This window comes from Oncorhynchus kisutch, linkage group LG15 (assembly GCF_002021735.2).
Source record: "Oncorhynchus kisutch isolate 150728-3 linkage group LG15, Okis_V2, whole genome shotgun sequence".
In the NCBI taxonomy this organism is placed as follows: domain Eukaryota; kingdom Metazoa; phylum Chordata; class Actinopteri; order Salmoniformes; family Salmonidae; genus Oncorhynchus; species Oncorhynchus kisutch.
Window position 1 is genome coordinate 59,699,453 of NC_034188.2, and position 144,179 is coordinate 59,843,631.

At 43.4% G+C, this 144,179-nt stretch overlaps 2 protein-coding genes across 4 annotated transcripts; one reads left to right on the forward strand and one right to left on the reverse strand.

The window, feature by feature from the left end:
- Window positions 1–7,343: 7,343 nt before the first annotated feature.
- LOC109904803 (alpha-2-macroglobulin-P-like) lies at window positions 7,344–25,600 on the forward strand. The gene is made up of 18 exons (XM_031791419.1): window positions 7,344–7,467; window positions 7,587–7,660; window positions 8,189–8,300; window positions 8,383–8,492; window positions 8,692–8,859; window positions 9,125–9,176; window positions 13,654–13,785; window positions 14,378–14,459; window positions 15,762–15,918; window positions 16,534–16,608; window positions 21,717–21,882; window positions 21,978–22,174; window positions 22,478–22,693; window positions 22,898–23,016; window positions 23,707–23,797; window positions 24,030–24,098; window positions 24,316–24,421; window positions 24,831–25,600. The coding sequence occupies exons 1-18, from the start codon at window positions 7,344–7,346 to the stop codon at window positions 24,893–24,895; spliced, it is 2,115 nt and encodes a 704-aa protein (XP_031647279.1). The 3' UTR covers window positions 24,896–25,600.
- Window positions 24,956–109,910, reverse strand: LOC109905611 (pleckstrin homology-like domain family B member 1). Of its 3 annotated transcripts, XM_031790675.1 has the most exons (26): window positions 109,768–109,910; window positions 106,391–106,492; window positions 102,959–103,082; window positions 96,002–96,172; window positions 84,495–84,620; window positions 72,941–74,466; window positions 51,846–52,157; window positions 51,109–51,255; window positions 50,682–50,819; window positions 50,145–50,204; window positions 47,547–47,675; window positions 45,229–45,384; window positions 43,306–43,416; window positions 42,794–42,883; window positions 40,588–40,707; window positions 39,772–39,930; window positions 39,256–39,396; window positions 35,701–35,817; window positions 34,825–34,927; window positions 34,361–34,453; window positions 33,378–33,672; window positions 31,225–31,315; window positions 30,796–30,942; window positions 30,443–30,662; window positions 28,906–28,991; window positions 24,956–27,426 (listed from the first exon to the last, which is right to left on the reverse strand). In XM_031790675.1, the coding sequence occupies exons 1-26, from the start codon at window positions 109,801–109,803 to the stop codon at window positions 27,286–27,288; spliced, it is 4,941 nt and encodes a 1,646-aa protein (XP_031646535.1). In that variant the 5' UTR covers window positions 109,804–109,910; the 3' UTR covers window positions 24,956–27,285. The 3 variants fall into 3 exon arrangements, with proteins under 3 accessions (XP_031646535.1, XP_031646536.1, XP_031646537.1); XM_031790676.1 differs by lacking the exon at window positions 34,361–34,453 and having other exon boundaries at window positions 109,768–109,909; XM_031790677.1 differs by lacking the exons at window positions 34,361–34,453; window positions 39,256–39,396; window positions 39,772–39,930; ... (1 more) ...; window positions 47,547–47,675; window positions 50,145–50,204 and having other exon boundaries at window positions 109,768–109,907.
- Between the last annotated feature and the right edge of the window lie 34,269 nt (window positions 109,911–144,179).

A 144,179-nucleotide genomic window follows, 5' to 3' on the forward strand; every position in this document is an offset into this window, starting at 1 on the left:
AGGGGGCCAGACGGATTACCAGGACATGTACTGCGAGTATGCTCTGACAAACTGGCAGTGTCTTCACTGACATTTTCAACCTCTCTCTGTCCGAGTCTGTAATACCAACATGTTTTAAGCAGACCACCATAGTGCCTGTGCACAAGAACACGAAAGTAACCTGTCTAAATAACTACCGACCCGTATCACACCGCCCTATCAAATCCACAGATGATGCGATCTCTATTGCACTCCACATTGCCCTTTCCCACCTGGACAAAAGGAACACCTATGTGAGAATACTATTCATTGACTACAGCTCAGCGTTCAACACCATAGTGACTTCAAAGCTCATCAATAAGCTAAGGACCCTGGGACTAAACACCTCTCTCTGCAACTGGATCCTGGACTTCCTGACGAGATACCCCAGGTGGTAAGGGTAGGTAGCAACACATCCACTACACTGATCCTCAACACAGGGGCCCCTCGGGTGCATGCTCAGTCCCCTCCTGTACTCCCTGTTCACTCATGACTGCACTGCAGTTTGCTGTCCTGCACGGTTTGTCGATGACACAACAGTGGTAGGCCTGATCAACGACGAGACAGCCTATAGGGAGGAAGATTACATGGTCCAATGCACACCAAGACAGTCGTGAAGAGGGCACGACAACATATTCCCCCTCAGGAGACTGAAAAGATTTGGCATGGGTCCTCAGATCCTCAAAAGGTTTTACAGCTCCACCATCGAGAGCATCCTGGTTGCATCACTGCCTGGTACGGTAACTGCTCTGCCTCTGACCGCAAGGCACTACAGAGAGTAGTGCGTACGGCCCAGTACATCACTGGGGCAAAGCTCCCTGTCATCCAGGACCTCTATACCGGGGCGGCAGGTAGTCTAGTAGTTAGATCATTGGGCCAGTAACCGAAAGGTTGCTAGATCGAATTCTCGAGCTGACAAGGTAAAAATCTGTCGTTCTGCCCCTGAACAAGGCAGTTAAACCACTGTTCCTAGGCCGTGATTGGAAATAAGAATTTGTTCTTAACTGACTTGCCTAGTTAAATAAAAAAATACCAGGCGGTGTCAGAGGAAGAAAAGACTCCAGACTCCGCATGGCAAGCGGTACCGGAGCGCCAAGTCTAGGTCCAAAAGGCTTCTAAACAGCTTCTACCCCCAAGCCATAAGACTCCTGAACTGAAATGGCTACCCAGACTATTTGCATTGTCACCGCCCCCCATTTTTGCACCGCTGCTACTCTCTCTTGTCATCTATGCATAGTCACTTTAATAATTCTACCTACATGTACATAGTACCTCGACTAACCGTGCCCCCGCACATTGACTCTGTACCGCTACCCCCCTGTATATAGTCTCGCTATTGTTATTTTACTGCTGCTCTTTAATTACTTGTTACTTTAGTTTCTTATTGTTTTTTTTAACTGCATTGTTGGTTAGGGGCTCCTAAGTAAGCATTTCACTGTAAGGTCTACACCTGTTGTATTTGGTGCATGTGACAGAACATTTTAATTTATTTGCTTATTTTTGGTATTCTGATGAGGTATGACAGTTGAACTAAGCTCATGAGGCATTTATACAGATGTAGGATCTTAATTTGAGCCAGTTTGCTACAGCATCCACTATGAAATAACAGATGGAGTCATGTAGTAACCAAAAAAGTGTTAAACAAATCAAAATATACTTGAGATTCTTCAAAGTAGCCACCCTTTGCCTTGATGTCAGCTTTACACACTCTTGGCATTCTCTCAACCAGCTTCATGAGGTAGTCACCTGGAATGCATTTCAATTAACAGGTGTGCCTTATCAATTTGTGGAATTTCTTTCCTTAATGCATTTGAGCCAATCATTTGTGTTGTGACAAAGTAGGGGTGGTATACTGAAGATAGCCCTATATAATGGCAAGTCAGCTCAAGTAAGCGAAGACAAACAATAGTCTGTCATTACTTTAAGACATGAAGGTCAGTCAATTCGGAAAAAGTTCTTGACAAGTGCAGTCACAAAAAACATCAAGCACTATGATGAAACTGTCTCTCAAAGTTACCTCTGCTACAGAGCATAAGTTCATTAGAGTTAACTACCTCAGAAATTGCAACCCAAATAAATGCTTCAGAGTTCAAATAACAGAAGCGTCTCAATATCAACTGTTCAGAGGAGACTGTGTGAATCAGGCCTTCGTGGTCAAATTGCTGCAAAGGAACCACTACTAAAGGACACCAATAATAAGAGACGTGCTTGGGCCAAGAAAAATGAGCAATGGAAATTAGACCGGTGGAAATCTGTCCTTTTGGTCTGATGAGACCAAATTTGAGATTTTTGGTTCGAACCGCTGAGTCTTTGTGAGACGCAGAGTAGGTGAAGGGATGATCTCTGCATATGTGGTTCCCACCGTGAAGCATGGAGGAGGAGGTGTGGGGATGCTTTGCAGGTGACACTGTCTGGGATTTATGTAGAATTCATGGCACACACTGGAATGGTTACCACAGCATTCTGCACCGATATGCCATCCCAGCTGGTTTGCACTTAGTGGGACGATCATTTTGTTTTTCAACAGGACAACCGGACACTTCCAGGCTGTATAAGGGCTAGTTGACCAAGAAGGAGAGTGATTGAGTGCTGCATCAGATGACCTGGCCTCTACAATCACCCAATTTCAACCCAATTGAGATGGTTTGGGATGAGTTGGACCACAGAGTAAAGGAAAAGCAGCCAACAAGTGTTCAGCATATGTTGGAACTCCTTCAAGACGGTTGGAAAAGCATTCCAGGTGAAGCTGGTGGAGAGAATTCCAAAAGTGTGCAAAGCTGTCATCAAGGCTTCTTTGAAGAATCTAAAACATATTTTGATTCTTTAGTTACTACGTGATTCCATACGTGTTATTTCATAGTTTTGATGTATGCACTATTATTCTACAATGTAGAAAATGATTTTAAAAAAGGAAAAACTTGAATGAGTAGGTGTCCAACCTTTTTGACTGGTACTGTGTATATACTGAACAAAGATATAAACGCAACATGCAACAATTTCAACTATTTATTTGAGTTACAGTTCATAGAAGAAAATCTGTCAATTTAAGTATGTTCATTTGGCCCTAATCTATGTATTTCACATGACAGGGGCACAGCCTTGGGTGAGCCTGGAAGGGCATAGGCCCACTGACTTGGGAGCCAGGCCCACCCACTGGGGAGCCAAGCCCAGCCAATCAGAATGAGTTTTTCCCCACAAAAGGGATTTATTACAGACAGAAATACTCCTCAGTTTCATCAGCTGTCCGGGTGGCTGGTCTCAGATGATTCCGCAGGTGAAGAAGCCGGATGTGGAGTTCCTTGGCTGGCGTGGTTACTAGTTGTCTGCTGTTGTGAGACTTGGTTAGAAGTACTGCCAAATTCTCTAAAATGATATTATAGGCGGTTATGGTTGAGAAATTAACATTAAATTCTATGGCAACAGCTCTGGTGGACATTCTTGCAACCGGCATGCCAATTGCATGGCGTTGTGTGACAAAACTGCAAGTTTTAGAGTGGGCTTTTTATTGTCCCCAGCACAAGGTGCACCTGTGTAACGATTTACTCATCTTCTTGATATACCTGTCAGGTGGATGGATTATCTTGGCAAAGGAGAAATGCTCACTAATAGGGATGTGCACAAAATTTGAGAGAAATGTTTTTTTTGCTTATGGAACATTTCTGGGGTCTTTTATTTTAGCTCCTAAAACACTTTACATGTTGTGTTTTATATTTCTGTTCATTGTATATACAGTACATTCAGAACGGATTCAGACCCCTTGACTTTTTCCACATTTTGTTACGTTACAACCTTATTCTAAAATGGATGAAATTGTTTTTTTCTCCTCATCAATCTACACTCATTACCCCATAATGACACTAGTAAAAGCAGGTTTTTAAACATTTTTGCAAAATGTATAAATAACTGATAGCTCATTTACGCAAGAATTCGCACCCTTTACCCATTACTTTTGTTAAAGCACCTTTTGTTAGTGATTTCAGCATCAAGTCTTCTTGGGTATGATGCTACAAGCTTGGCACACCTGTATTTGAGGAGTTTCTCCCATTCTTCTCTGCAGATCCTCTCAAGCTCTGTCATGTCAGATAGGGAATTTCTTGAACTACACTGTTGGCTAAGTGCTTGTAAGTAAGCATTTCAAGGGAAGGTCTGCACTTGTTGTATTCGGCACGTGACAAATAAAGTTTGATTTGAGTGTCGCTGCACAGCTTTTTTCAGGTCTCTCCAGAGATGTTCGATCGGGTTCAAGTCCGGCTCTTGCTGGGCAACTCAAGGACATTCAGAGACTTGTCAAAGCCATTCCTGCGTTGTCTTGGCTGTGTACTTAGGGTCATTGTCTTATTGGAAGTTGAACCTTCACCCCAGTCTGAGGTCCTGAGTACTCTGGAGCAGGTTTTCATCAAAGATCTCTCTGTACTTTGCTCCATTCAGCTTTCCCTCGATCCTGTCTAGTTTCCCAGTCCCTGCTGCTTAAAAACATCCCCACAGCATGATGCTGCCACCACCATGCTTCACCGTAGGGATGGTGCCCGGTTTCCTCTAGACTTGGCATTCAGGCCAAAGAGTTCAATATTGGTTTCATCAGACCAGAGGATCTTGTTTCTCATGGTCAGAGTCCTTTAGGTGCCTTTTGGCAAACTCCTCCAAGCGGGCTGTCAGGTGCCTTTTACTGAGGAGTGGCTTCCGTCTGGCACTCTACCATAAAGGCCTGATTTGGTGGAGTGCTGCAAAGATGGTTGTCCTTCTGGAATGTGCTCCCATATCCACAAAGGAACTTTGCCTCGATGGGCATGACACCACTGATCCCCAAGACATTGTTGACAGACCATCAAATCGGCTCATTGGTGTTCCCTCGAACACTGTCCGAAACAAAATCAATTGTGCCCTCCATTTCTCACTGGTTGGACTCTCACATAGTCAGAGACGATTAAGATAACTTTGTCCCCAACTTTAAAACATCAGTAGGAACAAAAATAGGAACAAAAGAGCCATTTGAGCACACTGCCACTTAAATATTATTACCACAGCTGCATTCATGCTGACTCTTTCCCCTTTAAGGATTTACCTGGTGGCGGTCAGCTCGGAAGTGGTAGGAGGGACCACAGAGAAACTTTGTGCTCAGGTCCATCAAGCCACAGAGCCTCTGTCATTGAAGGTGTCAATGGAGATGGAGGGTGGCAGCAGCACCATTCTACTGGAGGCAGCTGTAACAAAGGATTTCTATCGCTGCACCTCCTTCCAGGTCAGCTGCAACTGTGCTGCGTTCGGCAGGCTACAACATTGTATAAGGCCATGATAGAAATACATTATGTAGAACCATCATGCCTGTCTGACATGTAGATTAAGGAATCATGCCAGCTCTATCTATGACATTTCTAACTGCGAAGTTCCACAACAATGTGATTAGTTGAACAGTAACCCCCACAAATTGTACATACACTGAGTATACCAAACATTAAGAACACCTTCCTAATATTGAGTTTTGCCAGCGTTCTACATAGATGCTGGCCCAAGTTGGCTAGACGTCCTTTGGGTGGTGGACAATTCTTAAAACATGCGGGAAACTGTTGAGCATGAAAAACCCAGCAGTGTTGCAGTTCTTTATACAAACTGGTGCACCTGGCACCTACGATACCCAGTTCAAAGGCACTTCAATATTTTGTCTTGCCAATTCTCCCTCTGAATGGCGCACAGACACAATCCATGTCTCAAGGCTTAAAAATGATTATTTAACCTGTTTCCTCCCCTTCATCTACACTGATTGAAGTGGATTTAACAAGTGACATCAATAAGGGATCATAGCTTTCACCTGGATTCACCTGGTCAGTCTGTCATGGAAAGAGAAGGTGTCCTAAATGTTTTGTATACTCTGTGTATATCAGATTACAGTTGATAGAAACTCCTGACTCTTTTTCTGTACTGGTCATCTTAGACTCATGCTAGCTATACGCATTCATTCAACAACACACATTCATTTCAGTCTTTAATTCTGAATAGTTTGGTTGTAACTCAGTCATCTTGTGTGGAACTCAACTTGGTTTCCAGGCTTTATGCAAAATGATCCAACCTATGAAATGTAATGGCTGTTATTTTAACCTCAGCATAGCGAAGTATGACTATCCACCATTTTAACAAAAAGCGCTCTTCTCAAACTACTGTTAGGAGAGCCAAGCTATGGTTAGGAGCTAGAGAAACATCCATTGTCCTGTTCTTCATGTTGTACAGGTACCCACAGTGAAGACTGACAGAGTGGCCACTGTCCATGTTAGCATCAAGGGGAGGAAGGATGAGATGAGTAAAAAGAAGCCTAAAAGATTCCTCACCATTTTCCAGACAGACAAACCAGTCTACAAACCTGGACAGACAGGTAGTTAGATACATTATTTGATCAACACTGAAATGTACTAAACTGACCCTTTTCGTCTGTTAATAATGTTGAATGATAATTATACATACTCATTTTGAGGAAAGGTCATTACTGAAATGGATGATGAATATACTGTATACAGACAGATGTTATATAGATACATGTTTCTACCACTTTCCCAGTCAAGTTCCGAATCGTCTTGCTGGGTGCTAGTTTCTTGTCATTCAATCAGATGGTAAGTTACTCTCAGTGTTATTCAATAAAAATAAAGTTAGTCTTTGAAAGCATTTTTAACTTGGGTTGTACAGGACAGCCCAGTGTTAGTCAGCATTGGAACATTTTAGGGAGGTGCTGTGTGGTTTGGGAGAGGTTTACTGTAGTTTAGTAAGGAAGGGACGTGATGGAGCAATGATTTCATTCTCTTGCAGTTCCATTTTTTTTTATGGGGCAGTGTGGGTGGCTGGGTGGGTGGGTGGATCAGAGTTCATTTGGCCCGGGTGTTTGATCAGAGCATCTGAATCGAAAGGAGCTCAAGGCCTGCTCTGTACTGTCGCTCTGTAGATGCCTCTACTGTGGAAACTGTTTTGGAAAGTTATGTATTTAATGTTTTAAACCCATTTCTGACACCAAACAATTCTGGGAGGAAATACAAATACAGCTGAAATTTTTTTGGGGCCCAATGTAAATGCTGAATGTTTGTTTCTCTTTTCTAGTATGAAACAGTGGAACTTCAGGTGAGACTCATTCAAATCTATTGCACCTAAACTAAATCTGCAAATATAAGATAAGCAATAATAATGTCATGATCTCCCTTCGAAAATATTACCTGCAAATATGTACTGCGGCATAAATTGATACAATGCCTGCCTCTGTAACAAAAATACCTTCCTTCAACCTACTATGAATCTGTATACAGGACCCCAACTCCAACCGCATTGCTCAGTGGTTGAACCAGTTAACAATGAGTGGAATTCTGGACCTGTCCCACCCCATGTCTGCAGAGGCAACGCAAGGAAGTTACATCATCACTGCATGGAATGAGAAGGGAGAACAAACCTCCCAAAACTTTGACATCAAAGAATATGGTGATGTCTTGTGTCTGATTCTATTGTTTTTACATTGTGATTAAATTGTGGTCTGTGATTTGTTTTTGGTGTAGTTCAACAGACATTGAAGACGTAATATCAACATGTATCTTTTACAGTGTTGCCCAAATATGAGGTGAAAGTCCATCTTCCCCAAACAATAACTATTCTGGACAATCAAGCAACACTGAGAGTTTGTGGAAAGTAAGTGAATAAGACGATGGCGCGTGACAGACAATAAGATGATAATGACCTGCAAGATACTGATAATGACAAACAAGCTTTTAAACAAGGACATTTTATGGGCAGAATATTAGGACTTAATGTGTGTGTTGCATAGACTATACTTTATAGATACTGTCCCATGTTTGATATTTGCTCATGTTCATAGCTGTTTATTTTATTACAACACATGTATGTATATACCATTATTGAATTGTCATTCTTCTGGTGACTTTGTTTCTAGATACACTTATGGAAATCCAGTGCTGGGGTCTGTCACGATGAAAGTTTGTAGAAATGCCATTCGACATCACTGGTTATATGGTTCTAGTAATATCTGCGAGTTGTATATTATGAAAGTAAGTATTTTTTATTCTTGTTACGCTAAATCGTTCGATGACAAATAGAACTCACTGTGGGGAAATTTGTGAGGTTTATGGAAGCATGCTTTCCTAGTGGAGCTAAGCTGACCTACAATAACTGTACTCATTCTCCCTAGACTGACAAAACTGGTTGTGCAACCCAAATTATTGACGTGACCCGATTCGCTCTAAATGAATCAAAGTTTGATGACTTTGAAGTGGAGACTGAGATGGAGGAATATGGAACGGGTAGGAGAGAACGTCATCTTTAACGTAGAGGTGTTTACATGCTCAACTGTTAACCTCTGACCCTTGCCTGTGTTCTCTCCAGGGGTCAGCCTTAAAGGTAATGGCAAGGCAAGCTTTACCGATGTCATCGTAACTGTTTGTTTTGAGGACGTGCCCCAAGCATATAAACCAGGGATTGCATATGAGGGGAAGGTGAGGACAAAATATATTAAATGCCTTTTTAATAACACTGCAGGGAAACGGATTTCTCAGGAAAATCTTTGAAAGATGTTATGATAAATGTTAACGCATCATTTGGAGCATCTAAACCATGATTTTGATGTGTTGTGTGCAATGGGAGTTTACATGTAGTATATTGGACATCTGCAGACATCCTGTCCTGTGTTTTCAGATCAATGTGACCGGTCCAGACTCTACTCCCATTCCCAATGAGCCTGTGTATCTCTTCCTACAAAACAGTGGCACATCTGAGGACTGGACTCTCACCACAGACAGCAAGGGCATTGCTTCTTTCTCTCTAGACACTTCTCTGTGGAGTTCTGAGTCTGTGTCTCTGTCGGTCAGTTGTCACTCACTCATGTTTTCCTCTAAATATTTAATGATATATTATTTAAATATGAAAATGTTTGTTCAGAATGAGATCATTCATTTCTCATGGTGTATTCTCTAAGGTTACTACAATTGTTTATTTTTCATATATTTTCTGTATTTCTTCAACCAGGCTCGTTATCAAAAGGTTAGGGAGGATTATCGGTACATGCACGGTGTGCGTAGACCAGGATATAAATCCGCTTTCCATTTTGGCAAGGAAATTTTATTCCAAGAGCTTTGTGAAGATAATGCAGGGCGAAGGGAAGTTCTCCTGTGAGAAGGACGGTATTGTTCTTGCTCGCTACATCATCCAGGGGGAGGACCGAGGCTCTGCATCTGTCCTCGTGCTCCTAGACCTTAGTGCTGCTTTTGATACCATCGATCACCACATTCTTTTGGAGAGATTGGAAACCCAAATTGGTCTACACGGACATGTTCTGGCCTGGTTTAGATCTTATCTGTCGGAAAGATATCAGTTTGTCTCTGTGAATGGTTTGTCCTCTGACAAATCAACTGTAAATTTCGGTGTTCCTCAAGGTTCCGTTTTAGGACCACTATTGTTTTCACTATATATTTGACCTCTTGGGGATGTTATTCGAAAACATAATGTAAACTTTCACTGCTATGCGGATGACACACAGCTGTACATTTCAATGAAACATGGTGAAGCCCCAAAATTGCCCTCGCTAGAAGCATGTGTTTCAGACATAAGGAAGTGGATGGCTGCAAACTTTCTACTATTAAACTCGGACAAAACAGAGATGCTTGTTCTAGGTCCCAAGAAACAAAGAGATCTTCTGTTGAATCTGACAATCTTAATGGTTGTACAGTCGTCTCAAATAAAACTGTGAAGGACCTCGGCGTTACTCTGGACCCTGATCTCTCTTTTGAAGAACATATCAAGACCATTTCGAGGACAGCTTTTTTCCATCTACGTAACATTGCAAAAATCAGAAACTTTCTGTCCAAAAATGATGCAGAAAAATTAATCCATGCTTTTGTCACTTCTAGGTTAGACTACTGCAATGCTCTATTTTCCGGCTACCCGGATAAAGCACTAAATAAACTTCAGTTAGTGCTAAATACGGCTGCTAGAATCCTGACTAGAACCAAAAAATTTGATCATATTACAGTGCTAGCCTCTCTACACTGGCTTCCTGTCAAAGCAAGGGCTGATTTCAAGGTTTTACTGCTAACCTACAAAGCATTACATGGGCTTGCTCCTACCTATCTCTCTGATTTGGTCCTGCCGTACATACCTATACGTACAAGACGCAGGCCTCCTAATTGTCCCTAGAATTTCTAAGCAAACAGCTGGAGGCAGGGCTTTCTCCTATAGAGCTCCATTTTTATGGAACGGTCTGCCTACCCATGTCAGAGACGCAAACTCGGTCTCAACCTTTAAGTCTTTACTGAAGACTCATCTCTTCAGTGGGTCATATGATTGAGTGTAGTCTGGCCCAGGAGTGGGAAGGTGAACGGAAAGGCTCTGGAGCAACGAACCGCCCTTGCTGTCTCTGCCTGGCCGGTTCCCCTCTTTCCACTGGGATTCTCTGCCTCTAACCCTATTACAGGGGCTGAGTCACTGGCTTGCTGGGGCTCTCTCATGCCGTCCCTGGAGGGGGTGCGTCACCTGAGTGGGTTGATTCACTGTTGTGGTCATCCTGTCTGGGTTGGCGCCCCCCCCCCCCCTTGGGTTGTGCCGTGGCGGAGATCTTTGTGGGCTATACTCAGCCTTGTCTCAGGATGGTAAGTTGGTGGTTGAAGATATCCCTCTAGTGGTGTGGGGGCTGTGCTTTGGCAAAGTGGGTGGGGTTATATCCTTCCTGTTTGGCCCTGTCCGGGGGTGTCCTCGGATGGGGCCACAGTGTCTCCTGACCCCTCCTGTCTCAGCCTCCAGTATTTATGCTGCAGTAGTTTATGTGTCGGGGGGCTGGGGTCAGTTTGTTATATCTGGAGTACTTCTCCTGTCCTATTCGGTGTCCTGTGTGAATCTAAGTGTGCGTTCTCTAATTCTCTCCTTCTCTCTTTCTTTCTCTCTCTCGGAGGACCTGAGCCCTAGGACCATGCCCCAGGACTACCTGACATGATGACTCCTTGCTGTCCCCAGTCCACCTGGCCATGCTGCTGTTCCAGTTTCAACTGACCTGAGCCCTAGGACCATGCCCCAGGACTACCTGACATGATGACTCCTTGCTGTCCCCAGTCTACCTGGCCATGCTGCTGCTCCAGTTTCAAACTTCCACCTGACTGTGCTGCTGCTCTAGTTTCAACTGTTCTGCCTTATTATTATTCGACCATGCTGGTCATTTATGAACATTGAACATCTTGACCATGTTCTGTTATAATCTCCACCCGGCACAGCCAGAAGAGGACTGGCCACCCCACATAGCCTGGTTCCTCTCTAGGTTTCTTCCTAGGTATTGGCCTTTCTAGGGAGTTTTTCCTAGCCACCGTGCTTCTACACCTGCATTGCTTGCTGTTTGGGGTTTTAGGCTGGGTTTCTGTACAGCACTTTGAGATATCAGCTGATGTACGAAGGGCTATATAAATAAATTTGATTTGATTTGATTTGATCTTGACAGAGCTCAAATATTTTTTTTTGCTTAATGGGCAAATATTGTACAAGCCAGGTGTGCAAAGCTCTTAGACTTAACCCCAAAATACTCACAGCTGTAATCGCCACCAAAGGTGCTAATACAAAGTATTGACTCAGGATGAATACTTGTGTAAATTAGATATTTCATTATTCATATATTTACGAACATTTCTAAAACATGTTTTCAATTTGTTATTGGGGGAAAAAACATATTACATTTTCTTTTGAATTCAGGCTGTAACACAACAAAATGTGGTATAAGTCAAGGGGTATGAATACTTTCTGAAGGCATTGAAGATGCAGTGCCTTGCGAAAGTATTCGGCCCCCTTGAACTTTGCAACCTTTTGCCACATTTCAGGCTTCAAACATAAAGATATAAAACTGTATTTTTTTGTGAAGAATCAACAACAAGTGGGACACAATCATGACGTGGAACGACATTTATTGGATATTTCAAACTTTTTTAACAAATCAAAAACTGAAATATTGGGTGTGCAAAATTATTCAGCCCCCTTAAGTTAATACTTTGTAGCGCCACCTTTTGCTGCGATTACAGCTGTAAGTCGCTTGGGGTATGTCTCTATCAGTTTTGCACATCGAGAGACTGACATTTTTTCCCATTCCTCCTTGCAAAACAGCTCCAGCTCAGTGAGGTTGGATGGAGAGCATTTGTGAACAGCAGTTTTCAGTTCTTTCCACAGATTCTCGATTGGATTCAGGTCTGGACTTTGACTTGGCCATTCTAACACCTGGATATGTTTATTTTTGAACCATTCCATTGTAGATTTTGCTTTATGTTTTGGATCATTGTCTTGTTGTATCTTGCTGTATCTAATAGACATGGCTCAAATACATTTCTTGTATATGTCCTAGCCCTGTAAAGAAATGTTGACAATCGCTTGTACTAACAAGTCAAGAGGGATATCTGAGAAAGATCTCCCTTGGGGTATCAAATAAATGGAGGGAAGGAAGGAAGGAATGAGGGTGGGTGGGTGGGAAGGAAGGAACGAACGAGGGAGGATGGGAAGGAAGGAACGAGGGAGGGAACAGTTGAGCCAGGGTACATGAGTGACTGAGGAGTGGCTAGAGGAATCTTTTTTAAATAATGTTTTTATTTAATTAGGCAAGTCAGTTAAGAACAAATTCTTATTTACCAAAAGGCCTCCTGCGGGAATGGGGGCTGGGATTTTTTAAAAATTATATAAAGAAATATAGGACACAACACAACAACACAACACTACATTTTTTTTAACTAGGCAAGTCAGTTAAGAACAAATTCTTATTTTCAATGACGGCCTAGGAACAGTGGGTTAACTGCCTGTTCAGGGGCAGAACGACAGATTTGTACCTTGTCAGCTCGGGGGTTTGAACTTGCAACCTTCCGGTTACTAGTCCCAACGCTCTAACCACTAGGCTACCCTGACCTAAAATGACAACACAGCATGGCAGCAACACATGGCAGGAGCACAACATGGTAGCAGCACAAAATAGGGTACAAACATTGTTGGGCACAGACAACAGCCCAAAGTTCAAGAAGGTAGATGCATCACGCAAAGCAGCCACAACGGTCAGTAAGAGTGTCCATGATTGAGATTGAAATAAAGATGTCCAGTTTGAGTGTTTGTTGCATCTCGTTCCAGTCGCTAGCTGCAGTGAACTGAAAAGACGAGTGACCCAGGGATGTGTGTGCTTTGGGGACCTTTAACAGATTGTGACTGGCAGAACGGGTGTTTGTGGAGGATGAGGGCTGCAGTAGATATCTCAGATAGGGGGGAGTGAGGCCTAAGAGGGTTTAATAAATAAGCAACAACCAGTGGTCTTGCGACGTTTATACAGAGATGACCAGTTAACAGAAGAGTATAGAGTGCAGTGATGTGTCCTATAAGGAGCATTGGTGGCAAGTCTGATAGCTGAATGAAAAAGAACATCTAGCAGCTCGAGAACCCTTACCTGCCGATTTATAATTTACGTCTCCGTAATCTAGCATGGGTAGGATGGTCTTCTGAATTAGGGTTAGTTTGGCAGCTGGGGTGAAAGAGGAGCGATTACGATAGAAGAAACCAAGTCTAGATTTAACTTTAGGATGAGAGGGTGACAGGAAGCAAGCTGATGCGTGACTGGTCTAGACTTGCATGTTAATGTCTCCCTGTCTTGAACTATAGGGGAGGTGAGTGTGAAAGTGAGTGCCGAGGCATTGAAGACTGAGGAGCTCTGCGGCAACGAAGTGGCCACGGTGCCAGAGAAAGGACGCATTGACACCATTGTGCAAACACTGCTGGTAGAGGTGAGTGTCTGTCCTGTATAGCAAGTCCACTGTTTCTCCCACTGTGATAACATGTTTTCAGTAACACTAGGGTGAGGGTAAATACATTAGACTTTATATCCCCTTCTATTGTATGTTTGGTATTTTGATGAGGAGACCAATATGGTTTGGTGTTTTAATCTTAAAAACAGTTAGACACCAGCCCATGCATAATAAATAAAAAAGGAAATATTTTTACAAGTTTGAAGAAAAATGTAATCTGTCAATTAATTCATGCATATATTTTCGTATAGCTGGACTGACACAACAGACGGCCTGGGGCGTAGACTTATCTGAACAGTGTACTTTTCTGGTCAAAAGCCTCCCGGGTGGCACAGTGGTCTAAGGCACTGCAGTGCTAGCTGTGCCACCAGAGACTCTGGGTTTGAGCCCAGACTCTGTCGCAGTCAGCCACGACCGGGAGGCCCATGGGGCGGCGCACAATTGGCTTAGCGCATCGTCCGGGTTAGGGGAGGGTTTTGCCGGCAGGGATACCCTTGTCTCATCGCGCACTAGTGACTCCTGTGGCGGGCCAGGCGGAGTACGGTGTTTCCTCTGACACATTGGTGCCATTTGTGCTGCAGGCTACCAGAGAGAGCTCAACTACAAGCATGATGATGGCTCCTACAGTGCCTTTTGGAAGAGTGATGAATCTGGAAACACCTGGTCAGTTTATTGCAAGTCCACACAGTCATAATACCGTCTCTTAGATTATTCTACAATTTAGATGTTTTTTAAAATGACATTTGATTTAAGGGTGTTAACAGTATGTAATAAAGGTAGAATGTGATTGTCTCAAATCCATATTAGTATGTGCTGAAGCCAATTGTTATTGTGGCAAAGTTAGGGTTGGCTTTCAGCACATACAGTATGGCTTCTAGCCACTGTTATCTAGATTCTATGATCCATAGTTTAGGTAAGGCTCACCACATCTAACAAAGAAACGTCCTCAATGTCAACTGCGTTTATTTTCAGCAAACTTAACATGTGTAAATATTTGTATGAACATAACAAGATTCAACAACTGAGACCTAAACTGAACAAGTTGGACAGACATGTGACTAACAGAAATGGAATAATGTGTCCCTGAACAAAGGGGGGGGGGGGGTGAAAATCAAAATTAAGTCAGTATCTGGTGTGGCCACCAGCTGCGTTAAGTACTGCAGTGCATCTCCTCATGGACTGCATCTGATTTGCCTGTTCTTGCTGTGAGATGTTACCACACTCTTCCACCGAGGCACCTGCAAGTTCCTGGACATTTCTGGGGGGAATGGCCCTAGCCCTCACCCTCCGATCCAACAGATCCCAGATGTGCTCAATTGGATTGAGATCTGGGCTCTTCTCTGGCCATGGCAGAACACTGACATTCCTGTCTTGCAGGAAATCACGCACAGAACGAGCAGTATGGCTGGTGGAATTGTCATGCTGGAGGGTCATGTCAGGATAAGCCTGCAGGAAGGACCATCCAGCCTCTCTCAGCCTATTGCGAACAGTCTGAGCACTGATGGAGGGATTGTGCTTTCCTGGTGTAACTCAGGCAGTTATTTTTGCCATCCTGTACCTGTCCCACAGGTGTGATGTTTGGATGTACCGATCCTGTGCGGGTGTTCTACGTGGTCTGCCACTGCGAAGACGATCAGCTGTCCTTCCTGTCTCCCTGTTGCGCTGTCTTAGGCATCTCACAGTACTGACATTAAAATGTATTGCCCTGGCCACATTAGCAGTCTTCCTTGCAGCATGCCTAGGGCACGTTCACGCAGATGAGACCTTAATTGCCTATCGTCTGTAAGCTGTTAGTCTTAACGACCGTTCCACAGGTACATGTTCATTAATTGTTTATGGTTAATTGAACAAGCATGGGAAACGTTGTTTAAACCCTTTCCAATGAAGATCTGTGAAGTTATTTCAATTTCTACGAATTAGTTTAGTCTTAGTAACTCCAGTAACATCTTCCCTGTGTCCTCTCAGGCTCACCTCCTTTGTGCTGAAGTCCTTTGGCGGGGCCAAGCCCTACATCTTTGTGGACCCCGCCCACATTGCCCAGGCCAAGGCCTGGTTGGCCAGTCACCAGCAGAATGATGGCTGCATCACATCAGTAGGGAAACTCTTCCATAACGGCATGAAGGTAAAGGGTTTAGCTGGAAGTAAGAGGAGGAGGAGTATCTTACTGCTGCCACCTAATGTGAAAAGATGACGTTAAGGGCAGAGATTCAGCAGGAGGTTCTGGTGTAAAAGTGTCCCATTCTATTTAGTGCAATGGTGGAGTCTGTATAAAATCCTAGATAACTAAACACAAAATACTTGATAACAATACATATCGTACAATCAAATACGTGTACTTTACATAATTCATCCTGCACTGACACCTGGGATAATGTACTGTTCAGGAGGACCTTAGGACCCCACGTGTGCCCCAAAAAGGCACATGCTGAGCACAACAAGAATCCCAAGCATGTTTTAGCCTGTCCTGAGAACACAACACCTCCTCAAAGTTACCAGAGTCTGACTAGTCCTGACATCTTTTGTGTATCTCCAGAACAGTACACTTGTATCTGAAGGGCTTAACAGGTTTTCCCACCCTGTTCTTTATCTTGGTGCACCATACCATGCGAATGTTTTAAACACTGCAATGATTTTTTTCCTGATATCGGTTGATATCAGTGTGACTTTGAAACTCTGTAGCACCTGAGAGTACTGTATGATATTGGATGAAGTTTACTGTCATCCTTTGGTGTTATAGGGAGGGGTCGGGAATCAGGTGTCGCTCACTGCCTACATTACCGCTGCACTGCTGGAGCTGGATGGCAACACTACTGTGAGTTATGACCTTTCTTTCTTTCCATATCCATGTCTTTTTATATCATATTGATAAACAAGAAGACCACATTTGGTGCTTTTATCAAAAAATGTACAGCCCTAGGGGATATTTCTGCTTAGCCATCTCACTATTTCATAGATAGAAATACATATCCATCAGTGCATTCGGAAAGTATTAGACCCCTTGACCTAATCCACATTTTGTTACGTTACAGCAGGGCTGCCCAACCCTCATCCTGGAGATCTACTGTCCTGTGAGTTTTCAGTCCAACCCTAATTTAACACACCTGATTCTACTAATTAGCTGCTCAACAAGACCTTAACTAGCTGAATCAGATATGCTAAATTAGGGTTGGACTGAACCCACAGGACCGTAGAACTCCAGAAAGAGGGTTGGACAGCCCTGCGTCTCAGCCTTATTCTTAAATGGATTAAATAAAATGTTTTTGTCATCAATCTACACACAATACCCCAAAATGACGACAAAGCTGAAGCTGGTTTCTAGAAATGTTTGCTAATTTATTAAAAATAGAAACAGAAATAACGTATTTACATAAGTATTCAGGCCCTTTGCTATGCGACTCGAAATTGAGTTCAGGTGCATCCTGTTTCCATTGATCATCCTTGAGCTGTTTCTACAACTTGATTGGAGTCCACCTGTGGTAAATTCAATTGATTTGACATTATTTGAAAAGGCACACACCTGTCTATATAATCTATATAAGGTCCCACAGTTAACAGTGCATGTCAGAGAAAGGAAAACCAAGCCATGAGGTTGAAGGAATTGTCCGTAGAGCTCCGACACAGGATTGTGTCGAGGCACGAATCTGGGGGAAGAGTACCAAAACATTTCTGCTGCATTGAAGGTCTCCAAGAACACAGTGGCCTCATCATTGTTACATGGAAGACATTTTAACCACCACAACTCTTCCTAGAGCTGACCGCCCAAAACTCAAGCAATCGTGGGAGAAGGGCGTTGATCAAGGAGGACAAAGTACCTGATGGTCACTCTGACAGAGCTCAAGATTTCCTCTGTGGAGATTGGAGAACCTTCCAGAAGGACATTCATCTCTGCAGCACTCCACCAATCAGGCCTTTATGGTAGAGTGGCCAGACAGAAGTCACTCCTCAGTAAAGGCACATAACAGCCCGCTTGGAGTTTGCCAAAAGACACCTAATAGACTCTCAGACCATGAGAAACAATATTCTCTGGTCTGATGAAACCAAGATTGAACTCTTTGGCTTGAATGCCAAGCGTCACGTCTGGAGAGAGCCAGGCACTGTGTGGACGTGTGTGTGGACATGTTTAACTACTCTTGTGGGGACATCTGGGGACATGTTGGTCCCCACAAGGTCAAATGCTATTTTTAGGGTTAGGTGCTAAAGTTAGAAGCTAGGGTTAGGTTTTTGGGTTCAAGGTAAGGTTAGGGAAAATAGGGTTTTGAATGGGACTGAATTGTGTGTCCCCACAAGGTTAGCTGTACAATACTGTGTTTAAATACATACAGTACCAGTCAAGTTTGGACACACCTACTCATTCCATGGTTTTTCTTTATTTTTACTATTGTAGAATAATAGTGAAGATATCAAAACTATGAAATAATGGAATGGAATCATGAGTCTGTAATACCAACATGTTTCAAGCAGACCACCATAGTCCCTGTGACCAAGTACACGAAGGCAACCTGCCTAAATGACTACAGACCCGTAGCATTCACATCTGTAGCCATGAAGTGCTTTGAAAGGCTGGTATTGGCTCACATCAACACCATTATCCCAAAAACCCTAGACCCACTCCAATTTGCATACCGCCCAAACAGATCCACAGATGATGGAATCTCTATTGCACTCCACACTGCCCTTTCACACCTGGACAAAAGGAACACCTATGTGAGAATGCTATTTATTGACTACAGCTCAGCGTTCAACACCATAGTACCCTCAAAGCTCATCGCTAAGGATCCTGGGACTAAACACCTCCCTCTGCAAGTGGATCCTGGACTTCCTGACGGGCTGCCCCCAGGTGGTGAGGGTAGGTAGCAACACCTCTGCCACGCTGATCCGCAACACAGGAGCCCCTCAGGGGTGCGTGCTCAGTGTCCTCCTGTACTCCCCGTTCACCCACGACTGCGTGGCCAGGCACGACTCAAACACCATCATTAAGTTTGCATACGACACAACGGTGTCACCGAGAATGACGAGACAGCCTATAGGGAGGAGGTTAGAGACCTGGCCGGTTGGTGCCGGAATAATAACCTATTCCTCAACGTAACCAAGATTAAGGAGATGATTTGTGGACTATAGGAAAATTAGGACCGAGCACGCCCCCATTCTCATCGACGGGACTGTAGTGGAGCAGGTTGAGAGCTTCAAGTTCCTTGGTGTCCACATCACCAACAAACTATAGTGGTTCAAACACACCAAGACAGTCATGTAGAAGGCACGACAAAGCCTATTCCCCCTCAGGAAACTGAAAATATTTGGCATGGGTCCTTACATCCTTACAAGGTTCTTCAGCTGCAACATCGAGAGCAAAAAGGCTTCTCAACAGCTTTTACCCCCAAACCAGAAGACTCCTGAACAGGTAATCTAATAGCTACCTGGACTATTTGCATTGTGTGCAAATATTTTAGAAATCCATCCAAATAATCCATGTTATTTAATTATTTCACCAACGAGCTTCTGCGTTGCCAAGGGCTAAAATTTAAGTCATTCCTATTTCTGACGCAGATCGCGCTGCAAGTCCTGCCTCTCCCATCTCCCCATTGGTTTATAGAAGCAGGTACCCACTTGCCATCTCCTCATTGGTTATACACACGTGGGTGATTGAAATACTAAATGTTTTGCCTGTTGTCATGGTAATACTATGAAAGTGTAGATGCCAATCACCATATAAGTTCAAAGATGAAAACTCAATGTTTATATCCCAGGACAAATTAGCTAGCAACAGCAAGCTAGCTAAATAGGACAAATTAGCTAGCTTGCACTTGCTAATTAGCTAAATTACCATACATGTTTAATGCTTTTCGACCTGTCCCCAAATGAATGTCATTGGTTCAGAGTTTGTTTTGATATTTTAACCTGCGTGTCGGGATCGCGTTTGGTGTAGGGGGACAAAATGTATGTACGATAATACCTTTTTTTATTGTATTTTTTATAAATGTTACCCTGTTTTCTCCCTAATTTCGTGCTATCCAATTGTTTTGTCTCATCGCTACAACTCCCATACGGGCTCTGGAGAGACGAAGGTTGAAAGTCATGCGTCCTCCGATACACAACCCAACCGCACTGCTTCTTAACACAGCGCCATCCAACCCGGAAGCCAGCCGCACCAATGTGTCGGAGGAAACACCGTGCACCTGGCAAGCTTGGTTAGCGCGCACTGCGCCCGGCACGCCACAGGAGTCGCTGGTGCACGATGAGACAAGGATTTCCCTACCGGCCAAACCCTCCCTAACCCGGACGACACTAGGCAGCGTAGCCTAGTGGTTAGAGCATTGGACTAGTAACCGGAAGGTTGCGAGTTCAAACCCCCAAGCTGACAAGGTACAAATCTGTCGTTCTTCCCCTGAACAGGCAGTTAACCCACTGTTCCCAGGCCGTCATTGAAAATAAGAATGTGTTCTTAACTGACTTGCCTGGTTAAATAAAGGTAAAATAAATAAAATAAAATAAAAATTATAATTGTGCGTCGCCCCAGATAATTCTTAAAAAAAAATATATATATATATTTTTTTTTACTTAGAAATTGCACTGTTGGTTAGTAAGCATTTCACTGTTGTATTCGGCACACGTGACAAATAATTTGATTTGATGTAATATATTTGAGATTCTTCAAAGTAGCCACCCTTCACCTAGACTGCTTTGCACACTCTTGGCATTCTCTCAACCAAAATTCAAGAACTTTGTAAGTTTCTTCAAGTGCAGTTGCAAAAACCATCAAGCGCTATGATGAAACTGGCTCTCATGAGGACCACCACAGGAAAGTCAGAACCAGAGTTACCTCTGCTGCAGAGGATATGTTCATTAGAGTTACCAGCCTCAGAAATTGCAGCACAAATAAGGGCTTCAGAGTTAAACAGACACATCTCAATATCACATTTTCAGAGGAGAATCAGGCATTCATGGTGGAATTGTTGCAGTGAAACCACAACTAAAGGACAACATTAAGAAGAAGAGACTTGCTTGGGCCAAGAAACATGAGCAATGGACATATGACTGGTGGAAATCTGTCCATTGGTCTGATTCCAAATTTGAAAATCTTGGTTCCAACCGCTGTGTCTTTGTGAGATGTGGAGTAGGTGAACGGATGATCTCCGCATGTGTAGTTCCCACCGTGAAGCATGGAGGAGGTGTGGGGGTCCTCTGCTGGTGACACTGTCAGTGATTTATTTAGAATTCAAGGCACACTAAACCAGCATGGCTACCACAGCATTCTGCAGTGATACGCCATCCCATCTGGTTTGCGCTTAGTGGGACTATCATTTGTTTTTCAACAGGACAATGACCCAACACACCTCCAGGCTGTGTAAGCGCTATTTGACCAAGAAGGAGAGTGATGGAGTGCTGCATCAGATGACCTGGCCTCCAGAATCACATGACCTCAACCCAATTGAGATGTTTTGGGATGAGTTGGACCGCAGAGTGAAGGAAAAGCAACCAACAAGTGCTCAGCATATGTAGTAACTCCTTCAAGACTGTTGGAAAACCATTCCAGGTGAAGCTGGTTGAGAAAATGCTAACATTGTGCAAAGCGGTCTTCAAGACGAAGGGTGGCTACTTTAAAGAAACTCAAATATATGAAGAAAATAGTAAAAAATAAAGGAAAAACCTTTGAATGAGTAGGTGTCCAAAGATTTGACTGGTACTGTGCATGCATACACCTAATTTATTTGTATTGCTAACATTATTCAGTACTCATACCCATATTAAAGACCTGATAAAAGGTCTTGGTTGTATTAAATAGGGAACGCAGTGGAAAACCCATAGACATTTTGCAACTGAATTAGCATATGGTCCAGGTATTCCCTCATAGTTTCAATCAGTGTTCCTCTGTCTGGTGCCTAATGAACACAACACTGTTGTATTTGTATGTGGGTGTGTCAGGACCCCATGGTGGAGAAGAGTCTGGTGTGTCTGAAGGCAGCAGTGTCTGACAAGCTGGACAGCACCTACACCACAGCTCTGATGTCCTACACATTCGCCCTGGCACAAAACCAGGATATGAGGGCCAAGCTCATCACCCACCTGGACAAGATTGCTGATACCTCAGGTATGTGTCTTGTCTCTTTGTGAAAATGTCTTTGTCTTTACCTGTCTGTCTGACTGCCGTGAAACAGTCACTGTCGACAACGAAAATTACCACAGGTGGCAATCGTCACTGGGAGAGAGCGGAGGCTTCTGCGTGGAAGACAGACTCTCTGGAGGTGGAAATGACATCCTACGTGCTGCTGGCGCTGCTCTCAGGCCCGTCCATGCCAGGCTTTGGGCTGGACTACTCCACCGCCATCGTCCGCTGGCTGGCCCAGCAGCAGAACCCCTACGGAGGTTTTGCTTCCACACAGGTACTTTTTTGGTCTGGTAGACATTCATTCACTAGCTCCTCATCTGCTTGTCGCTCCTACTGTTAGTACATGGTTAAACATTGATCACACCAAATACTTATTTTATATGAAATATAGCATATTGGACATTTTATTTAAGCCTTACTTCATAACACATTGTATGGATTTCCTTGAATTGTTGTGATTCATTTTAGATTCTCAATGTATTTCTTTGTTCTATTGATTCTCTCCATCTTTACCCAAGCTACAGTTATCGAGATTTGTTTTTGCAACAGTATCTCCCTCTTCTTCCCCTGTCACCAGGACACAGTGGTAGCACTGCAGGCTCTGGCCAAGTACGGTGCTGCCACCTTCAGCCCAGAGGGCGCCAGTACAGTCAGTGTGAGCTCAGCCGGAGGCCTGAATATGGAGTTCACTGTGAATCAGAACAACAGGCTTCTCTATCAGGAGGAACAGCTGAAGGAGGTCCCTGGGGACTACAACATCAAGACACAGGGCAAAAGCTGTGTGTTTGTGCAGGTCAGGCTCCAGTCATTAGCCCTTTGCTGCCTCTACATCCAGTCCTGAGTGTCTGGTTTGTGTTCAGTAGGGCACACTGTTGAACAAAAACTAACGTTTCAACCCTAGAGTGTCAGCATTAATGGAAATGCCTGTGTACTGTACATTGAAATGTGGATGTTGATTTCATGCATCTCAATGGTATTGTCTCTGTTTTCTTTTCAGATCGCCATGCACTACAATATTCCCCCTCCTCCTGATTTCTCTGCTTTTAACATCTCAACAGAGACGCTGGGGAAATGCAACGGCACCAAGAAATCTCTGATTGTGTCTGTGGATGTAAGGTACGGTGGTATTCCTTTTAACCTTGAAATAGCACCTGAATGATTCTGGTAGGACAAGTGAACAAAGAAACTGAACCACCAGTGTGTAGATGTCAATATCTTTAAAGCTGCTATATGTAACAACTTTTTGGGCAACCCAACCAAATTCACATAGAAATGTGAGTTATAGATCTGTCACTCATTGACAGCAAGTCTAAGAAGCGGTAGATCTGTTTTTATGTGTGTTATTTTTATGCTTCCCATTCTTACGTTTAGTTTTCACATCTTTTACTTTCAGTTTTGTACACCAGCTTCAAACAGCAGAAAATACAATATTTGTTTTTATTGAAGATATATTTCAGAGGTTTAGATGGTACAATGATTCTCTACACCATAGAGCCCCACAATGGAGGTGTCATAATACCCAGAAAACCTAGCGGTCAAGCAGGGAAATGGTTCAGGTCGTTTTTTTAAAGAGATTTACATGGTTATCAAAACGTCACACCAGGTAGAAAACGATTGGAACATTTCCCTATTTGACCTCTAGGTTTTATGGGTATTATGACTCATACTGTGGTACTCCTTGTTTTGTCACATAAACATAAATTAGGCAAACTAGTAGAATTGTAGCAACCAGGAAATGGCGAGATTTCTGCAACTTTTTAAGGTAATACAGTATGTTACCTTCATCTGACCTGGTTTGACTGACAGGTACAACGGTCGGCGAGAGGAGACCAACATGGTGATCATCAATGTCAAACTTCTCTCCGGCTTCGTCCTGGACAAGTCCTCCCTCAGGCCTGTGAGTCAATAAGAGAGCCTTAGTTGAGGGGAACGCATATACAGTTTAATCAGGGCCAGGAGTTTTACCAGGTTGGTGAACACTAAGTATAATCCCCTCCTGGATTAGTTATTGTATATTAATGATAATGGTGTCTGTTCTAATTGTAAGTATTGTAAATGCCAGTGGTTGTCCTTTGGACTAATCAGTTCTACTGTCTACGACAATGTTAACCTGTGTTCGGTTCTTCCAGTTGAAAAATGACCCCACTGTCAAACGAGTTGACCTGGAGGAAGGACATGTCATCATCTACCTAGATGGGGTAGGAACATGAATAATGAATGTTGCGTCTAAACAGGCTGCTGTCTTTATCGGTCACATTAACCTGGTTGGATGTGGTCTCATTTGCATCCACACACTGGATTTAACTTGCACATTAACATCAAAGTAAGAATGTAGTGGATGTTTTATACAGGAACACTTTATGAATCTATAACATTGAACTGCAGTGTCAAATGTTTTATTACCTTTTCTTCCAGCTTATTCAGAAGGAAACTAAGACGTACAGCCTGGCCATAGAGGAGGTTGTGCCTGTGAGGAATCTGAAACCAGCTGTGGTGAAAGTGTATGACTACTACCAGACAAGTAAGAATTCCATTTAACACGGACAGTAAAAACGTGTTCTCATGCACCGAAAACATTGTTCCCCATAGTCTATATTAGTCCTTTGAAATAGCGCACCATGAATTGAAAATAACAACATATACAGTAGTTGTCTGGATGTTGCTTTTTTTGTTGTCTATTAATGGAGACTACACGTTTCTATTAACCAGTTTCCAAACCACCCATTTCTCTCTGAAATATTTGGTGGCACTGACATACCTGTCTGGGTTACATACATATCTCTTGTTCCCTAAAGAAGGAAACAAGACCTCACCAGTGGGCCCATTGGTTCACCCCTGAAGTGGGAGTTTAATGATGTTGACTGACAGAAAGGGAAGTCAAGTTAGCATTAGAAAGAAACTGACCTCTGCATTATCTGTTCTGTTCTCAGGTGATGAAGCTGTGAGTGAATACAGCTCCCCATGTGTAGAGAGTAAGTACAAAACCTTTCTATAACCAAACCTACTCATCTCATACTTCTGTTTGTGAAATTAGCCTAAATGACAAATGTAGATATTAATGTGTATGTTCACTGTTTATTTTATAGAGTAAAATCCTAGGACAAGCAGGCAATGCTCTATTGATTTCATCACAGGTGATGAAATCAATGATGTGTGAAAGACAAAGCCAATCACAAGCTGACTGGACCATGGCTCAACCAATTGCTTTCCTATCAAGGAAGTCATGTTTTTAGGTAGAGCTCATAAAACCTCTACAGTTCATGGTACCACATTGACCAACTTGTGATCCGTTTTTAACATAAGTGAATTTTTAAAATGTGTTTAATAGATGGGCATTAGAATGTACTTTTAATTCTTTGATTTGTGCTAACACGTTGTAACCCTAAAATGATTGTGTGAGATCGTTATTTCAAAAGTAATATCAGTGTTTCTACTGCGACGATGAGAATGAAATGTTTTAATAAAACCATGGCCATGTTGCTATGATTTCAAACCAGACTCACAGTAACATTTCTGTTTTAATAGATCTGACAATATCCATATAATCCATACATGAAAGTGCCGTATAAAACAGTGTACCGTCAACATAATATAGTCTGAAGATGGTGTGAGAGATGTTCTACACGGTGTTGAGGGAGTGTAGACAGTTGTATGACCCTGTGAGTGTTCTTAAGTATACTGAAGTGTATTCTGAGTTTTCTTTTGAAATGACAAAAACAAGTAAATTTCTTTTTATACAATACTGGTTGAATGATGAGTAAATTACATTTTCATACAGACATCTTTTTTTGTTTTTATATATAACACTATGATATACCTCTGGCCAATGCTGAATATTTGGTTGCACCCATTTCGGTGTGGGAAAAAATAAACAGGAAAATATATTAAGGTCTTTTCTCACTAGTCTCTTTTCCTCTACTTGACAGTTTACAGTACTACTGTATCTCAGGCAGGTTAACCATAAATAGAAAAAGAGAACTACATTTCACAAGGCTTCTCAATAAACCTAAACACTCAGGTTTACATGTTCAAAATCACAGCATAGTCTTCTTTAAAAAGATATTCAGATGGTGATTTATAAATGTTGTGATCGTGTCGCCTGTCCGAGTCCTTTACAATGATTTGTCAAGCTACCAGATCATTTGACGTTCTATTAAAGCTGAAATGCACCCTGAGTCTGAAAACAAGCCCATATACCCTGTGTAGATCTGTGTAAGCAATAGTATATGGCGACAATTCCACATTGCGTATCAGAGAGCAATATGTAGCTACCACCTCTTTCCCAATCATCTCAGATCAACACAAGAGCGTAGGATGTGGTGGGGGATGGAACTTGGAATTCAGGGGATGTTACTGTTCACATGTACTTGTGTATTGCTGCATCAAAACAGCAGTCAGACTCCCCTCTCCCTTCCCCATGCAAGTCTGTTGAATTCTGATACTGTTAACAAAGATTGTAAACCAGCACGATCAACAGTTACAGACTAGGAGTATTACGACACATCAAGGCACAGAATGATTAGCATTATTATAATGACATGTACTGTTGTCTCATTTATGTAGTCCCTAGAGCTCCTGGTGTTGTAGGCTGGCAGTGATGGAATGGCTGCTTACGCAAGGGGTCAAGTTATCAGGACTTGGCAAACAGACTGTGTGTGTCTTTAGGAGTAGTATAAGACGGACACAGTGGAATCTAGTTCAGTAAAGTAAGATCACAGAGATGGATCAAGATCTAGTTTCATCTGTGGAACTTAAATTAAGTATGGACTCCTGAGTTGGTGTGTTGTGTCATGGTCTTACTGATTTCAATTCCATTTTCTCCATTTTCAATAGAATTTCTTTTAAGCATTTCTTAAATGATTACATCTTTCGCTCACTGATAAACTTAAGTAGATTTGGGCAAATGCCTTTGTTTTCTATTTGAAACATTCCATAAAAACGACCATCTGTTTGAAACCATTGTTATGTTATTTGGCAATATTCCACGTGTGTAAAAAAAAACAACAAAAAAAAAAAAAAACTATCAAAGACATTTACTGATACACAAAATAGGTCTCACGCAAGAGACTAACTAAAACAAGATCTCCATTTGGCAATATAGAAAGGCTTTTGAGCAGAAAGTCTGACAGTTATGTTGTTTGGTTATATACAGTGTGTGTGTGTCTCTTCCAGGGCTCCCTTTTTTAATGAGTAGAAAAACCAGTGGAGAAAAAATGTATATTGTAAAGTGAGAGACGTGAGATTTAAAAATAGATAGAATGAACTTAACAAAATAAAAAGGCAATTTCCCAATATTGGGAGAGGCGCTAGAAGGAAAGGCCTGAATCTCTTGAAGTGTTCCTGCCGAAGCAGTCTCCTTATGTCAACGTACGCAGGTCTCCAGTATTAGTTCATGAACTGCGTGTAGCCCTCGGCTCCGGTTACTATAACGTCCATCCATATCCTCATGGCCTCCGGGGCAGGGGCCACCATGTAGTAGAGTCTGTCATGAGTCTTCACACAGAAGGTCAACGAGGGATTGGGGCTCTGGGATTGGAGGAGAGAGAAAGGTCAGTAATATGGAGCTGAAGTATAATTTAATGACTCCGATTTAGCACTCGATGTTAAGGGGTGTGAAAGTGCAGAAGCTACCCATATCCTTTTTGGGGATCATTGGAGGCTAGATCGAATGCAGAATGTGGGTGGAGAGTTTTTTTTCTACGTGCTACCCTCGGATATTGTCTCTGATTCAACTAAAATAACCAATATCATGCTCTGTCCCTATATATTTTTCCTAAATGAATTGGTCATGATGGTTAGTACAATGGGTGTGCTACAATAATCAAATATCATAAACGACAACCCAAAAACCACAGGCAAGGGTTAGTTGAGACACATTTGCCCATATAGATTTTTTTCAACTGATTGTCTTGTTGCCGGACAGTGGGGCTTCTCCTAGGCCGAGTCACACGTCTGTCTTTTGAACAAGTAAAAAGAAAAGTGAGCCCTACGCTGCGCTACCACGTGTTTATCCACAACACACAGTTAATCAGGGCGTGGCTGGCACACACACCTCTCTTCGAAACTGAGGAGGCAGGAGCTCAGAAAAGTGCTGAAGGAGACAGAGTCAAAACAGGATATAAGAAATACAGCAGGACAGTACACACACACACACACACAAAACATGACATTCTCCACACAAACTATAAGACGCATGTGCCCACCGCACATATTTTACAGTTGCACACATGCACGTCTTAGGAGTTCATAAGCTATATACAGTGTATGAAATACAACGCTGATACACGCAAACACACACCTAGATAATCCACCCTTATTTAGTCTGTTTCAATTGTATTAATTGAAGGGACAGATTCAAACACAACCAATTCCACAGAGGAGCAGACAAGTGAATTATCACTAAGAAGGCTTGCTTTGGCAAACAACTCCAATGCAGGCACTTCAGACAAATATGAAACTAAGGGGGGAAAGGGAAAATGTGAGGATCCAGAGATGCACTGTTCTGTAATGGCTGTGTTTTTTTTGTATTAATCATGCATGATTACGCCCCTGGTGGGTATTCAACTGAAAGTTGCAGATAGCAATGGAATATGTAGAGCTGACACAAATCCTAATTCTACATGACAGACAATCCTATCTATTCTACATGACACATTTCTATCTGAACATTCTGTGTAAACAAACAACCAAACCAACCAACAAACACACACACTGGGGTAAGGGGGGCAGAACAAGCAATGGGTGGGTCTGTGAGCTCACAGACAAAAAGTGATACATACATTGGCCAAATTGAGGTTGAAAAATCCTTTCTGTGAAACCAGCCAGTCAAAGCAAAAGAGTGAGAAGAGAAATGGAAGCGTAGAAGAAGCAAAACATGTATAAAACAAAAGATCTTCAAGATAAATATTGAATCAGTACAGTGAAAGCGTAAAAAGAAAAAGTGATTAAAAGAGCATTTCATTGTGTTCTGCCTAAAGATTGTTGGGTAGATAACACAGAAAGTACCTTCGTGGCGATACGCAAGTGATCGTAGTAGACCTCTTCAATGGCCTGGAAGTAGATGACTCCTTTCAGTTTGGTCTCGTGCTTGTCTGTAGAGGAGATAAACATCACATTATTATTTTCGATTCCTACAGTACAGTTTCCTTGATGACAGAGGGAAAGACAGTCATGGAATATATGTAGATACGGACAATCCTTGTCATTGTTTATCACAATTCTATTCTTGAGCTCCTACAGTATTTCCTAAGCCAGTGTCATAAAAGGAACATACTGTATCATCATGTCCATTTGAAGAATATTTCAGCCAAAAAAGCTCCTAGAAATATATGTTTCATGTAATGTTTTTGTAGAGAACACGGCTTCCTTTTTGTTTTAAATAGGTTGCAGTGTCTGACTACTATTGTATTTTAGACTTGGGGCTCTATTCAATCCTCCTCGCAGAAATTCAGCTTTACAGCGTGATTGGAATTTAAAGGCAATACCTCCCCCCCCTTTGCCAGCAGCATACCACCCTGCATACCACTACTGGCTTGCTTCTGAAGCTAAGCAGGGTTGGTCCTGGTCAGTTCCTGGATGGGAGACCAGATGCTGCTGGAAGTGGTGTTGGAGGGCCAGTAGGAGGCACTCTTTACTCTGGTCTAAAAAATATCCCAATGCCCCTGTGTCGGGTGCAGTCTTTCGGATGGGATGTTAAATGGGTGTCCTGACTCTCTGAGGTCATTAAAGATCCCATGGCACTTATCGTAAGAGTAGGGGTGTTAACCCCGGTGTCCTGGCTAAATTCTCAAACCATCACGGTCACCTAATAATCCCCAGTTTACATTTGGCTCATTCATCCCCCAGGTCGTTGCTGCAAATGAGAACGTGTTCTCAGTCAACTTACCTGGTAAAATAACGGATAAATAAATAAAATAGTGGAGACTGCATTCACAGTAAACGCTGCATGTTGACTCAATCAGAAATGACTTTTAATCTATATTGCGGAATCTGTAACGCTTGAACAGAGCCCCTGATTTCTACATTCTTACACCCTTATGGTACAATATTGCAGATTATTTCATCAACCACTGCAAAAACATAAGAGGGACCGGGGGAGGGACCGGGGGAGGGACCGGGGGAGGGACTGGGGGAGGGACCGTGGGTAACTTTACGCCCCTTTTTACCTTCAGGCATAAACTGATCCCTGCTACATAAAAATAATAATAAAAGCATAATTTTCTAGGAAAGTAGTTGCAATTTTATATAATGTAATTATTTCATAATTAGCAGTTTTATCATTCAAATCACCAAGCATTTGCATATTACTGTATCTAAAGCCTGCTACCAAACTGCTAACCACAAATGTGCATTACCCTTGTGTATCCTAATGTTCATCTCCACTGACTTCATTTACACCACCTTTCACAAATACGGTCTACATGAAGGTCAAGGGGTATGAATATGCCATGTACTGTATCTCCCATTGGCTCAATCAGAGCAATAAGAGCACACAAATATGTCTGTATATAAACATGGATATAAATGGCAGCATTTTCCTTACCAACGTAATAGGAGAAGGTCCTTTTGAGGCGGTCGAAGACAAACCAGCGTTTCTTCCACGACTTGATCTTGCCGCCCATCTTCACCAGGTAACCCTTGCACATCTTCTCTGTGAGGATCACGTGGTGAGAGGTCTCCACGTTGTGGCCAGATGACTCGATGTGGGAGCGCAGGTCAAACTCCTCCTTGCGGATGGGCAGGTAACGAGTCATAGGACGGGCCTGAGGAAAGAAGGAAACAGACGTGTAACCAGTCTTTCTGTACGACTAACAGAGGGTCAGAGAGACAGATCTCAAACTGCATATTCTTTTTGATTGGATTTTGTAGGTTGTTGTTGTCGGGCCTGAGGCTCACCTGGGAGAAGTTCTTGCTTCTCATCTTCACCTCCTTGTCCACCAGCTGCTGCCTGTGCACCGTCTCCTCCTGCAGCCTCTTCTCAGCCTCCTCGCGCCGCCTCCTCTCCTCCTCCAGCATCTGCCTACGGGCATGGCTCTCACGCTCCTGGAGAGAAGGACGGAGGTGGAGCGAAGATCATGAACATAAAGCCCTTTTTACATCAGCAGTTGTCACAAAGTGCTTCACAGATACCCAGCCTAAAACCCCAAAGAGAAAGCAATGCAGAGGCAGAAGAGTGGCTAGGAAAAACTCCCTAGAAGGCAGGGACCTGGGAAGAAACCAGGCTCGGAGGGGTGGCCAGTCCTCTTCTGGCTGTAAACACTGAAGTAAGACTTTAGTATGGGATCTGATAGGAAGCTAGACATGGTGTGTGAGGTGGTGTCTTACTCTGGATTCTATGAGCCTGGCCTTCTCTAGGTGGGCATCTTTCAGCATCTTCTCCATCTCCTCGATCTTCAGCGCGTCCATCCCACTGGCACTGCAAACCGGACAGTCAGAGTTACATCTCAACTACCAATGACATCCATCATTCAATATATTTATGGGTAACAGTTTATTAATACTTTTAAGTCCTAAAACTGTGGCCCGTCATGGAAAACCACGCCCAAAATGGCTAAAGATCGGCAAGCTTCTTACATAGGAACGAAGAGGATTACGTAAGTAAGTAAGTCCTAAAAACACCTGTCATCATTGGTCATAAAAACAGTAACTTACTATGTGGACACTAACTAACACAAACAGTTATTAACTATCCCAGACAGTTATAAAATGGGTCATGACATGTCTATAACTGTTTAGAGGTCCAATACACTGGAAATGTCCCGTACAGCCAGGTGGCACCTAGTGGACAGTGAGTGCAAGGTTGTGTTCATTAAGGCATGTGAAGGTCAACATTCTAAAACGCTTTGCAACAGAAGACAAATGACTGTTTCTCATTGGACATGTCCAGATAGTAGCCTTCCCTCTTCGGACAGTTTTTCTCTCTCAATTTCCTGCCCACTGAACACAACCCTAATGAGTGCTTGGGCCTGATAAGTACATGAAATCTTTGATTACCTGTTTAAAGTGGAGAAACAGCTGTGCTTTCATCAGATCCAAAAGGGGATGGTCACATCTGCCTAATCTGTGTGACCACACACACACCCTACCTTTCAGACCAACTGGCTCAAGGAAACCCCTCTATCTGTGCAGAGTGTCTTTCACTAGTCGTAAAAGACTATATTTAACTAGTCTTTTGACTATATTTCAGCAGTCACTCATGTGTTTATGGAAGAGCGTTTCCCTGTTGACATTTGTGTAGGCCTCATTATGGCCGGTGATAACTCATGCACGACAACAAACCAACAAACTTGACAAGTTCTGTACGGACTGGGAGTGCCTTTCACTGTCACAAAGATGACCTGTTCACATTTGAATTCTAAGTTGTAGAATTTTTGAACTGGATTTAGAGAAATATAGATTTTTCACACTATCGTGGCGACTGAAACCCAACTGTACTGGCTCGGATACTTTACACACCGTCCTTTTCGGCATTGTTCCAGCACACCATCTCAGGACAGACAACCTGGTTAGGTTCCAGCACACCATCTCAGGACAGACAACCTGGTTTGGTTACAGCACACCATCGCAGGACAGACAACCTGGTTTGGTTACAGCACACCATCTCAGGACAGACAATCTGGTTAGGTTCCAGCACACCATCTCAGGACAGACAACCTGGTTTGGTTACAGCACACCATCAAAGGACAGACAACCTGGTTAGGTTCCAGCACACCATCTCAGGACAGACAACCTGGTTTGGTTACAGCACACCATCGCAGGACAGACAACCTGGTTTGGTTACAGCACACCATCGCAAGACAGACAACCTGGTTTGGTTCCAGCACACCATCTCAGGACAGACAACCTGGTTTGGTTACAGCACACCATCTCAGGACAGACAACCTGGTTTGGTTCCAGCACACCATCTCAGGACAGACAACCTGGTTAGGTTCCAGCACACCATCTCAGGACAGACAACCTGGTTTGGTTCCAGCACACCATCTCAGGACAGACAACCTGGTTTGGTTCCAGCACACCATCTCAGGACAGACAACCTGGTTTGGTTCCAGCACACCATCTCAGGACAGACAACCTGGTTAGGTTCCAGCACACCATCTCAGGACAGACAACCTGGTTAGGTTCCAGCACACCATCTCAGGACAGACAACCTGGTTTGGTTCCAGCACACCATTTCAGGACAGACAACCTGGTTTGTTTCAGCTCAGTAGCGTACATTAAATATCCACCAGAATACTGACAACAGCTGAGCACACACATAGGATTCTTTTGTCACTGTTAGACAGACAATAATGAATAATGAGCTGATACAAGACACAGCTTGACACCTGTGGTTACTTATCGGAGATTCCTTGGCATAAATTAGTCAGTATTTGTGTGGCTGAGTGTTCCTCGCTCTGACCTGGACATGTCGGTGAAGTGTGTGTGTTCGAGGATATGCGTGCGGGGTGTGTGTGTGTGTGTGTGTACGTTTCTCTGACCTGGACATGTTGTCGGGGGAGCAGGCTGAGTTGTTGCCGGTGGAGACGCTGGTGTCCATGCTGTCAGAGCTCTCCAGACTCAGTGTGTCGTATGGCTGCTCGCCCGCCGGTGGTGGCTGGTGGTGCAGGATGGAGTGGTGCACCATGGGAGGGCCTTGGGCATGGGAAGGGGCATACTGGGTGTTGAGGTGGGTCTGAGAGCCGTGGAGCGCATCCCACTGGCACTGGGCCTCCACTGCAGCTCGCTGCTTCAGCTCAGCCAATCGACGCCGCTGCTCCTCGATCACCTGGTGGCCTGGGGGTGGAGGGAGAGGGAGGAAGTAGGAGGTCACAGCTGATCTGGGGGGTGGTTTCATCACGTCCAGGGATACCCCATTATGTCCCATGATGACAGTTCCAGGATGCATGGCAACACCCTCAGCATGCAGACATACATACTCACCCACTAACCAACTCAAACACACTCACATCCACTTGCTAAGAAAAAGGTCCTGATGATCAGCGATACCCGGCTATGAAGAGAGAATACCTAAAGATTGCCTGTGAGTCCATGTAATGTAGATACCACAGGTCAGCGACAGATGAAACCAGGCCCCACACATACATCAAACATACATATAGTATGTGCTCGGTATTGTCAAAAGCCCAAGCACAATTCAACCGGCAACACGTTTTCTCATCACCAAAGCCTCCTATGTACATTAGCAGCAGAAATACTAATGCAAAATTATCCAGTAACCCAAGGAAGTCACCTTCAAGTTCAAACCCATGCTCGCTATCCATCATATAGCTGACAGATACCTCTTTTAAAAACAGGCGCAAAGTTAAAGAGGAACAACGGTGGCCCGACAGATGAAGAGCACTGCTTCTACCAAATGCATGCATTGTTGATTCTCAGCAGGGGGATGGAGAAGAAGAAAGATGGAGAGTTTATATGAGACGAACATCAGACTTTTAGGAAATTAACATGAGACCAAACCCACTCCCAGGCTCAGAGGTCTGTCTGTCTATCTGTCGGTCTGTGGGATTGTCCATGGTGGAGCAGGGAGACTCAGGCGTGGAAGGCAAGGAGGATTCTGTGACATGGAGAGTGGAGGACATTAATGGAGAGAGGGATGGTTGGATGGAGGGACGGAAGGACAGGGTGACAGACAGGAGGACAACATGGTGGTTAAATCCGAGCTAGAGGAGGGAAGCGTGGGAGGGGTCGTAACCGTGGAAGCAGAGACTGGGTGAGGGGGAAGTGGGGTGATGAAGACAGGGACGGGGTGTGGTTTCTCTGAAGCATGACAGGAAATCTTGAAAATGACAGACAAATCTTGGAAAGGACCATCTTAAACACATTCTAACTATATTTATTCCATGTTGATGTTTACTGCTGAAACTCTCACCTCAGACCAGAACATGGGACAGAGTAGCCTGGTGAAAACCCCCAAAAGGTGGTTACCTTTCTGCTGTAAGGCTAGCGCTCTCTTGGTCTCTATGTCCTGCATGGTGGCAGCCAAGTTCCGTGGCAAACTGCCGGTACTGTTGGGAACCATCAGTGGGCTCTAGAAGGACACAAAAGGAGGAGAGTGATTGATTGATTAAATTAATTCAATTCAATTAACAATGAAAAACATATACAGCAACATATCAATGCAATGGAAGTACACAAGTGACAAGCCATCAAGGTTTCCACCAAAATATTTATTTCCAATGTGGTCGTCATTGACTGGCAGGCAAGGCCAAGAGCCAATAAGATATCCAGTGAATGGGACAGTATATAAACCATCATATGCTATGCATTTAAACTCTCGGTCTTGGGAGCAATGTCATCTAATACTATTAAATGTAATCTGATACTATCATGTAACACACAACACATAACAACCTGCCGTTGTTTACCAGTATGTAACCATATGCTAGGTCAAATCAATCACCAGGTGACCTGAGCAGGATACATGCACTACATTCAGATTGATTGTGTATAAAGGGCATTATGTACTTTAGTCGTCCTCATAGAAACTTAACACAAACTATTATGATGAAGCTAGCTAGATTGCAAGTTTACAGCAAATGGCTGCCTCAGAAGAGATCTGCACGAGCTACAAAATCCAGCCACAAACGTGACCTCCCTCCTACACCAGTACCTTCTATTTAGTATTTTCGTTTGGTTGTAGGCTTGTGTAGGCTGCAATTTGGATTTTAGCTGCAAATGTGTGCTATTCAAATGAACCTTACATAATCCTCACATTATAATAATAGTTGATTACTACATGATCCGCTGAGGAGCCTACTACTAGCCAACCAATAGAGATGGAGCGGAGGTGGCGAGGTTTACCTTGGAGGTTGTGTTGCGTCCCAGTGTGGCAGCTCCACACTGCAGATGGGATCCGGAGCCTGCTTTGGGTTGATGTACCGTCTGTCCAGCATCACTGTCCAGCTTGGAGCGGAACACCTGGGAGGAGTGAAGATGGACCAGGATCAGCTATCAAACACAGTAAACTAATTGTTCGAGGTTCCCCCGCACATAGTAAAACATGTATTACATTAAATGAGGAATATAAACTGTGATGCTTACTCAAAACTAGTCTGGTGGGAGATGCTATGAGAAGTAGAGTAGGGTACAAATACAAAAAATGTTGGCTTTTTTAGAGTTTCAAAGGAATTTCAATTCAACCAACATATTGACATTGATTGATATCTTTGAAATGTTAAAGAAGCCTACTTTTGGTGAGTGTACTTTAAATCACTACAGCTACTACTGAGATATCAGACAGACAGAGACAGTGATTATTATGGCAGCACCAACAACATGTCACGACTTCCACCAGAGTCGGTCCCTCTTCTTGTTCGGGCGGCGTTCGGCGGTCAACGTCACCGGCATTCTAGCTATCGCCGATCCACTTTTCATTTTCCATTTGTTTTGTCTTTGTTTTCTACACACCTGGTTTCAATTCCCCCATTACATGTTCATGATTTAACCCTTGTGGTACCGGTATTGTTCCCGCACCATAGTATTGTGTTTATATTGGTGTTATCTTGTATTAAATACCTTGTCCACGCATCTCAGCTCTCATGCGCCTGACTCCTTTCATCAGTTGCCCACAGCCTTGACAGAAACACGCACCCACTCGGAATGGAGTCAGCAGGAGCAGTTGCCCCTGCAGTAGGGGTTGAGGAGTGAGTCCAGCAGCACGCTGCCATGCTACAGCATCTCGGCAGCACCATAGATCACATTCTACAAACCACAGAGCGCTGGGAGAGAAGAGTTCCTCCGCGTCTCCACCAGCACCACCACTCTCACCATCACTCACCCCTCCTTCACCCGGGCCCAGTGGGATTCGGCTCGCCCTCCCGAGGGAGTATGATGGAACGGCGGTGGGTTGTCAGGGGTTCTTGCTCAAGCTAGAGCTCTACCTGGCAACCGTCCACCCGGCTCCTTTGGGCCGTGAGAGTGTGGCCGCCCTCGTCTCCTGCCTCTCAGGGAAAGCCCTGGAGTGGGCCAACGCCGTATGGGGGGAAGAAACAGTGTTGGACCACTTCGAGGATTTCACCCGCCGCTTCCGGGCAGTCTTTTACCACCCGCCTGAGGGTAGGACCACTTCGAGGATTTCACCCGCCGCTTCCGGGCAGTCTTTTACCACCCGCCTGAGGGTAGACCAGCGGGTGAACATCTAGTCCACCTGAGGCAGGGGACGAGGAGAGCACAGGTGTTTGCGTTGGAAATCCAGACCCTGGCTGCCGGCGCGGGATGGAACGACAGGGCCCTGATCGATCACTACCGGTGCAGTCTGTGTGAGGACGTCCGTCGGGAGTTGGCCTGCAGGGACACAACTCTTACATTCGACCAGCTGGTGGACCTGTCCATCCGGCTGGATAACCTTCTGGCTACCCGCAGACGTCCAGATCGGGGTCTGTTGGTTCCATCCCCAAGCACCACCGCTCCGACGCCCATGGAGCTGGGAGGTGCTGCACTTAGGCGACCGGAGGAGGGGCCGTTCCATGCACTATCTGTGGCCGCAGAAGGCACACTGCCGGTCAGTGCTGGGGAGGTTCCTCTGGGAGTCGAGGCAGCAGGCAGGGCACTCTCGTGTCACCCCAGGTGAGTCGGCACCAGGCTCACCCAGAGCCCCCTGTTGCTCACATGGTTTTGTTTATTAATTTTCCTGAGTTTCCCCCGCATTCCCAGCATAAGGCGCTTGTAAATTCAGGCACAGCCGGGAATTTTATTGACAGATCATTTGCCCATAGTTTAGGGATCCCCATTTTTCCTGTGGATATGCCCTTCCCTGTGCACGCCCTAGATAGTCGACCATTAGGGTCAGGGCTAATTAGGGAGGCCACCGTTCCCCTGGGCATGGTTACGCAGGAGGGTCACAAGGAGAGAATCAGTCTCTTCCTTATTGATTCTCCTGCGTTTCGCGTGGTGCTGGGCCTACCCTGGTTGGCCTGTCATGACCCCACTATTTCGTGGCAACAGAGGGCTCTCACGGGGTGGTCACGAAAGTGCTCGGGGAGGTGTTTAGGGGTTTCCGTTGGTGCTACTATGGTGGAAAGTCCAGACCAGGTCTCCACCGTGCGCATCCCCTCTGAATATGCCGATTTGGCCCTCGCCTTCTGTAGAAAGAAGGCTACTCAATTACCACAAGAGGGGGTAGTGTGCAGACCTCACTACCCTCGGGATAGCCTTACGGTTGCGCACTATGTCTCCGGTGCGTCTGCATAGCCCAGTGCGTCCTGTGCCTGTGCCCCACATCTGCAGGGCGAAAATAACCATCCAGCCAGGACGGGTTGTGCAGGCTCTACGCTCAAGACCTCCAGTGCGCCTCCATGGCCTAGTGTATCCAGTGCCTCTGCCTAGGACAGGGCCTCCTGTATGTCTCTCCAGCCTGGTGAGCCCTGTGGCAGCTCAACGTACCAGGCTGCCCATACGTCTCCTCCCTCCAGTGATGATCCATGGCACGAAGCCTCCAGTGATGATCCATGGCAAGAAGCCTCCAGTGATGATCCAAGGCACGAAGCCTCCAGTGATGATCCATGGCACGACTTCCTCCAGTCCGGAGCCTCCAGAGATGGCCTCCAGTCTGTGGCCCGCAACGCGGGTGACCAGTCTGGGACCCGCAACGAGGGTGCCCAGTCCGGGGCCCGCTATGAGGGTCCCCAGTCCTGGGCCCGCAACGAGGGACCCCAGTCCGGGGTCGGCGATGAGGGTCCCCGCACCAGAGGTGCCACCAAAGTGGGGTGAGCCAGTGGTGGAGCGGGGTCTGCGTCCTGCACCTGAGCCGCCACCGTGGATAGATGCCCACCCAGACCCTCCCCTATAGGTTTAGGTTTTGCGGCCGGAGTACTGTCACGCCCTGACCTTAGAGATCCTATTTATGTCTGTATTTTTGGTTTGGTCAGGGTGTGAGTTGGGGTGGGTATTCTATACTCTATTATTTGTATTTCTATGTTTTGGCAGGGTAGGGTTCTCAATCAGGGACAGCTGTCTATCGTTGTCTCTGATTGAGAACAATACTTAGGTAGGCCTTTTTCCACCTGTCTTTGTGGGAAGTTGACTTTGTTTAGGGCACATAGCCTTTGAGCTTCACGGTTTGTTTTTGTAGTGTTTTTTTTTTTGCGTCTTTTTTCAAATAAAGAGAAAATGTACGCTCACCACGCTGCACCTTGGTCCTCTCCTTTCAACAGCCGTGACTGGAAAACTAAATGCATGAGTGGCAGCAAGCCCAGGCAGACCATCGATGAACAATTAGCTCAATCAACAAAGCACACTGCACTTGAAAAGGCATTTTCATCGGAAGTGAGAACATGAAGACAGAACAGAAACAATGGAAGAGTAAAACATTGGGAGGAATAGAAAAGAGGAGGAGAAGGCAGCACCTCTGAGAATTACCTGCATAGGCCTGCGAGGGGAGAGAGATTTAGCTGGGAGATGGGGGCAGAGATGGCTGCTCACGCCAGCAGCCATCACCTCCTGGTACCACTGCTCTAAATCGAGAGTGGGGATTTGAGGCCTACTGCGATCAGGCTGGTACTGGAGGGCCGCAGTGAAGAGTCCACAGTAAGAGAGGCAAATGACAGGATGGACAGCAGAGAGGCAAAGGACAGGATGGACAGAGCAAGGGAGTGGAGGAGGAAGAGAAATAAGAAAACAAAGCATTAATGAGCAACTAAGAGGATCTGGTAGTTTTCTAAATGTTATGTTTTTTTAATGTTAATTCTCATCTTCTTGAAACATCAGCAAATGCTGACAAATAGGTCTCTCAACAGAAAAAACCTGTTGAAATGAATGTCATTTCAACTAGCTTTGTCCACTGGGGTAGAGGAGTCATTTGGGCATCTTCACAGAAACGAGAGGTAGAGGAGAGATGGGTGAGAAGGAATAGAGAGAGAGAGACCAGACACACACCTCAACAGAGAGAGAGAGGGAGGAACCGTGAGGAACGGAGAGGCAGGAGAAGGCAGGGTCTCCCGCTCCTGACTGGAGGGGCCGGAGAGGAGAGGTAGGGGAGGACTCGACCTTCGGCATCCCAAAGATCTGAGTTAACTGGCCCACAGTCAAATACTCCTTTCATTCAGGGAGCCACATATAAACAGGCAGACAGGATGTCAAAGGGCAAACAGGGAAAGATAGAGAAACACAGGCAGAGAAGGACACACGTCAACAGGGAGGAAAACAGAAGCTACAAGGACAGCATGTGAAATACATGTGAATAAACCTGACTCTCATATGGATAGTCTTTCAATAATATCAACCCATTGTACCATCCAGACCTGGGTCAAATACATACAGTATGTCAAATACTTGAGCTGTGCTTGATTCAGTTTGCCTGGTACAATGGAACCGATGAAACAGCTCCAAAAGTGCAAGCTCCAAGCTAAATCAAGCTCACCTAAAATATACTGGCAAGTATTTGAATGTATATGACATATGTACAGCATTTCATCCAGGTCTGGTACCATTATCCTCAAAATTCTCATTCTCAAATCAGTAATGCAGAGGTTAGTTGAGCTGATTATAACAAGGACAGGGCCATCTAGCAGAAAGCCAATACACCAGTATGTAAGTACAGTAAGCTACCTACAAGAGGACAGCTAGAGAGAAGAGCAACAGGTAAAGAATGAAAAGATGGAGTGATAAGGAGAGAATAGAGTGAGACAGGGAGAGAGAGAGAGAGAGGTAGGAAGTGATGGAGAGAGTGATAGAAAGAGAGAGCAGTGGTACCTCGCAGGGGACAGCTGTGTCTAGGATGAGCGAGAGGCCGTGCTGAGCAGTGGTGGTGAGTTGGGTGTCATGGCAATCTCTCCCATACATCCTATAGACATCCGAGAGCTTCATGTACTCCTGAGAGCCAACGCAACGCAAACCAAACAGGACAAGAGGCCATGAGCTCACTCCATGACACGTCCTTTTCATAATATGCATACTCATACACACACGGATGTGCACCCATTTCACACACAGGCATAAAATATACATCCACTTTACAACCACCTGAGACAAGCTGCTGCTTTATCTTGTGTTTTTAAAACATAAAACACATATGTGTGAAAAACATGAACAACTACATGAACGGAATACATAAGGAGCACAGCATCTCTCTACCCTGTAATTTCACACAATTCCCCAAGCCTCACATCGGGCTGGAGAACTGCAAACACGCTGCGAAAGAATAGAATAACAGTGACGTCAACAAGCTCTCGCCATCTTCAAAGGATAGCAAAACGCTAATTGAGAGAAGTGTACTACACAAACCGAACAGAATAGTACACTTCAATGAGAGACAAAGCACCATGCATGTGAGCCTCTGGCTAAACCGTCACACAAACACAGCATCCTCACACCCCAGTTGTAGCATGAGTTGTTTATGCTTTTGCCCATTCTAAAAGTTGAAGAAACACATCAATTAAAATGGCAACAGTTAATCCAGCAGACCAAGTATTTCATAAAGACAAACAATGACGACATTCAAATCAGTACTGTATTTCAAGGGCCTCACAGGATGACCAAATGTGTTTTTAAGCTACATATGGGGGGCGGGGTGCAATTTGCTGGGAGTCATTGGGGGTAACAAGACATAACTCACACAGACCTCTTAAAGGCCCACTCCTTAATTAAAAAACAACAACAAAATGGCAACCTCGCACCTTGGTTTCCTATAAAGCTGTAAATATCACAGAGTGGGCCTTTAAGTGTTGGACGAAGACACACTGTGCATAGGGGGGTTACAGTGAGTGAGCTCAGGTGTCATGCAGGAACAGTTACACTGACAGTTAGTCTGGTTACCTCTGTCGGGCTGCCCCCTGGGTATAACTGAAAGGAGGAGCTTAAAAAGAAAGCAGCGGGTCGGCAGAGAGGATGCTGGGAGTGGGAGTCCTCTAACAGGTCAATCTCGCTGATATGGAGCACTTCCTGTTTCAACAGGGACAGTCAGGGACACTGGTCTCAGCTCCAGTTGCCGTAGTGTACAGTTACTGTTTATGTCCCTCTAAACTACACAAGTGTCAATACAGTATTGGGGTAAAAACTGTCAATCACAAAAGGGTCAAACATAGGTGTTACTGCACATTGAGTGCCCTTGTATGGGTTATATTCAGTTTAATAGGTCTAGTTTACAGTGGTCTAAATGAATATCATTGTTGAATATCCAATTCAACAATGAAACTGATAGCCATCTCATGTAATGAACGTGGTCTAAATGCATAAGAATGCAGGTTGATAGGATATGTTAGAATTGGACGAGAGTTTAGCATCAGACTAATCGGTTCATGTTTTCAGACTAAACCACACAGCCCACGGATTCAGTATCTCGCTGGCCTGAGTTGAGATATGTACAATCCATCATAAAAGTGCAGATGTTTCCAATCCCAAAAAATATTAATTATCAGATCAAACCGGTCTTACTGATGTGATCAGCTGCATCTAACTATCCGAACGCAATGTAAATAAGGCCATACTTCACAAGCGGACACCACATCGTGTTAAACACAGTAAATAAATGGTTACTCTGGCACGCCAGTGGTAGAACAAGCACACACTAGACCTACACCCCATGTAAAAACAGAGAGATACCAAGTTCTATTCACCAGTCAAACATTCTACCATCTCAACTATGAAAACCATCAAATTCCCCTTAAAGCCACAGTCTAATTGTGTAACTTGAAATAATTCATTGAGAACAACAGATGTATCATAGAAATCCAGTATCCTAAGCCTACTATTTGCATATGAAAATGTAATGGAGGCCATTTGCTCCATTGTTAACATCTTTAGTGGTGGTCTTGGTTAGTCTTTGCCAGTATACACAAATTAAGGAGTGTGGCTTTAGACAAGTGAGCAGAGCGGAGGTCCGTTCATATATCTGCGTCATGGTAGATAACTGTCCTTGGCGGTGTGACCCCTGAAAGACCGTAAGATAAACCCCCCTCACCTCTTTCATGGTGCTGGAACTCTTAGGGAAAGTCCTTCCTCCAGTAAGGCTGAGGTACCTCTTCTCCAGGGCCGATAGTCTCTCTTTCTCCTAGAACACAGAGACACCAGAACACATAAGTATCGGACTCTGTCCTGATTATGGATTGCCATAGTTTCTTCACCAAATTAAAAAATGTTCCACTTGCAGAAAAGCTGGGGACAAGGCAGCACATACGCCGAGATTGAAAGTGAAATGTCGACAAATGGGAAAAACGCCAACAAGCTCTTAGTTAATAGACTTAATCTGAGGTGGCTGGCATGGCACAATGCCCTTCATTTGGTGATGACTTTGTGTGCAATTCTCACATTGTCAAGCAAGACCAGAGTGATAATGATTAGATTCTAATTATATTCATTTTCAAAGTGGTTCCATGGGAATTACCAGTCCATTTACAAAAAACAGAGTAATAACCAACCAATGTATGATTGTAGTGGCTGCTGGGCCAGATATAGACTGTATTGTAATGTTACCTTATGGAGCATCTGCAGGGTAAGGTTCCTGTCCTTAGCCAGCTTGTCACACTCCTGAGATGCCTGCTGTCCCAGCTGACTGGCCTGGCCTTCCAGAGCTGCCACCTTGTCCTGGAAGAAAACATGTTTAAAGAGTTCTTGATGAATTAAAGGGGTACTCAACAAGATAACTTTAAATTGAGAAAATATACACTACCATTCAAAAGTTTGGGGTCACTTAGAAATGTCCTTGTTTTTGTCCATTAAAATAACATCAAATTGATCAGAAATACAGTGTAGACATTATTAATGTTGTAAATGTCTATTGTAGCTGGAAACTGCACATTTTTTATGGAATATCTACATAGGCGTACAGAGGCCCATTATCAGCAACCATCACTCCTGTGTTCCAATGGCACATTGTGCTAGCTAATCCAAGTTGATCATTTCAAAAGGCCAATTGATCATTAGAAAACCCTTTTGCAATTATGCTAGCACAGCTGAAAACTGTTGTTCTGATTAAAGAAGCAATACAACTGGCCTTCTTTAGACTAGTTGAGTAGCTGGAGCGTCAGCATTTGTGGGTTTGATTACAGGCTCAAAATGACCAGAAACAAAGAACTTTCTTCTGAAACTCGTCAGTCTATTCTTGTTCTGAGAAATGAAGGCTATTTCATGCGAGAAATTGCCAAGAAACTGAAGATCTCGTAAAACGATGTGTACTACTGCCTTCACAGAACAGCTCAAACTGTCTCTAACCAGAATAGAAAAAGGAGTGGGAGGCCCCGGTGCACAACTGAGCAAGAGGACAAGTACATTAGATCGTCTAGTTTGAGAAACAGACGCCTCACAAGTCCTCAACTGGCAGCTTAATTAAATAGTACACGCAAAACATCAGTTTCAATGTCAACAGTGAAGAGGCGACTCCGAGTTGCAAAGAAAAAGCCATATCTCAGACTGGCCAATAAAAAGAAAATATTAAGATGGGCAAAAGAATGCAGACACTGAACAGAGAAAGATTGGAAAAAAGTGTTATGGACAGACAAATCCAAGTTTGAGGTGTTCGGATCACAAAGAAGAACATTCGTGAGACGCAGAAAAAAATGAAAAGATGCTGGAGGAGTGCTTGCCATCTGTCAAGCATGGTGGTGGCAATGTGATGGTCTGGGGGTGCTTTGGTGGTGGTGAAGTGGGAGATTTGTACAGGGTAAAAGGGATTTTGAAGAAGGAAGGCTATCACTCCATTTTGCAATTCCATGCCATACTGTGGATGGCGCTTAATTGGAGCCAATTTCCTCCTACAAGACAATGACCCAAAGCACAGCTCAAAACTATACAATAACTATTTAGGGAAGAAGCAGTCAGCTGATATTCTGTCTATAATGGAGTGGCCAGCACAGTCACCGGATCTCAACCCTATTGAGCTGTTGTGGGAGCAGCTTGACCGTATGGTACGTAAGAGGTGCCCATCAAGCCAATCCAACTTGTGGGAGGTGCTTCAGGAAGCACGGGGTGAAATCTCTTCAGATTACCTCAACAAATTGACAACTAGAATGCCAAAGATCTGTAAATGGAGGATTCTTTGACAAAAAAAAAGTTTATAACCTTGTCAACGTCTTGACTATATTTTCTATTCATTTTGCAACTCATTTCATGTATGTTTTCATGGAAAACAAGGATATTTCTAAGTGAGCCCAAACTTTTGAATGGGAGTGTACACTACACTCAAAACAAAGCAGTGATCATGTATCATGTCTTTGTCAGGTATCCCCACCAACACCATTCTTGATGTGAATCATACTATTTACACTCAACCTGTAAAGGCATTTGGCCATCATCAGAAATGAGCTAGTTTCTCTGACAGACATTCATATTCAAAGCTCCAGATATGATGAAGGGGATTCCATAATTGATAGGAGCAGCCATTGTGGTCCAGTCCATTACCTTCCTCTTGGCCATGCTGGTGTGGTACTCGGCCCTCTCCTGCAGCAGCTGCTGGCTGATGGTCTCCCTCTCCTCCTCCAGGCTACTTTCCCTCTCCAGCTGCTGGAACTCCAGGTCCTCAAACTGTTTAGTCTCCGACTCCAGGGTCTCGCCCTCCTGTTGAACCCCACACAGAGCCCATCACAATGGGTCACAACCACACCAGGCCTCAGCCTCCTATAATATACAGTTTTCACACTGCTGAGCCGAGCCGAGCTGTATTTGGCCTGCCTGTTCATGCATTCATCATAGAAAGCACAATGTGTTTAGAAAATACCTGAGCCAGCAGAGTCTGGTGTGGGTTGGCACAATAGTGTGAAAAGGGTTCTAAAGTACCAACAACTACCAACCCCAAGAGACAGACAGCCCCACCACACCCCACAAGGTCACCACAGGGTCAGGCCAACCCCTTCCGCCCCCTTGACACTCTCCAATGACCATGCTTCTCAGCCACGGCGGTCAAGGCCCAAGCCAAGCCAGCACAACCAGGGGTGATAGGCCACGGAATGAATGTGCTTCAAGTCCAGAGTAAACTGCATGGAGGTTCTATCTAACGATTGGTAGAGTTCTGTTTAACACTATGACTACATTGACATGCTTTGATAGATTTGAATATTATGTTATTTGGGTTAACTTTGCCATTAGACTCTCTCTTCATTGTATCCTAGGCTCCTAACTATGCCACCAATGGAGAAGCACCATAACATTATGAAAATGTTGTGGTATACAGCAGCAACAACAATCAATATTACATGCATATCTGGAGGAAACTGCCTCATTGCGAATCTAATTGGTTGAAAGATTGTATAGCCCAGTAGGTTGATTGAATGGTGACAAGCAGTCTTCTCTGCTGCACTATCTATCTATATGTTACAAAAGGTAATATTGTGCTTTTACTCTAGTAATACTAAAGTACTTATACAGTACTATCTTCTATACTGAATTGTATAGCTGATTTGCATGTGAGAACCCAACTGAATGCCTTGATCCTTTACCATAAACCGAAGAAACCCACACAGAGATGTGAGGACTTTGCAAGGGGAAAGACAAGGGCCTGCCCTTGCTGTCAGTTCATCGGAGCGTTACTGACGTTGACGAGAGAAGGCTCATGTCAACACTGACATCTTCAGGCCCTCTGTGTTTGGAGAGCAGGCCACTCAAGAGCCTCTGTCGCACTTCTGAAGAATGTCTACAGCAAATCAGGGTCGTGTTCATCAGTGTACGCAACGGAAAATGTTTTGTTTATTTTTGTCCAGTTGGACCCCCCCCCCCCCTACCGTTAATTTTCCTCCATTCGGTGCCTAATGAACATGACCCAATGAGACGTACAAGGCCGTGTATACAAAATGTAGAAGTATACAAAATGTATTATATCTGCTTTCTGTCCAGTAACGAAGGGAAATTGTATAGCAATTGTTCTCATTTCAAGTCAGTCAGCCAATATGTCATGCTACTTTACGTGGATAGGACAGCAAAGTGAATAGAGCTAACGTGCAAAATGTAATTGGCTGATAAACAGTTGCACTGCCTGACAAAATGTAAAATACATTTTCTATGGACTGACATTTCAGAGCTGACGATATAAAACATGATTCAGACACAAAACAAACCCATTTCCATTTAGAGGAAAGACATGAAAAGAGAGTAGGACAGGGAGTGGAAAGTGTCTACATTAATAGATTAGTAAGCAGTTATTAAGGGGTCATAAGCCATCACTAATCAAGAAGAGAGGGAGGGATGCTTCCAGATGCAGAGACTGTATCAACCAGACAGACAGCACACACACCTCTGTGTGAAACGCCTGCAACGCACATACGGCCCAGAAATCACCACAATGCAGCACCTCGCCCCAAAGTCATCAGGAGCCATATTGACACTCCTTCTGATTGCTCAGAGGCATAGCACATCGTTGTGGCGGAGAGAGGAGAGGGGAAATTCCAGCAGCTTGTGGCATTAGCACATAGGCGAAGGGCATAAGACAGGATTTTCATACGTTATCCAGGAGATCAGTAGACATTACACTTGTAAATCCATCAGTACACCACTTCAGCTTTTCCTATTCTCTTACTGGGTACTTCAATAATCTGGAGGTAAGTATATGCTAATTGTGATGTGGCTCTGCTGGAATTTCCCTTCAAAATGTTGGATTGGTGTAGCTCAGAGACGAGGGTGGAGGAAATGGGTGGGTGGAGGGGTACAAGGGCTGGGGGGACACTGCCTGTCTCTGGGTCTCAGGGGTGGTTGGGGGTGATGGTCTTGGTGGTAGATTGACGACTGACCCTTTTGAGCTGTTCCTGTAACTGCTCCCTCAGTGACTCGGGGCAGTTATGAAGCTGGTTCTTCAGCTCACTGTAGCCCTCCTGGAGGCTCGCCAGGGCTCGGCGCTCTGCGTCAACATTTGCCCTCTCCTAGAAAGAGAACACACCGCCCGGGTGGGAGGGAGGAGAGGAAGGGGGGGGGACGCACAACAGAGAGAGAAAGCAACAAAAAAAAACACTTGCTCAAATCCACGCCATGCAAAAAGCTTCCGATGTTAGAGATCACAACAGTGGATAAGCCAGAGGACGAGGGACATGGGGCATCTGTGGAGTTTATAATACTGTGAATTCAATCCCCAGTGACTAACTTTAAAAGTGCTGGACTGCAGGGCACAACACTGAAAACATAAAAAAGAAAATTGCAATGGAAAGCAAAAATGTCCGTTTCTTATTGGACAAGTCCAGATACATTCTCCTTGTTTAAGTCAGTTTTTTCCCCTTTCGGTGCCTAATGAACACGACCCAGGCCTCAAACAGGTCTGAACAGACTTCTTGTTCCCAGACATTTCCAAGCTGCAGGGTTCGATGCTCATGATAACACTGGTCTGCGATGGAACGGGAGATTTTGCTATTTGATCAAACATGAAATAGTTTCTGTTTTGGCTAAGCTGTGGTTGTTTTTTCACGTCACAGTGCTCTACTTTGAGTGGTGCCTCTCTTTATCATGTGGCTTGAATTTTTTATTAAATAATAATAATAATAATTGGCCTATCCATATTTTCATGTGACTTTGGTATTAATACTTTAGGTCAGTCCAGTTAGTTTTGAACCGGATGTGTAGGCATGCTAGAATGATCAGAAGTCACATTCATGCTTCTTCGGGCTTCCCAAAATGAACCATGAGCAGCATATCGTTACTAATTAGTGTGTTGCTTTAGTTATCATGGTTGACTACCATTGTGTTGGAAATGTTTTTAAAACAGTTGTATTATAAAACAGCAGAAAATATCAATCCGTTATTTTCCAGGCACTTTGTGGGTTTCGCTCATACCAAATTAGACAAAACAGTAGATCATAGTAAGGCCCACTGCTAAAGCATGAATTACAGAAGGTCAAGGGTAGCAGGGTTGGGTATCCTCTGGGCATCTGGTTAAAAGCTTACGGAACGATCAATAACAACAGATCTTTGTTGTTATTGCAGCATGTGAGTGCAGGCGGTGTAAGCATGGGTAACTAGTGCTCTGCACTACTGCCCTACTGGCACCCAGGCTGTGATATCAAAACCCCCGGAGGGAATAAAAGCGTTCACTGGTACAGTATGGAGCTCTTTCGCAATAGGCCCTCCTCAATTCCCTGCGTCGGCTCTCCTCGTATCCTTCGAAACGCAATGGAAGGTCAAAGGGGAAAAACCTTGGATCTTTTCCTTCAATATGTTTTGAAGAAGAGGAGAGGATGTGTGGAATAAGGAGAGAGAGAGTTAGAGCCTGAGTCTGATTGTAGTGAAAGCGCCTGGTAAACTACCTCTAGAGGGCCACCACTGTACAACCAGTAGAGTAGAGTAAACCATGCACGAGAGAGAGGGAAACGTTCTGCAGACCAAGAACCTTTTTAGCATTACTGCATTATCTAAAGTCAAATGGTGGGATAGGGGTGTAGGCGGTGCTTTGGAGTTTGAGTGGCACTCCTTTTCTCCAATCTGCCTAACTGTCACCCTGCTCTGGCTCCACCTCTGTCTGTGACCAATGGCAATAACAGTAGAGAAGAGGTTTTTAGCTGAGACAGACCGACAGGGTCTCAAGGTTCTAACTTGAACACAGGAAGTGAGAGCGAGAGAGAGACTCTCTGAAATTGTCAGGAATATACAAATAACAAGATTTTGTTTTTAAAGCCTTAAGAAGAAAAGACAAGAAAATGACCCCTTTCAGATTCTCAGTTTAAGTGTGTCTACATAAACCCTACATCAATGGAGTAACATGACTAGGTGAAAACAACACACAGTTGTGTAAAGCGTTCAGATAGAGGCCCTCTGTAATGTTATGAACTACTGTATTTGGTGGGCAATGTAGCCTACACAATAGTCCTAAAAAGACTCCCAGAGATATACTTTTAGTGGCCAGCCACTCATACCCACTAGCATCCTGTCCCGAAAGCTTCAGCGAAGTAGAAACCTAAAAGATCAATTCACACCTACGTCCCAAATGGCACCCTATTCCCTTCATAGCCCATAGCTTGGTCAAAAATAGTACACTGTATAGGGAATAGGGAGCATTTGGGACACGTTAAAGACAAGTGATAATGACATACATGGATTTCAGGCTGACAGTGGAGGAAAGGAGGAGAGGAAATTGCTGAGTGAAGCAGTGAGAGGATTAGAGGTTAATGGAGGATGGTTAGTGGAGCCGAGCTGCAGAAGAAGAAAAATCCCTGAGGAGAGAGACAGAGAAACCACCAAGGAAAATGAAGAACCAAAATAAAGAAAAAAACACCCATACTTAAGTCTAAGAGCCATCGTCCAAAGCTCTTCTAAGGTAAAACACCAATGCATACAACAGATGGAAGGATGGAGCATTCCTCGCTGGGGGAGGTTGAAGAGCGACTGCTACGGCTGGGTGAATTTACCTTGGGATGGCAAAACCAACTAGATACGGTCTTGGGAAGCCATCCAGGATTTGGCAATGCCTTTAAGGAATGTCAAGATACCAGAAAAGGCTGTTCAGTCCCTTTGAGGCTTACATGATGTATAGTCAGTGATGTGAAACGTTCGGAACGCTGCAGAAACATCACGAATATAACTGCCATGAATCTTTTTTTCTATCTGTCAGAAAATGGTATATATTGTTCTACAGGATACATTTCTACGTGAACGTTCTGTAACGTTACATCCACCTGAACAGGAACTATAACAGACAGTCCAGTGGAGGGAAAGGTGGGATGGGTTGTGTCTGTGGTGTTTAAACACAATGTTAAGATCTCACAAATCTCACCTCCCTGTCTGCATACCCACCGTCTGTCTGTTGGTTTTCTCCATTAAAATACAACACAGTAACGTTGGAATGACAGGTTTATAAATGGGGCTAAAAGTCATCGCCAGGTGGTAAGACTGGTTACTGTGTACAGGAGATTATACTGTGTGTGTGTTTTCCCCCAGGGTCCGACCTTGTCTTTCTCCCTCTGGATGGTGTTCTCCAGCTCCTTGCGCTTGTGTTGCAGCTGTCTGATGATCTCCGTCTCTGCCTCCATCTGGTCCAGTTCCGCCTGCCTCTCCCCTTGTAGCAGGGCCCGCTCCATCTCCGCCTGGGAACGGGACACACCCGTCACACATGAGCCCCCCTGGCCCCCTGCTCCAATCACAGAGCTCCCTAACAGACAGCAGACCTAGCGGTGCATGTGACTTGACACCACCCAGTGCTCATTCAATCACTTTCTGCTTGTTTGTGTTACTAAATGTATGTGAATGCACACACACTCACAGACACACAAACAAACACACACACAGTATATAGTTTCCTTCAGATTCCCCACATATCTTTCTAGTATTAGAAGTAGCTTACTATCTGGAAATTGAACTGATGGACTTTCTTACCTCCTGCTTGGACTCCTGTAGCTGTTGCTCCAGCTCTGTTATTCGTGATTTGAGCTCGTCGACTCGGGCCAGCACTCTGACCCTCTCGTCCTCCAGGTAACCCAGCTCTGCCCGCTCCACGCCGCCAGAAACAGACTGCTCTTCATGCTGAAGGGGGAGAGAGACAGAAGAGGCAGGCACATTGTCACATATAGGTGTGAAGAGCATGGCCCATTGGCAGTAGTTAACGGTTTCAGTCGGTTGCACGCACACACAGACACACACATTAGGTTAGGGAGGGACTATTTACATCACACGCCTCCTTGTTAAACACTGTCGCTTGGCAAACAAATGTTGTGATCTTCCTCCTGTGTCTGTTTAACCATCAATCGTGTCAAAATTCAAGGTCAGGCTATGTCTAGCAATTTTCCACATTAAATGCATGCAGTAAGCTCTTGCATGCTGTTGTCATTTCAACGGCATGCCTGTAGTTCTCATAGTAAGTACTAGTATGTCATGCCTGTAGTTGTCATAGTAAGTACTAGTATGTCATGCCTGTAGTTCTCATAGTAAGTACTAGTATGTCATGCCTGTAGTTCTCATAGTAAGTACTAGTATGTCATGCCTGTAGTTCTCATAGTAAGTACTAGTATGTCATGCCTGTAGTTCTCATAGTAAGTACTAGTATGTCATGCCTGTAGTTCCCATAGTAAGTAGTAGAAATGATGAAAGTGATAATAGACGGCCCTACGTCTGACCTGGTATCGGTCTCCATTGTGGAGGGCCTGTGGAGGAAGTGGCGTCCTCACCTCCTGATGGGTGCTCTCTGTACTGCTGCACTCCTCCTTGAGGTTCTCCTCGTCGCTCTCCCTCTGCTGTCTCTGGGCCATGCTACGACGCAGCGAGCTGGACCCTGCCAAGCTGTCCATAGAGGGTCTCCTGGCCGCCCCCTCCCCCGGTCCCAGACCCCCAGGGAAGCCCATCCTCCCCTCTGCCTCACCCCCCAAGGGCCCGTCGCCCTTGTTGTACTCAGCACACAGGTTCAGGATGGTCTCCAGCCTCTGCCTCTCCTGTGGACAGACAGAAACATAGAAGATCTGATTACATCCAGCCTCAGCTGCAAATATGTCCTCCTCCTCGCCCTCGCCCTCGCCCCAAATCTCATTTCCTGTGTGTGGCTGCCACTGATGCCAATCTGGAAATGAGCAATTTGGAGGTGGGTGGAGATAAACAAAACCCTCCCCAGACCCTCCCCCACCTCCCCCCAGTGATGGCATCTTTCCTCAGGAACCAGGTCTTATCAGGGACAGATCTAGCTCCAGCAATGGCTAGGCCAGACCAAGCTGGTCTTATACGCAGTACAGATCACACTCCTACCAAACAACACAAAAAACTCCCTTAACCGACATGTTTGTGGATGTTGGTGTGTTCATAGTTATTGTGTCATTGCCTATAACTGGGTCACAGGAAGTTAGTAGGTTAACTATAGGTACTATACTGACGACCGTATCTTGATCCCAATGAGCAGACATATAGACTGCCTGTGCACCCCTGAAACAACAAGATGTATCACAGCTGGCAGTGCATTGCCAGTGTCATGAGGTCCTACTCAGGGGTCTCAACAAACACAGTGATTGTAGAAACAGGTGTCATTCTAAGAGGTGTGCTGGCCCACCTCTGCAGCAGTCCATTGCTGCTCATCACCAGGTGACCCCTGAGGTGACCTTTAACGTCTAAAATTCAACTGGCCCCTGCTGTGAATCCTTTGCTGCAGACGCTGCGGTTTTACAGAGACACGAGTTCCTTTTCACTCTATTGTGCCGAACCAACTGTACTGTGCTGACTTGGACTTGGCTTTTCTTTTTACATTGTTCTTTCCAGCACGGTTCCGGTAACCGGCTAGGTTTTAGACCTAACTAGGGATACTTGGGGTGGCAGGTAGCCTAGTGGTTAGAGTGTTGGGCCAGTAACCAAAAGGTTGCTAGAACAAATCCCCGAGCTGACAAGGTAAAAATCTGTCATTCTGCCCCTCTTCCTAGGCCATCATTGTAAATAAGAATTTGTTCTTAACTGACTTTCCTACTTAAATAAACATTTGACTGAAGTTTTCAGGTGGTAGGCTCTAGAATTTTTGATGCACACTCAGACAGTGATTCCCTGTGATTTAGGTAAGTGAGGTTCTCTGATTGGGGTTCCACACACCAAACCCTACATTACCTTAACCTGTAATCTGAGTCAGCCAGCTTTACTTAACAGAGGGTTAGAAGAACAAGCCCTGGGCTACAATATGTTCACTAGAGATATGAGGGGAAAGCACAACAACAGTGGAGCCTCCATTTGCAATGCACAACACCCACATCTTACTGGCTTTCATCTGAAAATGGCACCATGCATTCCCTTTCTGGATTCACTGATTAGTGAATTAGGTCTAGAAAATGCAGGCCTGACTACACCGACAGCTGAGAAATACAGAAAATGTTCTCGTTCCCTGCATTTTTGTTTGCTAAGAATGTAGTTTAATAAGAAACAGAGCATACCGACAGCAGGCATTCATGGGGCTTTAAAGTTTGTATGGCATACATCCAGCAGCTTTTCTCTCATATCATGTTACAGGACCTGGCTGGCAGTGCATGGCCCTGGGCTATAGAGAATCAGGCTTGGGTAAAAAAAAAAATGTTTTTCAAATATCTGCCATACGGGGCAGGTTTGCACTTTTGGGAAGATCCCATTGGTTCCATTGTGCCAGACAGAGCTGCTTAAATATTTGGAAGAAAACACTATTTGAACAGAGGTCTGAAAAGAATATCTGGATAACATACTATATGCTCTCTCGAATCCCACCACCTCTCTGTGAGCATGTTTACTTTTTGATGCTGTTAGAAAGTTAACAGAGAGTCAACATAATCGCTGTGTCCAAACAGACTGTCTGAACACAGTAGGCCTGTCTGTCTGTCTAGGTTCAAAGAGCCTAGGCTGATTTCTGTTTCTGCAATGCCCATGTGTTTCTCTGTACATGAATCATCATGACAGCGTCAAATTAGCATAGACACAACCTTCGCATTATGTGATTTTCTGATCTTATGTTCAGTGACTGGTTGCCCGGTTTTTTCTAACTTCAGCAAATTGCTAGTACGTTTTTTTTCCCTCGCACAAGCAGAGCTAGTGTCTAAAGACCTTCAAGAGTGGAGCACCTCGCCATCTGACACACCATTTGAGCACTTTGCCATCTGACGCACCGTTTGAGCACCTCGCCTTCTGACGCACCGTTTGAGCACCTCGCCATCTGTTGCACCGTTTGAGTACCTCACCATCTGACACACCGTTTGAGCACCTCGCTTTCTGACGCACCGTTTGAGCACCTCGCCATCTGACGCACCGTTTGAGCACCTCGTCATCTGATGCACCGTTTGAGCACCTCGCCTTCTGACGCACCGTTTGAGCACCTCGCCATCTGTTGCACCGTTTGAGTACCTCGCCTTCTGACGCACCGTTTGAGCACCTCGCCATCTGACGCACAGTTTGAGCACCTTGCCTTCTGATGCACCGTTTGAGCACCTCGCCTTCTGTCGCACCGTTTGAGTACCTCGCCTCCTGACACACCGTTTGAGCACCTCGCCTCCTGACGCACCATTTGAGTACCTCGCCTCCTGACGCACCGTTTGAGTACCTCGCCTCCTGACGCACTGTTTGAGCACCTCTACTCCTCTTGTATAAGCACAAAGTACCCTCTTTTGTTTTACAAGCAGAGCTCCCAGTGCCTACGGTGTTTTTATGTTCAAGTCCCAGGCCACCACAGACTTAAGTGTCAATATGTAACTTTTTGGAGGACCTGACAAAATCCACATAGAAATGTGAGTTATAGATCTATTCTTCTACTTGAAAGCAACTCTAAGAAGCGTTAGATCTGTTCAATGTGCGCTATTTCTATGCTTCCCGTTTGTACGTTTTTTGGGGGCTCCCGAGTGACACAGCGGTCTAAGGCACTGCATCTCAGTGCTAGAGGTGTCACAACAGACCCTGGTTTGATTCCAGGCTGTATCACAACTGACCGTGATTGGGAGTCCCATAGGGCGGCGCACAATTTGCCCAGCGTTGTCCGAGTTTGGCCGGGGTAGGCCGTCATTGTAGATAAGAATTTGTTCTTAACTAACTTGCCTATATAAATAAATGTTAAATTATGCGTCTTTCACTTTCGGTTTTGTACACCTGCTTCAAACAGCTGAAACAACAACATTGTTGGTTATGGGAAAATATATTTCACAGCGGGTAAGATGGTACAATGATTCTCTACATTATTTTATCTTATTTTGTCATATAAACTGAAATTAGGCAAACTATTAGAGTTTTAACTTCTTGGTGACAGGGGGGCAGTATTGAGTAGCTTGGATGAATAAGGTGCCCAGAGTAAACTGCCTGCTACTCTGTCCCAGATGCTAATATATGCATATCATTAGTAGTATTGGGTAGAAAACACTCTGAAGTTTCTAAAACTGGTTGAATGATGTCTGTGAGTATAACAGAACTCATACGGCAGGGGAAAACCTGAGAAAAATCCAACTAGGAAGTGGGAAATCTAAGGTTTGTAGTTTTTCAACTGTTTGCCATTCCAATATACAGTGTAAATGTTGCACTTCCTAAGGCTTCCACTAGATATCAACAGTCTTTAGAAAGTTGTTTCAGGCTTCTACTGTGAAGGAGGGGGAAATGAGAGGGGAATGAGAGAGGGTGTCTGGCAGAGTGCCACAGGCTCTGAGGCGTGGTCACGAGAGAGTTAGCTCTCGTTCCATTGCTTTTCTACAGACATAGGAATTCTCCGGTTGGAACATTATTGAACATTTATGATAAAAACATCCTAAAGATTGTGTGTAAAATATTTCTATGCTTGAGGAATTTTAATTATGAGATTTTTGTTGTTTTGAATTTGGCGCCCTGCACTTTCACTGGCTGTTGTCGAGAAGGGACGCTATACCGTCCAACATATCCCAGAGAGGTTAACAACCAGGAAATGGCGGAGGGATTTTAAGGTCAAATCCCTCAGTTTATGAGCCTTAAACAGTCTCTGTAGATGTCATTAGCTAGCTCCCCCAGGGTAGAGGCACGGCAGAGGCAAGGTGGGACTAAAGTTTTCCAAGCACCTTTAAAGCACACGATACCAAAACCTGGTGGCACAGTCAGAACCCGAGGAGTCGAGAGGAAAGGAGAAGAGGGCGACTCATTGGATCTCCAAGTTGGCCCACACGTCTCACTCTGAACCTGCAGCTTCCGCTCCGTGTAGGTCTAAGTTACTGACTGGTTCCAATCACAACATAGCATATTACTTCACATCCACTACCTATTAAACACATGACTGTTAATGGTCTAGCACCCGCTAGTCTCGTGCTTTGATACCGATTATATGACACAGAGAATTCCAAGAGTTTCCTCGAGTTCCACAACCAGCATGGCAGCATCCACACAACACTATGTAGGCCTAATGTAAAAAATGTAAACCAAACATGTAAAGTGCTGGTCCCATGTTTCATGAGCTGAAATTTAAAAAATCCCAGAAATGTTCCATACGCACAAAAAGCTTATTCCACTCAAACTTTGTGCACAAATTCATTTACATCTCTGTTAGTGAGCATGTTTATCCTTTGTCAAGATAATCCATCTACCTGACAGGTGTGGCATATCAAGAAGCAGATTAAACATTATGATCATTATACAGGTGCGACTTGTGCTGGGGACAATAAAAGGCCACCCTAAGATGTGCAGTTTTGTGACAAAACACAATGCCACAGATGTCTCAAGGGAGCGTGCATTTGACATGCTGACAGCAGGAATGTCCACCAGAGCTATTGTCAGAGAATTTAATGTTCATTTCTCCACCATAAGCCGCCTCCAACATTGTTTTCGAGAATTTGGCAGTGTGTCCAATCGGTCTCACAACAGCAGACCACATACAAGCACGCCTGCTTAGGACCTCCACATCCGGCTTCTTTTCCTGCGGGATTGTCAGATGGGAGAAGAGAGTGGGGGGGGGGGGGGGGGTTTCTGTCAGTAATAAAGTCCTTTTGTGGGGAAAAACTCATTCTGATTAGCTGGGCCTGGCTCCCCAGTGGGTGGGCCTATGCAATCCCAGGTTTTCTTATATGAACTGTAACTCAGCTAAATCTTCGAAATTGTTGCCTGTTGCATTTATATTTTTGTTTATTTTGTTGTTTAAAGTTCACCATGTTCAAGAGTAAAAAACAACAACTATCAATTATTAAATCAATCAACCAATGAAAATTCAATTTGATCATCTACAGTACAGCAAATTGAAGTCAGCAAATCAGTGGGCTACTTACTCTCATTGTGGAGGTGTGAAAAGGCAAAGCTCTAGGAGGACAGTGAGGCTCATTGGAGTCCCGTTCAAACAAATCCAAGTCTCCCTCCTTGAGGCAGATAAACAAACACAGCCCTTCTACAGAGTCCCACCCCCAAACCCCTCCATTGTCTCCAGACCTGAGTAAACACAGAGATGTAGGGATGACAATGAAAGATATTTAGTGCCCTCAATAAACAACAGGCCTCTGACTCACATTCCTACCTAGTGTATAGTCGTGGCCAAAAGTTTTGAGAATGACACAAATATTAATTTTCACAAAGTCTGCTGCCACAGTTTGTATGATGGCAATTTGCATATACTCCAGAATGTTATGGAGAGCGATCAGTTGAATTGCAATTAATTGCAAAGTCCCTTATTTGCCATGCAAATGAACTGAATCCCAAAAAACATCTTCACTGCATTTCAGCCCTGCCACAAAATGACCAGCTGACATCATGTCAGTGATTCTCTCGTTAACACAGGTGTGAGTGTTGACGAGGACATGGCTGGGGCTCACGCTGCGATGCTTATTTGAGTTCGAATAACAGACTGGAAGCTTCAAAAGGAGGGTGGTGTTTGGAATCATTGTTCTTCCTCTGTCAACCATGGTTACCTGCAAGGAAACACGTGCCGTCATCATTGCTTTGCACAAAAAGGGCTTCACAGGCAAGGATATTGCTGCCAGTAAGATTGCTCCTAATTCATCCGAAATCTAAATTTATCGGATAATCAAGAACTTGAAGGAGAGCGGTTCAATTGTTGTGAAGAAGGCTTCAGGGCACCCAAGAAAGTCCAGCAAGTGCCAGGACCGTCTCCTAAAGTTGATTCAGCTGCAGCATCGGGGCACCACCAGTACAGAGCTTGCTCGGGAATGGCAGCAGGCAGGTGTGAGTGCATCTGCATGCACTGTGAGGCAAAGACTTTTGGAGGATGGCCTGGTGTCAAGAAGGGCAGCAAAGAAGCCACTTCTCTCTAGGAAAAACATCAGGGACAGACTGATATTCTGCAAAAGGTACAGGGATTGGACTGCTGAGGACTGGGGTAAAGTCATTTTCTCTGATGAATCCTCTTTCCGATTGTTTGGGGCATCCAGAAAAAAGCTTGTCTGGAGAAGAGAAGGTGAGCGCTACCATCAGTCCAGTGTCATGCCAACAGTAAAGCATCCTGAGACCATTCATGTGTAGGATTGCTTCTCAGCCAAGGGAGTGGGATCACTCACAATTTTGCCGAAGAACACAGCCATGAATAAAGAATGGTACCAACACATCCTCCGAGAGCAACTTCTCCCAACCATCCAGGAACAGTTTGGTGATGAACAATGCCTTTTCCAGCATGATGGAACACCTTGCCATAAGGCAAAAGTGATAACTAAGTGGCTCGGGGAACAAAACATTGATATTTTAGGTCCATGGCCAGGAAACTCCCCAGACCTTAATCCCCTTGAGAACTTGTGGTCAATCCTCAAGAGGCGTGTGGACAAACAAAACCCCACAAATTCTGACAAACTCCAAGCATTGATTATGCAAGAATGGGCTGCCATCAGTCAGGATGTGGCCCATAAGTTAATTGGACAGCATGCCAGGGTGGATTGCAGAGGTCTTGAAAAAGAAGGGTCAACACTGCAAATATTGACTCTTTGCATCAACTTCATGAAATTGTCAATAAAAGCCTTTGACACTTATGAAATGCTTGTATTTATACTTCAGTATTCCATAGTAACATCTGACAAAAATATCTAAAGACACTGAGGCAGCACTTTGTGAAAATTAATATTTGTGTCATTCTCCAAACTTTTGGCCATGTCTGTCCATACTGCATGTTCTCATGTCTGACCTATTCAGATGGAAGAGTCGAATTTGATGTTGCTCCAGCGTTGAAGTAGCGTTGAAGTAGTAGCAGATCCAGCTTGCTGACAGGAGGAACACTGACTGGATTTCCTAGCCAAGCTAAAGACTTATTCCTTATCTGCTAAAGTGAGACTCAAGGGATCAGCTCAGTCACAAGTCTAAACCACAACCAGCCTTACAGTTACACTACAGTCTGCTCCACAGGAAACTACTTAATGAGAAGTAAAATACTGTACAACAAGGTCCATCCCTGCTATGGCCAACCTGGGATTTGAACCCACATACCCAGAAAAGCCAAGGTCAGGGTTGACAGTACTACTCAATAGTCAAACTGGTTGCAATTCCAAGATGGCAGTACTCCCACCAACTAACCCACCCACGTTCCATTTATCCATGACTCATTCCTGGTTATTTCATGTTGTTCTGCACTGTTTACTGAGTCATTCTTCCTCCCACCTCCATTTAAATTCATCGACAGACAAAATGTGACAGCACAACACAAACTCGCAGCGAGCTCTCTAAGCATCATTAGCTTTCCTTCTCATATTAGCAAAATGTACTTAGCTTGTTTAGCTAACTGACTGGCAGCGATCCAATGAGTAAATGAAGTGTACAGTTAAGAAAGTCAAAGGAGATTACAACCCAGGAAAATGTTAGGGTAATTGCTTGACATGAGACCGATTTGATAAAGAGTCTGGAGTGAGGATACATGGTGTCTTGCAGAAAGTGATTGATGCTCCTCGTTGGGACATTCAGGCACACTCATTTCTAGCCAGCGATTTTAAGGCATTCCCCAAACACCGGGACTCTATCTATCCCTCACTCTCTCAACATCCTCTTTCTTTGAGTAAGTAAGTAGCTTTCTCACAAACCCACTCTCCCTATTCTTTAACGACTAGGCCTATTCTTTAACGACTAGGCCTATTCTTTAACGACTAGGCCTATTCTTTAACGACTAGGCCTATTCTTTAACGACTAGGCCTATTCTTTAACGACTAGGACTATTCTTTAACGACTAGGCCTATTCTTTAACGACTAGGCCTATTCTTTAACGACTAGGCCTATTCTTTGAATCAAAGCATCTCTTCCTCATTCTTGCCTTCTTTCCAATGTGAATCTGTGGTTGTACCAGTCTCTCTCCCTTCTTCCTCCTTTTTTCTGTTCCTCTCTCTCCTGTCCTTGTTATACACTTCTGCATCCTTTTCCCAGTGAGCAAAGCTGTTTACAATGACATATTTTCTGATGGCATGGTCAAATTACACTGAGTTTATAAAACATTAAGAACACCTTCCTAATATTGAGTTGCACTCCCCCTTTTGCCCTCAGAACAGCGTCAATTACTCAGGGCAGGGCCTCTATAAGGTGTCAAAAGCGTTCCATGTTGACTGCAATGCCTCCCACAGTTTTGTCAAGTTGGCTGGATGTTCTTTGGGTGGTGGACCATTTTTGATAAACACAGGAAACTGTTGAGCGTGAAAAAAACAGCACCGTTGCAGTTCTTGAAACAAACCGGTGCACCTGGCACCTACTCCATACCAAGTTCAAAGGCACTTAAATATTTTGTCTTACCCATTCACCCTCTGAATGGCACACATACACAATCCATGTCTCAAGGTTTTAAAATCCTCCTTTAACCTGTCTCCTCCCCTCCATCTATACTTTTTGAAGTGGATTTAGCATAAATAAGTGATCATAGCTTTCACCTGGTCAGTCTATGTCCTGGAAAGAGCAAGTGTTCTTAATGTTTTGTACACTCAGTTTTGTACACTCAGTGTATATACACTGACCAGAAAACAACCTACACCCCTGTGGGGAATGCCCATATTCTAGGCATCTTGTCAGCCGTTGGATTGGAACATGTTTTGGTATTGCTAAAATGTTGCACTGTAGACATGCAACAAGGCCACCACCGAGTTACCAAGAACAAATTCAGAGTCTCACTGATGCAAAGGCATTCTTCACAACTCATAACCCAAAGAAAAAAATAACGTCACACTCTCCTTAGTGCAGCAAACACTGGGAAAACAACCACATTGAAGATCTCTCTCTCTCTCTCTCTCTCTCTCTCTCTGATGAAAAATCACGGCGGTTTCCGCTAGTCACTAGCTCGCGCTAATTAGAACGGCAGCTTCAAACAGCCACATGGAAGACTAGCCCTCCAGCAGCATCCAGTACTGGTGTCCATGTCCCAAATGATACCCTATTCTCTATACAGTGCACTATTTTTGATCAGGTCCCATAGGGTAAAATAGGATACCCTTTGGGATGCAGCCTGTATCACTGACTATGTTTGAGAGGAAACTTGTTGTCCCTGGTCGAACTGGCTTGCATTCAAAACGAATGATGCCTCTATTAATGAGACAACAGCCCCCTTCCCCTGGATGTCTCTCTGAGTGGCAGTAAGGCCGGTCTTACAGCCACATGTCAAATAAAAAACAGAGACAAGTTTCGAGGAAAGATGCAAGTGAAGTATGATCCCGTTTTAGAAGCTGACTAGATGACAAAGGTTTCCAAACCTATACATTGTGTTGTGCCCATCATCCATCCCACAATATTTAAATGCAAAACAATGTACTACAGGAGAACATGGAAGCACCAAGTCTACACCACCATACAACTAGTAGCTTTTATGATACTGCAGCATGCTTTCTATGATATCCATAAGACCAGGTTTGTCCAGGTGAGGTTAAATGAACATACGGTCTCTCACTCTCTGTCTCCCCACTTTCTTTCCCTCTCTCTCTGTCTCCTCCCTTTTGGCTGGGCCCCTGTCTGAGAAGACAGAACACACTGGCACGGCAGGATGTTGACTAGGCTAAACTCAGACTTCACAGCCACACAGTAGAAGATGAATGACCCCTGACCTCCAAACATTTACACCCTCAGGTTGGAGTTTTCACTGTGGCCTGAGTTGTGCTCATTAAAAAGGATAGTTCACTCAAATAACAAAATTACATACTGGTTTCCATACAATGGAAAATGAAAATGACCCCTGAGTCTAGGTTATCCCTCCCTGTTTCTGTCTATTTGGTTCCTAACTAACACGACTCTAGAATCTCTTAGCGACAGACGCAGAGGTCTTGAAGCTGAGTGTGTTTGACGTTGTGTGGATAGGATGCACTTTGAAAGGAAGTGTAAGAGTTTCATGGTATGTTTCTCTGTGAGAATTGAATCATTCAATTCAAGGTCATCCTAGCATAACATTGTTAACCTCTCTAGGGTAGGGGGCAGCATTCGGAATTTTGGATGAAAAGCATGCCCAAATTAAACAGCCTGCTACTCGGGCCCAGAAGATATGATATGCATATAACTGGTAGATTTGGATAGAAAACTCAAAAGTTTCCAAAACTGTTCAAATAGTGTTTGTGAGTATAACAGAACTGATTTAGCAGGTGAAAACCTGAGAAAAATCCATTCAGGAAGTTTTTTGGGGGATTTTGTAGTTTTCTATTCAATGCAATTACAGTATCCATTGACTTAGGACTCCATTTGCAGTTCCTATGCCTTCCACTAGATGTGAACAGTCTTTAGAATTAGTTTCAGGCTTGTAATTCTTATAAATGAGGGAGTAAGACCAGTCTGAACGAGTAGACCCTAACGTGACGCAGAGTTTTTTCAGGTGCATGTACAACCTGAGGATTGAATACAAACATCGTTTGACATGTTTCTATGAACTTTACGGATACAATTTGGATTTTTTTGTCTGATTGTTTTGACTGAGTTTGAGCCTGTGGATTACTGAAGAAAACGCGCTAACAAAACAGAGGTTTTTGGATATAAAGAGACTTCTTCGAACAAAAGGAACATTTATTGAGTAAATGAATGTCTTCTGATTGCCACCAAATGAAGATCATCAAAGGTAAGGGATTAATCTTATCTCTATTAAAGTGTTTTGTAACACTTCTGCTTGGCTGGTTACTGTTTGTAATAATTTGTCAACTGGGCTATGTTCTGGGCTAGGTATGTTCTGGGCTAGGTATGTTCTGGGCTAGGTATGCTTTTGCCTAAAAGCATTTTATAAATATGACACTGTGGTTGGTTTAACAAGAAGTTCATCTTTAAACCTATGTAAAATATGTTTTGTTTTCTGAATTTTTATAATGAGCATTTCTGTAATTGAATTTGGCGCTCTGCAACCTCACTGGATGTTGGCGAGATGGGACGCTAGCGTCCCACATACCCTAGAGAGGTTAATTCTACAGTAATTCTACAGTACAGGCCTAATGTAAAACTTTTATTCTGGCCTAGCGAGTGGCGCAGAGGTCTAAGGTAGAGGCATCACTACAGATCCGGGTTTGATCGCGCTTTAGCGACTCCTTGAGGCGGCCGGTTGCATGTACGCTGACTTCAGGTCACCAGCTGTACGGTGTTTCCTCTGACACATTGGTGCGGCTGGCTTCCTGGTTAAGCCAGCAGTCTGTCAAGAAGCAGTGCGGCTTGGCAGGGTTGTGCTTCGGAGGACGCATGGCTCTCGACCTTCACCTTCCCCGAGTCCGCACGGCAGTTGCAGCGATGGCACAAGACTGTAACTGCCAATTGGATATCAAGCACATTAAGCATATTTCACATGCTCTAACCAGCCAAATCTCCAAAGTCTAAAAACAGGTTGAAACTGTTAATCTGAAAGCCACCATTGTGAATTGCTCTGCAAATGAACAGCCTATGACCTCAACATAACACACCCACACACCAACTTCAGCACATGCAGGAACGCACAGGCCCACGCACACATACACACCAACTCAAGCAGATACAGGCAGACACGCACGTACACACACAACCCATTGTTTCCTCCCAATTCCACATCTATTCTGGAACAACAAACAATAATTGCGTTAACTTCTCTAGGGTAGGGGGTAGCATTTGGAATTTTGGATGAAAAGCATGTCCAAATTAAACTGCCTTCTACTCAGGCCCAGAAGATAGGATATGCATATAATTAGTAGATTTGGATAGAAAATAGAGGTCGACCGATTGTGATTTTTCAACGCCGATACCGATACCGATTATTGGGGGGGGGGGGTTGGCCAGGTGGGATGCTAGCGTCCCACATACCCTAGAGAGGTTAACAGTTTAAAAACTTGTCTGTGTAGCTCTCTCTTGCTAATGCAGTTATAACCAACGAAACAATGAATACCCGACACAAGTCTTTAACACCATCCAAACACACAGACACATAACAAATCACATTTAAATATAGACAGAGACAGCAACAACAGTTCCATGATTGCTAATATTAGAGCTGTCCCCTGTTACCCTCATGAGTGCAGTCACATTGGAGAGGAAAGCTGGGTACTCCTGAGCCAGAGAGAGTAAGTACAGCATGGCTTGGTCCCTACTCTGTCCCGCTGTGTGTGCTTCCGATCCGCTTCCATTGAGGACATTACGTTGCTCCATTACTGGTCCTAGATCAGTGTAGTATGTACAGTCAAGCTTTGGCTGCACTGTGGCTCTATTGCTAGGTTATTTTCCCAGTGCTGGCTTGTTCAGTTGTGATTCACCTCCTCATGTTTCAACAGAGCTTGGATGGAGATCATTCCTCTGTCCTCAGGCCCAGGAGGAGAGGCTTAGACACTGGGAGGAGTGGTCAGAGCTCACTACATGGGGCTGACTTCCTCAAACGGGATGTGGCTTACATAACCACGCCTATGTTACTGATTAATATTTATATCCTAATAGAATTTATAAAATATTAAGAATCCTACAGCCAAATCAACAGATCAGAAAAACAAGTTATTGGGGGCCTATTTGTTTACAATGCTCTAGTCTTAAGACATGTTTCTGCACACCCTTGGGAGACCATAAAGTAGGAGCTCTCCTAAAATACAGTAAGGTAAGAACAGTCCCTCTTGTGGAAATATTTTTTTATATTTGTTTTTGTTGTCAAGATAACATTTCTTGTCTTCTTTTCAGACAGAGGGTTTTTGACCGCTTGCAACTTCTGGAAATGAAGCTTCTCCTCCCGGTCGTTCCAATTTGCTCGTAAAATGATTTACCTAATTAATGTAAAAATGAACAACTGCTATTGGGTAAACTTTATCTACTTGAATATAAAGTGTAATCCCCCTTCATCTAAAATGAATGCATTAAGATGGTAATGACAAAAACAAATTTCAGATCACGGTTATTGTCCGTAATAGTCGGCTACACGATTACACAATAATTGTGACAGCCCTATGACCTCTATCTCACTGAATGTTCTCTGAATGCAGATAGCCTAACATATTTTTGATCACCTCACATGCCATCTTAAGCACCCAACCAACGATTGCTTTGAAACAGCATGGTAGCGTGCCGTATTTGGCAAATCGTGACAATGGGGCGGTAGAACTGACACAGAGAACCTAAAATAGACACAGAGCATATTTATTGTTATTCACACAGAAAAGCTACTACAATAGTTTCCCTTCAAATGGAGTATGAATGAGAGATGTGCTACTTACTGTCTACTCACAGATAATCTGGGTCTCTCTTTTCTCAATCAAGCTCACTATAATCTTCCCTGGCTAGTAAACTCGATACTCACGTGCTTTAAAACCACACACACAGGCCTCCATGGATGCTTCTAACTCTAGGCCTAATGATGGAATGTAGTTAGAATAATAAAGTTGTATACTGCTGTAAGAACTACAAAATATACAAGTGTTTAAAATCAACCACAGCTACCTGACGGTCACCAAATTTCGTCAGCCGGTGATTGTCAAGCAAATAACTAGTCGGGCTCACAGTAATTGGGGCGGCAGGGTAGGCTAGTGGTTAGAGCGTTGGACTAGTAACCGGAAGGTTGCAAGTTCAAACCCCCGAGCTGACAAGGTACAAATCTGTCGTTCTGCCCCTGAACAGGCAGTTAACCAACCGTCATTGAAAATAAGGACGTCATTGAAAATAAGAATTTGTTCTTAACTGACTTGCCTAGTTAAATAAAGGTAAAATAAAAATTGACCGTAAGTTAACAAATACATTTATAATTTTCTGGCTTCCACACACAGCCTACAAGCCACTGATGCAGACCTTTGGAACATCTACATTTTAAAAAGTCTAATAAATCCTTGTAATATAGCCTACACCTTCACAATAAATCCATTATTTATTTTAGACAGGTCTAAAGAAACATGATATGAAGAAAATGTAGTCTATTTCAGAAGAACAAAATAGCATACTTTGAGTTGTCCTGTTCTGGCTATGCCATGGCTGTGGGCTACACTAGGTTCATTTAGCAGACAAGATTTGCTTAGAAGTCCGTAGAATTATTTTCTATTATTTTATAGTATGAAGAATACAATTGAACAAAGCTGAATAAAATAGAAAGGATGTTTTCTCCAAACGATTTGAGGAAGTGCGCACGTGCAACTATTCTGTTTGAACTTCTTTGGGGTAGGGGGCAGTATTTTCACGTCCGGATGAAAAGCTAAAAGCTTTGGATAGCTTTGGATAGAAAACACTCTGAATTTTCTAAAACTGTTTGAATGATGTCTGTGAGTATAACACAACTCATATGGCAGACAAAAACCTCAGAGAAAATCCAACCAGGAAGTGGGAAATCTGAGGTTTGTAGCCTATCCAATATACAGTGTCTGTACTTACTTCGTAAGGCTTCCACTAGATGTCAACAGTCTTTAGAACCTTGTTTCAGGCTTCTATTGTGAAGTGGGAGAGAATGAGAGCTGATTGAGTCATGGGTCTGCCAGAAGGCCATGTGCTCAGTCAGGCGCACGCACGCCCGTGGGAGTTAGCTCTGTTCCCTTTCATTTCTAAAGACAAAGGAATTCTCCGGTTGAAACATTACTGAAGATTTATGATAAAAACATCCTAAAGATTTATTATATACATAATTTGGCATGTTTCTACGAACTGTAATATAACTTTTTTGACTTTGTCTGGACCTAGTGCCTGCGCATTTGGATTACTGTACTAAAATGCGCTAACAAAAAGGAGGTATTTGGACATAAATTATGGACTTTATCGAACAAAACTAACATTTATTGTGGAACTGGGATTCCTGGGAGTGCATTCTGATGAAGATCATCAAATGTAAGTGAATAATTATAATGCTATTTCTGACTTTTGTTGACTCCATAACATGGCGGGTATCTGTATTGCTTGTTTTGGTCTCTGAGCGCTGTACTCAGATTATTCCGTGGTGTGCTTTTTCCGTAAAGCTTTTTTGAAATCTGACACAGCGGTTGCATTAAGGAGAAGAATATCTTTAACCTTTCTAGCGCAGGGGTTCCACTAGCGGAAGACCTCGACAAACATTCTGCTGAAAAGGCAGTGCGCAATATTCAAAAATATTTTTTTGAAATATGTAACTTTCACACATTAACAAGTCCAATACAGCAAATGAACAGCGTCCTTATCCAATTCCGAGGTGCATATTGAAGGTATTGGAAGAACTGTCCACATTTACTCCGTCAGCCAACAAGATGAGTAGGTCTAACGAACAGCAAAAGCACTAGCCTATGTCAAATCTACTATCCTCATAGGACAAAAGTTGTCCTATTATATTCTGTGTGAGGAATAAATATTCCAAACAGTCTGGGACAGTTGTGGGATGCAATAGATCCCAAATTAATACAAGCACTAGCATCAAAAAATCAATCTTTAATAAGGCTGACACAACAGATCAGAACGTTTAACATAAAATGTTGATAGCCTAATAGATTATTTCTTCACATTATAAGAGCAACAATGTGCACACGGCAGTAGGCTATTGTTCCATTAGTGCAAAAACGCCATTCTCAAAAGTGACCACAAATACAATTATGCATTTAATCCTTTTATTATAAAGGTGCATTTTTAGGGTGAAAATGATCTTCCCCAAACTTGAAACTCACGCGCTGCTTATGTATGCCAGTTAGGCTCTACACCCTTTGTAACATGGAGTAATGTGCTTAATTTTAAGAAGTTATTTGGCCACCTTAGTTGTGATAAACCTTATCAAATCATATAGGCCTATGGGCTAGGTTACATGACGTGCATGAATATGATTTTCTTTAAAAAGGCATTTCTTACCTTAATCATTCAAAAGTGATAATATATACAGTTGGAGGTTTACATACACTTATGTTGGAGTCATTAAAACTCGTTTTTCAACCACTCCACAAATTTCTTGTTAACAAACTATAGTTTTGGCAAGTAGGTTAAGATATCTACTTTGTGCATGACACAAGTAATTCTTCCAACAACTGTTTACAGACAGATTATTTCACTGTATCACAATTCCAGTTGGTCAGAAGTTGACATACACTCAGTTGACTGTGCCTTTAAACAGCTTGGAAAATTCCAGAAAATGATATCATGGCTTTAGAAGCTTCTGGCTAATTGACATCATTTGAGTCAATTGGAGGCGTACCTGTGGATGTATTTCAAGGCCTACCTTCAAACTCAGTGCTTCTTTGCTTGACATCATGGAAAAACCTAAATAAATCAGCCAAGAAAAACATTTTTGTAGACTTCCACAAGTCTGGTTCATCCTTGGGAGCAATTTCTAAACGCCTGGAGGTACCATGTTCATCTGTACAAACAATAGTACGCAAGTATAAACACCATGGGACCACGCAGCCATCCTACCTCTCAGGAAGGAGACTCGTTCTGTCTCCTAGAGATTAACGTACTTTGGATGCGAAAAATGCTAATCATCTTCACAAGGTCCTTTGCTGCTGTTCTGGGAATGATTTGCATTTTTTCGCATCCAAAGTACGTTAATCTCTAGGAGACAGAAAGATGAACAGAGCAAAGTACAGTGAGATCCTTGATGAAAACCTGCTACAGAGTACTCAGGACCTCAGACTGGGGAAAAGGTTCACCTTCCAACAGGACAATGACCCTAAGCACACAGCCAAGACAATGCAGAAGTGGCTTCGGGACAAGTCTATGAATGTCTTTAAGTGGCCCAGCCAGAGCCCGGACTTGAACCCAATTGAACATCTCTGGAGAGACATGAAAATAGCTGTGCAGCGATGCTCCCTATCCAACCTGACAGAGCTTGAGAGGATCTGCAGAGAAGAATGGGAGAAACTCCCCAAATACAGGTGTACCAAGCTTGAAGCACCATACCCAAGAAGACTCAAGGCTGTAATCGCTGCCAAAGATGATTCAACAAAGTGCTGAGTAAAGGGCCTGAATACATATGTAAATGTGATATTAAAAAATATATATGTTTTACATTTGCTAACATTTCTAAAAACCTGTTTTTGCTTTGTCATTATGGGGTAGTGTGTTTAAATTGATGAAGACATTAAAAAAAAATCAAGGGTCAAGGGTCCTGAATACTTTTCAAATGCACTGCATGTCCCTCGAGCTAGAGAGAACAATAATAACCTAAATCGTATCCATGCTAATTCTGAGACGCTCAGCTGACAAATAAGGGTATTTTTGTTTAGCTAAGTTTAGAAATGTTGCTGTGAGCATGACGAAACTTGTCAGCATTATAATGGTAACGGAATATGTGATATCATCATCCTTGGACCTCTCATTACAACAATGAGATCCTCTTCAGTAGACTGGCGTTTTCACAACACTGTCTGACAGTCAGAGCAGCCAGCCAGTGACTAACGCCATATGCCAAGTGTCTTGGCCAAGGCAACGCTTCACTAATCAACCATGTATAGCACTACAACTCAAAGGCAGCTCAGACGTGACAAATAATATCCTTAACTGTCTGGACTCCTATATGATATAGAGCTCACCTCTGAAAATAACATCTAACGGTACCGTTTCACTGGTTTATGTGGCACGTTATACTTGGATGAAAGAGAATGAAGGCGCTGTGTAAACATTGCAAACAGACGGTACGAATGATGTCGTCCCTGGCGAACACTTCCGTTTTCTCGGTCAACAAATCACACAAATGTCTTTCCAGAACACTCAAATAATTGAGTATGCTTGGTACAGTAAACAAGTCTTATGTATAAACCCTGCTGATAGTTTCAGGATGCCAGAGAGAGCCTGTGCTGCCTCCCTCTGTAGGGATAGATAGCTGTACCCAGCATACCTCCTTGCTTCGGGCATGACACTGATCCCCAGGGTCTGACTGACTGCATCCGAAAATAACTTGGCGACAAAGTGTAGTTAGTTACCCCTGGCTTGGACAGACCAGACCAGACAGACAGACACGGTCCATGGGTACAGAAAGTGTGACTGTACACCTCCCCCCACCTCTCCTTCCCCCATATCCCTGTGAAAGACACTGAGGACCTGTGTCACGCTAGGCTCGCTGTGCTGCTTCTCCCCATCTTGCACCACGGCAGGATTCTATGGCCTTCCACTTACAAGGACCTTATGCCATGCTTAGCTCTGCACAGTTCTTTCTGTGTCTAGTTGCTGGATCCTAAAGACCCTTTCAGAACAGAATCTTTGGGTCGATTAAAATGGATGTAGAAATAGCTCATGGTAATAATGGTTACGGAACCCAAATCCTTCATTCAGTGCTGCATGAGCTGAGCACTCCTGGGTTCACAGTGAACACATACAATACCCCTCTCGATCCCTCCTAACAAAGAAAATGCTATCATACCAGTGGCAAAGCTCATATGCCAGGGGCTTAATCTGGTTATACTTGGGATAGCTAGCTCACTAAGCTAAAGCCTAGGCATTTGCTCAGGGAGCAAATGCAAACCTTCTGGCTTCAGACAAGGTTACTAATCACGCAGGCATTACGTAATTCGCCAAACCACCCGTCTTACATTTTGAAAGTAAGAACGACAGTTGACAAAGAAAACGTAAATCCCTACAATCTGTCCCCCTTCTTAGCACCTTTCTCCATAAACCACATGCCTTATCCGCATGGTTTATGTACATTCCCCGAGATTCCTTCTGCTATTTACATTCTGTCCTATGTCAATATTTCCCAGTCTAACGGCACAAGGTTAAGACCAAAGGTCGTTATGGTTCGCTGTAATAATCCTCCTTTCAATTTAAACCCCATCCATACAGAGAGAATCACAAATACAACCTTTTTGTCCTTAACAATCCTGGCAATTGCTTTTCTCGTTGAATCGGAACAGAGATATTTCTCCTACACTTAGGGCAGCAGCCTACTCCAATACATTGGGGTGACAGAGGAGACAAAGACAGATTGTGTCCATTCTGGGATTGCCAGACATGGTTTTACTGCTGTGTAATGGAAGTAATGCTCCTGTTGGGAACCAGAGCATAGCCCAGTGTACACAGAGTTGCAAGTCATTCTTCCTCTGCCCAAAAGAACTGCCCTTATTTTGGCAGCAGCACCCTACTCATAGAAATAGAATGTACCCATGACTGTAACTTCATATTGCCACGGTCTGAGGGGGGTTTCCCAATCTAGTCATTCTATTGCTATGGTGTACCTACAAGGAGGCAGACGAGTATTCATCACACAGATATAAAAGGACATTGTCTCAGGCGCTTCATCGTGGACACAGACGGATCCAAGATGTCTACCGCTCCCGCCCCCTCTTCAGTGCAAAAAAGGACAACAAACAATGGGGTTGCCATGGAAAAACCTGGATGTTTAGTCACCGCACGTTGGCAGATTAGAAGGTTTCAGTCAGGATTCAGAGTTCTTTACAATCCCTACTCCTCACAAATATGGACTTCACTGTGCTCTCCTCTCCCATCCTCTTAGGTTAAACAAATGGTTAACTGGTCATGTGGAGGAACACTTGAGTGGAGACAGACTAAACATGGTGGTTAAAAAAAGGCTATAAGACAAAATACAGCTCAGCACATCCAGTAGCTTCAAACATGTTGTGTATGACAGTATAACTCTGATTTAATTCTTATGTGAAAACCACGAGGGGGCCAATCTAACAACATTCTGATTTCATTGTTGTTTTTATTGGATAAATAGTGGAGAGAGAGAGAGACAAGCAGGGAGAGAGATTTTTCTGTCAGCATAGTGTCAGAGAGAGAGTGCTGGTTGTAGCACAAGTGGAAGTAGGAAGAACGTGCATTTTATGGCTTATAAAAGTGTTGAAAACAAAGTGTTGACAGTGCTGAGTAAGAACTCACTCATAAAAACAGCAGCTCTTTGCTGTATTCGTTGACAGTCTCTCTCTAGTCATGGTTTTAGAAGTTTTCAAATCTCACAGTATCAACTTTGCTGTAACATTCTTTTACGTGTGCTACGTTACTGCAGGCATGGTAATCTGAGCCATCCGATTGGCCAGCGGCAGGCCTATGGTGCACTTGATTTGCTCTCCGGGCCCACAGGGAAGGCAGAGTTTGTACCTTCAGACACATGAAATTGTTAAAAATGGGAACACTTTGCCTACCCGGCACAAAGGGTAGCTAAAAAAATAGGAATAAAAAAATGTAAATAGGAACGCAAGGCTTTATAGTTGTTCTTTTTTATAGAAATGTTTGGCGATCGACTGGCCGATCTCCAAGGCATTCCTAGTCGATCACCAAACATTTCTGTGAAAAAAACAACGATAAAGGCTTGCGTTCCTATTTTTGGTGACCACTGCCCTTGACCATCTTGATGACCAGTAGAAAAATGAATGGTCATTTAATTGATAGTATTACTTGGATAAATATTGTTCAACCAATCCAATAACTTCTAGGTTGCTATTATCCTGCATCTCTGTATCACGTAGGTCAATGATGATTGGTGTGAACGACTAGCCTAGCTCACAGCTAACAGTTGATCCAGCTAAGAGCAGGCCGCTCTACTTACCAGTCTCTCCATCTCCTGTTCCCTGAGCCTCTCCTCTCTCTGACGCCGGTGGTACTCCAACAGTTCGTCCTCGTTGTCGCTGATCTCAGAGATGCTGTTTTTGCGCTCCCGCATGCCCGGGTGGGGGCCCCTCAGATCCCGGGGGCACCCAGACATCTTCCTATGGCCCCTGGGGCTGGCGAGAGGAGAGGAGCCAGGCAGAGAGCCCAGGCTGTAAGCTGGGGAGAGGGCATTTCCATAGCTGGCCTTCCTCCCCCCTCCCCCACTCTCCATCATCATCAACCCTGATGTGGGGGAGGGGCTGCGGGCTCGGACCACACTGCCGCCAAACTGGTCCTCCGCGGGGGACTCGGACTTGCGTTGGAGCCTGGGGCTCTCCGGGACTCCCAACTTCCCCGATGATGATGGGCTCTCAGGTGTTCTCAATGTGGGGATACTTCCAGGGAGAGCCACCGGGAGAACAGGCACCCCTCTGCGAGCCATGGAGGGGCTGAGAGGAGGGAGCTCCTTCATGCTGCTACCCCCGCTGCTGAGCTCAAGGTTCCTGCGAGACAGTCGAGGGCTCTCTGGGGGCTGCAGTGTGCGGGGGTGGGGGAAGGGGTGGTGCTGCTGGAGTGGAGAGCCCCCCTGGATGATGTGGACGATTGGGTCAAGGGGAGGCTGAAAGGCCCTGCTGTGCTGGGATAGCAGCTGTCTGGAAGGGCTGGAGGTGAGGGAGTGGTCCGCTTGCTCTCTGAAGGGGCTGGCTGGGCGCTCCTGGAGGATGGTGCCCGCTTTCGTCCTGGGACTGGATGGGGAGGAGGAGGTGTAGGGGAACTTGGCCGTGAATCTGGGGCTACTTGGCACTGCATTCCTGCCCATGTACCCGGCATCGGCTGAGGCAACAGATAGGTGGGTCAGTCTAGGGCTCTCTGAACCCATCCCCCCTGGGCTGTCCAGGCTCTGGCCTCTGCGGGCTGGCTTGGGGCTCTGGGGGGCCTCCAGGAGACCTTTCCTCTGGTGCCTAGGGCTCTCAGGAACCCTCTGCACACCGCCGCCAGAGCTGTAGTTGGTCAGTGTGGTCCTTGGCTGGGGGATGGGTGGTGTAGTTGTGTAGTTGTAGCTGGATGAGCGGACCGGCACGGGGGGCAGGGATGGGTCCTGGGGGTCCAGGCAGCCGCTGGGAGAAGGGCTGGTGTAGCTGCCTGCGCTGCTGGCCGCCGAGGGAGAGGACAGGGGGGAGAAGGGTGGGGAGGTATTCTCATAGCTGGAGCCCACCGACATGGCTCCTGGGCTGGTGGGAGGGGAGAGGAGGTATCGGCCTCCTCCATTGACCATGGGGGACAGCGGGGAGTGGGGGATGGGGTGGTCTGAAGAGGGAGGCTGGGGATCATCCATGACTAGGGAGTCCATGATGTCCTGGAGGTCCTTTTCAATGGAGCTGACGATGGCACTATGCTCGGAGCGGGAGTCTCTCTCCCCGGGGGCTGGGTGGCGCGACTGGGACGCTCCTGACTGATGGTTCCCATTGACCAGGCCCTCTGTATCTGTAGAGAATACATAACTAATATCAGTCTCAGGTATACAGTACATAGGCCTACTATACAGTACACATACATGTAAAGAGTGGTCAGAGTAAATATTATGATCACTCACTAGGCTATACTATGAGTAAAGACTATGATCACTGCAATATATACGGTATATATATATATATATATTATACAGTATAGATACCAAAATGTGCCATATTTACAGTATGGTATATCCCTGAAAACAAATAGAAACAGACATAGGCTCTAAGAGCTGAATAGATAATGAGATGTTGAGAGAAATTAATGGACCATAAAGTTCATAAATGGACTGTATCTTATGGTTGCATCACCTCTCATTAATATAAAGTGCCTTGTTACTTTTATGATTTAACCAGAGCCCTTAGCACAAGTACCTACAATTGGCACTTAAGTTTTATAGGTTGGCTACACTTCAATCCATCAATTATCTTAAAGCGCTTCTAAATTTAAACCCACCTGCTGCCCAACTTAATTTACCCAATGCACAATTTGCATGTAGAAATGCTACTGAGAAAAAGGAAGGATAAAAGAGGCAGAGAAAGAGTGAGAGAAACAGACAGAGAGAAAGATCAGACAGACAGACAGACAGACAGACAGACAGACAGACAGACAGACAGACAGACAGACAGACAGACAGACAGACAGACAGACAGACAGACAGACAGACAGACAGACAGACAGACAGACAGACAGACAGACAGACAGACAGACAGACAGACAGACAGACAGACAGACAGACAGACAGACAGACAGACAGACAGACAGACAGACAGACAGACAGATAGATAGATATTTGTACATTGTTACAACACTGTATATATACATAATATGATATTTGTAATGTCTTTATTGTTTTGAAACGTCTGTGAGTGTAATGTTTACTGTTCATTTTTATTGTTTATTTCACTTTTGTATATTATCTACCTCACTTGCTTTGGCAATGTTAACACGTTTCCCATGCCAATAAAGCCCCTTGAATTGAATTGAAATTGAGAGAGAGACAGACAGACAGACACCGCAAAAGACAGGCTTTGGAAAGATAAAGATTGAGGAGAAAATGTGCCAGTATAACCCACTTAGTGTGTGGCTGGAGAGCAGCGCAGGCCAGGGCACAGTGATAATTCAATCGAAATCTCAGGCAGCTCGCTGCCTCACCATAATGTCAATGTGGTAGATTAGGGAGCACAAGGGGACATCCAGGTGTAACCTATGGTATTAATATGATATGCTAATAGGCTCTAATAGAAATAAGCAACGTCATCATCGGTATGATGGCAGGCAGCCTAGCGGTGAGAGTGTTGGGCCAGTAACCAAAAGGTTGCTGGTTTGAATCCCCAAGCCACAAGACACTTAATCTTCTCCAGGGGCGTTGTACTACTATGTCTGACCCTGGAAAACAACACATTCCCCTGCACCTATCTGAGGCATGTGAAAATAATGCTGCTGGGTTCTTCATGTTCAACAGTTTTCCATGTGTATCAAGAATGGTCCGACATCCAGCCAACTTGACACAACTGTGGGAAGCCTTGCCTTACCTCCCTAATCTTACTACATTTGCACACAATGTATATAGATTTTTCTATTGTGTTATTGACTGTACGTTTGTTTATTCCATGTGTTGTTGTTTGTGTCGCACTGCTTTGCTTTATCTCAGCCAGGTCGCAGTTGTAAATGAGAACTTGTTCTCAACTGGCCTACCTGGTTAAATAAAGGTGAAATTAAAAAAGACATTTTAAATATTGGAGTCAACATGGGCCAGCATCCCTATGGAACACATTCAACACCAACACCATTTTCAAGTCCATGCCCTGACAAATTGAGGCTGTTCAGAGGGCAAAAGGATTGGAGGGTGCAGCTCAATATTAAGGTGTTCTTAAATGTTTGGTATACTCAGTATATATATATACTCAGTATATATATATATATATATATATATATATATATATATATATATATATATATATATATATATATATATATTGAGTATACCAAACACACATATATATATATAAATTCATCCAGTTGGGTTTACATTCAGACATGACATGGATATGGTGAGAACATGTGAGCGAGTACGATGTCATTAATGTTTGTTGGAATTTATGTAGGACTGAGTTTGTGTTTTTGTCTTCATGTTGAAGGTTGACCATTAAGTCACAGACAATGTCATGTCTAGGTTAGTGGATCCATGTCTGTGGACTGTTCAGTTGTCTTTTGACTTTTGTCTATGGCTATTTTCTATTGTCTAAAAATGTCAACATTGTAAAGAAAAGACATCACAATCAAAAATACCTTGCCATAAGATGTCATAGTGCTACAATGTACATTACAAATGAGCGAGATCATGCATCTTTGGCAACTATTGTATTTGGAAATATGTACTGTGTGTACGCGAATATGTATGTGTACACATTTCTGTGACATGTCTATATCATGCACATGCCAAACGTGAAAGCCATTCTAAATCCAGCTCGGTTTTTAATCCCCTTCAAATAGGCTACTTTCAGTCCAGGATAAACAAGCTACTGTGTATCACTGCATTAAATAACCATCTTAATTAAATAGCCCATGTGATTTTGCGTTCTATTCATAAAGATGATCTCATCGCCCTGGATGATGAAGTGGCTTCACAAATAATGCATAACCACTATTTGTTCAGTAAAGAGCTGGGAGTAGCCTATCTGCCTGGTCTTTCTACAATGACTCAACCAGAGCTCTTCTTCTGCTAAGCAGAAAACTATCCAAGCATCATGACGTTTTGAGTGACAGCACGACCACCATATGGCCCCAATACATTTTGGTGTATATTACAATTATATGGATATTTTTCGGTTATTTGGTTATTCATTTTCCCCGTTATTTTCTCAGCAGGCCACATGGTCGTCGCCAGCATTTCGTTTGTCAAACGTCTCAGAATATGAATAGGCCCATGTCTAAAACGTATAATGACCGTGAAAATACATTATTCTCTGGCCCTGGACGGACCTCATCATGTCCAACACCAAAGCGCCAATAATAATAATTATCAGCACTGACATGAATGGGTAAGCTTGCGACTAAGTCGTTTGTAATGACCTATAGCCCAGCTAAAATCCAAACGCTGGAGCCCGGCATTCCTACCTCAATAAAGCTGCCTTTACCGAAGCCTGTTGTAGCCTACCCGGGTCTCCGCACCCGGGAAGGTTGAGAGAGCCTCTGCCGACGTGATATTCCAGCCGGGTTTCGTGTGCCAGGCGCCGCTATCCTGCTTGCTCGCTCCCCCTCCCTTCCCTGTCCACGGTGCTGATGTGACCGCCTGCTAGATTTACCGGGGCGGCAACTATGTCGTCTGTTTTTCTTCTTAAAGGGGCAGTGCAGTCAAAAACGTGATTTGCCTATGCTTTATAAAAATATATTTATGTAAATTATGATAATACAGTTTGAGAGTAAGTGCCGTTTGAAAAGACTGCCTGAAATTTGTTTAGCATGGGTGGAGTTTTGGCCTGCCTGGCGGAATCACCAGGAGGTAAAAGTAAATAGACCAATAACAAAGAGAATTTCAAACCTCTTCCAATAACAGCTAGTTTCTATGTTACATATCCCTCCCATTAGACTCCTCCAATTAGGTCCCTGACTCAAACCACTCACAGACTGGTTGAATATGTGCTTGAGAAATGTATTTTTGCTATTTTAATTAAAGACCATCACAGTAGCTAGGTTTCCATCCAATTAGTGACAGATTTTCATGCAAATATCCTAGAATTTTCATAAACAAAATATGCATATTTTCACACCAGTGCTGTTTCCACCAAACAGACTTATTGTGGATAAAAATCAGTGTGTGATGCCCTAGTGCACACAAAGTTAATTTCTTTGCTTAAGTTTTCATGTACCAAATAAAAATAATGTGTTTCCATTTCAACTCTACCTATAGTTTTGTCACAAAAACTGTTACGTTAAATAGCAAATGTGCCTACCTGGGTCTGGGCACCTGCGCTCTAGCCGACAGCTCGCAGATACAGTGCAGGTAGGCTGTGTGAGTACAGTAGGCTAGTCTACATGATGAGATTATTATGGATAAGAAGGAAAATATTTGTATTTGTCAAATGGCAGGCAAGCATCGATCATTTCACCAGAATAAGACCCTTAATATTTATTGGTAAGCAGCATCAATCTCATCACCGTGTACTTTCACAAAACCCTGTGAAGTTCCTCATAACTTATTTAATCTGTAGCCTAATAAACTGCATGCCTTCCCGAGTTATAGTGGGAGGCCCACACACCATATCATCGCACGACTCCAACATCAAGTCTGCTGACGACACGACAGTGGTAGGCCTGATCACCAGCGACGAGGAGACAGCCTACAGGTAGGAGGTCAGTGACCTGGCAGTGTGGGGCCCCAACAATAACCTCTCCCTCAACATCAGTAAGACCAAGGAGCTGATAATGGATGACAGCAAACGGGGAAGGGAGTATGTCCCCATCCACATCGACGGGGCTGCACTGGAGGAGGTCCAAATCACACGTGCACCGTTGTTAAGAAGATGCGACAGCGCCTCTACCCCCTCAGGAGGTTGAAAAGGGTTGGCATGGGCCCTCATAAAGTTCTACATTGAGAGCATCTTCACTGGCTGCATCACTGCTTGGTATGGCAACTGCACCGCCCTCGATCACATGGTGCTACAGGGGGTGGTGCGGGCAGCCCAGTACATCACAGGGGCCAAGATCCCTGTCATCCAGGACCTCTATATCAGGAGGTGTGAAAGGAGGACTCCAGCCACCCAAGCCATAGACTGTTCTCTCTGCTTCCACACAGCAAGCTGTACCAAGTCTGACACCAACAGGCTCCTGAACAGCTTCAATTCCACATGTCATAAGACTGCTAAATAGCAAACTAAATAGCTAACAAAATGGCTACACAAACTATATGAGTTGAACATTCTTTTGCACTGTCTCTATGCATATTCACAGAGCCCTACACGTAGTGTCACTGATACTCCGACACACATATAAACACTCACTCCATAATTTGCTCTAACACACACACACACACACACACACACACACACACACACACACACACACACACACACACACACACACACACACACACACACACACACACACACACACACACACACACACACACACACACACAGCTGCTACTCTGTTTATCATATACAGTGCCTAGCAAACTATTCACCCTATTGGCGTTTTTCCTATTTTGTTGCATTTTGTGTATGTCCATGTAAAAAAAAATCAAACGTAAAAGTGGTGTGCATATGTGTTCACCTCGTTTGCTATGAAGCTCCTAAATAAGATCTGGTGAAACCAATTACCTTCAGAAGTCACATAATTAGTTAAATAAAGTCCACCTGTGTGCAATCTAAGTGTCACATGATCTGTCACATGATCTCAGTATATATACACCTGTTCTGAAAGGCCCCAGAGTCTGCAACACCACTAAGCAAAGGGAACCACCAAGCAAGCGGTACTATGAAGCCCAAGGATCTCTCCAAACAGGTCAGGGACAAAGTTATGGAGAAGTACAGATCAGGGTTGGGTTATAAAAAAATATCAGAAACTTTGAACATCCCACGGAGCACCATTAAATCCATTATTAAAAAATGAAAAGAATATGGGACCACAACAGAGAGAGCCAACCCACCAAAACTCTGTCTACAAATTATTTGTAATTGTGTTCTGGCCCCCCGACCATCCGCTCAAGAACAAATCGGCCAGCGTCTGAATCTAGTTCATGATCCCTGCTGTAAATAGTATGCTTACTTTATCGTGTTCTTATTTTTATATCTAGTGTGTTTTTGTTCTACCTTGTTATTTTTAGTATTACAATGTTATCGATTACAGCATGGTTGGCGTTAAAGCTAGCTATATAGTATTGAGTCTTCTACGTTATCTACAATGTGATATACAGTGGGGCAAAAAAGTATTTAGTCAGCCACCAATTGTGCAAGTTCTCCCACTTAAAAAGATGAGGCCTGTAATTTTCATCATAGGTACACATCAACTATGACAGACAAAATGAGAAAAGAAATCCAGAAAATCACATTGTAGGATTTTTAATGAATTTATTAGCAAATTATGGTGGAAAATAAGTATTTGGTCACCTACAAACAAGCAAGATTTCTGGCTCTCACAGACCTGTTACTTCTTCTTTAAGAGGCTCCTTTGTCCTCCACTCGTTATCTGTATTAATGGCACCTGTTTGAACTTGTTATCAGTATAAAAGACACCTGTTTACAACCTCAAACAGTCACACTCCAAACTCCACTATGACAAAGACCAAAGAGCTGTCAAAGGACACCAGAAACAAAATTGTAGACCTGCACCAGGCTGGGAAGACTGAATCTGCAATAGGTAAACAGCTTGGTTTGAAGAAATCAACTGTGGGAGAAATTATTACGAAATGGAAGACATACAAGGCCACTGATAATCTCCCTCGATCTGGGGCTCCATGCAAGATCTCACCCCGTGGGGTCAAAATGATCGCAAGAACGGTGAGCAAAAATCCCAGAACCACACAGGGGGGCCTAGTGAATGACCTGCAGAGAGCTGGAACCAAAGTAACAAAGCCTACCATCAGTAACACTACGCCGCCAGGGACTCAAATCCTGCAGTGCCAGACGTATCCCCCTGCTTAACCCAGTACATGTCCAGGCCCATCCAAAGAACACCATACCTACTGTGAAGCATGGGGGTGGAAACATCATGCTTTGGGGCTGTTTTTCTGCAAAGGGACCAGGACGACTGATTCTTGTAAAGGAAAGAATGAATGGGGCCATATATCGTGAGATTTGAGTGAAAACCTCCTTCCATCAGCAAGGGCATTTGAAGATGAAACGTGGCTGGGTCTTTTAGCATGACAATGATCCCAAACACACTGCCCGGGCAACGAAGGAGTGGCTTCGTAAGAAGCATTTCAAGGTCCTGGAGTGGCCTAGCCAGTCTCCAGATCTCAACCCCATAGAAAATATTTGTAGGGAGTTGAAAGTCCGTGTTGCCCAGCAACAGCCCCAAAACATCACTGCTCTAGAGGAGATATGCATGGAGGAATGGGCCAAAATACCAGCAACAGTGTGTGAAAACCTTGTGAAGACTTACAGAAAACGTTTGACCTCTGTCATTGCCAACAAAGGGTATATAACAAAGTATTGAGATAAACTTTTGTTATTGACCAAATACTTATTTTCCACCATAATTTGCTAATAAATTCATAAAAAATTCCTACAATGTGATTTTCTGGATTTTTTTTTCTCATTTTGTCTGTCATAGTTGAAGTGTACCTATGATGTAAATTACAGGCCTTTCTCTCATCTTTTTAAGTTGGAGAACTTGCACAATTGGTGGCTGACTAAATACTTTTTTGCCCCACTGTATTTCCTTGCCTATTGTCATTTGTACTGCATAGACAATGACCTGAGGGATTTTGACTACATCAAAAAACAGTTGTAGAATGTGTAAGCTAAATCAGACATTCTAGGCAGAGCCCAACCTTTTGAAATTATGGAATATTAAGATTGAAGCCAGGAGATCATTAAGATAAAGAGGGCATTTAAATCCCCTCTGTTAACCTAAAATACACAGGGAAAAGGGTGCGGTGCAGGAAAGGTTGAGGAAACACACAGGAAGTGGAAGATGGAAGAATAGGGTGGAGGTTTAAAAATAGAAACAGTAAAAGATACCCCTCAACTTAAAATAAGCAGTGCTTAGCCAACAAAGCTTGCCTGGCTGGCATACGAATGAGCCTGGTAGGAAATGTGTCAGAGCTGCTCACTGAGTGTGGCTGAACTACTGTATAGGCCTACTGCAATGTACTGTTGGTGACTGGGTTGTGTTACCAAGCAAACGCTAGAAATGTCTTAGAAATCATACTCATAAATCAAATCTATCGACCTTAATGTGACACACAATAAATCCACAGTTTAAGTACTTCAAGGGTAAGAACAGAGACTCTCTACCGACCTCAACAAGGAATACACATCTAAGGAGAAATTAAGCCCTTTAAACAACAGTGAAAAGCATTCATTACCAAACCAGGAAGATCCCAACACCCAATATGTATATGCGCTATACTTATCACCGGTGGCACGTCGGCAACATGCAACAAAATAAGGAAATAACAAGATGCTGGAACAGATCCCCCGAAGGTGGCCAAGGGGAAACACTCCACTGTGCCTGCGAGGAGAGGGCAGGGCTAGGCAGCTGAACACTTCTGCCTAGAGAGGAATGAGATGCTCATAAAACATGCATGGTGTGAAACCAGGGCCAGCAGGCATAAGCAGGCATAAGCAGCAGTTCTGTTGCACCCTGTCTCCACCCAGGCCAGAAATGGAAAGGCAATAGGGGGCCTTCTGTGGCGTGTGGAACTCAGCACCTGTAAGGGAGCTGCTTCCTTTGCCACTAACAATCTGAGCCATTCATCTGTGGCGACACAGAAACAAGGACCTTGGGTACAGGAAGTGTAGCCCTGTTTATTCAGTGTCTTTTCATTTAACAGGGTATTCAAAATGTCTTTATAATCCCTGGCTTTTAACCCTTTGCTTACTTTTAGATATACCCCAGTAGTTTATATTCAGTGTGTGTCATTGTACTCCAACGTAGGTTGCCATAAACTTACATCGGCCATGTATTCTGAATATTATGCTAGCATTGTATTTGAGAGGGTTCAAGGGAAGTGATCACAAAATGTATCTTGTAACATCTACATTTGATTTTCATACAACCGTAGGCATATATCTTGAGTGTGTCATGACAGTACTGTATTACCTGTGACAGTATTGTATTACCTGTGACAGTACTGTATTACCTGTGACAGTACTGTATTACCTGTGACAGTACTATATTACCTGACAGTACTGTATTACCTGTGACAGTACTGTATTACCTGTGACAGTACTGTATTACCTGTGACAGTATTGTATTATCTGTGACAGTATTGTATTACCTGTGACAGTACTGTATTACCTGTCACAGTACTATATTACCTGACAGTACTATATTACCTGTGACAGTACCCTATTACCTGTGACAGGACTGTATTACCTGTCACAGTACTATATTACCTGTGACAGTACTATATTACCTGACAGTACTGTATTACTTGTGACAGTACTGTATTACCTGTCACAGTACTATATTACCTGTGACAGTACTATATTACCTGACAGTACTGTATTACCTGTCACAGTACTATATTACCTGTGACAGTACTATATTACCTGACAGTACTGTATTACTTGTGACAGTACTGTATTACCTGTCACAGTACTATATTACCTGTGACAGTACTATATTACCTGACAGTACTGTATTACTTGTGACAGTACTGTATTACCTGTCACAGTACTATATTACCTGTGACAGTACTATATTACCTGACAGTACTGTATTACCTGTGACAGTACTGTATTACCTGTCACAGTACTATATTACCTGACAGTACTGTATTACTTGTGACAGTACTGTATTACCTGTCACAGTACTATATTACCTGTGACAGTACTATATTACCTGACAGTACTGTATTACTTGTGACAGTACTGTATTACCTGTCACAGTACTATATTACCTGTGACAGTACTATATTACCTGACAGTACTGTATTACCTGTGACAGTACTGTATTACTTGTGACAGTATTGTATTACCTGTGACAGTACTGTATTACCTGACAGTACTGTATTACCTGTGACAGTACTATATTACCTGACAGTACTGTATTACTTGTGACAGTACTGTATTACTTGTGACAGTACTATATTACCTGTGACAGTACTATATTACCTGACAGTACTGTATTACTTGTGACAGTATTGTATTACCTGTGACAGTACTGTATTACCTGTGACAGTACTATATTACCTGACAGTACTGTATTACTTGTGACAGTACTGTATTACCTGTGACAGTACTGTATTACCTGTGACAGTACTATATTACCTGTGACAGTACTATATTACCTGTGACAGTACTATATTACCTGTGACAGTACTGTATTACCTGAGTGGATTCTGTAGTTCCCACCGGAGCCCCTGCTTCCCCCTGGCATCATGCTCTTCATCCTGAACGCCTCCTCTGGGTGGTTGAAGCGGAAAAAAGCCGACTGGCCAAAACACAGCATACAACCTGTAAAAGAAAACATGGGAGGTTGAGAAAGCAGCAGTTGTAAGGGAGGTGTTTCAGTGAACCATGCTCACGTGATGAGTAACCGTGCCTAAGACCTAAACACTTGCATTAACTCCCCAAGGCCATGCTTGACACATTGATATCTGTCATCTGTATCTTCAGTTCAACAGCTTTAGCTTCAACTGATGCTGCCTCTGTAAAATGAGTGAAACACATCTAATAAGTCTGGACAGTGTTAATGGAAACATAACTGATGATGAAAAGATAAAGTATTACAAGTCACTGGGGTTTGGCAGCTTGATACGGTGGTGAGGGGTTATGAAAAGGCAGGCATAGCCTGTAACTCACTTCTATGTAAGCAGTGATGATTGCTTTGTGAGTGAACAGACCATAGATTTAGTTTTTATCTCCATGGAAAAGACTCCCTATGCAAAAACATATCAAACGTTCTTATTCAGTCTTGTATGCTACTAACTAAAAGCAATCAGGAGAAAGCAATGATTGCTACTGTACTGTCCAAACATAGTCCCATTACACAGTGAATAGCTGAAAATAGATTTTAGATTGAGGTAAATAGGGTGGGTGGTCTGCTAACTGATATCTGTCATCAGCAACCAGAGAACCTGGAGGTAAAAAGGCTTTCATGGAAACTTTTCAATCAGAGCACCATCACTGTACAGTGGGTGCGATCCAGATTCACCCTGTTCCCTTTACAGTGCACTACTTTTGACCAGGGCCCATAGGGCATTGTTCAGAAGTAGTGCACTATATAGGGAATAGGATTTCATTTCGGACACATGCAGTGTGTACAATGCAGCCAGATGCCTTTTTATTCCATGGAAGTGGGGAAGAATAGTTGATTACTTCACAGGCTCTGACAGGACAGCAAGTGATTAGGAAACAAACACAGGCACAGCTGAATTACCGTGGTAACTATCACATCAGTGTAGGGAGACGAGATGACGTCAATGCAGAGGAGCAGAAGATAACATTTGTTTTTGTGTCGACAGTGAAGACTTGGTGAAAACGTTAGCTTTAATTGTTCGACTAAAGGGAAATTCTAAAAGTTACAGACAAAATTAATTTATATATAATGTTTATTTCCACATTTGATAATAAAGTATGAAACAAACATCTCTGGGGTGGCAAGAAGGGAAGCTAACGTAAAAACAAGTGTCATAAAACAAGACGATGGTAGTACTGAGACGGATGACATTTTATAACAGTATTATTTAAGATTTTAGTGGAGAGCGCCACATCAGCTGAATATCTGTCTGTACACGCTCTCTGTTCTTCTTCAGCAGATAGAGATTGTGCATTTTGGCTGGCCGATTTGTGGCAAAACTCAATCATGCCCAATGTCAGACCCACCCTTCAAATGACATAGCCCCGGGGCTACAGCCATCACACACTGAAAGCCAACTCAACCTCACAACTCATTGGCTATTCAGAGAGCACACACGTGCTGTACAGGCCTGATCCAACGTATTAATAGCATGCATTAAACTATGTTGCACACCATTCCATCATGGTCATATAATAGCAGGAAAACATGTCAAAATGCAAAGTGAGAATGGAAAATGCACTGTTATGTGTGATTGTAATGACTTGTATGTGGTTGTATCTGACACCACAAATTAGAGGTCGACCAATGATTTTTCAACGCCGATACCCATACCGATTATTGGAGGACCAAAAAAGCCGATACTGTAACGGTCGTCGTTGGTGGAAGAAGGTGAGGACCAAAGCGCAGCGTGGTAAGTGTTCATATTTTTTATAAAATAAACTGAACACTATACAAATACAAAATAACAAAGTGAAAGACAAACGAACAGTCCCGTAAGGTGAATGAAAAAACACTAAACAGAAAATGAACACCCACGAAACACAGGTGGAAAAAGGCTACCTAAGTATGATTCTCAATCAGAGACAACTAACGACACCTGCCTCTAATTGAGAACCATACCAGGCCAAACTCAAAAACCAACATAGAAAAACAAACAGACTGCCCACCCCAACTCACGCCCTGACCATACTAAAACAAAGACAAAACAAAGGAACTAAGGTCAGAACATGACAGATACCGATTAATCGGCCAAACCGGGGACACCATGCGTAAGGCTGGTGCCATGTACCCCGGCCCGAGGAGACGCACTGGAGACCAGATGCGTTGAGCCGGCTTCATGGCACCACCGAGGACACCGTGCGCCTCACGGCATAACACGGTGCCTGCCCGGTCCCTCTCTCTCCACGGTAAGCACGGGACTTGGCTCAGGTCTCCTACCTGACTTCGCCACACTCCCCGTATTTTTTTATTTGTAATAATGACAATTACAACAATACTGAACGAACACTTATTTTAACTTAATATAATACATCAATAAAATCCATTTAGCCTCAAGTAAATAATGAAACATCTTCAATTTGGTTTAAATAATGCAAAACCAAAGTGTTGGAGAAGAAAGTAAAAGTGCAATATGTAAGAAAGCTAACGTTTCAGTTCCTTGCTCATAACATGAGAACATATGAAAGCTGGTGGTTCCTTTTAACATGAGTCTTCAATATTCCCAGGTAAGAAGTTTTAGGTTGTAGTTATTATAGGAATTATAGGACTATTTCCCTCTATACCATTTGTATTTCATTAACCTTTGACTATTGGATGTTCTTATCGGAACTTTAGTATTGCCAGTGTAACAGTATAGCTTCTGTCCCTCTCCTCGCTCCTCCCTGGGCTCGAACCAGCAACACAACGACAACAGCGCGCGCTATTAGCGGTTACACAAGCCTAATCTCGGGAGTTGATAGGCTTGAAGTCATAAACAGCGCAATGCTTGACGCACAACGAAGAGCTGCTGGCAAAACGCACGAAAGTGCTGTTTGAATGAATGTTTACGCGTCTGCCTACCACTGCTCAGTCAGATTCTTAGATGCTTGTATGCTTGTATGCTCAGTGAGATTATATGCAACGCAGGACACGCTAGATAATATCTAGTAATATCATCAACCATGTGTAGTTAACTAGTGATTATGATTGATTGTTTTTTATAATATAAGTTTAATGCTAGCTAGCAACTTACCTTGGCTTACTGCATTCGCGTAACAGGCAATGAGAAAGAGGCAGGTCGTTATTGCGTTGGACTAGTTAACTGTAAGGTTGCAAGATTGGATCCCCCGAGCTGACAAGGTGAAAATCTGTCGTTCTGCCCCTGAACGAGGCAGTTAACCCACCGTTCCTAGGCCATCATTGAAAATAAGAATGTGTTCTTAACTGACTTGCCTGGTTCAATAAAGGTATCAACAACAAAAAAATGTTTTAAAGATCGGCGTCCAAAAATACAGATTTCCGATTGTTATGAAAACTAGAAAATCGGTCCTAATTAATCAGCCATTCCGATTACATGTTCCCTAGGGAAAAGTAAAGTATTTAAAAGCATGTAGCCTGTGCAGAATGCAGATATGAACTGTGAATGCAGAACCCTAACCCACAACAGTAAAATACTGTCAGGCTAAAATGGCCTTGTTTACTGTACCCATTACAGCTGTACAACTCAGCTCTATTGGAACACAGGCAGTGGACGAATGTATGCAGAAGAAGACTGAAGCTCTTTTTGAAGCTCTTTCTCTTTTCCCCTCAGGGAGTCTGATCCAAAGATCTCGGCAGTCGTAGGACCCCGTGTGCCCCTCTCTGTCTGGAGCTTCCGGTGAGAGTTAACTAAAAGTGCCTGCTGCACCAGACACCCCCCACACACAGACATACATTCAAATCAAATCAAATTGTGTTGATGTGTTGGTAAACAACAGGTGAAATGCTTATTTACGGGCCCTTCCCAACAAGAGAGATAAAAAAAGAGAGAAATTATCAAAAAATAATAACACAAGGAATAAATACAGAATGAGTAATGATACACACACACAGCCCCGGGGCAGCGGAGCCTCATCCTGCTGCCTGCTACATCTACAGCTGAGCGGTGACACGACAGACCATCAAGGATCAGACAGGCAGGTTGAGTCAGCAAACCACACAAAGAGCTGCTCGCTCACACCATTTCCAAACTACAGCAGTGTGTGTGTGTGTGTGTGTGTGTGTGTGTGTGTGTGTGTGTGTGTGTGTGTGTGTGTGTGTGTGTGTGTGTGTGTGTGTGTGTGTGTGTGTGTGTGTGTGTGTGTTCATAAGCCCATAACCAGGAGTGGACAACAGAGTAAGACAACACACTGGACAAGCACAGGCATCAAACTGGGTCTGAGTCAACGACATGACAAGTTTAAGAATTTTCAATCTCTCTCAACTAACTTTTGACTGGCTAGCTAGTACGAGCCGTGAAGTATGGCTCATGAGATTAATGCATTTTTTATATTTTTTCTTTCCTCGGGGGCAGAGGCAGGAGAGCAAAACCAAACATCCAGCCTTGGACTGGTGGTTGATCAATATCAACGCAAGGAAAATATTGTGAAATTACCGTATGATTAGTTGTGTGAGTTACTGCACGGACAATGTAAAAAATTTATAACAGCTGCATAAATGGCTAGTCAGAAGCCACTCATAGTGACAGGACAGAGTCATTCTCTGTGAACCACATCATTGCCAATGAGGACTCTTCAATTCAGCCGTTAGAGACCTACTTATATTGATGGATCACTTGGCATAGGGAAACACTAAACAACAGTATGTGACTATAGATTTACAGAGTGCTGAGATGTGAGGCATTTATTTATGTCCTGAAATGGTAGTATAGCTCAGCCATGCATCGTGTAAACTGTACCTGGTGACAGTGGCATAGCCAGAAATGTATTTTTGGAAAGCAGCTAATTTCCTGCAATCTTACACATTTTGCCATGGGGCAAAGATTAAAATTTACCGTTTTACAGCTAATCTCATGTTATTCTGCACATTTTGCCATGAGGCTGAGAGAAAATGTTGCTGTTTTAAAGCTAATTTCTTACAATTCTATACATTTTGCCATGAACAGAGAGGAAAATGTGCAGTTTTATAGCTTCTTGTGCTATTCTACACATTTTGCCAAATGTAGCATTTCTAAAGCGTATTAAAGATAAAATATGGGTGTGTTGGCTTTTTTTGCTCAATCTGATTGGTTGGTCCTGGCTCGCCAATGGGTTGGCCTGGGCCCACTTAAGCCCACCCGTTCCTTCACCCGGGGATATTCCCTGACTGGAATCATAAATTAGGTCTAATTAGGTCTAATCAGAATACGGGACACGTAGAATAGCAATCTGCGATTATAGTGCCTCGTTTTCATTTTTAACTATCTTTCAAAATAACAAATAGTAATTGAGCGAGTCAATACCATTAGCAAGGTTCCCACGCAATCACTGTTCTGGAATTCAAATCTAGCAGTCGTTTGTTGCAGCTATAGCTAATGTACAGAGGAATAGATAAATGGAGAATGTGCATACAGAAATAAAAATGGATTGATGGTGGTAACACATTGAGAATGAATATCATGAATAATTTGATGTTGGTTTGGTGGTACAACAGATCAACATACTAAGAAGTGTCCACGTTTGCTGTTTGCCTCTTGTCATCAGACTTACCTGGAAGTGAACATTTGTCTGGAGATTGAAGGCTTCCATACTTACTCTCTTCCTTCACAATTTGTCTGTATTAAGAGTAGGGCCGGCGTATTTCCAGACCACGTGACCTGACCAGGGAAAACTAATGGCACTAAGTGTGTGTGTGTGTGTGTGTGTGTGTGTGTGTGGGTGTATAAGCTGTCTACTAAGAGTAGAGTATATGTTGAGTATACATTGTTGATATGATAAGCAACTGTGTGGATGTTGCTAATATTTTGGCATCACGACACTGAAGTGTGAGAGGCCTCAAATTTTTGGGTGAACTAAAAATTCTCCCTTACGTAAAAAAAAAAACTCAGGGTGTAAGCTCCTCATTGCAGCACCTTCCGTCACCACAATGCCCTCGTCATGCTGTCCCACTGTGCCTCTATCTAGGGGTTCCTCCTCTGCTTATCTCTACTGAGACAGTGTTGTTGGGGAAATGACAGTCTGCTGTCTTTTAACCAGACCACAATTATGCCAAATTAGACTACAGAGATACCTAACCCAACTCCCTAGGTGGTCCATGGAGGCCTCCACTAGAGCACATGTAGGGGTCACATTCCCATTGGACCTTCCCTAGTCAATCACCTTTGGTTAATCATAGGAGATGACAGAGTATAGGCAGCGACGGCACTAAACCAGTGACAGGGTTGTAGAATAGATCCTTGGGTTCTCCACTCCAGGGGTGGACTGGCCATCTGGTATTTCTGGCAAATGCCAGATGGGCTGGTCAATTTTTAGACCAGTCACCCTGTCTAACATTGTTTTTATTGTGCAAAATTATCATTATCTGGTTCGAGGAAAAAAATGGGCCAGTGTGGGGTCCTCAAGGAAAATAATGGGTCAGTGTGGGGTCCTCAAGGAAAATAATGGGTCAGTGTGGGGTCCTCAAGGAAAATAATGGGTCAGTGTGGGGTCCTCAAGGAAAATAATGGGTCAGTGTGGGGTCCTCAAGGAAAATAATGGGTGAGTGTGTTAGAAATTCCAGGGACAATTTTTGGTCCCAGTCCGCCACTGCTGCACTCATCACTCCATATGCTCTCAGCTCTCCCCAGATTTGAAGTGAAGAACCTTTTTATCAGAGACAAACATCTCAGAGATTCCAATAATGTTTAAACAAGTGTTTGCTAAAAACAACCTGACAGTAAAATATGACACGTTGCCATTTTTTAAATAATAATTCATTACATAATTTGGGAGAGGACATGCTTCAATGGTAAATGAAAAAACCTTCACAGAAGATAATTAATTGGGGCTGTTGGAAGAGAACGGGGGTGGCGGCTGCGCAGCCAAGATCTTCACAGTTAATCAGCGAGATTGATTCTCTCAACGTTGCGAGGCAGAGTTATCCTTTAACACTCCAATATTGGCAGAACTCATGGGTTCTCATCACAGTGAGTGCACTTTAGGAATGGCTCCAAAGTACATCTTTCATATCTCGTATGGGGTTTTCTCTGCAAGTTACCATATTCATGTTATTCAATTACAACAACAAAAAGGGTACCATGTAGCCTACTCAAGTAGAAGACTTGATTGCGAGAAGTCAACGGGTTAATTGACATTACTATATTTTCAATACTCTAAACAGAAAATCACAGATGAGGTTGTTTGAGATGGGTGTGGATTTGTCTTTACTTCAAGGTAACTTTGACACAACTAGAAGTGACACCAAAAAGAAGAGACCATTATTCCCTGAAAACACTTGGACACTGGCAGGGATTCAAATCTCCTCAAGAGATATTCTTTCATGAAAACCTGGTGGATGAAAGAAACCATAGGAGAAGGTTGGGTTGGTGTACCTGAGGGGTACTACATTGGTTTATATCACTGTAGTGTAAAATAATTTGAGACCATATTCCCTGGAGTTAAACCCTTGCCAAGCAACGATATGAAAGCATTTTCATATCATCATTTAATTTTAGTATAGTTAGCCAAAAACAATCTTCATTATTAAGCCTTGGAAAGTAAGCTATTGGGACCACTGAAATAAGACCTAGGAAACTGGGTTAAGAGCAAATACTTGGAATTGTGATTACGTGAGGGCATGTGTGAAGAATAGAGATCGACTGAGTTTCAGTTGGCTTCACAAAGAAAGAGTCCCTCTGACCCTCCATCTGTGACTAACCTGAACTACTATCTCAAGTTCTGATAAACTTTTCATTACTTTAAAATCAATCAATAAATCAACTTCTAGTAGTAAGACCAAATGTATTTCCATTCCTTTACTACTAGTTAACTATCATTTAAGCTCACAGTGTTTGACAATTTCACATTTAACTGTGTCATCATAAAACACAGAAGACCAGACACTAAACCTAGAGTGTCAGATATCTCTAAAGCAGAGGACACACTGGACAAAGGGATGCCAAAAAGTAAGCAAGACAGTTGCCATGGCATTGTTGTGTTTTACTGCTTAAGGAAAGGCCAGACACTTTCAAGCTCACCAGTTAATCACTCAAAGCTTTAGCCAATGCAGAGGCAATAAAGTGCAGCCACACATACCAAGAGATAGAGAGGAGATACATAGGAAAGCAGTGGAAGTTCTCATGTGACCATTCTATTTTCACCAACATAACGGAGTTGGCATATCCAACATAACTGAGTTGGTATATCAATACATGTCATAACTATGACGTCTGCCTACTTTCTAAAGTGGGTAGAGGTATCCTATACAGCAATACCCGATGAGACATTTTAAGCTTGTGATGAATAAAATGAATGATGGTGACAGTCAAGTATTTTGGTAAGATACAATCCACTTAATTTGAGACAGTCAACCCCTTACAGTATAGAATGTGGCATTTGACACCATTGATACTGATTTCAGGTTCCCTCTTCATATACTTTCATAATTGAGAAATCTATTCCATAACATTTATCCCAGATACAATATCCTGAAACTATCTGCCATCTCCTGTGAGTGGCACAATGAAGTGTCAGGGGGTCTAGTAACATATGTGCACTGTTCGCACTCCCTCCCTCACCTCCTTTTGCCAGAACAACATAAGACAATAAATAATCCTGCTGGTCAAGTCGGTGAAACAGATGGCTATGGGTTACTTCTCTATCCTCGCTCTGTGGATGTGGCCTCACAAACAGAAGAGTCCAGGTTCAACCAAGCATGAGCAGCAGGATATGTGGCTCACCGAGCTGTAAACAAGGAGTGAATTTTAGAGCAGCCTGATGCTTGTTTGCAGAGGTGGTACACCTCCTGTCTCTTTATGCATGCAATGGGGGTCAATGCAATGTGTCAGAAATGACAGATTTTGGAGGGGGGAGTTTTGAGTGGGTTTGCTAATATGAGAATAGACTGCGTCTAGATTCTAGACAGGGTTAACAGCATGCTTAGGTCTCATGGACCAGGAATAGAAATGTAACAGTATACAGGCACCTGGTGACCATGCCAAAATGAAAAGAGATCACTGCCCTGTCATAGTGGAGGATTTGGCTAGAGATGTTATCCTTGTATATGTTTTGCTGTCAATATTAATACAACAGGTCAATGTTACTTTACTGGTGCAGGTGTATTATCTTTTTTTACGATATCAATAAAGGAGACTATGTCTACTTTCGAGATTAGGGCACAATGTATCATTTGAATGTTACAACGTTATACTTACTGTACGTCACCCATCTACTGTAACGAATCTAGCAACTCGCTTTTTTTATTTATTTTACAACTGATGATTAACCAATTGCAAAAAGTTGGTAGATACAATAAATTCACACAGCTGCAATACTCTATAACATAGACATTACCTTTCATTCTGACTATAACACTTACTTTAAATCCAAATGAAAGTCCTCTTGCCCTCTGCTGTTAACATCGCAGCTGCTCCTTTAAAAACAGCCACGTGTTTTTCCTGAATGGAAAATGACTGTTGAAGAAGAAGAGAGCGGCAATGCGGGCTTGTCCTGACTACTCCTTTGTTATGGTAATATGTGTCAGTATTCTTCCACAGGCTACTCACATAGGCTATGTTCTGTTTTCACAAAATACGCTGTCCACCTGCCTTGTAGTGTAGTCTGTAGAACAGTTGGTTCATCCAACGCGTACTGTAAGCATACAATCCATTTCAGTGAAATATGTTGCGTTACAATTCGTTGTATGTTGCTCCTTCCAACGCAGCCTCGCGCAATGTCCTATTTATCACTATAGCAGTGGACTACACCCGCATGTTTGTTTTGCCGGGGCTCCTTGCAGCAGGAGAGATGGTCGAAGTTGAACAGCTGTTTCCGACACCGGCCCAAACTAATATCCACCCCAGAGAGAAAGAGAAAAAGGTTTGGTGTGGTGGGAGGGGAGGGGGGGCTCAGTGGGGTGGAGTGAGAGGAGCTAACCCTGAGTCAGAGTTTATATGTGCAATCCCAAATCTCTGTCATCTGAATCAACCTCACCCATTTTCTCCAGTATTAGTTTAGTATCTTCTGAGTCTGTTTGACTGACTGACTACCAAGTTATTATGGGGAAGGGTTCAATGGATTTGTTGTTCACATGTTAACATCATACACTCAGCTTTAAACAAAGCCCTCAATATGTCTCATACTCTCTTCACAGGACCACTGCTCTGTGCTATAAATCAGAGAAAAATCTATATACTGTACCTTCTGAGATGAAAATGTAATATCAACCCAATTTTCAAGTCTGGATTCAGTCTATTCTTTTCAATAGCTTACCACTCACCCAGAAAAAAACAAGGGGTTTCTGCATCTTGAATGACAGTAGCAATTCCAGCTTTTCACTGATGCCTGTTACATAATATGACCGCCACAGTGTCAAAGGTATCTAGTATCAACTAACTCATCTCTACATATTATTACACAGATCTTGAGTCAGCACAATCAATGACACCACCTTGGTCTTGAAGTTATTCTTCACCAGTACAATTCTTTTTTTTTGTACCAAAATATATACATATATCCATGATTCCCTCAAAAATCATTATTTGACCTTTTACCCCCAGGGGTAAAAGGGGATCTGTTGGGGTAAGAGGGGTGGAATAAAAATAGCAATGTCCCTGCTCGGATTTACAAGAAAATCCAGGTTGAGGGATGCCAGGAGACAGGCAGTGTCATCATTAGCCTCCAACTCCAGCTCTCTCGTTACTGTTTTTTAGTTTATGACTATCAAGTTCCTGTGATTCTATGGAGCCAAGAAGCCGTTGAGATACTGTAAGTACTATGACTAATGTCATAGATACTCTCCCAGCGGGAGGGCCTGTTGCTTTATTTTCTGTTGGTCTTGTAGCATAAATTCAGACATCCTGGTGAAAGAATGTGATGTATTGGAAATCAATAGGCTTCCTTCCAGCCATGTTGTAATATCCCAGTGTGCTTGAGAGCACAGTCAAGTTTACTGTGGTAACAAATGATTCACTACAGTCCCACAGGAACGTGTGGTTGTTTCTCAATCGATGTGTTTAGAAAAGGCACACATTTGCATTTACTGAATGGATTTCTTGACTCTAATACTCCCATCTTAATTGATTTGGGGTTTGTAAGTGCTGGTTACACAGTTAGCAAATAGGCATCGATCTTTGGCATTAATTGTACACATGTGCATTGGTTAGTCCAGGAATGTAATTGAGTTCCTCTCAATGACCAAAGCAATATCACATAAAAATGTTTATTTTTGTTTGTTTTTTGTCAAATCATCTTGAAACAGTATGTGCATCTGTTGCTGTACGTCATTATTCTATGCTGAATGTGTTACTATAATAGATGACAATAAGAGTTGTAGGTATGCAGAAACAGACTCCTTACCAATGAGGTTTATTTCCACAAGTCAGTTTGTTTGTAAGGAGCCATACCTTGTGACAGGCGGACCGGTTTGGTGACAGGAAGCCCGTCTATGGCACACTGGTTCCCACAGGGGTGGAGAGTGATGATCCCTGCCCGGTTCTCTATGTAGCAGTGCTGGGCGGCAACTCCTGGGCCCTGGATGCTGATGTCCATCGCCCCATGGCCCAAAGTGGTCCTACCTGTAGGAGCAACACCCAGAAGAGTATGAGCAAAAGATGAACACTGGAACTGAGGGATTCTAGCCTGGTGGTAGCCTGATCTGTCTGTTCAAATAAAAGAGACAGCTAAAGAAGCACTAAAATATTTGACTACCAGGCTAGAATGGTCTCTCATCAAACTGTGTTGCCAAGAGAAGAATGTGGCTGTATGTTGACTGTGGCTGTTAGTGGCTGTATGTTGACTGTGGCTGTTAGTGGCTGTATGTTGACTGTGGCTGTTAGTGGCTGTATGTTGACTGTGGCTGTTAGTGGCTGTATGTTGACTGTGGCTGTTAGTGGCTGTATGTTGACTGTGGCTGTTAGTGGCTGTATGTTGACTGTGACTGTTAGTGGCTGTATGTTGACTGTGGCTGTTAGTGGCTGTATGTTGACTGTGGCTGTTAGTGGCTGAATGTTGACTGTGGCTGTTAGTGGCTGTATGTTGACTGTGACTGTTAGTGGCTGTATGTTGACTGTGGCTGTTAGTGGCTGTATGTTGACTGTGGCTGTTAGTGGCTGTATGTTGACTGTTGCTGTTAGTGGCTGTATGTTGACTGTGGCTGTTAGTGGCTGTATGTTGACTGTGGCTGTTAGTGGCTGTATGTTGACTGTGGCTGTTAGTGGCTGTATGTTGACTGTGGCTGTTAGTGGCTGTATGTTGACTGTGGCTGTTAGTGGCTGTATGTTGACTGTGGCTGTTAGTGGCTGTATGTTGACTGTGGCTGTTAGTGGCTGTAAATTGACATTCAACCACAGTGTTTTACTTATTGTGTTCAACGTCCATGTTGTTACTGTATAATGACAAAGTTGCCTATTCATTAAGTTACCAAAGTTACCTATTTATTACGTGACAGAATAACTTGCAAGAGAAGTGAAACCTTCAAAATAAGTGAATGATTACGTAATCTTGTTTTATTCTAATATAGTCCATTGGACAAGTCTTTGTAACTCATGGCGGGAGTCAATGTCATATCCAGCAGTCGTGCATTAAATTAGGCAGACACGCTAAAAAACAGAAATGCTTTGTAACTAAATCCCATTCCACCCTTCACAACCCCCTCCCTCTGCCCAACAGTGACCCTGTCCAGCCTCATCTCTACTGGTGCTCCAGATAAAAGGAGAAAACCCAGTGGAATGTCACATCACAGTGCAACACACATTCTCATCCTCGCTCCCCTCTGGACCAAGGCTGCCTCCCAAATAGCACCTTATTTCCTATAAAGTGCACTACTTTTGACCAAGGCCCATAGGGAAGAAGCTGCCATTATATAGGGCATAGGGTGTCATTTGGGATGGAGCCTTCTCAGTGCATTCCATACCCAACTCCCTGCAGAACTCCAGATAGAGAGGGGCATGGAGAAAGGAATTCCCAGGATGAGTGGTAGCAGTGGTGGACAGTGCAGGAGGTGGGGAGAGGGTAGTAAAGCGGTGTTAGGGAGGGGTGGTGGACAGTGCAGGAGGTGGGGAGAGGGTAGTAAAGCGGTGTTAGAGAGGGGTGGTGGACAGTGCAGGAGGTAGGGAGCGGGTAGTAAAGCAGTGTTAGGGAGGGGTGGTGGATAGTGCAGGAGGTAGGGAGAGGGTAGTAAAGCGGTGTTAGGGAAGGGTGGTGGACAGTGCAGGAGGTGGGGAGAGGGTAGTAAAGCGGTGTTAGGGAGGGGTGGTGGACAGTGCAGGAGGTGGGGAGAGGGTAGTAAAGCTGTGTTAGGCAGGGGTGGTGGTGGGGGTTGAGGTCAGGGCCAAATTATGGTGTAGAAATTGGGGGGTACGAATAGTAGACAGAGAGTCCATGGGGTCAATTAAATAAATACAAATTCAAACATTTCCTGCAATTCTAGACAGTTTGACATGACTTATTATGCCTCTCTTTGGTATTTTGAGGGTTATATGGAGGGGCATTTTGAGTACACAGTATTAGTGGAAAGATAATTGGAAGGCCCCCCAGAAAAATGACTAACATGCATTTCAACCCATTTTGCCTTGGGGCAGAGAGAAAAATGTGTAGTTTTGTAATACTATTCTACACATGTTGCCATGAGGCTGAGAGAAAATGTTGCAGTTTTAAAGTAACTGTGTGGCTACCCAATGAGCATGAGCGACCCAATATGCACTGGGTCCATTCTTAGCAAGGTTCCGTCGGCCACATAGTAACGAATGACTTTGTTTTGAAAACTACGTTGCTCTAGGTGGCTATGTCAACTATTATTTTATTTTATTTTATTTATTTTACCTTTATTTAACCAGGTAGGCAAGTTGAGAACAAGTTCTCATTTACAATTGCGACCTGGCCAAGATAAAGCAAAGCAGTTCGACAGATAAAACGACACAGAGTTACACATGGAGTAAAAACAAACATACAGTCAATAATGCAGTATAAACAAGTCTATATACAATGTGAGCAAATGAGGTGAGAAGGGAGGTAAAGGCAAAAAAGGCCATGATGGCAAAGTAAATACAATATAGCAAGTAAAATACTGGAATGGTAGTTTTGCAATGGAAGAATGTGCAAAGTAGAAATAAAAATAATGGGGTGCAAAGGAGCAAAATAAATAAATAAATTAAAATTAAATACAGTTGGGAAAGAGGTAGTTGTTTGGGCTAAATTATAGGTGGTCTATGTACAGGTGCAGTAATCTGTGAGCTGCTCTGACAGTTGGTGCTTAAAGCTAGTGAGGGAGATAAGTGTTTCCAGTTTCAGAGATTTTTGTAGTTCGTTCCAGTCATTGGCAGCAGAGAACTGGAAGGAGAGGCGGCCAAAGAAAGAATTGGTTTTGGGGGTGACTAGAGAGATATACCTGCTGGAGCGTGTGCTACAGGTGGGAGATGCTATGGTGACCAGCGAGCTGAGATAAGGGGGGACTTTACCTAGCAGGGTCTTGTAGATGACATGGAGCCAGTGGGTTTGGCGACGAGTATGAAGCGAGGGCCAGCCAACGAGAGCGTACAGGTCGCAATGGTGGGTAGTATATGGGGCTTTGGTGATAAAACGGATTGCACTGTGATAGACTGCATCCAATTTGTTGAGTAGGGTATTGGAGGCTATTTTGTAAATGACATCGCCAAAGTCGAGGATTGGTAGGATGGTCAGTTTTACAAGGGTATGTTTGGCAGCATGAGTGAAGGATGCTTTGTTGCGAAATAGGAAGCCAATTCTAGATTTAACTTTGGATTGGAGATGTTTGATATGGGTCTGGAAGGAGAGTTTACAGTCTAACCAGACACCTAAGTATTTGTAGTTGTCCACGTATTCTAAGTCAGAGCCGTCCAGAGTAGTGATGTTGGACAGGCGGGTAGGTGCAGGTAGCGATCGGTTGAAGAGCATGCATTTAGTTTTACTTGTATTTAAGAGCAATTGGAGGCCACGGAAGGAGAGTTGTATGGCATTGAAGCTTGCCTGGAGGGTTGTTAACACAGTGTCCAAAGAAGGGCCGGAAGTATACAGAATGATGTCGTCTGCGTAGAGGTGGATCAGGGACTCACCAGCAGCAAGAGCGACCTCATTGATGTATACAGAGAAGAGAGTCGGTCCAAGAATTGAACCCTGTGGCACCCCCATAGAGACTGCCAGAGGTCCGGACAGCAGACCCTCCGATTTGACACACTGAACTCTATCAGAGAAGTAGTTGGTGAACCAGGCGAGGCAATCATTTGAGAAACCAAGAGTGTCGAGTCTGCCGATGAGGATATGGTGATTGACAGAGTCGAAAGCCTTGGCCAGATCAATGAATACGGCTGCACAGTAATGTTTCTTATCGATGGCGGTTAAGATATCGTTTAGGACCTTGAGCGTGGCTGAGGTGCACCCATGACCAGCTCTGAAACCAGATTGCATAGCAGAGAAGGTATGGTGAGATTCGAAATGGTCGGTAATCTGTTTGTTGACTTGGCTTTCGAAGACCTTAGAAAGGCACGGTAGGATAGATATAGGTCTGTAGCAGTTTGGGTGAAGAGTGTCCCCCCCTTTGAAGAGGGGGATGACTGCAGCTGCTTTCCAATCTTTGGGAATCTCAGACGACACGAAAGAGAGGTTGAACAGGCTAGTAATAGGGGTGGAAACAATTTCGGCAGATAATTTTAGAAAGAAATGGTCCAGATTGTCTAGCCCGGCTGATTTGTAGGGGTCCAGATTTTGCAGCTCTTTCAGAACATCAGCTGAATGGATTTGGGAGAAGGAGAAATGGGGAAGGCTTGGGCGAGTTGCTGTTGGGGGTGCAGTGCTGTTGTCCGGGGTAGGAGTAGCCAGGTGGAAAGCATGGCCAGCCGTAGAAAAATGCTTATTGAAATTCTCAATTATGGTGGATTTATCAGTGGTGACAGTGTTTCCTATCTTCAGTGCAGTGGGCAGCTGGGAGGAGGTGTTCTTATTCTCCATGGACTTTACAGTGTCCCAGAACTTTTTTGAGTTAGTGTTGCAGGAAGCAAATTTCTGCTTGAAAAAGCTAGCCTTGGCTTTTCTAACTGCCTGTGTATAATGGTTTCTAGCTTCCCTGAACAGCTGCATATCACGGGGGCTGTTCGATGCTAATGCAGAACGCCATAGGATGTTTTTGTGTTGGTTAAGGGCAGTCAGGTCTGGGGAGAACCAAGGGCTATATCTGTTCCTGGTTCTAAATTTCTTGAATGGGGCATGTTTATTTAAGATGGTTAGGAAGGCATTTAAAAAAAATATCCAGGCATCCTCTACTGACGGGATGAGATCAATATCCTTCCAGGATACCCCGGCCAGGTCGATTAGAAAGGCCTGCTCGCAGAAGTGTTTCAGGGAGCGTTTTACAGTGATGAGTGGAGGTCGTTTGACCGCTGACCCATTACGGATGCAGGCAATGAGGCAGTGATCGCTGAGATCTTGGTTGAAGACAGCAGATGTGTATTTAGAGGGGAAGTTGGTTAGGATGATATCTATGAGGGTGCCCGTGTTTAAGGCTTTGGGGAGGTACCTGGTAGGTTCATTGATAATTTGTGTGAGATTGAGGGCATCAAGTTTAGATTGTAGGATGGCTGGGGTGTTAAGCATGTTCCAGTTTAGGTCGCCTAGCAGCACGAACTCTGAAGATAGATGGGGGGCAATCAGTTCACATATGGTGTCCAGAGCACAGCTGGGGGCAGAGGGTGGTCTATAGCAGGCGGCAACGGTGAGAGACTTGTTTTTAGAGAGGTGGATTTTTAAAAGTAGAAGTTCAAATTGTTTGGGTACAGACCTGGATAGTAGGACAGAACTCTGCAGGCTATCTTTGCAGTAGATTGCAACACCGCCCCCTTTGGCAGTTCTATCTTGTCTGAAAATGTTGTAGTTTGGAATTAAAATGTCTGAATTTTTGGTGGTCTTCCTAAGCCAGGATTCAGACACAGCTAGAACATCCGGGTTGGCAGAGTGTGCTAAAGCAGTGAATAGAACAAACTTAGGGAGGAGGCTTCTAATGTTAACATGCATGAAACCAAGGCTATTACGGTTACAGAAGTCGTCAAAAGAGAGCGCCTGGGGAATAGGAGTGGAGCTAGGCACTGCAGGGCCTGGATTCACCTCTACATCGCCAGAGGAACATAGGAGGAGTAGAATAAGGGTACGGCTAAAAGCTATGAGAATTGGTCGTCTAGAACGTCTGGAACATAGAGTAAAAGGAGGTTTCTGGGGGCGATAAAATAGCATCAAGGTATAATGTACAGACAAATGTATGGTAGGATGTGAATACAGTGGAGGTAAACCTAGGTATTGAGTGATGAAGAGAGAGATATTGTCTCTAGAAACATCGTTGAAACCAGGAGATGTCATTGCATGTGTGGGTGGTGGAACTAATAGGTTGGATAAGGTATAGTGAGCAGGACTAGAGGCTCTACAGTGAAATAAGCCAATAAACACTAACCAGAACAGCAATGGACAAGACATATTGACATTAAGGAGAGGCATGCTTAGTCGAGTGATCAGAAGGGTCCGGTGAGTGGAGAGGTTGGTTGGTGATTTAGACAGCTAGCCAGGGCATCGGTAGCAAGCTAGCATAGGATGGAGGTCTGTTGTTAGCCACCTCTTGCGTTCCGTCAGTAGATTAGTGGGGTTCCGTGTGGTAGAGGGGATTAATCCAAATCACACAACAACAACAAAAATAAAAACAATAGATATAGTTATAGAGGCCCAAGAAGAAAACATAATAATAATAATTTAAAATGTAAAATAAAAAAAAAACAAAAAAAAAATATTAAATAAATAATGACAAAAAAAACAAGGAAAAAAGATAAAAAATAAATATTAAAAAGGATTAAATAAGATAAAAATGAAAAAAAGATAAAAAAATAAAAACCAAAGAAATAAAATGATAGAAACATAAATACATTTAAAAAAATAAAAATCAATTGTTTAGTTAGCCCGTGCTCATTGGGTAGCCACGACTGGCCAGTGAAAATCTTACTTTTAAAAGTTCCTATTCTGTTAACTCATCCTCTAGTCGTATTTGTGGCCAAAGCATACATTTGAGAAAAACCACTGTGAGTGTGTGTGTGTGTTTCTGGCTGGGGTATAGCCAATAGAGGTTCTAGTGGTATTGAAGTGAACACTGCAGGGTGAAGGACATGCCACTGTCAGTTTTATGCTCCTGGGGCTGATGTGTGAGCATGTGCATGTTCTTGTATTCTGTGCTCCATTGTGTGTGTGTGCATGCAAATCCTCACTGTTCAAACGCACACATATGAAAGAGCAAAAGCGGTGTAAGGACCAACCAAATTCTTGCACCTCACCTATCTACATTCCTTGACATTTGGATAGAAGCAATATTAGCTCACCTTCGGGAAGGGGCAGCAGTGTGATGGCCGTACTGAGACGGCCACTGCCCAGACTGACCAGATGGGGGCGCTCTGCCTGGACCTTCAGCGCCTTGCCACTCTCAAACAGATCCAGTGGCGTGCTCTACGAACAGAAAGGTCACTGAGTCAATTATCATTGTAATTTGGCCTCATATGGCAGTATAAGTTAATGATTGGAAGCAGACTTAATATCATCAAATGTTTTGGAAAAGCTAAATGGGGTAGAGAATAGAGACAACTACCCTCAAGCTACAGTTGGCCTTTTGACGAACCATTAATGCATCCCAAATGGATGGATGCTCCCTTTCACTGCAAAAGATAGTCACACAAAAATGTTCACTATCCAGACAAACAGCCAGTACATAACATGATATTATATGACCGTGTTGGCTATTCAGAATCATCCCTTTCATTCCTTCTCAATTCATGAGAACAATATGTTTTAGTGCTGTTTTAGCAGCTACACTGGATCACAGGCCTACATTACGGTTCATTTCATAGCCCAGGGACATCCAGCCTGTATGAATGTCTTCTCTGTGTGGTGGCATTGCTCTAGCTGACTGCTGGTGCTGTTTACATATCGCTTTATACAGAGAGAGTGTGAGCTGTGAGGGAGCCTAGTTATGCCCGCAGAGCAAAAACACCAGCATGCGGCTTTGGGAGAAGGAAATGTTGTCATGGTAACAGCACTCGCTGGAAACCACTGAAGCGCTGCAATTAAGAGACATTACCTCCTGGAAGACATACATGAGCTAAGCTGTGAAGAACCTCTTTGTCATCATCAGCATAGCATCTCTCTGAATGTATTGCACATGTGGGGTTTGCATTACATTTTTAGTCAAAATTAATTAATTTGATGCCAAGGCTACTCTAACATTGTACTGTAGAAGACTAGAGGGAGTAAAATGGTTGAACCCAATGATCATTAGCCCAATGTATGGCATGCTACTTTGAGTCTGTTGTATAGCCTTGATGATAATCTTTCTCGTTCACCTGTTACAATCAACCCATCTGCACACCAAGCAGCGTTACGACAGACCATGAAGTCAGCCTCTCCTTTGGGTGGCAACCCATGGCTGTCCAAATAGGATGATCTACTTTCAATTAGATCGATCTGTTAAAGCTGGGCCCAGGAGAAGAGAATTGGGGAGATAGATGATAATAGCTTTAAGGCAAAAGCCAGCTAGCAGTAGTGACTAGATGTAGTAGATGAGGGCCCATGAGTGCTTTGAGGAATAGTGCAATTACATTTTGGACTAGTAATAGGCCTAATCACATGCCACCATTTTGTAGCAGGTAGTGGTGATGAAATGTTGAAACGCCACAGGGTCTCTTTGTCATCAGGATGGTGTTCAGTCGGGACAAAACGTTTTACCGTTGGCAATTTGTTTTGCTACAGTGTGCCCTACTGAACACAACCCCAATAAACCTTACTAAGACCTCTCTGAAGAGCATCCAAGTGTTTCCTGCTTGATAGGGCAAAGGCCTACTGTAACAAGTTCAGTCTCTTCTATCAGCCTCTCTTTGATATTTTACACTTTGATCTTATGCTGGTTTAATCATTGTCTCTCTCCTGCATGTCAGAATAGGCTACTGTGTTAGTGGTAACCAGCTGCAGTCCTGTGTGCTACTGCTCCCCAGTGGCACTCCAGTCTCTCTCTCTCTCTCTCTCTCTCTCTCTCTCTCTCTCTCTCTCTCTCTCTCTCTCTCTCTCTCTCTCTCTCTCTCTCTCTCTCTCTCTCTCAAATATCATATAGATTAGCTAACCATTATTTAAGAGCTCCTGAATATAAATGGTACTGACACCCACAATGAGTACTGGCACCTACATGTATTTCAGTCCAAGTCAAGCACTGCCTGGAGTGCCAGATGGATATTTTAACTTGTATTTGAACCCAGGAGTCAGCAACACAGAGCCACACTAACAACAGGTGGGTACAGAGGCAGCTTGTTGTTACAGACCCATTTCTCTCTTATCTAGTTAGTCTTCAGGGAGCCTTGACATGCCACATCAGTGGACACAGTTATCCAGAGGAGAAAATGCAGCGGGTATGGTTTGACATTGGAAAAATAAAACCAAATTACATAGTACGATGACAGCCAGGATCTCGTTTTGTTTCCAACGTCACTTGCCAAGTTTTTAGTATCGCTCACACAATGGCCTCACAGACCAAGTGCCCCTCCCCATTATGAGAACACTCATCACAGAGTGGTAGTGAAGGGCAGGTTCACAAAGAGCGCATCAGCAGTAAGGAAGGAGGAAATGAAGACAGCTCGTTCAGCTCTTTGGGGAGGAGCTCTTGGTTGGCGCGACAGTTTGATTGTGTGTGCTGTGCTGCAGAAGTTTGGTTTATTTTCAGCGTGTGTAGTTTATAAAGTTTTTTTTTAAATGCATTTCCCATTGAAGTTCATTAGAGCTGTACTATTATTGCACTGCCAGAAGTATTTGGCCTGACATTTTAGTTAAAAGTGAGGTTGCTTGTAAGTTGTGTATTGTTATTTGAACTGTATTGAGGTGGGGTGTACTAATGACATGCGGCCGAGAAGATTGTGGACATTTTAGTTAAAAGGGAGGTTGCTTGCAAGTTGTGTATTGTTATGTGAACTGTATTGAGGTGTACTAATGACATGTGGCCGAGAAGATTGTGGACATTTTTAAGGCCTTTGTTGTGTCTATGAACACCCCCCACATTCAAACCCTCTGCACTCCTCCACTGGAAGATAATACAGATTATTGCAAATCCTCTGTTGATGACTGGGTTCTTTCTTGTATGAAGTTGCTGTTCAATTGCTCTGCCATTATTATTATTATTATTAGTAGTAGTATTATTGTATGAGGGATTCTTGTTGGGGTTACCCCTGTGCTGTGATGTGGGTTTTATATGGTGTGTATTCTCTTTTCTCTCCACTGGCTATCTGGTAAACAGGCTACACTCTAGGCAGTCTCGTCTGCTGATGTGTGTGGGTCTGGTAGTGGTACTCTGTCTATTCTACTCTTTTCCTTTCGGCATGGTTAATACCTGCCTGGCGCCCGAACAAAATCTTTCTTTACCCCTCTCTAATAAATACCGCTACAATACACACAAACTAGCAACGTTGCAGTTCTTGACACAAACCGGTATGCATGGCACCGACTACCATACCACGTTACAAGGCACTTCAGTCTTTTGTCTTGCCCATTCACCCTCTAAATGGCGCACACACACAATCCACTTCTCAATTGTCTCAACGCGGTCTCCTCACCTCCCTTGATTGAAGTGGATTTAACAAGTGACATCAATTAGATATCATAGCTTTCACCTGGTCAGTCTATGTCATGGAAAGGGCAGGTGTTCTTAATGTTTTGTATACTCAGTATATATATATATATATATATATACACACACACACACACACACACACACACCTCACCTGTAACACCTTATGGGTCTGCCATCCGCGTTCAGGCAAGTTCCTGTTCAGACTGTCCATATCCACTGCGTTGTCGATCATGCCCTCTGACACATGAAGATCCTATGGAACAAAACATGACACACCTGTGAGAGGATCATCTAAGAAAGGAGACTAACAGCGATGAAAGGATTCAAAGGGCTTCTGCCGTTACTGACTCCTGCTGTTTACAAAAGGCAACATGAACACTTAATCTACTCTTTGTGTCTCTGTCTTCAGTCAAGTCTCGTCTTATGTGGCGTTTATACTGTACATGCACGGTTCTATACATTGCAAGTGAAAGACAAGGGTCCAGAATGTTTAACCAGGCATGGCCAATGGGACTGTGAAAAGTCAGACCTTACAAGTTACCAATGAGTACGCTTAGAGAAAGACAGACACTGCTGATTGGGATTCCTCCTTCAGCCCCTCTCAGCCAGGATGAGTCAGTAATGTGATTCGGCGGCAGGGTAGCGGCAGGGTAGCCTAGTGGTTAGAGCGTTGGACTAGTAACCGGAAGGTTGTGAGTTCAAACCCCTGAGCTGACAAGGTACAAATCTGTCGTTCTGCCCCTGAACAGGCAGTTAACCCACTGTTCCCAGGCCATCATTGAAAATAAGAATGTGTTCTTAACTGACTTGCCTGGTTAAATAAAGGTAAAATAAAAAATAAAAATTAAAATTAAAAGATGAGAACACACACCACACACAGGGAGACAGACAACGTTTACGCACCAATAATGCTGATGTCCCCTGTTATAGAACTCAGCCAACACACACATACAGTACCAGTCAAAGGTTTGGACACACCTACTTATTCCAGGGTGTTTCTTTATTGTTACTACTTTCTACATTGTAGAATACTAGTGAAGAGATCAAAACTATGAAATAATACATATGGAATCACGTAGTAACCAAAAAAGTTTTGAACAAATTGTACTTGAGATTCTTCAAAGTAGCCACCCTTTGCTTTGATGACAGCTTTGCACACTCTTGGCATTATCTCAACCAGCTTCATGAGGTAGTCACCTGGAGTGCATTTCAATTAACAGGTGTGCCTTTGTGGATTGTCTTACTGCGTTTGAGCCAATCAGTTGTCTTGTGACAAGGGTAGGGGTAGCACACAGAAGATAGTCATATTTGGTAAAATACCAAGTCCATTTTATGGCAAGAACAGCTGAAATAAGCAAAGAGAAATGACAGGCCATCATTACTACAAGACATGAAGGTCAGTCAATCCGGAAAATTTTAAGAACTTTTAAAGTTTCTTCAAGTGCAGTCGCAAATACCATCAAGTGTTATGACGAAACTGGCTCTCATGAGGAACAGGAACGCAAGACCCAGAGTTACCTCTGCTGCAGAGGATAAGTTCATAAGAGTTAACTGCAGCTCAGATTGCAGCCCAAATAAATGCTTCACCGAGTTCAAGTAAGACACATCTCAACATCAACTGTTCAGAGGAGACTGCGTGAATCAGGCCTTCATGGTCAAATTGCTGCAACGAAACCGCTACTAAGGTCACCAATAATAAGAGGAGACTTGCTTGTGCCAAGAAACACGAGCAATGGACATTAGAACGGTGGAAATTTGTCCTTTGGTCTGAGTCCAAATTTGAGATTATTGGTTCCAACTGCCGTGTCTTTGTGAGACACAGAGTAGTTGAACAGATCTCCGCATGTGTGGTTCACACCGTGAAGCATGGCGGTGTGATGGTGTGGGGGTGCTTTGCTGGTGACACTATCTGTAATTTATTTAGAATTCAAGGCACACTTAACCAGCATGGCTACCACAGCATTCTGCAGCGAAACGCCATCCCATCTAGTTTGCACTTAGTGGGACTATTATTTGTTTTTCAACAGGACAATGACCCAACACACCTCCAGGCTGTGTAAGGGCTATTTGACCAAGAAGGAGAGTGATGGAGCGCTGCATCAGATGACCTGGTCTCCACAATCATCCAATCTCAACCCAATTGAGATGGTTTGGGATGAGTTGGAACACAGTATGAAGGAAAATTAGCCAACTAGTGCTCAGGATATGTGGGAACTCCTTCAAGACAGATGGAAGAGCATTCTAGGTGAAGCTGGTTGAGAGAATATCAAGAGTGTGCAAAGGGTGGCTTCTTTGAGGAATCAAAAATATATTTTGAATTTTTTTAAACACTTTTTTGGTTACTACATGATATGTAGTATATTAAGAAAATGTAAAAAATAAAGAAAAACCCTTGAATGACTGGTACTGTACGTACAAACACACAAACACCCACACAAACATACGTGGGCACACGTTCACACACACACACACACACACACACACACACACACACACACACACACACACACACACACACACACACAGGGTGATCTCCCCTGAGACCTGACACATCCAGAGGAATGCATAGCAGCCGCCTTGCATCTGTCTGTCTGTCTGTCTGTCTGTCTGTCTGTCTGTCTGTCTGTCTGTCTGTCTGTCTGTCTGTCTGTCTGTCTGTCTGTCTGTCTGTCTGTCTGTCTGTCTGTCTGTGTCTGTCTGCACTCCCATCAGTCTCTACTACATCCACCCCTCTCTTCCACTCCCCTTATCCCACAAATTCTTTCTCTCTTATTCAATGCTTTTTGGCTTGTCCACAGAGTCGGCCCACAACAGATTGCTATACATACTTTTTCATGTCTATATTTGTAGACGTGTTATAATTGACCAGATTTGAGAGTGAGTGTATGTGAGACTAAGAAAACACGTATGCATCCATTATCTTTAAAATTAGAGGCTTGTGGGCAAATTTAGTTGAGAAAACCACAAGCAATGTTAACCAACCCATATTTATAGTCATCTTTGTACATTTAAGTGTCTTGGGTGGAAGTCTTCTCAGAGTAATTAGCATCCCTAAAATGTTGTGCAGGGTTGGAAAATGTGTTTCTGATGCATCCCGATATACAACATAGATTCAAATGTTCTTTATCATTAAGTTTATCCTGTTGTCATGATAGAACTCAGCCAAGAAATTAGCTAAAATATCTGATCTATCTATAGAAATGACAACAGGGAAAGGGAAAGTGGGATACCTAGTCAGTTATCCAGCTGAATGTTCAACTGAAATGTGTCTTCCGCATTTAACCCAACCCATCTGAATCAGAGAGGTGCGGGGGGCTGCCTTAATCGACCTCCATGTCTTCGCCCAGGGTCAAACATTAAAAAAACACTATGATCAGAACAAAACGCTTCAATCTACGTAAGTTATATTTCACATGACCATATATACTAAGAAACTACTATATGTGAGACACCCAGTAACCTCATGATATAGCCATCACGTCCCTTGTCATATCTCACAGTGTAGTTGTAGGGCGATCCAATAATTACCTTTCGCCAGTTGTCCAGCAAATACACGTCCTCCATTTGCGAAATTATTCTAGCTCTCAACTACCGAGTGAGCGAATTAGAGCTTCCTTCAAAGCTGCTACAGTATCTACTACCTGCCAGCAGCTCTACCTACTGGTGTATCGTCTACCTCAACAATCACCGCTGATTCGCTACCTGCTCCCATTTACAACACGAACCTGTCTGTGCTTGCTACACTGAACTAAGCCCGCATTCCTGCCTGGCAGCCACAAGCCCTGATAACAGATGGAGATAGGAATGTATAAAGGACAGAGAAAAATAGGGAAGGGAAAAGTGAGAGAGGAAGAGAGGTGAGGGGTAGAAGTAGCCTTTAGAGTGAGTTGACCATGAAGCAGAAACAGTGTATATTAACACTATTAGAGAAATACAAACATGCAACAACTCAGAGAGAATAACTAGGCAATGTAGGTCAACTGGAGAGCTGTACAGAACATACAATAGGCCGCTGTCTAATCCAATATATCTCTGTGATCTAGTCTGGTTTGATCTGATTCCAGCCCCTATTCTCAGCCAGTTCCCACCACATGCCATCACATTCATCAAAGCCTCATCTCTCTCTCGCTCTCTGTCCAAATACTGTTGACAGCCTTTTCTCTATCGATGCGCTCTAAAGAACCAGCCCACTGCTAACTACATGCACACAGATTAAAGGAGCAACAATGCAAAGAATGGCGGCCTGGAGTCATGCATGGATCTTTCCCTCACACATTAAGGAATATTTGTTGATGGGGATATGAGTTGGAGAGCAGAAATGTTGGAGGGAAGGAGGGAGCTTGTGGCATGCTGAAGGCAATACTATTGCAGTATGGGCAATAGTCCCATGACTGTCCCGTGAGTCAAACGAATCAATCACTCAGACACGTTGATGACAATCTGGGAGAAGTGTGGAAAATTGGTGAATTTGGGAATTTCTTCCCTATTTTCGTCCCCTAGTCAAGACAGGGAAACTCCTAAACAGCAGTGGTAGTGTAGAACTGAACGTCCTCGACTTAACAACAAGATATGACCTCCTTAGACATCATGTCATGTCATGTCAAAAATCCTTTTTAGGCCTTTATACTGCATGGAGGAGGAGATTCCTGTGTCAGGGGTGGGTGTCAGAAAGAGCTACATGAAATGATGCCTTCATTTAACCACAGGGTTAACAGTTGGATATATAGTAACGCCTCCGCTCAAACTACGCTCTGGAATATCCTCTCCCTACCATCCAAACACAGCATTTGCAGGTTTTATCATGCATATGAATGCACGTGGGACAACATTCTCCACAGATTCTCTACCCATGGGCATGAATTTCAAATGAAGAGATGCTTTGTGAGCTTCCAAAATGCTGATGTATCTGAAATAAATAGCTATTAGAATATAAATGAATAGTCTCGTATGGTGTCCTGTAGTTCCAGGGTAATGATTGGCTTCCTGTTCCTTCCTACCCAGAAGATTACTCAACACTGGCATTAGAACTGAGGTGGGAGAGAGAGAGAGAGGGAGAGGATGGTATTTTCAATGGCTGGTTTATCTTCCTCTGCCAGCTCTGAGCCCTGCCTCCTCCACCTTGTTCTAATCGTCTCTCTCTTTATTTGGTGACACCAAATAAACTGCCTCACTCCTTTTCTTTCCCCACCCCACACGTGCACACACACACACACACACACATGCACGCACGCACACACACACACACACACACGCACGCACGCACGCAAACACACACACACACACGCACGCAAACACACACACACGCGCACGCACGCACACACAGACACACACACACGCACGTACGCAAACACACACACACACGCATGCACGCAAACACACACACACACACACACACACACACACACACACACGGGTGTTACTCTAACTGTAAGAGAGACATGAGAAGAGCCTGATCGCAAAGGGGAGGAAATCAAATAAGCCAATGAGGATATTGTTGATAATGTAATGTTACATTTACTGGTGAATAAACAATCTATAATTTCAGTTACAAATGCCATATCTGCTCACATGACTGTTTTATCCTCATCCTTTTAGTTTTTGTTCTCGTAATAAAATATTCACTGTCTCTATAATCTGTAAGCAATCTCTCCCTGAGGCCTGATGTGTTTCTCACCCGGAGATGTTTCACTCTGAGAAAACATCTCGGAAATCATCTGTTCTAATATTCACACTAGCATACTACCTAGAATGAAGCAATCAATTATTAGGCTGGCATGGACATTGACACTAAATGGCCTTGTTACAATATCAAAACTAGCTTACCTTCTAGAATGAAGCAATGTATTGGGCACATATTGTAGCTAAGTGGTATGTTAGTATGGACACTGGAACGCCAACATGTCAGGGGACAGGTTAGAGAGGGGAGGACAGTAGTTCTAGTAGTAGGCACCATGTACAGCCTACTATAGGAAACCAAGTGGCTGCACATAAATACTTGGCATGTCAAAGAACATATGATTATGGCAACAATTTTACTCTGCAATGTTCCTTAGCTATTCACAACTGGATGTGGCTGGAGCCAAATAGCACCTTCTGTTTTTAGGGCCACAGAAATATAGCAAACAACTGTGGGAAGAGGTCCAGCATGCATCTTTTAGGCAGTCTTTACCAGATACCGTAAATCAGATTATAGAAAGATTCATGCAATATGCACAATATGGGAATATTGCTACAAGAATACAAAGCAACAAAGCAACAGTAAACATGTCGTCCCCCACACATGATGTTGCGCCCCCCTTGGGCCAATCAGTGTAATTTTGTAAATGACGGATCTCTATGGCAACGAATATCCTTGACAGATTTATATGCATTTATGTACCAGACCACGAACATGTGAATTTATATTGGTCAGTAACGGCCATTTTGTTTTAGTTACTAGTCTGGAAAGTATTGCGTTGAGAAACCTTTGTCCAGAGATGCCACATATCAAGTTTTGTGCAGATTGATCATTCGGTGCCAAAGGAGTGTTTTTCACAAAATCAAAATGGCAGAAAATGCATCATGACCTTATGGGTCCCTGAAACAAATTATTTCCTTGTGAGGAGAGAAATCTATGTGCTGAATTTCATGACTTTAGGTCAAACGGAGGGAGGGGAATGACCTTTCGCATTTTCTATCACGTGTTATAGCGCCACCATCTGGCCAATCAGTACAATTTTGTAAACGCCAGCTCTCTATGGTAAGACACATCATTCACCCAAGTTTAGTCCAAATCAGGCCAGTGCTGTCAAAGATATCGTGTGTGACAAACAATGTATGTACTAACGGACGGAGACAGAGCCACAGGCCCCTCCCCGATTTCATTGTGGGGGACAATCATACTACTTTATGTGATCGAACCAAGTGATATATTGAGGGTTACCACAGCCATTGCATCACAAGAAAGCACACAACCTACTGAAACAAAGTGGTATTAGAAGTCTAGGAGTTGGGACCAAACCTGTTGCCACTGAAAACATATACAACACAAAGAACTTCCATGGTTACTACATAAGTCCTGCTGCACGTTGTTGTCTAACTTGGTCTGGTTTTCACTCGGTGGACTAGTAAACTACTGGTAAATTCCTAATAACACACAACATAAAGCATTTTCAAACAACATTAGAACCACATTGAGGGGTTAATTTAAAATCTGTCTGAAGAAAGAGTAATAAATTAAGAGTTTATGGTTATTTTGCTTACTGCCGTTTGCTAGAGCAAAATGTCACACTTTGTTGCATGGAATGCAAAACAGTTCAAAAAGTAGGTTTAGCTCAAAACAAGAACTCAATTTATGAGATGGAAGGAGAGGCAATTTAAAATGTGGTATTGCGAAAGTGCCCTTCTGTGGCAACACCCTTCCATGGTCTATCACCCAAACAAAGTTTATATTTTCTCCGGCTGAGAATACAGTACACCATACAGTCGTGGCCAAAAGTTTTGAGAATGACACAAATATACATTTTCAAAGTCTGCTGCCTCAGTTTGTATGATGGCAATTTGCATATACACCAGAATGTTATGAAGAGTGATCAGATGAATTGCAATTAATTGCAAAGTTCCTCTTTGCCATACAAATTAAATGAATCCCCAAAAAACATTTCCACTGCATTTCAGCCCTGCCACAAAAGGACCAGCTGACATCATGTCAGTGATTCTCTCGTTAACACAGGTGTGAGTGTTGACGAGGACAGGGCTGGAGATCACTCTGTCAGGCTGATTGAGTTCGAATAACAGACTGGAAGCTTCAAAAGGAGGGTGGTGCTTGGGATCATTGTTCTTCCTCTGTCAGCCATGGTTACCTGCAAGGAAACACGTGCCGTCATCATTGCTTTGCACAAAAAGGGCTTCACAGGCAAGGATATTGCTGCCAGTAAGATTGCACCTAAATCAACCATTTATCGGATCATCAAGAACTTCAAGGAGAGCGGTTCAATTGTTATGAAGAAGGCTTCAGGGCGCCCAAGAAAGTCCGGCAAGCGCCAGGACTGTCTCCTAAAGTTGATTCAGCTGTGGGATCGGGGCACCACTAGTACAGAGCTTGCTCAGGAATGGCAGCAGGCAGGTGTGAGTGCATCTGCACACACAGTGAGGCAAAGACTTTTGGAGGATGGCCTGGTGTCAAGAAGGGCAGCAAAGCCACTTCTCTCCGGGAAAAACATCAGGGACAGACTGATATTCTGCAAAAGGTACAGGGATTGGACTGCTGAGGACTGGGGTAGAGTCATTTTCTCTGATGAATCCCCTTTCCGATTGTTTGGGGCGTCCGGAAAAAAGCTTGTCCGGAGAAGACAAGGTGAGCGCTACCATCAGCCCTGTGTCATACCAACAGTAAAGCATACTGAGACCATTCATGTGTGGGGTTGCTTCTCAGCCAAGGGAGTGGGCTCACTCACAATTTTGCCTAAGAACACAGCCATGAATAAAGAATGGTACCAACACATCCTCCGAAAGCAACTTCTCCCAACCATCCAGGAACAGTTTGGTGATGAACAATGCCTTTTCCAGCATGATGGAACACCTTGCCATAAGGCAAAAGTGATAACTAAGTGGCTCGGGGAACAAAACATTGATATTTTGGGTCCATGGCCAGGAAACTCCCCAGACCTTAATCCCATTGAGAACTTGTGGTCAATCCTCAAGAGGCGGGTGGACAAACAAAACCCCACAAATTCTGACAAACTCCAAGCATTGATTATGCAAGAATGGGCTGCCATCAGTCAGGATTTGGCCCAGAAGTTAATTGACAGCATGCCAGGGCGGATTGCAGAGAGCTTGAAGAAGAAGGGTCAACACTGCAAATATTGAATCTTTGCATCAACTTGATGTAATTGTCAATAAAAGCCTTTGATACTTTAAGAAATGCTTGTAATTATACTTCAGTTTTCCATAGTAACATCGAACAAAAGTATCTAAAGACATTGAAGCAGGAAACTTTGTGAAAATGTATATTTGTGTCATTCTCAAAACATTTGGCCACAACTGTACACATACAACTGTACACATACAGGTAACTGCCAAAATAAAGGAAACACCAACAAAAAGTGTCTTATTAGTGCATTAGGCCACCACGAGCCGCCAGAACAGCTTCAAGGCGCCTTGGCATTGATTCTACAAGTGTCTGGAACCCTATTGGAGGGATGCAACACCATTTTTCCTTGAGAAATTCCATCATTTGGCGTTTTGCACCTCTCAACTGCTCCATAATCCCCCATAAGTGTTCAATTTGGTTGAGCTCTAGTGACTGACACACACACACACACACACACACACACACACACACACACACACACACACACACACACACACACACACACACACACACACACACACACACACACACCTTAAACCCCCTATGCTCATTTGAGTCACCTCTTTCAAAGTCACTGAGATGTCTTGTTCTAGCCATGGTACACAAAATAATAGAAAACATTATTTTCATACATGACCTTAAGAATGAAAGGATGTTAATTGCTTAATTAACTCAAGAACCATACATTTACTCAAGTGTTTCCTTTATTTTGGCAGTTACCTGTACATTAAATGCCATGAGTATAGCTCTACAACTCACAAAACCAACTTTAATTTCGAAGTTTATTTATTTATCAATTATTTCTTAGGTATTTCTAAGAAGACCAATTGCAGGATGGAAGATTCCACCCAAAAACTCTATTTTGATATTTGTTTCATTAGTCCATTGTTGATATGGTCCTAAAATGTTTTGTCGGTCAGCAATCAATTTTTCAAGATATATACAGTGCAGTCGGAAAGTATTCAGACACCTTGACTTTTCCCACATTTTGTTACGTTACAGCCTTATTCTAAAATTGATTAAATTGTTTTTTTCCCTCATCAATCTAGCTCTGTCAGACCATCAGGTTCTTGGTCACCTCCTTGACCAAGGCCCTTCTCCCCCATTGCTAATTTTGGCAGGGAGGCCAGCTCTAGGAAGAGTCTTAGTGGTTCCAAACTCATTCCTTTTAAGAATGATGGAGGCCACTGTGTTCTTGGGGACCTTCAATGCTGCAGACATTTTTTGTTACCCTTCCCCAGTTCTGTGCCTCGACACCAATCTGTCTCGGAGCTCTACGGACAATTACTTCGACCTCATGGCTTGGTTTTTGACATGCACTGTCAACTGTGGGACCTTACATAGACAGGTGTGTGTCTTTCCAAATCATGTCCAATCAATTGAATCAATTGAATTTACCACAGGTGGGCTCCGTTCAAGTTGTAGAAACATCTCAAGGATGATCAATGGAAACAGGATGCACCTGAGCTCAATTTAGTCGCATAGGAAAGGTGAATACTTATGTAAATAAGGTATTTCTGTGTTTTATTTTTAATACATCTTCAAAAATGTCTAAAAACCTGTTTTCGCTTTGTCATTATGGGGCATTGTCTGTAGATTGATGAGCAACATTTTTTATTTAATCCATTTTACAATAAGGCTGTAACGTAACATAATGTGGAAAAAGTCAAGGGGTCTGAATACTTTCCGAATGCACTGTCACTTTCAAAATACAGAAATACAGAAATACAGAAATACAGCCAGTAGGATTTTTTCCTTTAATGCTTTTTTCCTGCAAATATTACCATTGATAATCACAAAATGTTGATGGGAGTGATTCCCTCATCCCTCCCTTCCTTTCACCTCCAGTGACCTCTGACCTTAGTAGCTGCTTCTCCGAGTGTTAAAAGGGCCTGACGCCAAACCACTCCTCTACCTAACCACTCCTCTGGCTTAGATCCTGCTGTTTAACATGGGCTGATTACATCATTACGATCCTTAGGACAGAGGCTGGAGATGACTCACCTACCCAGTGGGCACCTGGGACAGGCAGGAGGGGTGTATGTCCTAATATGTACACCGTACAGGGTGCTAAACAGTGAACAGCATCAAAGGCTTCCCTCCCTACTCTCCTTCTCTTTAGCACCAGCGAGATATATGACTGTTTATTATAGGCCACAGAGAACAAAGGGAATCTGGAATAGGCAGTGTAAAATGCCAATCAGGGTCAGTGGTTGGGGTTGGTCAGTCTAACATAGTAAAAAAGAGAATCTCAGTTTAGACAATCTTCTTAACTGGATAACTGGCCTCACAAGTTTGGATTTATTTAGTGTTTCACGATTCATTGTAACGCCATCCAAAGCTTTCAAAGCATAACAGAAATCTAAGAATGGATTAATGAATAGCATTGGTATACGGGATACAGCCAATGGATGTGGCCTCCCAGACAGAATAAATGGTTTCCACTTTTGCACATGGCTAAAAGTGTTGTTTACGGCTACCGGTATATGTTTAGTGAGCAATGCACAGTATTTAACTCAAGTTATGGTCGCCATGTATAGCTAAAACTGACCAGTATGATGGTACTTTCTCATAAAATTCTCCATTTAACAAGCAAAATCTTATGAAAGCACCTATGAAAAACTTTATTGTAAAATCAGGCAATAATTTAAGAAAATAGACCTTGAGAAAGTCAATAGATGGACTTGTTGTGTGAACTGTGAACCATATAAGAGATTGTATCTCTTCACGGAAGGATCAAGGAAAAACAAAGGACAGCCAGAAGACTCAACGGTCCTGTGTCACTATATGTGGACATCCTGTATGGCCGACAGAGGGCTGGGTTGGGCTGAGGCCAAGGCCAGGTCCGATAGTGGCCCCCAGGTCCGATAGTGGCCTCCAGGTCCGATAGTGGCCCCCAGGTCCGATAGTGGCCCCCAGGTCCGATAGTGGCCCCCAAGTCCTGATAGTGGCCCCCAGGTCCGATAGTGGGGGCCAATAGTGACCTCCAGGTCCGATAGTGGCCTCCAGGTCCGATAGTGGCCTCTGTCACTTTCTTATAAGGAACAGGGGGATATAAGGGATACAAGGATCTCTGTGTGTAGTTCAGGGAACACGTCCAAGAGATCAGGGTGCAACAGACAAAAATGCAAACAGGACATTTAACATTTGCTAACAACAGATGCAGATGTTTTAAACATTCAATTGGAGATTTGATATGCGCAATGATCTCTCAACTAAATGGCCACTTGTGCTTCTGATGCCGTTCTGAATCGTTCTGTAGGATTAATAGGAGTGTCGAACCAACCGACCACATGTTCCATAAGCAGCTAAAAAGAACACGGGTCAAAATGAAAATAAAGCAATGATATCAATATTGACATACTCTGCATTGCCTGGAAGAGTTTTTGGCATTCTTTCCTCAGCTGATGGTGTGCTCTAAACACACAGGCTCAGTGCCCTGGCCCAGAGCTATCCGTTTTGGACCACAGCCACTCTCTGCTGCAGGCTAAACACACCACCTGCTCCACCGTGGGGAACAGCAGAGCTACAGAACACAGACTCACAAGATCATCATACCCTTTGTGAAAGCCGTTGAAGGTATGACACTTTAATTAGTTAAAGCATACATGTGTCATAATGCTTTAGAACTTATTTGTGGCCGTTATTCAGTCAATTGTGATCGTTATCAGATAAAAATTGTATTTGCCACATGCGCCAAAGACAACAGTGAAATGCTTACTTAAAAGCCCTTAACCAACAATGCAGTTTTAAGAAAAATAAATGTAAAAAATCTCAAATACAAATAATTAAAGAACAGCAGTAAAATAACAATAGCGAGGCCATATACAGGGGGTACCGGTACAGAGTCAATGTGGAGGCTATATACAGGGGGTACCGGTACAGAGTCAATGTGGAGGCTATATACAGGGGGTACCGGTACAGAGTCAATGTGGAGGCTATAAACAGGGGGTACCGGTACAGAGTCAATGTGGAGGCTATATACAGGGGGTACCGGTACAGAGTCAATGTGGAGGCTATATACAGGGGGTACTGGTACAGAGTCAATGTGGAGGCTATATACAGGGGGTACCGGTACAGAGTCAATGTGGAGGCTATATACAGGGGGTACCGGTACAGAGTCAATGTGGAGGCTATATACAGGGGGTACCGGTACAGAGTCAATGTGGAGGCTATATACAGGGGGTACCGGTACAGAGTCAATGTGGAGGCTATATACAGGGGGTACCGGTACAGAGTCAATGTGGAGGCTATATACAGGGGGTACCGGTACAGAGTCAATGTGGAGGCTATATACAGGGGGTACCGGTACAGAGTCAATGTGGAGGCTATATACAGGGGGTACCGGTACAGAGTCAATGTGGAGGCTATATACAGGGGGTACCGGTACAGAGTCAATGTGGAGGCTATATACAGGGGGTACCGGTACAGAGTCAATGTGGAGGCTATATACAGGGGGTACCGGTACAGAGTCAATGTGGAGGCTATATACAGGGGGTACCGGTACAGAGTCAATGTGGAGGCTATATACAGGGGGTACTGGTACAGAGTCAATGTGGAGGCTATATACAGGGGGTACCGGTACAGAGTCAATGTGGAGGCTATATACAGGGGGTACTGGTACAGAGTCAATGTGGAGGCTATATACAGGGGGTACCGGTACAGAGTCAATGTGGAGGCTATATACAGGGGGTACCGGTACAGAGTCAATGTGGAGGCTATATACAGGGGGTACCGGTACAGAGTCAATGTGGAGGCTATATACAGGGGGTACCGGTACAGAGTCAATGTGGAGGCTATATACAGGGGGTACCGGTACAGAGTCAATGTGGAGGCTATATACAGGGGGTACCGGTACAGTCAATGTGGAGGCTATATACAGGGGGTACTGGTATAGAGTCAATGTGGAGGCTATATACAGGGGGTACCGGTACAGAGTCGGGGACAGAGTCGGGGGCATGTGCGGGGGCACAGGTTAGTCGAGGTAATTGAGGTAATATGTACATGTAGGTAGAGTTAAAGTGACTATGCATAGATAAACAACAGAGTAGCGGCAGCGTAAAAGAGGGGGTGTGGGGGGGGCAATGCAAATAGTCTGGGTAGCCACTTGATTAGCTGTTCAGGAGTCTTATGGCTTGGGGGTAGAAGCTGTTAAGAAGCCTTTTGGACATAGACTTGGCGCTCCGGTACCGCTTGCCATGTGGTAGCAGAGAGAACAGTCTAGGACTAAGGTGGCTGGAATCTTTAACAGTTTTTAGGGCCTTCCTATGACACCGCCTGCTATAGAGGTCCTATACCTCTGTGCCTTGCGGTCGGAGGCCGAGCAGTTGCCATACCAGGCAGTGATGCAACCAGTCAGGATGCTCTCGATGGTGCAACTGTAGAACTGTTTGAGGATCTGAGGACCCATGCCAAATATTTTCCTGAGGGGGAATAGGCTTTGTCGTGCCCTCTTCACGACTGTCTTGGTGTGTTTGGACTATGATAGTTAGTTGGTGATATGGACACCAAGGAACTTGAAGCTCTAAACCTGCTTCACTACAGCCCCGTTGATGAGAATAGGGGAGTGCTCGGTCCTCCTTTTTCTATAGTCCACAATCATCTCCTTTGTATTGATCACGTTGAGGGAGAGGTTGTTATCCTGGCACCACACGACCAGGTCTCTGATCTCCTCCCTATAGGCTGTCTCATCATTGTCTGTGATCAGGCCTACCACTGTTGTGTCATTGGTAAACTTAACGATGGTGTTGGAGTCATGCCTGGCCATGCAGTCATGAGTCTACAGGGAGTACAGGAGGGGACTGCGCACGCATCCCTGAGGGACCCCCGTGTTGAGGATCAGCTTGGCGGATGTGTTGTTACCTATCCATACCACCTGGTGGCGGTCTGTCAGGAAGTACAGGATTCAGTTACAGAGGGAGGTGTTTAGTCCCAGGGTCCTTAGCTTAGTGATGAGCTTTGAAGGCACTTTGGTGTTGAACGTTGAGCTATAGTCAATGAATAGCATTCTCACATTGGTGTTAATTTTGTCCAGGTGGGAAAGGGCAGTGTGGAGTGCAATAGAGATTGCATCATCTGGGATATGTTGGGGCGGTATGCAAATTGGAGTGGGTCTAGGGTTTCTGGGATAATGGTATTTGATGTGAGCTATGGCCAGCCTTTCAAAGCACTTCATGGCTACAGACGTGAGTGCTACGGGTCTGTAGTCATTTAAGCAGGTTCCTTATTGTTCTTGGGCCCAGGGACTATGGTGGTACACTTGAAACATGTTGGCATTACAGACTCAGTCAGGGATAGGTTGAAAATGCCAGTGAAAACACTTGCCAGTAGGTCAGCGCATTCTTGGAGAATACATCCTGGTAATCCATCTGGCCCTGCGGGCTTGTGAATGTTGACCTGTTTTAAGGTCTTACTCACATCAGCTACAGAAAGCGTGATCACACAGTCGTCTGGAACAGCTGATGCTCTTATGTATGCTTCAGTGTTGCTTGCCTCGAAGTGAGCATAGAAGTCATTTAGCTCGCTGGTAGGCTCATGTCACTGGGCAGCTCGCGGATGTGCTACCCTTTGTAGTCTGTAATAGTTTGCAAGCCCTGCCACATCCGAAAAGCGTTAGAGCCAGTGTAGTACGATTCAATCTTACTCCTGTATTGATGCTTTGCCTGTTTGATGGTTCGTCGGAGGGAATAGTGGGATTTCTTATAAGCTTCCAGGTTACAGTCCCACTCCTTACATTCTGTGATTATATAGTCATTATTATTATACAGTCTTAAGTCTTAAAATGCATTATAGCCTCTTCATAAGACATATTACAAGGCCAATATGAGTGACTGTATGTTATGTGACTGATTTCCCACCCATGCACTGACCTCACTGAACAACTCACACCAACAAATACGGAAACTACAGTGAGCAGCTCAGTGGATAGAAGAGGGACACTATAATTATCGGATTAACATTTCCATACAAAAATATATAATTGACATGCAAAAACACTGGTTGTCCGCAATCTAGTGCTATCTAATAAATGCATGACCAGCATGGCAAGCTTGACTAAAACTAAACCCCTGGCTTAAATGCAAGTGCAACCGTTAGGGAGGGAGTCATTTTTCTCAGGCTCCGATATTTCCCTACTACCATTAGGGGATAGGGCAGAGGGACTTTGAGAGTTAGAGTGGTATTCCCTGGTATTCCCTGGTATTCCCTGGTATTCCCTGGTATTCCAAAAGCAGGTCATTGCTCAAAAGTTCCATTGACTTTGGCTGTTTGTTTCCCAAAGACACGGAACTCTACAGAAATTCCTGTTCTGGTCGGCACAAAGAGCTCTTTTCAATGTCCATAATCCCCCAGAGGAGAGAGGGAATGGACTAGGTGACTGGACCCTCCTCCACTCCACTGGGTTACAGGGCCCAGCCACCCCATACAGTTGCCCCACCACACATGCTGATACAGACAGCACATGGCCAGGGAAACCCCCATGGAATTATTGGACAATGTGTGTGAGAACAGAGCTGACCGATAGCCTTTGGGAAGTAGCAACTGATATCGTAACCACATGATGTAAAGAGAGAACGAGCGAGAGAGAGTGAGGGGGAACCATGTTGATTAGTATACACATCTGGTCTCCAAATTCACCATTTCTACTTTTCATTTCCACAGTCCAACTGTTTTTGTTATACAATGAGACATTAAATGACAATCAGTTACACTACGTTAATCTAAGCTCAGCCAATACATGCCCTTCTGAGCATGCTTCACAACATGTTTCACAACATGCCAACTACGAGGCTCACTAAAGTATCAAATGTTTTCCTTATTCATTTATCCCATCGCCACAATTTAATCTCTATACTCCCACTTACCTTCGGTACAACCTGGATTTTAGTTTGGGGATTTGACGGCAGAAATATTTTGACCCCAATGCTAGCTGAACAGAGATAATGCTCCATCGCTCAGGTCAGTGGGCAGAAACGCTGGTGCCATGGCTTACTGGATCCTCAAAACAGACTATCCCAGGACTTGCTCCTATGGTATACACAGAGTTCCTTCTTCTCCAACTGAAAATTCTCCAAATGTAAACGACAGCAGGCAAATGCAATACTTCTCTTTCTCCAAGCGAATCTAAAAGTCTGTAACTCTATACCAGCCAGGTGACGTTTGGCTGAAGTGTCAACTGGTGCCACCTGCTTTGGTGCCAGGCTGTGCCTCGCCAACAGTCCTTTGATAGACTCCTTGGTCTATTCATTAATCCTGCAGTCCCCCTTTTTAGAAAGAGAAAAACAGACAAAGAGGAACAGCGAGCCAGGAATTTGAACGTGGTGTTGCCAGAATAAGCTGACTAACAAGTACACAAGGCCCTGTGTGTCAGTGCAACAAAACAGCAGCCACCCTCCCTCCTTTTAGGAGTTAAAAGGCAACCCTTTCACACAGTATGTTGCTTGTCGAGAGTGTCACAGACTCGCCCTCCCCTTTCTCCTTTTGACTCTAGATTGGTCCTCTTCCTCAAGTGGTAAATGTCAGTCAGTTACAAGAGAGAGGTCTTCACAAATGAGTTCAGAAATCCATAGAAATGTCCAACTCAAACCCAGTCCGGTGTGTAGAGGAAAAAGTATTGCTTGTTGTTGTTGCTAAGGACAGCACTATGGGAAGACGGAGTAACAGGGAAGAGGTGGAAGCAGGGTTGGGGTGGGGAGGAAACGACAGTGTGGGATATATCCCTTTAATTAATGGAAACCGATCCTCTGGATGGATGGACGGACAGCAATCCTCTACTCCCCCTCTGCTACCCCTCTGCTACATTCAGGAATCTCCTTCCCAAACCAAGACTTCCCAAAAGTCTATTTCTAATTGCTCATATTCAGATATTCAGAATCACAGATTCCAACCTGGTGAATATGAATCGAAAGCCTGCAATATATCATAGTAATGTAGTTCTTGTTTTGGACAAGCATCCTGTGTTCATGTGTATTCAAATGATGTGGCCTATAATGAGACATTTTCCAGACAAGTAGCCAGAGAGAGAGCGGTTTCCTTGGAGAAAATGACAACAGGTGCACTATTCAACTGCTGTAAATGTCACCAGTGCCTCACATGATGACATCATCTCATTTGGACTGCCAACCATGTGTTACCATGACAACACATTTGGAAAACACCCCAACCATCAGTCTGGCGTGTTCTCATATATATAGGACCTGTAATGATGATGATCAGCTAATTTTGAGTTTCATTCATTGTAAACTAACTACCGCCAAACAAATCTGTGAATGCTAATATGGTCAGTTAGCAGGCGCTTTTATCTAAGCAACTGTGTGTATATCTGGACCAAGCAGCAATGGAACCCACAACCCTGGCACCATGCTCTACCTCACTGAGCCATTGGAACCACCAATTTGAAGAGAACAATGTGAAGACTGATGCTGAGCTCACTTTCCAAGGCCTTGCAAACAGGCAATAACCGACTATGAAATAGAAAAAAGATTGCAGAGGACGATTCGGGCAGAAACTGATTATCTCTTTGTTTTGGATGAAGCGCTTGCCTCGAGGCGAGACATAAAAGAAGAAGAAGAGTGAAGAAAGGAAATCACATGAGGAAAGAGCTTTTAGTAGAGGTCACCCAGTCTACAGCATCTACAAAGACAGGCACCGCCTGGTAGTGTGTGAAGCCCAGATATTGCAGCTGTTGGAAAGGCCTGAAGTCCCAGCCTCACACAGCCGTTTATAACAATAACACTCTCTCACAGACAGGCATCCTCACCGCTTGGGAAACTACTCATTAGATAAAAGAAAGATAAATATGCTATGTGACAGGTAGTCTCTATTGTATACAATATATAAATATATATCCCTCAAAAATAACCTATTTGATCTGACCGTGAAGAAGGACAGGGAAGTAAGGAGAAAGTGTGTTACTGGGTTAGAAGGGCATTGGCCAGATTGGACCTCACACCAACATCAGCATACATGTGCACTGAAGGAAGCATCCGTAACCGTTTAAGCACACCAGAGTAGACCACTTATTTCTGTTCTGTCAGTACTGTACATTTCTCTAACGGGGTAAAGGGATCATGCATCTTATTAATACAGTTATAATGTATCAAAAAGGCTCTCACATTCAGGGTAGCCAACAGCAATAAGCAATGGGGCTACCGAGTGGCGCAGCGGTCTAAGGCATTACATCTCAGTGCTAGAGGCGTCACTACAGACACCCTAGTTCGTAGCCAGGCTGTATCACAACCGGCCGTGATTGGAAGTCCCATAGGGCGGCGTACAATTGGCCCAACGTCTTCCGGGTTTGGCCGGTGTAGGCCGTCATTGTAAATAAGAATTTGTTCTTAAACTGACATGCCTATTTTCAATAAAGGTTAAATAAAATAATGAAATTACGAACAGGTCAGTCAAAGTACACACATTACAAGTCGGACTGGTGGAACAACACAGTCACATTTGATGACATGGCCCTGATTGGTGTGTGAACATAACAAAACAATCTTCCATAACAAAGGAGTTATTATTGCAGTTTAAGTCAATGTCTAGAGAGCATTTCCCTGTCTGCTAGGCCCCCGAGACGTGTCTGACCCACTGCAAAACCACTCTCTCACTCCCTCTATTTCTCTCAATAGCATCCACTGTTTGAGGGGTGGGAAGAAGAAGGGACTAAACGTGGCAATGACTGTTGCCTTTGTAACGGGTCTGTGCCCTCTCTCTCTCTTCCTCTGTCTCCCCCTTTCTCCATCTCTCTGTCTTTCTCCCTCTATCCTTCTGTCCCTCTCCCCACCCTGATAAGATAATCTGCAAAGAGACAGAGAGAACAGTTAGAAGAGGCAGAAGTACACAGACATGATCATTGTCTGTTGGTCTCCATCGTAGCCAACTAGCCAAACAATACCTAGTTAATCTGCCCTGTAGATCTCAGCTTCCAGTGTGCAGACTCAGGGGAGGACAACCTAGGCTTGTGTTGTGTCTGTCTGAGGCTCTGATAAGCCATGGCCAGTCACAGGACCCACTCCTGTAGGTTGGCATTAACACAAACAACCAGATGCTATCCAACCAATGATATCCAACCAAGAGTGACTATACAATTACTCCACAATCTCAACCAATTATAACATTTTGTTATATATTTAGTTCAGTTTGTTTAAACCCCTTATAATTCAATAAGAAAGTATCACAAGAATAACAAGCGCACGATCCACTCATTAGTTAATTCATTCATGATTCTCCCTCCTTTTAAACCAGCAACAGAAAATACAGAATAAACTATATTGAATAACATGCAAATAGACAAACTCATCAATGAACCTTTAGACTACTGACAGATCTACACATCCAGCCAACACAAAGTGAGTAATGTGTCTCACCTGGAGTCTTTCATACACCACTTCTCTCCCAGCTGATTGTCAGTCTGAATAAGGCAATCCTTCTAACAAAGCATGATGGAAGTTTCCTTTAAGGGCAAGTTTCCAGTAACAACAAAAGAAAAACAGCAGGACTTAGCAAACACACAGCGTGTCACGTAGAGTGCACCACTGTCAGTCTTCTTCATGTACAGCAAAACCCAAACAAAATAGAGGGAGAAATAGAGGGAGAGGTGCAGCAGGAGTTTGTTTTTCTTCTCCTCTGTCCTGAACACACTCTCTCACATCACACTGTCATGACAAAAAGAGGGAGAAAGCAATGTGTCCTGTACTCTGCTCTGCTGACACATTGTGTGCATCTCTCTCTCTCTTTCTCTCTCTCTCTCTCTCTCTCTCTCTCTCTCTCTCTCTCTCTCTCTCCCCCCCTCTTCTCCTGTGCTGTGCTGTCAACCACTCCTAGCAGGACACAAGGCAGTCATTCTTCTGGCTAAAGAAATCCTGACTTGTTCTCACAACGCCTACAGAAACAACTTCACCTTGAGTCACTAGCATATTTTGGAGGAGATTAAAATGACTGTAAGGTGCTGGGACTTTTCATTGGACGAGAGCAATTTACTCCCTACTCTCTTAGAAAAAATGATTCCAAAAGAGTTCTTCGGCTGTCCACATAGAACCTGGAACCAAAAGGGTTCTACCTGAAACCAAAAAGGGTTATTCAAAAGGTTCTCCTATGGGGACAGGCAAATAACCCTTTTAAGTTCTAGATAGCACCTTTTTTCTAAGAGTGTAGAGGGGCAGCAGCTCATATAACAGGGCAGTGACTGCATAGTGTGGAGTGGACCTCCACCTTTTCCCAAATAGTCATAACATGAGAGCTAGATATAATTGTGTTCTTTGTGTTCTTAGATATGTCCTGAACGGCTCAGTCTCTCTGTCTCTACACCGAAACAGAACCCACGAATGCATTCAATTTGTTATTTTGACCTACTGCGTTCCTGCATTTTAATAGCAGATGCTTCACCTCTTCAACATAAAATGAACAAGTCTATTTCTTCCTTAAACTCTTATATTGTAAACTCTATCTTTTCTGCAGCTCATTTGGTTGACTGAGTCAAACATGACTGAAACATAGTAAGTGGGGAAATCAGCATATAATACAACAACTAGCTGGGGCAGTTACTAATCACATAATGGTAATGTCTATTCTTTTCAAAGTGAACGTAAACTGCAGACGTCTGCTGTTTGTAGATGCTCAGAGCCTCAGACTCAGACTCAGAGCCTCAGTTGTCATAATTGGTTCAAGCTGTCATGGCTGACCTAACCAGAGATGCTGCTGCTTGTCAGCCTGGCTCTAACACAGACAGAATACAAACACGCCAACAACATAGCCACAGATATAGCTCATATAGCCTCTGAAAAAGCACATTATTTTCCTGATTTAAAAATACTGTATATATATATCAAAGTGAAATTCAATGAAAGATGGAAAAGCATTAGCAGGTAGGCAGAAGTGGGTCAGATATTTGGAAAGCCCGTATAACACGTAGAAATCATTTAGGATGGAGAGAACTATTTGCCTAAAAAGCTAGCTGTGGATTGGAGAGTAGCGGCACTCTTTCATCAACCTTGCGTGGTCTGTGCTTCCCTAAGCCTAAACCATCTATTTAAATGTAATTAACCTCCCCACAGAGATAGACTAGCAGAGAGCCAAATTCCACCCCAAACCGTGTGTGCGTGTGTGTGTGTGCAAATGATGAGGAATTATTTTAAGCTAGGGAGAATGATCATCTGTGAATGTATTGTAGGTATGGTATACATTACTTGTATCAAAAAGATTCATAATAAATGGTACTCATCCACGACTATTCCATTGATCACATTAAGGTTTTACATGTTTTATTTAACCTTTATTGAACTAGGCAAGTCAGTTTTGAACAAATTCTTATTCACAATGACGGCCTACACCTGCCAAGCCTTAAGCCGGACAACGTTGAGCCAATTGTCTGCCGCCCTATGGGACTCCCAATCACGGCCGGTTGTGATACAGCCTGGAATTGAACCAGGGTCTGTAGTGACGCCTCTAGCACTGAGATGCAGGGCCTTAGACCGCTGCACCACTCGGGAGCCCCCCCAAGGTTCTTCAGAGCTTCACTCACTCACAACCATGTCCAGTGGACTATAAGTACCCTATAAATAAACACAAAGTTCTCAGGAGCCACTATTAAATATGCACTTTATCTACAGCCCACTATTGATCTGCATACTGTAAACACATAGGCTGCATGATAAATTGCACCCTATTCAAGTGCACTGTGTAGGAATTAGGGTGCCACTTGGTATGCAACCCTACAGTACACTGTTAAACTAAATGAAGACACGACAGGCTGTGTCAGTAGAAAGCTTGCCTCTGCTTTCCTTTCATCTTTAATGAATAGCATATTTCTCCTACCCCCCTCCCACTCAATTCCTATTGGCTTTGTGGGAGCATGTATGAAGGGCCCAGGGCCTAATTTGAAGGAAATGTTCATTACAGACATCAAAAGAATTGATAGGCACTGACTTGATCCTTTGAGCTGATTTCAACGTCTCAATCGGTGAACAAAACAACCCATTCCAGGTCTGGAACAGTACTGTAGTCTGGGCTGGAAATTCATTGAGTGATTTCAGACTACAATATAGTGGGAATTCAGAGATTCCAAGGAAATGGGTCACCATTTCTCCAGAAGCACAAGTGGAATATTCAATATTTCTACTAGCTGCAGGCTAAATGTGTAAAATGTTACTATTCTGTAGCCACATATCCTTTTGTGTTAGTTGCTTAGTATTTTCTACATTAACATCCGCATAAAGTGAGAACTCAAGATGACCATATGAATGATCGTAGCTGCTCTCTGGTAAATAGGTTAATCACTGTCCATAGGAGATTACTCTCCATTCTAATATTGTTACGCTGGCAATATGACAACAGACCACTTTGAGTAGTATTGCCATGAGGAATTAAAACAACTAGCCAAACTCACTATCCCTTCATGTATTCTCCCATTCTAGTTCACTCTTAGCAACAGACTGCTAGAAGTGACCAAGTATTAGTTGGATATTCTATCCTTTCAACATGAGGGTTGTATGTATGAAGCATCTTAGAGTAGGATTACTGATCTAAGATCAGGTTCCCCCTGTCCATGTAATCTTATTCATTATGATCTAAAAGGTCAAACTGATCCTAAATGCAATTTGTGATACATGTGGACCCAGAGCCATACAGAGATATACAGCAGGGATCTGAATATTATGTAACAAGAGTGCCGCCTAGTGGGAGTTTAGTGTAAAACAGTGATAGTTTAAAATTAGAGGTGGAAACCCCAAACCGGTATAAAGCATTGGCTATAACATGATTAACTAAGTCAAGAAACTGAAATACGTTCGGCTAATGGTGGTACAATACATAATTCATTCCACTTGTCTCTGTGAAATGATTCAATATCGAAACATGTTTTTTGACAGAGGAATAACAAATACTTGAAAGAAAACAGGGATTTAGTTTTAAGATTCAAACAGCAGTCTCGCTATATACCTTTGTATACCATGCGCTGCTTTAGGAAATGGAAACAAATAGGAATGCTAGGCCTCCGTAAAATAACATGTAAGTGATAGGATTAGGATAGACCCTAACAAAAGCATGCTGATGGTCTGTTTGGGAGGGAGTGGGTCTCTCACACATAACAGCAACACTACTGTTTCAAATCAAATCAAAGTGTATTTGTCACGTGCGCCGAATACAACAGGTGAAACAGTGAAATGCTTACTTACAGGCTCTAACCAATAGTTCAAAAAAGGCTTTAGGTGAAAAATAGGCAAGTAAAGAAATAAAACAACAGTAAAAAGACAGGCTATATACAGTAGCGAGGCTATATACAGTAGCGAGGCTACATACAGACACCGGTTAGTCAGGCTGATTGAGGTAGTATGTACATGTAGGTATGGTTAAAGTGACAATGCATATATGATGAACAGAGAGTAGCAGTAGAGTAAAAGAGGGGTTGGCGGGTGGTGGGTTGGACACAATGCAGATAGCCGGTTAGCCAATGTGCGGGAGCACTGGTTGGTTGGCCCAAATGAGGTAGTATGTACATGAATGTATAGTTAAAGTGACTATGCATATACAGTGCCTTGCGAAAGTATTCGGCCCCCTTGAACTTTGCGACCTTTTGCCACATTTCAGGCTTCAAACATAAAGATATAAAACTGGATTTATTTGTGAAGAATCAACAACAAGTGGGACACAATCATGAAGTGGAACGACATTTATTGGATATTTCAAACTTTTTTAACAAATCAAAAACTGAAAAATTGGGCGTGCAAAATTATTCAGCCCCTTTACTTTCAGTGCAGCAAACTCTCTCCAGAAGTTCAGTGAGGATCTCTGAATGATCCAATGTTGACCTAAATGACTAATGATGATAAATACAATCCACCTGTGTGTAATCAAGTCTCCGTATAAATGCACCTGCACTGTGATAGTCTCAGAGGTCCGTTAAAAGCGCAGAGAGCATCATGAAGAACAAGGAACACACCAGGCAGGTCCGAGATACTGTTGTGAAGAAGTTTAAAGCCGGATTTGGATACAAAAAGATTTCCCAAGCTTTAAACATCCCAAGGAGCACTGTGCAAGCGATAATATTGAAATGGAAGGAGTATCAGACCACTGCAAATCTACCAAGACCTGGCCGTCCCTCTAAACTTTCAGCTCATACAAGGAGAAGACTGATCAGAGATACAGCCAAGAGGCCCATGATCACTCTGGATGAACTGCAGAGATCTACAGCTGAGGTGGGAGACTCTGTCCATAGGACAACAATCAGTCGTATATTGCACAAATCTGGCCTTTATGGAAGAGTGGCAAGAAGAAAGCCATTTCTTAAAGATATCCATAAAAAGTGTTGTTTAAAGTTTGCCACACGCCACCTGGGAGACACACCAAACATGTGGAAGAAGGTGCTCTGGTCAGATGAAACCAAAATTGAACTTTTTGGCAACAATGCAAAACGTAAAAGCAACACAGCTCATCACCCTGAACACACCATCCCCACTGTCAAACATGGTGGTGGCAGCATCATGGTTTGGGCCTGCTTTTCTTCAGCAGGGACAGGGAAGATGGTTAAAATTGATGGGAAGATGGATGGAGCCAAATACAGGACCATTCTGGAAGAAAACCTGATGGAGTCTGCAAAAGACCTGAGACCGGGACGGAGATTTGTCTTCCAACAAGACAATGATCCAAAACATAAAGCAAAATCTACAATGGAATGGTTAAAAAATAAACATATCCAGGTGTTAGAATGGCCAAGTCAAAGTCCAGACCTGAATCCAATCGAGAATCTGTGGAAAGAACTGAAAACTGCTGTTCACAAATATTCTCCATCCAACCTCCCTGAGCTCGAGCTGTTTTTCAAGGAGGAATGGGAAAAAATGTCAGTCTCTCGATGTGCAAAACTGATAGAGACATACCCCAAGCGACTTACAGCTGTAATCGCAGCAAAAGGTGGCGCTACAAAGTATTAACTTAAGGGGGCTGAATAATTTTGCACGCCCAATTTTTCAGTTTTTGATTTGTTAAAAAAGTTTGAAATATCCAATAAATGTCGTTCCACTTCATGATTGTGTCCCACTTGTTGTTGATTCTTCACAAATAAATACATTTTTATATCTTTATGTTTGAAGCCTGAAATGTGGCAAAAGGTCGCAAAGTTCAATGGGGGCCGAATACTTTCGCAAGGCACTGTATGATCAACAGAGAGTAGCAGCAGCGTAAAAAGAGGGGTTGGAGGGGGGGTTGGGGGGGCACACAATGCAAATAGTCCAGGTAGCCATTTGATTACCTGTTCAGGAGTCTTATGGCTTGGGGGTAAAAACTGTTGAGAAGCCTTTTTGTCCTAGACTTGGCACTCCGGTACCACTTGCCATGCGGTAGTAGAGGAAACAGTCTATGACTGGGGTGGCTGGGGTCTTTGACCATTTTTATGGCCTTCCTCTGACACCACCTGGTGTAGAGGTCCTGGATGGCAGGCAGCTTAGCCCCAGTGATGTACTCGGCCGTACGCACTACCCTCTGAAGTGCCTTGCGGTCAGAGGCCGAGCAATTGCCGTACCAGGCAGTGATGTAACCAGTCAGGATGCTCTCGATGTTGCAGCTGTAGAACCTTTTGAGGATCTCAGGACCCATGCCAAATCTTTTTTGCTTTCTGAGGGGGAATAGGCTTTGTTGTGCCCTCTTTATGACTGTCTTGGTGTGTTTGGACCATTCTAGTTTTTTGATGATGTGGACACCGAGGAACTTGAAGCCCTCAACCTGCTCCACTACAGCCCCGTCGATGAGAATGGGGACGTGCTCGGTCCTCCATTTCCTGTAGTCCAAAATCATCTCCTTAGTCTTGGCTACGTTGAGGGATAGGTTGTTATTCTGGCAACACACTGCCAGGTCTCTGACCTCCTCCCTATAGGCTGTCTCGTCGTTGTCTGTGATCAGGCCTACCACTTTTGTGTCGTCTGCAAACTTAATGATGGTGTTGGAGTCGTGCCTGGCCATGCAGTCGTGGGTGAACAGGGAGTACAGGAGGGGACTGAGCACTCACCCCTGTGGAGCTCCAGTGTTGAGGATCAGCGTGGCAGATGTGTTTAGTCCCAGGATCCTTAGCTTAGTGATGAGCTTTGAGGGTACTATGGTGTTGAACGCTGAGCTGTTGTCAATGAATAGTATTCTCACATAGGTGTTCCTTTTGTCCAGGTGTGAAAGGGCAGTGTGGAGTGCAATAGAGATTGCATCATATTTGGATCTGTTTGGGTGGTATGCAAATTGGAGTGGGTCTCGGGCTTCTGGGATAATGGTGTTTGATGTGAGCCATTACCAGCCTTTCAAAGCACTTCATGGCTATGGATGTGAGTGCTACGGGTCTGTAGTCATTTAGGCAGGTTGCCTTTGTGTTCTTGGACACAGGAACTATGGTGGTCTGCTAGAAACATGCTGGTATTACAGACTCAATCAGGGGCATGTTGAAAAAGTCAGTGAAGACACCTGCCAGTTGGTCAGCACATGCTCGGAGTACACGTCCTGGTAATCCGTCTGGCCCCGCAGCCTTGTGTATGTTGACCTGTTTAAAGGTCTTACTCACGTCGGCTACGGAGAGCGTGATCACACAGTCGTCCGGAATAGCTGATGCTCTCATGCATGCCTCAGTGTTGCTTGCCTTGAAGCGAGCATAGAAGAATTTAGCTCGTCTGGTAGGCTCGTGTCACTGGGCAGCTCGCGGCTGTGCTTCCCTTTGTAGTCTGTAATAGTTTGCAAGCCCTGCTACATAAGACGAGCATCGGAGCTGTTGTAGTATGATTCAATCTTAGCCCTGTATTGACGCTTTGCCTGTTTGATGGTTTGTCGCAGGGCATAGCAGGATTTCTTGTGAGATTCTGGGTTAGAGTCCCGCATTGTGAAAGTGGCAGCTCTACCATTTAGCTCTGTGCGAATGTTGCCTGTAATCCATGGCTAATGGTTGTGGTAGGTACGTACAGTCACTGTGGGGACAACGTCCTCGGTGCACTTATTGATAAAACCATTGACTGATATGGTGGACTCCTCAATGCCATCAGAAGAATCCCAGAACGTGTTCCAGTCTGTGATAGCAAAACAGTCCTGTAGTTTAGCATCCGCTTCATCTGACCACTTTTTTATAGTCCAAGTCACTGGTGCTTCCTGCTTTAATTTTTGCTTGTAAGCAGGAATCAGGAGGATAGAGTTGTGGTAGGTGATCTAGAATTTCTTTCCCTCTGGTTGCACATTTACTATGTTGATAGAAATTTGGTAGAACTGATTTAAGTTTCCCTGCATTAAAGTCTCCGGCCACTAGGAGCGCCGCCTCTTGGTGAGTGGTTTCCTGTTTGCTTATTTCCTTATACAGCTGACTGAGTGCAGTCTTAGTGCCAGCATCTGTCTGTGGTGGTAAATAAACAGCCACGAAAAGTATAGCTGAAAACTCTCTAGGCAAGTAGTGTGGCCTGCAATTTATCATCATATACTCTACTTCAGGCAGGCAAAATCTAGAGACTTAGATTTCGTGCACCAGCTGTTGGTTACAAATATGCACATATCCCGCTAGCTGAATATCATGCTGTCATGTTGTCTGTCTGTAGCATCATGAGAAGGAAATTCCACATACTCTTACAGAATGCATCTAATTTCCTTTTCCTTCTGTCTCTCTATCTCTGGCACTGTCTCTCTCTCACTCTCTCTCTCTCACACACACACACACACACACACACACACACTCTCTCTCATGGCCCATGGACAGGAAAAGTGGCAGTCTTGAAGGGATGGGTGACAGGTGAGAGTGACCAAAAATAGGAAGCTCCTTCTCAGGGACAAAGAGCACAATACCGTTTGAAAGTATTCAGACCCCTTGACTTTTTCCACATTTTGTTACATTACAGCCTTATTCTAAAATGAATTTAAAAAATGTTTTCCCTCATCAATCTACACGCAATACCCCATAATGACAAAGCAAAAACACGTTTTTAGAAGTTTTTGGAAATGTATAAAAAATTACAAAACTGAAATGTGACATTTACATAAGTATTCAGACACTTTACTCAGTACTTTGTTGAAACAAAGTTTTTCCCATTCTTCTCTGCAGATCCTATTAAGCTCTGTCAGATTGGATGGGGAGCGTCGCTGCACAGCTATTTTCAGGTCTCTCCAGAGATGTTTAATCGGGTTCAAATCCAGGCTCTGGCTGGGCCACTCAAGGACATTCAGAGACAAGTCCCGAAGCCACTCCTGCATTGTCTTGGCTGTGTGCTTAGGGTCGTTGTCCTGTTGGAAGGTGAACATTTGCCCCAGTCTGAGGGCCTGAGCGCTCTGGAGCAGGTTTTCATCAAGGATCTCCCTGTACTTTTCTCCGTTCATCTTTTGCTCAATACTGACTAGTCAACCTGTTCCTGCCACTGAAAAACATCCCCACAGCATGATGCTGCCACCACCATGCTTCACCGTAGGGATGGTGCCAGGTTTCCTCCAGACGTAACGCTTGGCATTCAGGCCAAAGAGTTCAATCGTGGTTTCATCAGACCAGAGAATCTGATTTCTCATGGTCAGAGTCCTTTAGGTGCCTTTTGGCAAACTTCAAGAGGACTGTCATGGGCCTTTTACTGAGGAGTGGCTTCTGGCCACTCTACCATAAAGGCGAGAATGGTGATCTGTGCCTCGACACAATCCTGTCTCGGAGCTCTACGGACAATTCATTCGACCCCATAGCTTGGTTTTTGCTCTGACATGCACTGTCAACTGTGGGACCTTATTTGGACAGGTGTGTGCCTTTCCAAATCATGTTCAATCAATTGAATTTACAACAGGTGGACTCCGATCAACTTGTAGGAACATCTCAAGGATGACCAATGGAAACAGGATGCACCTGAGCTCAATTTAGAGTCTCATATCAAAGGGTCTGAATACTTATGTAAATAAGGTATTTCTGTTTTTTTTTATAAACATGAACATTTCTAAGAACCTGTTTTCTCTTTGTCATTATGGGGTATTGTGTGTAGATTGATGAAGGGAAATAATGATTGTATCCATTTTAGAATAAGGCTGTAACGTAACAAAATGTGGAAAAAGTCAAGGGGTCTGAATGCACTGTATATCATGGTGTCAAAAACGTCCACATGTTCAGAGTAGTCTTATGAAGATATTATACCACACCCTTAAACCCCTACTCAAAGTTAACTAGATCATCTGTTGTTGACACTCAACCCCAAGCCCTAACCCAGGCAACCTCCAACCAAGTGGTTGTGTTATCTTTCCCAGGAAGAGAAGCCCGGTGTCATAATTATCACCTGGGTGTCACCACATGGGCCACAACAGCAGGCCTAATTTGAACTGCAGCGCTAAGGTCAATGTCCACCGGCTGTGAATAAGTGGGGATAACCAACTCTAATCTACTGAGTAAATACAACATTCTATCTCCTCTGTGACTCCACTCTGTGGAATGCAAAAGGGATGAATGTCATCATATTAGATAGGTTTCATCAAGCGGGTGTATAGCCGTATAATGGGCATTCAGTGTAAGCTGGCCAAACGTGACACAGAGGTGACATGGACAGTACACAGCTGTTGAATGTTGAATTTCAAATACAGTATTTATAAATCAAATGAACATTTTCTATCCCTGGTTAAATCGGTGTAATCTTTAACACTACAAATATTTTGGGAAGTTTTTACAGTGCTTATAAAGAGGTTATAAAACAATATACTAAAACAACACAAATCTATTTTCAGGTCATTGGTATTAAGTTCCTAAGCTTGATGTAAAAAGAAAATACAGATTCAGCAATTGTCTAATAAAGCAATACCATTGCTAGAATCACGCGTCATAATATGGCCATGTATTTTGGTTAATCATGTCACATGACCTGGATTTGAACCTTTATTTTAACAATTTTCCAGAAATGAGAATTAGACCAAAAATGAAAGCAATTGTTTGAGGATGAAGCTGAACCACCTGACATAAAAATAAAAGGGACAGTTTAACAAAAAAGCTTTAAATAAATGATGAAATCCAGGTCATGTGACATGATTAACCCAACCACAGGGCCCTACACATGCCCTGACTAAAAAAACAACAGAAGAGAATAATAGCTTACCTTGAAGCGGACCTTCTTGAGCATCATCCTCGAGTCCAGGTGAACAGGCTGCTTCTTACAACAGATTCCCAGCAGGTCTAGAAGCACTTCCAGTTCTACTTCCACTGTACTGAGTTTGGACTGCACTCACCAAACCATACAGGAATCACACCACAAACACCAGTGTCCAAAACAGCCAGAACAAAGTAAAAAATCCTATGTAGTTCACAGGTTTTCTGACAGACTGAATCCTGAAATCAGACTCTCTAACAGCATACCAATGATAATGGTGTTCTGTTGAGTCTATTGTCTGTGCCCAGCTCTCTCCTCAGCCTCTCTCTCCTTTGAGACCCTTTACAAAGCCCGGCTCAGTGCTTATCTGCCTGTTCATTCATTCGTAAAAAAAAAATGACGAAGAGCTGCTATTAGCTCCCCCTCCTCACCCCCCCCCCCCCCCCCCCCCCCAAACCCCAAATAAGGATGTTTTTAACCCCCCTGGCCCATTTGACCCCCCCCCCCCAACCCCAAATAAGGATGTTGTTAACCCCCCTGGCCCATTTGACCTCACCCCCCTTCCCCTTCCTTTTCCCCGGTTGCCCATCTGTTTGAAGGACCACAAAGGATTTGTCTGTCCCCGTGTCACCAACAATTTCCATCTAGTTTTGTTGTATTTAATATCTCCCTCTTTGTGGTTTCTAATGTCATCCCCCAGTCTGTTTCCATCCATGCTTTCCATGTCCCAATCCCCTACAAACTTCCCCAATCGACTCTCATCCTTTCAGCTGCTCCTCACTCCTAGCAATCAATGCACAAATCAGGTCAGCCCTGAACTAATCCAATGCATGCTTATTCCTCCATGCCTGCTTATTTATGACACTATCCAGCTCCCTAAATCAACTGTTAAATATGTTTTACTGCCCCCCCCCCCTCTTGAAAAATCGCTTTAGGAAAATAAATAGATTTCTGTTATCCAGATTTGATCAGAAACAATCCCACAACAAATCACCCCTGCTGGCCCCTGGAGATGGTCATTGGTTGTGTGACTCACTAGGTTCAAACCCAGGTCTCTGTCACCACACAAGACTGTGTTAGCCCACTGCGCTCAGGTCTCAGGTAAGGTTACTCAGTATGTGATTGTGGTTCACGCCTCCATTACAGTTGCACAGTCCAGTGAATGCAGAAGCAACATATTTTTGAAGAGTGTGGTTTATCAGGCCTATTGCATGTCTGAATCCTCATCGTTTGGTCATAACTTATCATCTGAATTTCATTGTTTTCATAGTTGGGGAGGAGTGTGTTTCAGAGGACAAATTAGAGTATGGTGTTTAAAGGGGCATTCTGGGATTGGGACATTCTTTTATTACTTTTCAATTAATTGTATATAGCCATTGATTTTTACATTTGCATTTAGGTAATTTAGCAGACTTTCTCATCCAGCCAGTACATTCTATGAAAGTAGATAGAACAACTACATATTACAGTCATTGCAAATAAAAAAGCCAAACGCTAGTATATATAAATTAACACCTTGTACTATTTGTACTTATTCATTTATATATATATATATATACAGTGTCTTGCGAAAGTATTCGGCCCCCTTGAACTTTGCGACCTTTTGCCACATTTCAGGCTTCAAACATAAAGATATAAAACTGTATTTTTTGTGAAGAATCAACAACAAGTGGGACACAATCATGAAGTGGAACGACATTTATTGGATATTTCAAACTTTTTTAACAAATTAAAAACTGAAAAATTGGGCGTGCAAAATTATTCAGCCCCTTTACTTTCAGTGCAGCAAACTCTCTCCAGAAGTTCAGTGAGGATCTCTGAATGATCCAATGTTGACCTAAATGACTAATGATGATAAATACAATCCACCTGTGTGTAATCAAGTCTCCGTATAAATGCACCTGCACTGTGATAGTCTCAGAGGTCCGTTAAAAGCGCAGAGAGCATCATGAAGAACAAGGAACACACCAGGCAGGTCCGAGATACTGTTGTGAAGAAGTTTGAAGCCGGATTTGGATACAAAAGGATTTCCCAAGCTTTAAACATCCCAAGGAGCACTGTGCAAGCGATAATATTGAAATGGAAGGAGTATCAGACCACTGCAAATCTACCAAGACCTGGCCGTCCCTCTAAACTTTCAGCTCATACAAGGAGAAGACTGATCAGAGATGCAGCCAAGAGGCCCATGATCACTCTGGATGAACTGCAGAGATCTACAGCTGAGGTGGGAGACTCTGTCCATAGGACAACAATCAGTCGTATATTGCACAAATCTGGCCTTTATGGAAGAGTGGCAAGAAGAAAGACATTTCTTAAAGATATCCATAAAAAGTGTTGTTTAAAGTTTGCCACAAGCCACCTGGGAAACACACCAAACATGTGGAAGAAGGTGCTCTGGTCAGATGAAACCAAAATTGAACTTTTTGGCAACAATGCAAAACGTTATGTTTGGCGTAAAAGCAACACAGCTCATCACCCTGAACACACCATCCCCACTGTCAAACATGGTGGTGGCAGCATCATGGTTTGGGCCTGCTTTTCTTCAGCAGGGACAGGGAAGATGGTTCAAATTGATGGGAAGATGGATGGAGCCAAATACAGGACCATTCTGGAAGAAAACCTGATGGAGTCTGCAAAAGACCTGAGACTGGGACGGAGATTTGTCTTCCAACAAGACAATGATCCAAAACATAAAGCAAAATCTACAATGGAATGGTTCAAAAATAAACATATCCAGGTGTTAGAATGGCCATGTCAAAGTCCAGACCTGAATCCAATCGAGAATCTGTGGAAAGAACTGAAAACTGCTGTTCACAAATGCTCTCCATCCAACCTCACTGAGCTCGAGCTGTTTTGCAAGGAGGAATGGGAAAAAATGTCAGTCTCTCGATGTGCAAAACTGATAGAGACATACCCCAAGCAACTTACAGCTGTAATCGCAGCAAAAGGTGGCGCTATAAAGTATTAACTTAAGGGGGCTGAATCATTTTGCACGCCCCATTTTTTCAGTTTTTGATTTGTTAAAAAAGTTTGAAATATCCAATAAATGTCGTTCCACTTCATGATTGTGTCCCACTTGTTGTTGATTCTTCACAAATAAATACATTTTTATATCTTTATGTTTGAAGCCTGAAATGTGGCAAAAGGTCGCAAAGTTCAAGGGGGCCGAATATTTTCGCAAGGCACTGTATATATATATATATTATAATTTTTTTTTTTAAGAAGAAGAATATAACTTGTAAATGTATCATGAGTTCAGCTGTGTTACCCGAACAGAACTACGAAACTACGAAGCTTGGTTTACACCATTGTTTGTCCAAAAAAATGACATAGCAAACAAACACTTTTTGATAAAAGATGGTTAAAACATGGTTAAACTATCCTTTTGATCTCATGTATAGTCCTTGTAGTCCTTGTAATACATGCAAAGCCCTGTCTATGAATTTGAGTGGTTACATTTCTCCAGCTCCATCCCTCTGCTGTTTGCAAAAGAACGTGTTGGGGAGTCCGTTTTGTTCTTGTTTGAATCCTAGATTCTCCCTTTACAGTAGTCAGGGGGCTACAGTTTATAGTGGCGGATTATTGTGTCCATTACCATTAACTCCACCTGTCAGGTGTCATGTCACACGTGTGGTACTGTTCATAGACCTACCACTGAATTACAGAAATATGGCATTGTAGAAACTTGATGAAATATAGGTCAGTTGTGCCATGTCAGAGGTAGTATTAGTGCTCTACTGTTCCACTCTATTTTTTTAAACTTGTGATTCACTTTGGTTATCATTATCACCATAGGTTTTAGGGAAACTGAAACAAATGACATAAATGCCTAGATTAAAAACACACACAAAAGATAATATTTTGAATATGCCATTTTGTATTGTAGGTATCCACCCTGTCCAGCCCTCTGGATCCCTTTTCGCCAGAGCTGAAGATCCAGATCATGTTCTGCCTGTGTTTCTTTACCTTCACTTTATGTGAACCTTCTTGTCCTCACCGTCCCTTCACATTTGTCACTGTCAAATCTTTAATGATAATTCTTCAGGTTTTACCTGTGAAACTCCCATGAAGCATCTGCATACCAACCATTTGATCTCAATCAGTTTTGTGGGGATATGCAATTAGATCTTCTTCAGTTATACAGTATTGTTTCAAAGAAGCCTACAGTGTTGTACAGTGAGCACATTTTTACAGCAGATGGTGTTAAACTGTATAGCACACCTGTGTTTAGTTTCAATCAAAGCACATATTTTGTCTAGTGGCGACATGAGTTTTGGCCACACGAGAGAAAAATGTGACCATTGGCGCAATCAACCTAAAATCTCATTACTGACAGTAAGTAATTTATGTAGAATAAATTAGAATAAATTATTTTATGTAGAATACTATCATTATGTGATCTTGCAGACATTGATTTAAGTTTGATCCAACTTTAATTAGACGAGCACCCCCTCCTGAGTAGTCTGTTCTCTGGGCAGTTGAACTAGTAGAGTAGAGACTGCATGAAGTAGAAACCTTTCACCGTCGGGAAGAGGGGTCCAGAGAAGTCGGATCCACAGCCACTCCGTTAATGTCCAGGTCTATGTATTTACAGGAAGTGAGCTATAATCATCAGTCATACACAAGTATAGTGAAAGAGCCACGAGTTATAATATGTGAGAATCGTAATGTTAAGAAAACATAATAATTGGTAGCATATTACATGGGAAATCCATGCTTAGTGTATCATTTACAATGTTATAATGCATGTTACTGATGATTTCTATTATTTGATGGGCAAATTTCACCATTTTATTTACTAATGGCTTTGATCACAGTTTTAAGGTGTAGGTTATTTGATGTAGGCAGCACAAACAAACTCTTCACCTACCATAAAACACCAACAATCTCTGCAATCCTCCTTCATGCCATTGACCTTATGATTTTGTCTCTGTATTCTAGCAAAGCAAATCAAATAGAATTTGAAAACCAGACACAGCGATAATCGGCTTTCCTCCATCTCTTTTGGTTGTGCTTGTCTGGAACTAATGACCGGTGGAACTATGTTTCATGAATGGAAGCTTTTCAAGCAAACATCTGCTTCTCACCTGATTGGTTAATGGCAGTGGTGGACACATGTAATTTGCATAAAGTAGAGAAGAGCTGAACTTTTTCTATAGCTCCGCTAGTTCGCACTGCTCATCTTCCCACAATCCACTGCGCATTGCTCCTCATGCTTCCGTTAAAAAATAATTGGGGTGGAACTTCGTCTGGCAAGTGCTGGAAACCCTACGTTATTCTGCCCATCTGCATCCCCTGCACCTACTGTATACACATAGAGAACAGGATATGACATCAGATATTGTCATCACAATCTTGTTACATTACACTAGTGGCGACCCTCCTTCAATCAGTGAAAACCCCCACATAAGCTTCAACTCAATAACCCCCCTGTGCTGTTATTCTCTTCAACTATTTTGCCTCTGGATCCTATTTGATGCTATGGCGTTCTCAACTCCAGGGCATTTAAAAACTATGTCCCAAATTTCTCATGATTTGATAAGACTACCCATGAACCAGGATGTTACCCACAACCCAAACACACTCATGTAGTAGGCCTAGGTCAAATCATAAGGCTAAATCTCATGGCCCTTATTTGCAAAGAGACCATCTATGGGTGATGCAGTCATTTGACAGTTTCCAAATTGTCCTACAACCCCTTGAGGGACCTGCCGTTTTTTATTGGAAGGGGGTGCGAATAAAATTGGGGTGTCGTAATATTTTCTATTTGGGTCACAGGGAGCAACAATTATTTTTATTTTGATCACCAGGGAGGGTCCTGCATTTTTCCTGTCAGGCCATCATGTAGGCTAGAACATTCTATGCTTATCTGAAGATGGTGGATAAGTTCATTGACTTCCACTGAACCAGAAAAGAAACAGTGAGTGGTGTCTCTTCCTCTTCTGTCTCTGGCTCATGTACAGTGCAATAGCTCCATCTAGTGGAATTGCAATGCATTGACTCAGAAAAAAACTATGTGCCTTACAACTAGATTTATGTACATTTACGATGGATTGAAATTTACATAATGGAGACCTGGAGGAAAATGGGAGAGGCTCATGCATTTTCAATTTCAGTCAGGGGGAGGGTTTAGTGTTTTTTAAAATCTAGTCCAGGGGAGGGTCATGTAATTTGTCAATTATGAATTTCACTATTGCTTAATGTTTTAGAAAATGAGTTGCTTATTAGGCTGTATATGTTTTCACATTGTTTGTATCTTATTTTGAACATAATGTTGTTGCCAAGATGTATGACTGAAAAGAGCTTCTGGATATCAGAACAACGATTACTCACCTCGAACTGGACAAAGATGTTTTCTTTAATGAGTCTGACGTGAAGGATATAATGCTGCTCCCAGACAAGGCCTAAATCCCCGTCATTCACATTAAGAAAATACGGAAATACAGGGGTGCGGAGATCAGGGTGCCTTGTGAGAATTTGTCAGCGAGTGGGTAACCCGCCTCTACCATGATTTCTATTGGTCAACGTGCAATAAACTGGATGAGTTCTGTTTAAGACTATCCTACCAACTGGACATATCTGTAATATCTTGTGTTTCACAGAGTCGGGGCTGAACCACAACATGGATAATATACAGTTGGCTGGGTTTTCCGTGTATCGGCAGGACAGAACAACTATGTCCAGTAAGATGAGGGGTAGTCTCGCGGAATTGCTCGCCTGAGGTAGAGTACCTCATGATAAGCTGTAGACCACACTATCAACCAAGAGAGTTTTCATCTATATTTTTCATAACCGTCTATTTACCACTACAAACTGAAGCTGGCACTAAGACCGCACTCAACGTCCTGAATAAGGCCATAAGCGAACAAGAAAATGCTCATCCCGAGCGGTGCTCCTAGTGGCCGGGACTTTAATGCAGGCAAACTTAAATCCATTTCACCTCATTTTTACCAGCATGTCAGCTGTGCAACCAGAGGGAAAAAACTCTAGATCACCTTTACTCCACACACAGAGACGTGTACAAAGCTCGCCCTCCATTTGGAAATTCTGACCAAAAT

Bases quoted from the DNA above. Each gene is read 5' to 3' on its own strand.
- LOC109905611 (XM_031790675.1), bottom strand. From the start codon at position 109,803: ATGGAGGACGTGTATTTGCTGGACAACTGGCGAAAG. The intron at 43,417-45,228 runs GTAATGGACTGG...GTTTTCTTCCAG, and splicing joins CCAGCATGGCCAAGAGGAAG to GACAAGGTGGCAGCTCTGGA. The intron at 34,928-35,700 runs GTAAACCTCGCC...GTGTCCTTCTAG, and splicing joins GACGCAACACAACCTCCAAG to AGCCCACTGATGGTTCCCAA.
- LOC109904803 (XM_031791419.1), top strand. From the start codon at position 7,344: ATGAGTGGAATTCTGGACCTGTCCCACCCCATGTCTGCAGAGGCAACG. The intron at 8,301-8,382 runs GTAGGAGAGAAC...TGTTCTCTCCAG, and splicing joins GATGGAGGAATATGGAACGG to GGGTCAGCCTTAAAGGTAAT. The intron at 22,175-22,477 runs GTACTTTTTTGG...CCCTGTCACCAG, and splicing joins GAGGTTTTGCTTCCACACAG to GACACAGTGGTAGCACTGCA.